This window comes from Orbicella faveolata, unplaced genomic scaffold (genome assembly GCF_042242905.1).
Source record: "Orbicella faveolata isolate gen_17 unplaced genomic scaffold, um_ofav_v1 contig_4, whole genome shotgun sequence".
In the NCBI taxonomy this organism is placed as follows: Eukaryota; Metazoa; Cnidaria; class Anthozoa; order Scleractinia; family Merulinidae; genus Orbicella; species Orbicella faveolata.
Genome location: NW_028301569.1, coordinates 5,810,484 through 5,935,588, shown reverse-complemented (window position 1 = coordinate 5,935,588; position 125,105 = coordinate 5,810,484). Strand labels below are relative to the sequence as shown.

Below are 125,105 nucleotides of genomic sequence, written 5' to 3'. Positions count from 1 at the left end.
AGAGGCGAATTTTTTTAGAGGCATTGTTGTGTGGGTCGATTGTTCCGTAGAGATATTTTACAAAGAATGGTTTAATTTTTGTGCAGCTGTTGCTAATGGTCTATCAAGAGTTGAAGTTTTCGCCGTTCCAAAATAGTGAGCATTAAATTTAGAGTTGACGTGTTTTAGAATCTATTAGCGCAGTCGCCGTTCCTTTTGAAGCTCTAACCGTGAAAGTGATAATTGAAAATAATGACGGTGTAAACCGCTGACACGTACGCCATATAACAAGCTCGAAAATTCGCGTTTGTAATCTTGTTTTAACCGAGGTAAGCTTCTATGGTTTGTATTCAGTCGCAACGCCAAAATCCGGCTAGAAAATGGGATTAAAATAGGCATGCTGTGGAAAAACACTATTTGGCAAGACAAAAGTCCTATTTAACGCGAAACATTTCTCAATGGGTTAATTTAGCCAGTGTTTGGTTAATTCCAGCTAATAATCATTTGCTTCAACTAGTTTAGATTCATAAAGAACTCGCCGACACAATTAGACAAGTTACCGATCTTTTCAGCATTCGCTTAGAGGCCATTTCAGTGTCTCCATTAATATTTTCCTCTCCGAAAGCAGCTGAGACTAGCTGCGCTGAGGCGTAGAAGTAAAAAGACACTTTCCTGGCCTCTGTTAGAAATTTCTCATGTGCTTAAAATCACTTATGAGCCACGTTCTCTTAACTCTTGCCGTGTTTTCGTGCTTAAATATTTTAAACGCGGCATACAGGCAATTCCGTTTGATGTTTAGGCGAGAACAATAATTTCTTTTAACCTCACACAAAAGGGGACGATTGCTTAATCTGTGCATTTGTTTCGCCAAAACGCATCGTTTCAATGGCCCCAATTACCTTTCACGCAAGAGAAAGGGTCGCAAGCGCTTTTTCGCTTCGGGCGCAAGTCAGTATTGGTTCTTTCGGTAAATAAACAAGAGCTGTATTGAATGAGCAGGCGATAATTTATGCTGTAGCGGAAAAAGAGAGTCACTAAACGCGAGTCACAGCTCATAGTTTATTGCTTTTCGTTTAATAAGACCTGCGTAACAATCAAATCCGCCAAAGTTCCGCAATTAAGCTGAAAAGAAAGTACAAAATACAACCCATTATCTTCGTATGTTGACCAAAACTAATTTTCGGAACAAAAATAAATGTTTACCGACAAGTTAGTATCGACTTCCAATGGCAAATTTAGCCCACTTTGCTGCAATTAGCAATGCTTAGCCAGTCGAAGAACTTGTTTTTTCTCTACTGGCGTATTCTTGTCAAGGATAATCCTTGAGATTTGAACAAGTCGACAATAGATAGGCTAGTCTCAAATCACACAAGAATTTCCGGAAATCAGAGTCTTTGAAACTAGGTTTGTTTTGGAAGGAGATCGCGTGGAATCCATGCGATTTTTGGCATTTTCAACACGAAAATAAGCGTGCGTCAGAACATTAAATTTAAAGGTTGTAAACGCCTTATCGTTAATGACTAAATCTTCTTGTACAAAAATTGTAGACTAATATGCGGCTTTTTCACAGTTGTAGGTCTGATTCTTCACAGATAACAGCAGTGTTTCCCGCATTGGGAAGGAAATATCGGATGAGAAAAGTTTATTTAACGAAGAGAAAACATAATCCACTTTAATTTTGCCTCGGACATAGTTTGGTCAAAACGCTTCCTCACAATAGACCATCCGCGCCTACGCACAAAACTTTAAGGAAGCTATTTAGGGAGTCGCCGGAAAATCAAAACAAAACACGTCTACGATGAAGTTTGCATTTATGTTTGGCGTTTTTTATGCGAAGGCATAAGTAGTGAAACATTGCTAAACGTGCCTCGAAAAATCACGCGATAGATTCGTGGTTGATACTTATTCGAGACAGAATTGACAATGTTTGACTGGTAGGCGTGATACACGGCTCGAAATAGTCTAAGAACTCCATACGGGTATGGAAACCGGGGGGAAACAAGGTCAGCGGGAATCTTCTTTGGCAAAAGCCGGCTTAAAATACAGGTAGCTTGTGGTTCAGTTACAAAGTGCACTTAAAAGGTTTTCTTTTTCAGTGAAACGAATATGTCATCCAGATCGGAATTTTGTTTTGATTTATTTTTTCAGAAATATAAAATACGAGGAAGTATGATGTTATTAAAATATCTCGTTACTCACATCCAATGCGAGGCAACCGAGCGGTTCTTGTTTGCCATATTGATTCTGCTTGTGGATCATAGCACTGAATTGTTGTTTTCCAAACTAATTATGCAATACATCTTGTATTGCTTAATTGCACATCTGTGTAATTAAGCAACACTTCTTTTTCAGCTCGGAAGTTTCCCATGTTTTGAGACGGGATTGAATGTTGACGGTGTGTTTTGTGCCTGATGGTTATCTGTTGTGTTAATTCCACATTTGTCTCCGTTTGCAAAACGCACAAACGTTTAAATTCGCAGCAAAGCCATTTGCAGTGATCTGTGTCACCGGAACTTCGTCGAAACGAAACCTTTAAAATCCAACGAGGTCTTTTTTGAAACATATATAAAGCGAGGATAGCTTTCTAACTCTACGCGTGAAAATACTATTGGCCTGGCTTGGTAGGGGGCAGAGCTCAAAAATTTGTATTACTGATAAGGCACCCGAGGTGATGAAACCTCGTTTTGCTGCCTTCCAGGACTGGTATATGAGCACTGAGTTTGTACGCTCCAATAAACGCGAATATAAACAAATAAAACACATTTCCTCAGTCTACCCGAAGATTCTCAGGCAGTATTTTAATTTCTTTTGTTTCGATTTTTTTCTACTCTTAGAAGAAAGCTTACGAGTTTGGCTCCATACATCATAAAGTGAAATATTGCATAATGATTTGGAGATACGCACCTCAATCGCCCGAACCAGATTTCTCCCAGTCTAGCAAGTGCTTAGTACCCCCTAGTGTTTGTAGGTAATTAATGAAGCTTCAAGACAAATCTGTCTTTTTTATCCCTTCTTATCAAGAATTCATATTTGGGAGAGGCTAGACAATCTAATGTTTTCTACGAACCGAGACAACAATTTGCCCTGCCGCTGGCGATTTCAAGGCGGCATTGTCGCTAGCGAAATGACACAAATTGCCGACCGATCCTTCCCACTGAAATTGTTTTCTCTCTTGTGGTCTTAGTTGCTATGACAATTTGTTCGCGAAAGGAGCCATTTAGATTAAAATTTTGACCGATCGATCGACCTTTTGCGGTTGCAAATTGAAAACAAGAATTTGGGTCAAATCCAGCAATTTTCCAACCTTACATAAAATTTCACTCAATTTCTGGATTTAAAGAAAGGCCAAGTGATGTGATCTTATACAGCCCAGGTCTAAACCTGATGGTATTGATGAGGCATTCGTTTGCTCTTTTTCTGAAGGTAGAATTCTTCTCGTTGAAAAGTCATTTCGCAATTAGATTCAGCTGGTTTTGGAGATCAGAGAGACCGAGAAAACAACAAAGGAGTTATTGATTTATATTAACTTATCTTTCGATCAGTATGTCTTCATCACTAGCTAATTTCCTGATTGCAAATGGCTCATACTGAGAGACAAAGAAAGCCTCGCTGTTTTGAACAAAAATAAACCCTTGCAAAACTTGTTTGTACAACCTGCCACGAACGTATCTTTTACATTAGCTGGCGAAACGATTAACTTGGTCTAGGACCGTGTTAAACGATCCCGACCGAAAGAGTGTTTGCTCAACATCAAAACCACTTCTTTTATGGAACGGAAATGAAATCTAAATAAACTGACGCTTCGACAATAGGATCGGCCGAAAACAACACAGCCGCCAACGAACACAGCTTTAAAACTTTCCGAATCGAAACATTGTTCCGTAATTTCATTGTGACCAGGCAGATGGAAGACTCGATCACTGCCTGGTGTTAATTGCTTCTTTTCGCGAGGATTAGCGCGTTGACACCTCCTTTAGTTAAAAAGTGAAGCGGCCTTACGCCATGTTCTTTTTAAAGAAAACTGTGGCAAAGCCGAAATAATCTTCTTAATTGCAACTTGGATCTGTAGGCGTAGTTAAGCGACACTTGCCAACGATAAAAATTACCACACTAAAAGGCGGCCATCCCAAGAAAACTGCAATGATGGGAAACCATTTAAAAGCCTCAAATCACCAGGAACCCAATTCAATGCTCCCTTTTGCTTTCGAATTTATTGAAAATGTTACAAGCCTTTTTCCGCTGAGAACTGGTAAGCGCAAGCTGATAGAACCTTTAACCTTTTCTAAGACGAGTAAACAACCTTTTCCTGGGATACTTTGGCGGGAAAAAAATTATGCGCCTTTCTCATTAGAAAACCGAGCAAAATATACTTTGACGCTTATTAATTTTTATCTATTATTGTAACATTTTTGAAATCAAATTCTTCCTTTTAAGTCTTTCCTTTGTGTCAACGGCATCGTACAAGCAAGAAATATAATGAGTTCGGCAAACACTGCAAATATAATTGCCGAGTTTTAAATTTAAAGCTCACCGCCTATTGTTCTCTTATAGTAATTTTAACGAGATTAAAAAAATAAATATACGTGGAAAAAAATACAGAAAATACAGCTGATAAGCGTTTTTTTTATTCACACTTTCTACCAGCAAAAACTGTACATTTCTACTTTCGGGAACTGTTCTTAAACTAAACACGCTTTAAGACGAAATAAATAAGCTAAGATGTACTAAAATTTTCGGCATTGCCTTCGTTCCTGCGAATGGACTTGTTTTGATTTTAATTAACGTGAAGAGTCCACTTTAAAATCGGTACCCTGACATGGAGAAAAGAACTGCGTCGGGATTTTTTTTTCTCGCCTTCCCATAAGTACCAAGAGTAGAACTTACACTCTGTCTTATTAATTCACGTCAATTCATTTTGGCAAGCTGCGCTACACTAATCTATTTTTTTCCCGTAACTGTAACTATAGAACTAATAAATTATTTCCTATTTACGATGCAAAACTCCGAGATATTACTATTAAAATTTCACGGTAAGAAAATATTGCGTTTATCTCGGATTACGATAAAAAATATTTTTTCCTCGTATATCTAAAAACTAACTATCGGCCTCTTAATTAAGAAAAACCTACGGCTAAAAATAGTTTAAAAATGCCAAAAGCGTAGCTTGCTATGCGTTAGAGTAACTGTACAAAGTTATCGGATTTTTAAAATCCGACATTAAGAAGCAAAAATATTTGCTGTTCATGAAAAAAATTCATTATCTCACGCTTAAACGCGTTTTATTAAGAAGTACATGACATTTAAAGGTTAAAACAAGTACATTTTTTGAGTTACACTTTGATATTTTAAATACAAAACATCTACTTGTGTTAAGTGGAAGAGAAGAAATAGGAAGGAAAGATATCTTCCTTGACTACACTTGTCCTAACATGAGGCTTTGGTCGTTAAAACTCTGCAAAACATAAACACAACACAAAAATTGTTAGCTGTAAGATTTTAAAGAAGCTACTTGAAGCGATATTTTTTCTTGTATTCAACATTCGCGACGCATTTTTTTGATGTAATTAGGAGAATGCTAATTTTAAACGTCGAAGTTTCTCTCTCTTCAAAATGTTAAATTCAAAGTTCCTTACTAGTACCATTTTTCTCTAATCAATCATTATTCCAAAAGGCTAGTTTCAAAGACTTCCAAAACAAGCTATCCCATAAGCTGTCCGAAACATAAAAAAGTAATTATATTAAAAAATAAGTAAATAAAAAATAAATAAAAATATTCATGAATTGTGTTCGCTAGAATCCAAAGAAGTTTTATCACATCAGATCAGAACAGTTAGACAGGTAGACGCCAAATAAGGTAAAAAAAAAATAGCCTATGCCATGTTTCTTTGTTATTTCAGAGTTTTAAAACAAGATTACTTTGTGCCAAACAATAGCCACTTAAAAACCGCGTTCCCAGTTTCTAATTTTACTTTCACGATCAGACAAATTTGGTCGTCACTTTAAAATAGAAAGGTGAAGCAAGCCAAGATTAGGTTGATTCTTTTTCACACTCGCTCACCGCAACACTTCGGAGCTGGTGAAGGGAAACGAAGTCGCGACAGCGAAATGTTTTGGATGTTTTGCTCAAGTAGCATGTAATGACCGAGAAGAAATTTCAATTGTTCACTGGGAAATATTTGTGAAGTCTTCTGAAGTACACTTGTAAACATAAAAAGTTCTTACTCGTTTTCAACCCAACCCAAAAGCAAATTAGCAACTCTGGATAAAACCGCACCAATAAAATTGCTGTATAAAACATTCCTTTGATTTAAACAAGCACTTAATCTAATGACCACTTGCACAGAAAAAACAGACGCCCAATATAAATGACTAGAATTTACCGCAGCTTTGATAAACGACCGGGAATCGTAGGTCATGACGTGAGCATGCGTTCAACTTGCATAAATCAAACTTTGAGAGGAAACGAAAGGGCTTAAACGCAAGAAGATTACAAAAGTTCAAGCCTTGACAAGCTAAAAACAAACAGCCAAAGGAATCCATCGCGTACGTGGAATCTTGTCAATTTTGCCAATTCAGGTGAACTAGCAAATAACAGAACTCAAAGCGAAGCAAACCTTAAGAGAATCTCAACTCGAAAGTTTAACCTCTGTCGTAATTTCACAGTTTTCGAGTGATTTTACGGCTCAGCTAAGCATATCGCTAACAACATGCGAGCTGACAAAAATAAGTCGAAGGATTTCAAATTAGGAAAGATTAACTTGGTATGTAGTTACAAATCTCGTGATCATTAAAAAATAAGTCGTTTAAAAAAAATCCAAAGACGTGTGTCATACCATTTTACGAACGAGCTGGAACAATGAAGAATTGGAAAGAGAATTTTAAAAAGGAAAAGCTTACCCTAGTACGTAATTCTAAAGCTCCTGATCATAAAAGCTAAGCAAGTTACGCGAAACATTCCTTCAGGTAAACAGGAGGTGAAAAATTGTTATTAGGCGATAGGGTATCTAGAACATCTCCTAAATCCCTTCCACTTCACGTAAAATTTAGGAGTTTACAATAGTTAGCGTGTTTACAAAGGCACTTGCTCAGGCAAACGTGAACGAGGAGGAATTTTACATGGGATTAATCAAAAATGTCATTGGAAAAGCGAAAATAAATCGAAGGGGGGGGGGGGGGGGGGAAGGGAAAAGAGACAGTGCAATTCTGAACACCTCACATCAAAAGCTAACCCTTCTATATACGGTATCAAAACAATTCGTAATTTTTTTTTCTTCTCCGAACATCAGTAGTCAAAAAGACAAGAGATGGTAACAAAGGTAATCGTCAAATAAAGGCTATTCTTTGAATGTGTCAAAGAATTCTCAGAGGACCTTCAGAGAAAGGTTTCCCATTATGCAAGGAACACTTGAGTTTTTCAGTCGAACACACGAGATCAGCTCGTGCAAGACACAAGTACCAACTTTTCAAAGGGCAACCGCCATCATTAACTCCTAAATGGCGCGCTGAGATCATTAAGTCTCACAAATTTTCAAACGTTTTTCTTAGTACCTTTGGGATAATGTGGTCAGCAACATCTAGTCGACGAATTCTTGTAGTTTCATTAAAAAAAAATTTCCCAAAAAAGCCATGTCAGCCTGAAGATGTATTGAACCTTTGAAGTGAAACGAAACTGACTGATAAATCAAGGACCTTGGTGCAGTTACTGATCATGCGATCTGTTCTCTAACACTACTCATCCGTGACCCTATGCTTTATCAGCCATTATCTTGTAAGCTTTAATTTCTACCCTGCCGCTGCTAAACGAAGCAGAAAAAGGCTCAACTTGGATTAAAAATAGCACTGCCTTAATTGTAGACAAAAATTTCTCACCCACCTCGCGCTGTTCTCAGACTTGGGAATCTTGAAAGCTGGCAAGGGACAAAGAAAGATGGCTTTAATCCACTTGTTATAAGTCAGACAAAGTAGCGGGCTTGTTAATATGGATTTAGCCACCAAAACTGCATTTAGGATCGACTGCAGTTATTAATAGTTTCATGGTTGTGATGGCACGCAAAAGGTTTTTGTGCACAACTTAATTAACCTCGGTGGGAACACAACGGCACTGCCAAGTACACGTTTACAAATTCCACAGAAAGGCTGATTTTGAAACCCCCACCGACAGAGAACTACATGCACTTGTGAACAGGGATTTATTAAAAGCGCTAGTTAAATTAGATCCTGCAGGTAGAGGCAGGCACGGCACGGAGTCAGGCCGGGGAGCTATAGTTTATAAATCGATTCTCTATTAAATCTCGATGACAAGTAAACAAGCTGTGAAAGGAAGGAAACGTATAAGAATATTCCATTTAACTAATTAGCACGAGCTTTACACAACAGAGACTGTGTTTTATATCGTTCGGCACCAGCCATGATTGCTATTCTTTCACACAGTTATCACCTCTCCTGGACTTCGCAGCGGGGACGGAACACCCGTCAAGCTCCCTGGAAAGAGCTCGAGGCCCACAGCGTACACAAAATAGCAAACACTCTTTGCAGAGGCCCGCTACAGGGAGCACTAACTTCAGAAACAAACACGCTTATTGTCTAGATAATTTAAGACACCATAACAAAGGAAAGTGCTAATTAAGGTTAATGAAGCGAGACTTGGAAGCCTTCTGGCGAGAAACCCGCAGTTGGCGCACAGTTTTTCACGTACAGAAACTTGTAAACATGATAAGATCTTGTACACAAAAACAAAAGCGCAACAGGACGCCAAAACATGCTCCCACGAAGGCCCCCTACATCGAGAGACCCCAGTGAGGTTGACAGAATTGCGCAGCTGCAATAAGCAGCTGGCTTGTTTGGGTTCTGCTAATTGCCCCAGGACTGCACAGACTTATTAAACAAACATCGTACTTAGCAAGCACTTCAAAATTGCCTAAAAAGCCCAAATGACAAAGCATTTTCTTAGAGCGCGGAACAAACCTCACACAGAATCTTAAGTATCGTGTTGTAAAGTTTTAAGATACGTTTGAATTCTGCAATCTCGAGCCCTGAAGGGACACGAAAAAAAGTTGGAGATACTGGGAGTTCAAGATAGTCGATAGAAAATGACTGAAAAGTATATTCAAGGGAAAGTAATTTGAGTTCGAGATTAGAGAGGTTTTACTGCAAAATGGTTAGAAGCCATCGTCTCTGGATAACAGTCAACAGTTTGAAATTATTTGCATAAAACGATAACACGCAATGCCAGCAGCGTTTTGTATTTAGGAGAACCCCACTAACAAACGCAAAAAAAGTACGTCTATTAAAATTTTTACCTCCCAAGAGACCAAAATTACAAATTTAATACGAGCTATGAAATTTCCACGTGGGACTGTTTGGAAAGAAAACTGCGTCACACGAAGGCACTGTTGGAAAGTTTCCATTTCAATGGTTTCTCTGTAGGGTTTCATCCACAGGATTAACATTTGAAACCACAATGCCTGACTCAAGCTTTGAAACTAGCAGGAAAAACTTAGACAAGCTGATCTTCAGTCCGGATATTACCTTCGTGACAAAGCCACTGGTTTCGACAACAGTCTGTAAACAATTATCGCTTAATGGTGTTAACGGTCACGTAAAGATCTCGTTGTTAGCAGGAGTTTCCGTCTTTTAGTGTTTAATAATTTAATTCCTATCACGAAACAGGGAACAATTTTAAACACCTCTGCAAACAACAGGAACAGACTGCACTCCTCCATTGTCAAGTCAGGCACGTAGGTTGGAAGTGTGTACAGCTTAAGAGGCTTAATCAGTTTTTAGACGCGAGCACTCAAACACAATCGCCAAACAGTGCCAGTAAAATTGATAATGGAGTCTGCTAATCACACGTTTCCGGTTTGCAATTTAGCAAGTAGTTTATATTGCTGTTAGCACGATCCCTCTTAAAAACTGCGGAGTGCAAAATTGTCAAGAAAAAAGAAAAGAAAATCATTTTTAAAGTCGACAAACAGAGATCACCACATGAAAGTACTGCTCAATAACTTTCATTTGAATGGTCACACACTAGGGTTTCATCCACACACTCAAAGGTTAAGCCATGATAAACAGTACCAAATGGAAGCACTGCTCAAAAGCTTTCATTTGAATAGTCACACACTAGGGTTTCATCCACAGACTTAAAAGTTAGAACCACCTTAAACAGCATAATAAGCAGTACCAAATGAACGTCCTGCTAAATAGCTTTCATTTAAATGTTTATAGCCTAGGATATCTTAAGCAGAGTCGAAGTTTGAACTACAAATTTGGTGGTACGAGTGAAAACTCATTATAAATGGACTCCTGAGTACTGACAATTAAGCCAAATAGCCTTGGTATGCAGTAGTAAAAGAAAAGTCTTCATATGCATAAGACTCTTTCTCGGCAACTTTGTTTCAAACATTTCATTCTTCTCGGCCAATCAAAGAGTGTCCTACAGCACGTGTAATTTCATCGGCACCAGTCCCACCCCTCCAAGACTAACTCGGATTTTGATTTGTCCGCCGAGCAGTGGGAAACCAACAAAGATAAGATGTTGAAAATGAAATAGGAAACACACTTAATTTTTCCATGCATTTTAAGAGTTAGAGACGGACTGAGGTCTGGACGAACGAAAAAATCCTAAGAAAATACTTGTTATTTCTCCGGGTTATTACTACAAAGCTGGTTTGATTTCTGTAAGTCGTTTAAACAAACACTATTGAAGCCCCTCATAAACGGTTTTCACTTCCCTTACAAAAGTAACCCATTTAAAAACGTTAAAGACAGTCGACTCTAAGCCAATCACAGCGCGCAATGTTTACCGCCTATTTTCTAAAACAAGTGATAATCAACATGAATACTTACTCTGTGGCATCGCCCACTTTCACTCTGTATTCCTCCCCGCCGATCTGTACTAAGGTTTCTTTCTTCTTCGAACTCTTCTTTCTAAACCTTCGCTTCTTCTCCTTGTAATCTCCCGATCCCGAACTAGCGCGGGACCGTGGCCTGTCTCGACGGTGTCGATGCTTGTCCCTGTGGTGGTGATGATGGTGATGATCGGAGGAGCTACGGACGCAAAAAGTGATTGAGTCAAACCTTGAGTCGATTGAAGTGGTTTTAACTTTTAAGTCTGTGGATGAACCCCTAGTGTGTGACCATCCAAATGAAAGCTATTGAGCAGTACTTTCGTTTGGTACTGTTTATTATGCCATACAAGGTGGTTCTAACTTTTAAGTGTGTGGATGAAATCCTAGTGTGTGACCATTCAAATGAAAGCTATCAAAAAGTACTTTCATGCAGTACTGTTTATTTTGCCGTACCAGGTGGTTCTATTTTTCAAACGTGTGGATGAAACTCTAGTGAGTGACCATTCAAATATACGCTATCGAGTATTACTTTTTTCTGGTGCAGCCGTTTATTATGCTACACAAGTTGGTTTTAGCTTTCTCGACATTTTGCATAATGGACTTGGATTGTTTGCTTTACAATGTTCAAGAAACAACTACCACTGAAACACTAACGTTACTTGCTCCTCGCACCAAGCCTCTCTCACCGCCGTTTTTTCGCGCTGCGCCCCAACTAACTGAACGCCAAGAAGAGGCTACTTGTGGCGTGTTAATATGCTCAGTTGTGCTACTTGCAGTGAAAAGACAAGTCCTTTACGACTTACCTGAGTGCTTTATCAGGTGAATCATCGTCAATGTGCTCTTCCATAACAGGAATAGGAATAGGATTCTTGGGTTTCTTCAGTGCAGACTTCAAAGGTTTCTTCTTCAAACTGCTATCTACAGACGGGGTGTCTGAGGTAGCAGCCGAGCCGGACACACCCTTGTCTCGTATGATCTCGGGGACAGCTTTGAACGAGGGATGGTCCTTCTTGCGCTCGAGTGTGGGTATTTCTTCGTCTCCGGTGTCAGAAGAATCCGAGTCCCCTTCGGGTTCCCTGGGAGGCTCCTCCTCTGGGGTCGTTTCTGCGCAACAGAATGAGTTGAGAGGTTAGTAATTAATGTAAGGAGCCACCATGGACACGGATGGCCACGATGATCAAAACTTAAAGGTGGTCAAAAGCTGGGGGGTGGGGAGTACAGATGGACCATTTCCTTTTCTTGCTCAAAAAGGAAAGGTGGGGACCAAAAAAAGGTCGAATATGTCTAGTTCGAATAGGGAGATCACCGTCAGTCCCCCCTCCTTCTGCCCCCTCCTCTCGTCTCCTTTCTTTCTCCTTCTACCCCTTCCTCTCGTCCCCTTCCCTACATCTTGAAGTACTTTTATAGCTTCCAGCGTTAACTTCTCGAAATAAGGTGTGGTTTAACCTGTCAAATGTACAGAACACATGTCTAATGGCTTGTGCTCGTTAGAACTTGCGCAACATTCTCGCTCACTAACCTCAGAAGCTGGCCAAGGAACGTCAGGCTAAGAGAACTTCTCTAGCTAAACAAACTTACCCATTGGTGTGCTGTGCATGGGTCCGTCCGAAGCGTAGAAAGGAGCTGTGAACACAAGAATATTGACGGAGTAAGGAAATGGATTCCTTCACATTCAACACGTAAGAGCGGCTACAAAAGGTCAATATACGAAATGCAAATATCTGATGAAAGACGCGTGTTTCCAAATTACGACTTGAAAGGAAATTGACAGGCTTCTAGTTGAGTCTCTTGTGCTCCCATGATGTAGCACAATTGTAGAGTGCGCACAGAATTACGCTGACAAAATTCGTGGAGCTTCTACGAACTTCCTCGTGACCGAGACAGAACTACAGTGTATATGACCTTCAACACGGAGAACTAGAGACAAGATTTGTCGCTTGCAGTGAAGCGTAAACGCTGCAAAAAAAAAAGGGTCTGAGGATTTTTGAATTCCAGTATCCTAAGTTTAATTCCAAGGTTTTTCCATGAAGGCTAGTAGCAACTAATAAAATCATAAAGCGTTTTGAGATTGCTGCTGTTTCTAGCTAGCGAGATGAACTCTGTTAACAAAGTTTGGATTTGACAATATACACAACAAGTTATCCCCTATCGCAAACCTTTTCTCCGTTTCTTCCTTGGAGTTTTATCCTTTGGCCATCCATTTTCACTCGGAGCTAAGAATAAAAAGAAGGGGAAAACTATTAGAAAATTATAGAAACCTGTAATAAGAAAATTATAATGAAAGGAACGACGCAAAATGTATATTTCACTAGTTGCCATGGGAGCTCAGGCGACCTGCCAGTTGCTAGGTAACCTCTTAGCAGTAAGACTGGGGGCTCGAAAGGGTTCTTAGGAACGATGGCGTCGACCGAACACTCAACGACAAATTGAGAAATGGAAACTATTTATACAGGTTGTCGTTAGTGCAACGAAAGAAGACAAAAACAAACAGACTAAGAGCAAGGAATATTGAAAAGTACCTTGTTCGTCATCAGAATCGGATGAATCTGAAGGAATGCCAGGTGAAGATGGCCGCTCTTCTTCCTCCTCAGATGAAGATTCTGGCTGAGTCGTGCTCACCTCTATAATAAAAACAAATAGGAAGGTCATGGATGAAAGAACGAACGAATAAACAAACGCACGGACGAACAAACGAACAAACGAACGAACGAACGTACGGACGAACCAACGCACGGACGAACCAACGAACGGACGAACCAACGAACCAACGAACCAACGAACCAACGAACCAACGAACCAACGAACCAACGAACCAACGAACCAACGAACCAACGAACCAACGAACCAACGAACCAACGAACCAACGAACCAACGAACCAACGAACCAACGAACAAACGAACAAACGGACAAACGAACAAACGAAAGAACGAAGAAACGAAAAACGAGCAAATGAACAACAGCACTAACACTGTTTTCAATTTTTACCTGACTTGTCTGTTTGCTCCCACATTTTTCTTGCCAGTTCTGAGGAAGAAGTAATAAGGAAAATTCAAAAGTTGAAATCTGAAGAGCATTCCCGCATAAAAGTACTGTTAAGGCTTACTTTGCCAATATGTACAATGTAGGAATAAACATGATTAAAAGACAACTTGACAAGTCAGCATGCTGACTGAAAATCTTACCAAGTTCAGGATTATCTGGATATTTGGCCTTCGGTAATACGCCATCTAAAAACAAAAGAACAAGAACAGGAGAACACTATTACTAGAGGTCGTTCAAACTAGTTGAGCGTAGACGAACAGCTTCCCTAAACAACAGTACTGAGAGATTATAAGAATTTTGATCTGCCACCAAATTCTCCACACTCACATTCAAAGAAATGTATAGTAATTAGAAATGAGAATTAATATTTCAATCACGCACCTGGGACACTGCTGTCTTCATCGCCTAACGTCTCGCTGGCATCAGTGGTGGTGAAGCGACTTGTAACACTGCTGCGGAACCCACTGCTAGATGGCTCGGTAGTCGAGGTGCTGGTTGCGTTACCTTCGTCGTCGAAGTCGTAGGGGCTACGGAGCGGCGCCATCTCGCCAGGGTGGTAGGAACGTTTCTGAAGGGGAACAAAACGTTTTAAATTTGCAGAAATCAAAATTGAAGGGTAAGAGAAGTGAAGGAGTTGGCTTGCCTGGAATGAGGCGAGAAAATGGAGAAGGGAAATTATAATGTGACACTGAAAAAGAAGGGATCTGGAGAAGGGAGGGGAATGAATCGGAGTAATCTGTGGAGGGGTGAGAATAAGACATAGAGAAAGGGCTAAAGAAAAGGGATGAAAAAGTAAGCAAATGAAGGAAGAAACCAGGAAGGGCGGAAAAGAGGACAATGAAGGGTGAAAAGTGGAAGCGGGAAGCACGAGAGTGCGGAAGAGAGAAGGATAAATTTGTAAGAAAGACGATAAAAGTATGGCCATGGATGGTTTAAAAAAGAGACAAAGAAATGGGATGGAAGTTTAAGAGGGGTGAAAATAAGGCAGGTATCGGGGATAGACCTGGGAGAGAGTGGAAAAGGAGGGAAGGAGGAACGAATCAAGTCTGAAAGGGATACAAATGAGGAAGGTAATGGAGATGACAGTATGGCCCAGGAAGGGTGAAATGTGGGGACAAGAAAGTTTTGGAGGGGGAAATAACACAGGGGTGGGAGAATGAGACAGTGCGTGGAATGAGGAAAGGGACGGTATGAAGTGCCAAAGGATCACGATTGTAGCAGGGAAGGTTGGTGAAAGTGGGGGAGAAACCTCGACAGGTGTGTGGAAACAGAATCGTGTGTCATGTCGGTGAGGTGGAAGTGTAGGCAAGGTAAATATCAGGGAAAGAGCGGAGACACCATAGAAAGCCAACTTACAAAGTGCTGGGCGGGTTTCTGTATCCCGTATGTCTTGTCCTTAGTCTTCCAGCGCATGTACACATTCTTGAATTCCTTGCGTACCTAAAGAATTGCATAAATAAATAAACATTAACATTACAGGAACTAAACCAATACTTCTCGCCGGTTTATTTGATTTTAGTACATAATGCGTGATGAATGAATTTCTTACCGTCTTGTCCAAGAGTAAATAAAACACTAATATAAACAGGCCCTGCAAAACAAGAACAAAGAAAAAATAGTGAGAAATTCGCAACAACACCGCGTCCAACATAGAGGACGAACATCGAGGGATCGAGATTTCAGCCTCGCTTGGGTTCATTGTGATTTTCTCTTGAGCTACTTGCTAGAGCTACATCGACCTAATTCCCGAGGGGGAGGTACGATGGACTAACATCCCATCCAAGGGGAGTACCGTAGAGATATTCCTGCCCTCTGAGCCACTAGGCTTCGAAGACTATAATTTTCTTACGATTATACGACATAGTACACTGGCATGGTGTCCTCCCATTTGTCATGTACTGTTCTACATTGTCATATCATTACCAAGAATAATTTTGCTTATAGATAACACGGCCGTAGCTAGCAACAGGCAAACGGAGGTACTTACCTGGGCAAAAAATGTGCAGCCATTTATTTAGTTTAGAATCCTCTAAGAGGCTATGAAAGAAATGTTTAAAGGAGCTACGTCACAGTTCGCGCATCTTGAAAAGTGTAGCCTAAATTTTTCAAGGGCCCGCGTTAAACTTCTCCATCCTTAACCATCCTTGTTCCTTTATAGTTTAGTATTAAAGACAAAGACGTATACCTGAGAGAAGCAGAAGGCTGCGAACACATAATGGAACATCTCCAAGTCTTGATTCACCAACAAAATAGCGAACGCAAACGAAACTCCAATCAGAGGAAGAAGTCCTGCAGTAGCCCATAAACCAGCACTGAAAACAGCAAAATACCATGCAGTGAGTTTCAAAACACTCTCTCACAGCTGTTCCAAACTCCGGTTAGAATTCCATTGTAACCCAGGCCGATCTGCACATTACGATTTTCTCTTGTGATAGTCACGTGAAACTTTCCCGAGAAACCATTTTAGCCCGTGTACAGCCACTCGTTCTCCTCAAGAAAAATAAGAGGGGCCCAACTTCCGCCAGTAGTTTTTTCCCCCGACGAGAGAAGGTTGCTGCTCACAGGCTTCAAGACCCGCACGACTATGAACATGACAATTGCATGCGAGTTCAAGGTAGGTTCGACCTAGGCAAAACGATTCGGCGGTAAGCATTTTGTGGCATGCGACATTCGAGGCAAACATTGCACCGTGCAAATCAGCGTCTAGTGGACAAAGATTCCTATTTCCTCGCATAACTCTGAAAGAAACACGAATTTTGGTCACAAATGCCATAAGATGCTGGCAATTTACAATAAGAAACCATGCATGCATCGTGTAACACGATGTAAGTTCCGTGCAGTAGCATAGTGCTGTATTGAAGTTAAATCATTTTGTTGTTGTTGTTGTTGTTGTTGTTGTTGTTGTTGTTGTTGTTGTTGCTGTAATTGCTGTTTTGTTTTGTTTTGTTTTGTTTTGTTTCAGTTTCGTTCCTTACCCGCGAAAATTGAAACCGAACAACAAACAAGCCCGGAATTCTCGTGTGGATAGGAAAGAACTGAACTGTGCAAATATGGACATTTGTTTTCTAAGCATAATGCGGTAGTGACATAACGTGGCATCTTACGTAAGGCTGGAATGTTCGTCGTCATGGTGATGATGGTGACGATGTCGGCGTCTCTTTCTGGTTTGCTTTGTGAGTGACATGAACAACGCCATGATAAACACTAGTGTATTGAGCTGAAATGACAGAACAAAACAAAAACTGAACAACCAAATAAATAAAGATTAAAACAATAAATAAATAAATAATACAAATGTATCGCAATCCCCTCACGGTGAGAATGAATGCAAAATAGATTTCAAACAAGTTCTCAAGTATTGTCGTATTATAGTTAATAGAGGGAAATGGTTAAGAAGCCCGGTAAACATCAAAGAAGCAAACAAACAAGCTAAGATTTATGTTGGAAGGTCCTTGACCCTGCACATCTTTTGTTTTATGCTCATTGACTATGCATGCATTGCACAATCGCAATGCTTCTCTTGGTTCGTTGTATGAGCACACAAAACCACTCTGTATTTTTCAAGGTTTGTGCAGGATCAACCCCAAAATAGCCAACAAAAACATACAACAAAGAGCTTTGCCAGGTTTCTTAACCATTTTTCGCTATTAACTTTGGTAAAACTCTTTAAGTCAGATATCTTAGAAGTTAGGCACTGAAACAGCTCTCTTTGTACAAGAGCTCTTACTTGGTAGTCACGAGAGACCCTTCGCTAACAGCCCCTCCCATAAGCGGACACTTCGTTGTAGTCCAGGCACACGTCACTCACAAACACAATGAAATCATTCGTTACTTCCCACACTCAAACTGCACATTGGATTATCGCGAGGTTCGAGGAGAGAAAAGAATTATCACGACCATCAAACTCGAATTTTCCGAGTTTCAAACTCGTCAGGATGGCATGAAATCAAATGTTGTCCAAGTATACGATTCCCAATGAGACAATTTCCTAAACCTGTGAATATTGACATGCACCTCAGTTTTGGTCAATCGTAACAAACCTTGCAAGTCATTTTATTTTATTGCTAGCCAAACAAAAGCGGTTTGCAACTGAGTGTCAACAATGATTCAAACTTGCTTTATTTTGCTTTACTCCACTCCGTGATTCAAATGAAAAGAAAAAAACCCACCCCAGCTCAACCATTCATACGCTAACCAAAACCAGCTGCGACTTGTTCGCACTGTACTTTTCTCGCGCTTGCACCAGTTACGTGTATTTGCTTTGAGTTCCCATTGGTTCATTGTGGTGTTACGATGTACCAGCTCAACCAATCACATGCAAACAAAAACCAACCGCGGCTTGGTCACACACATTTTCCCGCGCTTGGTACCAGTTACCTATATTTGCCTCATGTTCCCATTGGTTCATTGTGGTGTTGACGTTGCGATTGCTTTTGGTTTTACGACACGAAACTGAAAAACCGAGATCAGTTTTAGCTCTATGATAACTTACTGTTACAACTATAATGATCGGGATAGTGAAAGTCCAGATGAGAGTTCCGTCCGTCGACATCCAACAACTGAAAGAAATGATAAAACTCGACTTCAAAATACAGCTTGTTAACACATTAATTTTTTGAAATAATATTTTTTTGCTCATATAAGTGAGAAGTGCTTTATGAATCACCATGGCCGTTCTCAGAAACTTTACATAGCTGAATGATTCATAAGCACTTCTCTAAGGAAAAAAAAAAAAGAAAAATAAACGTGACATAAGCATGTAAAATAGCTGACTTACAATCTCTTATTGCCGTAACCTTCGCTCGCCAGACCAGCAGAAATTCCCACTACAATTGCAGGACATCCTGAAAACAAACAAAAAAACAAAACAAAACAGATTAACCTATTAAACGTACAAATAGCTTCATTTCCCAAAACATTTCTCAACTTAAATTTGAAAAGACTTAAGTCTTATCTCTCCTCTTTCCTCCATTAGATATAACATCGTATTGAATGCCAAGTCGATATCAACACAGTATGGTGACATCTCAATGCGTTAAGACACTGTCGTGACTTACCCCACCCCATGAAGTAATAGAAGGACATTTTGCCAGTGTCTATGTTTCTCTTTTCTCTGAGCCTGCGATACATGTGCAGTCCTTCGACGAACATCCACGAAAAAGATGCGCTGAAGAAGTAGTGCAGCACAATGGCAATCAGCTTGCAGATTCTCTGCAAAAAACAAAATACAACCGAAGTTAGATCATAGGTTTCTCTTTAGGACTTATCACCCTGATTCACTACATATTCACATCTGTGAAAAAGAAAATTATAGAACGAAACCGAAAATAAAGTTGCTTTAACAACGCATTTACCTGATCTCCAGTCCGGTTTATTCCCATGAGGAAGGTCAACTCCGCAATGAAAATAGCCACGATCAAGTTCTTGTGGATGGTCACAGAGTTACTCTTCAGTTTTCTGTGAAGACAAAACATTGAGCCACTAAGATGAAGGAGCTTACTGCAGTCCTTTTCTAAGCACTGGTCTGGTACACCAAACTCATCGCACTAGCCAAAACAGCCATCTGCTTAACTCGCTCGATTCAACCGTAGGAGAAGTGTGAGATTCGAAGCGAAAAATTATATGGCATTGACATAGCTCTGATGGAATCCCTGCAACGTCTTTGATTGGCTGTCGCATGGCAACGAGTTTTGGCGCGTAAGGAAAAGCCAATTAGAACTGCGCGGAACTCTGCGGAGCAAACGCCTTCAGAATTGGATTTTCCATATCGAATCGCAGACAAGAGGGGGGGGGGGGGGGGGGGACTGAAACAGGAATGAAATTAACAGCCAAAAAGCAACTTACCTTAGGCATAAAAATAGGATAAACGCTGCGAGTAGCAAGGCCAGAGAGACTGCAATGCCAATATAAGTAACCAGCCGCATAGCGAAGGCAGCTTGTTCAGGATACTGCAATAAAAGAAAGAAAACACCTTCGTGTTAGGATGCAGACAAATTTTCTCCTCTGACAAAAAAAAATAATTTGCAGCGGCAAGAGTGAAGGAATGATATTTGTGGATTCTTTTTGGGTGGGCGCGTTCACAACAGTGATGCAGAGGGAGCGATATGGATAGCGGCGGTTTTTCAGGTTTAGCCAGTCAAAAAAAAAAAAAAAGTTCCAAACAGTCTTAAATTCTCTCTCAAGAATTCAAAGTGCGTTACGCGGACTGCAGGAAGGCGTGGAGTTCGCCATTTCCTCTCAATCCAACTCAAAATGATCGCTCCTTTCTGGTGGTTTCCACCGAACGAAACCACACTACGCCAGGGACTGTAAAACATGAGTTTATCCAAAACGAATATTATACCACACATTCTCACCATCCTGCGAGTAAAAGGTAATATAGATATACAAACTACATTCAATCATACCTGAAGATTCAAATCAGACAACACAGCAAACGCCGTCAAGTGTGCGCATGAGCAGACAGTGTGTGTCAAGTTGGATGTCTCCAATTCACAGCCGTCGCTTGACCATCCACCCCCACGTGTGTTTCTGCAGTGACGTAAAAACATAATCAGTTGGGCCAAGCGTCCACAATGATCCGTCAGGAAAACACGCTTTTCCAATGGGAGGAATTTAAAAACGCCGGCTTTGTGTTTTAGTGTGGACGGAAAACATTTTGAAAACGGAGCTTTGCGAAAACGATGGCGACACGATAATCACGTGATTTCCCTGACCAAGTTTTGCTCAAACACAAATCCAAAATGACCAGTTATGGTTGCGTTTTCAATTTCCCCGGCAAGGTCTGCACGGAAAACAATTGATACGTTTTCAGGGTGAAAACGCCGTTTTCAAACTTCTCCGGCGTAGTGTGGACGAGCCTGAGTTTTTAAGCCAGGAACTCAGACAATGAAACGTCACAAAAGCTCACAGTTGTATAAGATTATACTCACGGGACTGAATAGTTCCAATGCACACAGATGTAAGATGAACGATTAACCTACAAATGAAAAAAAAGCGTTTAATTTAATAAACAAAAAGTTCGCTGTCTCTATTTCAAGTCTCGCAGTTCCGAGCTTGAGAAATTTCTTTTAATGTTTGTACCAAGAATAAGCTCCATTTTAGCAATCTTCCGTAATTTATGCATGCGTGCAAAAACCGGTTACCTGGTTATAACTTACCAATCTGTTGGCAAAAGCGATGCGTATTGGATTTGTTAAAGGCACGTTGTCCATTTGTGGTAACTTGACAGAAATGACGTCAGAGCTGACTTCCACGTTGTACTTGGAGTCGCTAAAAAAAAAAAAACAATTGGTGAAAAATGAACAACAGAATTAGATTAGCGTAAATGGAAAATGAAAACCACCCTCTCTCTGTCCCGCTACACTACGCTCTCGGGAGCGTGGCGCTGCGTGACAGAGAGACTGCCAGAACTGAACTAAGCTAACCTGATTTTTGCAGCGTACGACTTGGGCAGCAAGTCTCCAATGTTCTTTATTATCATGAAACCGACTCCAATGTTATTTTCTATATCTGAAGCAGAAGTCAATAAAATTGTCGTTAACATCAAGACTATCCAACATCGATGAGTCTCTTTATTGTCAAGGAGATATTGGCGTGGAACGTTTTAGAATAAGTTCCCTGCAGGAAACACCATGGGTTTTGCGTATCTGAAAAAATGATCTGTTTGTTTGTATTTCTCGCTCACAATGCTGATTAGAAAAGAAAAGCTTGTCTCGATAGTCCATCCATCGCAAGTTATCAACCCTCCTTTCTCCCTCGTGATTTTGAAAGGTTGTCTCGACAGTTCATTAGGACCCTCCAGTGGAGAGGAACTGTGAGAGTGCTTTTCCCAAAACTCACCAGGCCACGGCTGGAGCCCGGATCGTTCGTTCCATTAGAATCATCCTACAGTCCTCCTTTTTGACAAAACAAGTATCCCCCGCCCCCCTCCAATTTTTCCCATGATCTGTAAGAGCGAGAACATTCGACATCGCAAAGAACACCCTCTCATACCCCAAACGTACCTTTCACGCCTTGGAAGAAATTAATGGGAAGGTCGATTCTGTTGGATATATTGCGCCAGATCTTGTGCGGAGCGTCACTGTAAAGGTCAGTTTTTGCTGGGTAAGACAAGCCTGAAAATCCCTTGACAAAAATTGGATGCAGCTCCATAACTGGAAAAAAGACATAACGGAGATTAGTTAAAGTCTGTCTACAGACCCTCCAGTTTGTCTTCAGTTCGTCGAGATGGCAAGCAAATATGAAGCGCGGAGGATATGAACGAGCCAAAACGTTCTATTTCAATTTTATCGCTATGTTCCATCTAAGTAATAGAACACTTTTCCGTGTTTACATAGCCTCATCTAAACACGAGGAGGGTTCGTAGAATTCGAGACAGTTATGTAAACCCGAGACGTAGTCGAGGGTTTGCGTAACTTTCGAGAATTCTCTCAACCCCCGAGTGTTTAGATGAGGCTATGTAAACACGGAAAAAGTGCCCTATTGCTTTTATTAAATAATTCTCAAAAATACGCGCGAATCTAAAACGTCACAACCGTGTTTCCATACTCTCTTCTAAACACACCTATCGACCAATGAGAGCGCGCGTAGTAGCTCAGTTATTTTATAAATTCAGTTTCGAGAGAGTTTCGACAGAGAAACTAACTAAATGACTTTAGAGTATCGCGAGATTCGTAGGTAAAATACAAGTTCATTTTTTAATCGACGTTGTCCTCGGCGTCGCCGTGATAGTTACTTAAACTCTCTAACGTTTGAGATTCCTAATAAACTCCAGTCAAAACAGAGATAGATTATTTTTCTCACCTATGTTGGGTGTGATAATCGTGTAAGGTGGCAAGATGTTCTCGGTGGAACGTCTGTACCGGTGAGAATCTCTCTTTAAGTATGGCAGACTCCTGGCTAAGTTGCCGCTGAAGTTTTCCATCTGTTCTAGAAGATCAGCAGTACCAGCAGAGTGCTGTGGAATTTCAAAGAAAAATAAAATCCTGAGGTTTCAAAACCGTAAATGGAGATGTGTTTAACATCTCTCTCCAATAATCCGTCCTGTTCTTTTATAACGGACCTCGCTGCAATTCCTGTTTGCTTGCATGACTGTAGCTCTAACTTAAAAGACTTTGAAGAAACTCTAGTGTGCGACCATTCAAATGAAAGGTATTGAGCAATAGCATCATGTGATACAATTTGTTTGGGAATGCTGTAAAGAATGAAATTTAATCTCTTGACATTCAATTTTACAATCAAGTTTGTCTAAAAGGTGAGCTGTAAATTAATGCTGATGTTGCATTTTCTAATATACTCTTTGCTTTTCAATCTTACGATAATGTTGGCCCAAAAGGCATGCTCTAAATTCATGCTCTTGCCATTTTTTGATATACTCCGCTTAAACAACCGGGAAAAACAAAACAAGAATATTGTCATATTCTTTTCTTACTTGTTGAACAACATCCCAAACATCTTTGTTGTCTGAGCTAAACAGCATACTGGCGGACAGAAGAAGAATCTGCGAAAACAAACAAAACAAAACTATGACGAAGCAAAAACACATCAAATACCATGCAAAGTTTCTTGAACTTCGTCTTTCGTAGTTCGTCCCAAACTTCCCCAACCTCAATATTCTTCTTTCTTTCTTTTTTATTTATTTACTTACACTTCTTTGAGGATTTCGGTCCAAGACGTTTATCATTTTATGGTTTCCTTCAATTTTGAAGTACTGTAGCTTGTTACATCGCAAAAATAGCTTCATGTGTTGTGAGACAAATTTGTCGCCGTGTTCGGCGACAAATCGTTATTTCGTATTCGTATTTAGCGGAGACGGCGTGGCGCTTAAGGCGCTGGATTCATGTAATCCCCAGGTCCCGGGTTCTAATCCTCTTGAGCCCTGCCACTTGATGGATATGAGTTTGGTGGTCCCGAATTCAATTCCTTCGCGCTTCATAAATAGCCAACTGGTCAGTCTCTCAAAAGTTGGGATTCTCACCACGTTTCTACAATTTCAATGTTGATATCTCCGGGGCACTGAAAACAGTGGGTTACATGGCTTCCATTTTCTTACCTTTGCAAACTCCTTTGTCCTCGCCGAGACGAGTGTGCTGGAGTTCTGCTTGCTCTCGTAATCAAACAGCGTTGTGATAATCTTCAAGGCAATGTCGATGTCCTTTGCGTAGAGACGCGGTGAAAACGTTATAGCAAGATCTAACCTCCGCGCTAAGCCAATGGCAAAATCAGGCTCCCAGTTTACAACGCCAGATGTTAGATTTTTCAACTGAAAAAAAGACACGCCAGTTATTTAAAGGTGGTCTGCCAGCGGGTATTTGACCGACAGGGGGAAAGGTGGGACTAGCCCGGCGGCTGCAGGACGGGAATAACTCCGAGGGATGTGGACACTGAATTTTGTTGTCAGTTCTGTAGTTTTTGATAACTTCTGTTGTGGCGTCCAGTGTAGATTGCTAACCACGTTGCTGCCTTTCTTAAAACACACGTTTTAAGGCGGGGTGTGGGAAAGAAGAATTGACGGAACCAACTCCTACAAGGCGTATACTTCAAAAGCAATAATTCGCACAAATTATACAGCGCCGTCGCAATGGCTATAGCTATAACAAAACTACCCAGCAACATGTTGGAATCTCTACGTTTGTTGAGCAAAAGGAGAAAAAAATACGCCAAAAAGAAAGATTATCGACAAGGAAAAAAATTGTTGTTTTCGCAGTTTCGTTTTTTAGCGCAGAACGCTGTAAACGGAGTCGACAGCTATATTTCTTCAACCGTTCAGTTTTCTTCCCGCTCTCGTGACACGAATGATTTTCGACCCGAAAAAATGGATACTGATGACCTATGCTTAAAGATCGGTGAAGTGTTCTGAATGGTTGTTGCTAGGTGACAGATTTCCGCACGCAAATAACAACCAATCACGACACAAGACAGATTTTTGACGAGCTACGTCATAAGTTTGTAATTTTGGGGCTTTAAATCTCTGACATATTTCTAGTGTAAGATAAATTGAGAGCTCATTTAGAGGTTGTTGTTGCCTTCGTTTCCTTCTCAGCAAGCTGAGAGGCAAATAAAAACAAGCTCTCATAAAACTAAAGCCAAAGAAATTACAGCCACTCGTAGAAATGCAGACACTCACCCTTCCCTGTAATGCTAAGAACGAGTTCGAAGCACATTCCAGTAAGCTTGGTTTCTGCCAGCCATCGTCTTTGTCACACACCCGAGTTGCTACTCCTACAAAACAAAATAGTGTTTAACAAGTTAACTCCCAAGAATTAATGTGAAAGGTATAAATTCTTAAACATTTTACTTAGGTGTCATGCAAAGACTTCAAACAACTTAACATAACAACACATGAAAGTACTTCTTAAAAGCTTTCATCTAAAGTAAATGGTCACACACTAGAGTTTCGTCCACCGGAGTTCGGTACCACATCACCTGTGAACCGACTTAAGTGTTTCATTCTAACACTGGAGAAGAAAACACCACCAAGGCAAAATGACATCACAGTGTATCTACAAACCTGAAGATCCAAACGGACATTTTTCCTCTGCCGTTTTACCGAATGCGGCTTTTCCCCACCATATTTCCTCTGCAAATGACCTCGGACACGACGTGTTTATGACTAAATTAAAAACACAACACAAAATAAGTTGAAACAACTTCACATGCATGTGACATGAGGTAGACTTTGGTCACGGGTGTCACACAAGACCTCTCCCAAATGGTGGGAGGGAACAGTGGGAGGGACCATAAACAGCATTGCGTGACACCGTAACAACCTAACTAACAGCTGTGAAGCAGATATACTTAATATACTCACCGACACATCCTCTGCCGTTCACAATCTGGCCCTGTTTGTCTTCACACGCATTACAACGTCTACCAACAACATTTTTAGCTCCACTGTGACCTTCTTGGCAAGGGCACTGCCCACCCTCTACAGCACAGTATTCGCCAGTGCTACCAATTGCTTCACAATCACATTTGAAACAGCCGTCACTAAACTCTGGAGTACTCTTGCCACCAGAGTATCTGTAGCTTACAATCTTGCGGTAATATTTTGGCTGAAAAGTAAGAAAGTCACTAAGTTACTGCAGCTTTCACTACCAAGAATACTAGAGTTGACAACAAAGAAAATTTATTTACCAGACGATACTGCTCAGTAGCTTTCATTTAACTGATCACACACTAGAGTTTTATCAACAGACTTGAAAGGTAGAACGGCCTTGTACAGCATAATAAACAGTACCACATGAAAGTACTGCTGAATAGCTTTCATTTGAATGGTCACACTAGAGTTTTATCCACAGACTTGAAAGTTAGAACCACCTTGTACAGCATAATAAACAGTACCACATGAAAGTACTGCTGAATAGCTTTCATTTGAATGGTCACACACTAGGGTTTCATCCACAGACTTAAAAAGTCAGAACCACGTTGTAAAGCATAATAAACAGTACCACATGAAAGTGAAGGCTCAATAGCTTTCATTTGAATGGTCACACACTAGGGTGTAATCCACTTATTCAAAAGGTAGAACGGCGTTCATTGGGTATTAGGTTTAACACTACAAATGTCTGTTTCTTGATGTTCAATCTGGTATTAAGGTAGCACATAATCTCTGAAGTCTTTAGTTCTTACATTGCAGTAACATTCTCCGGTGGACTTATTACAAACAGGGCTTAGATTCATTCCAATCGCACATTGACACGGACCACAGACTCCAATGCTTGAAGCTCCAAAGAACTTGTCTCGACACGGAATCTCCATACGAACTTCACAAAATTCACCTGGGGAAAGATTGAAGTTAGTAACAGCATTACGATTTCATGATCATGCATTTGGAGCGCCATACAGCGGTTATCAGCTGAGAATTGAAAGAGATTTGCATTTCCTACGCTACGCGATTGGCTTAAAAAAAAAATTGCGCCACTTTGTCATCCATTCAGAAGTCCATGTAAAACCAATCGTGACTCGCTTGCACGAAGTTTCCCGCGCTTTCCATCAGCTACATATATCTGCTTCAAGTTTTGACTGGTTCACTGTCCAGATTGTCTGTGTCGTTTGTTTGTGATTACGGACACAGACAATCCAATCCTTGGTTTCTGATTGGGGGAGGCGCGGTGGCCTCATGGTTAGTGCGCTCGTCTCCGGATCGAGCGGTCCGAGTTCAAGCCCTGGCCGGGAACATTGCGTTGTGTTGTTGGGCAAGACACTTTACTCTCAGTGTCTCTTTCCACCCTGGTGTATAAATAGGTACCGGCGAACTTAATGCTGGGGTTGACCCTGCGATGAACTAGCATCCCATCCAGGGGGGAGTAGAAATACTCCTAGTCGCTTCATGCTACTGAAACCAGGATATGCTCCGGCCTGATGCGTCACTTGGCTCGTATGCAGACTTCACCTTTACCTTAGCTTAGTTTGTGATTGGTTAACCGGTTTTGGTTTCAAAACACTCAATTGAAAACTGATCTTAAAACAATACACTGCGTTGAGTTCTCTGTTGGCAAAATTTCTCAAGAAAAGATACTAACGATTGTAAAATGAAGATTAGTGTAAGTGATTGTAATATTGACAAATATGAAAGCACAAAACTAGAACAGCCTTCGTTATGCATACATACGTAGAGTAAAAACTCCCTGTTTAGAGAATTTCCACCGTATCTACGAGTATGTCCCAGTGGTATGATTTCCACCATAGATCTATTCAGTGGGCCTGTTGGTCTCAACAACTTTTTCGAGCTAAATACGTAACGCCAGCGTTCAATTCCAAATGAAAACACGAAAAAGTAGCAGCTGTCGTTCTTCTCCAAAATACGAAAGAAATAGTTATTTCATGTTGCTGTCGTGCAGAGGACGGCAAAGAAATGTACAACAATGTATAACGCACGTGCACAGACATTGTTTTACTCATTAAACCTTTCGGTGGTGGCTTTCTCGTCGCCGTTGCCGTCGTGGCTGTAATGAGTACCCCCCTCCCCACCCCTTGTTACCAAGTGAATTTAACTGTTATCCAATTGTCTCTCACCCGTGTACTGCTTTGGACAAACACATTGGAATCCTCTCTGTGTGTCGGTCTTCTCACATCTCCCATGCCGACAGGGCTTCAAGGAACACACATCCACACAGTGCTTGCCGACATATCCCGTGGGACACACGCACCTATAGGAATCAAACTCCTCTTGGCATGTGCTGTAGCTAGGACAGGGGTTGGAAAAGCAGTGACTCGGCATCTGAGTTTCACACCCACGTGCAGTGTTGTGGTTTACACCCGCATTAATGTTGATTTCCTTACTGCCTATAAAAACACCTGGAGACAAACAAAATGACAAGGATTTGAATGGGTTCTCTTTAAAATCATCGACACCTCTTTTTTGGGGAGGGAGGGAGGGGGGGGGGGTTCGTTTAATAATTAACCAGTGTATCTTTCATAGTGTGTAATGTAGCTGTATTTGTATCGTACAATTTTAGTGTAAAGTAGCTATATAAAACACAATGTATAAGTGTTGCAAGTAGTGTAAAGTAGCTGTGTTGTATTGCAAGTTTTCAAGTTGCTGTATTGCACTGTTAGTTGTGCAAATATCAGTATTGAAAGTAATTTAGCTAGCTGTAATATTGCATAAAAATAAAGTTTATTATTGTTAAAAAAATTCTTGTTCACAAACCTTCTATGCAGCCTCTAAATCCCCCAAACACAGTAGACGTTGTAGAATTCTTTCTTGCTCCAATAAAAAACTCGCTGACACTTCCAAGATCTTTCCCGTTCGATGAGGCAACTCCTATTGAGTAGATATAGTCCACTGTGATGTTAAGGGAAGAGTCGGTCCACAATATGTTCACATGATGCCATCTGGTGTCATTAACGGCTATGTGAGGAAGTTGCAGAACTAGTAATTCGTTGTAGTTGTACATAAGTTTTCCATTGACCACCTTAAAAACACAGAATTAAATGAAAATAATTACAAAAGACCCAGTAAAAAAGGGCTTACAATGTGATGTATTTTTATTTATAGCAAAAATCAAACATCTTTGTGTTGTGGATCCACGAGGCAATAGCCGAGTGGATCCGCAGAATGTTATGACAAAATTCATTCTCAATGACAGGACAGACGTATGAAAAACTGACGTCAATTTGTTTTTTTACGATAACAAACTGTCAAGTTGTCCGCTCTCGCTTGGTGCCGCATCGCATAAATTATAAATCCATGTGTCTGTCCGCCTTTTGACAATGACAATTAGCCAATAAGCGCGCGAGAATTTCTGAAGTTATCGTAAAAACCAGAATAAATGTGAGTAACGTGGCCAATCAGAGAACGGCATTCGTGATAGAACGCAGGTAGCTTTGTAGTCGCTAAGTGTGTACTAAAAGTATACAGATTGGGGAACTGATAACTCTTTCTCAAACCAATAATACATCAATTTTAAACAAAGGAAATCATGACGGTGACGGTGTAATTCTTGGATATCTGATATTAATTAGCATAGATTTCTACGAGTTTATTTCTCCGTTTTCTCCTTAGGGTTAGTTTCTATTGAGAAGATCTATCAAACACGAAAGACCGTGTTTGACCACATTTCCCAACACCTCGAAGTTCGTCAAAAATACTCCGCTACTCGTCGTATTCACAACTCTCTTCTCGGTGTTTGGAAACGTGGTCAAACACGGTCTTTCGTGTTCGATATATTACATGAAAACCTACCTTGAGCACAGATGACGAGGAAGAGAATGTTGTTTCAACCAAGGTGCCCGATGGCTTCGCTGTTCTGAATCTCAACGAGAAACTCCATGGAAGTGTAACTGTTGCTGTGTAAGGCACGCGTTTATAGCTCTGGCCTAAGAACCGCTCGGTTAATTTCATAACTGTCAAACAAGAAAGATGTAGCAAGTCAATGTGAGTTAGTTTTTAGGGTGGCAATGCAACTTATGAGCATGCCATGACGACTGAATCTTGCATTTGTCCGTAAAATAATTATTACATGCCTTTGACTTGAAACACAGAGGCTTCAAGTTTAAGTCCTCCACTTCAGAATTCAAGTTGGTAAGCACAACTGAGCTGGTTTTTTGCCTTCAATGTACATAACTTTGTCTAGCTGTATCATCCAATTGAAAATTGCCCGATCCTTTGATACTAACCAGCATCAAAGAATAAAGGAGCTACGTCACGGGTTTCCGCAACTTGAAAAGTTTAGCCTAAATTTTTCAAGTTCATCGTTTGTAATCTGTGTTAATCTTCTCCATCCTTAGCCATGCTTGTTCCTCTGTGGTTTATTATTATCTCTTTGGCGTTTTTCTATCCTAGACTACTATTTTGTACACAGCCAAAAAAAAAAAAACACTCAAAATGCCTTGATTAAGCCCCTTTAAATGTATGTTTATTGCTCAGTTAAAGGTGCCACATTTTCACCTCAACAACATGTGACTTGCATGTGTTTATTAACTCAATGCGCCTCTTGATTACCTGTTTCACAACGACTTCCACCATAACCCGGCGGACATGTACACTGCCGTGTTCCAAGAATGTTGGCACATTTGCCTCGTTGGCAAGGTTTATAAGAGCAGGTATCTCCCATGGCTTTGCACTTTGCTGATGTTCCATTCTTGTACAGCGGACGGCTCAGGTCTAGAAACTTGTGATCAATGTAGACGTTTCTAATACAGCCGATAAAGTGTTGGTACTGGATAGGAAAGTCAACTGGTATTTGCAGTAACCCCCCAAGCAACAGTGGGCCAGTGAGATCCAGTGAGCTTCAAAAAAAAAAAAAAATAAGTACACTGTATTAGTATTATGTTAGTTGAACAAAGCACCCATTGAAGTACTTACATGTAGGAAGTCAAAGGACTGCTTGCACTGAGAACTTGCTTTTCACCAGTGTAATGTACATATGTACGAGGCCATAACAAGTAGTACTTTAGAAAATACTACTTGGAAGACCCTGCCACACCCTGCCCCTAGGTCCAACCCCTTACCGTTTTGTGCACCATTTTGACAGAAAAGGTACCCTTTTCATGTGCCTTTAATTGAAAAAAGGTGCCCTTTCACATACTCTCATACCTGGCCCATGTTATGAATCAATCACACCGAAAAAGGAAATCTTCTTGTCATTTTCATGTAGTGCATAGAAAATTAAATGACACAGCCATAATATGCGTCTGTTCGAAATACTTAAATTTAAGTAACTAAGTGACAGATTTCCCTACCCTTTCATATACCTCAACTTGTGAAATCCCTACCCTTTTATAAACCTAAAGCCTGAAAAAGGTACCCCCTTCAGGCAGAGCCTCCCTATGTAGACCATTACAAGGAGTGCCATAACCTCCATCTCTCCCCCCATCCCCCCCACCCCCCTCCAGTTTCCATAGCAGATCTTCTTTGGTCTTGCCATGGAAGTTTTGGCTAGACTAGCTCTTGCCAAGATACGAACCATCAGGCCTGACCAAACTTTCCTTACATGCCACCAAAGCATACAAAAATGGTATGATTAGATGTAGATGTAGGCAAGAAACATGTATGTACAAAGATTTGCCATTCCTACATTGATCAGTGTAAAATGCAGACTGCAGACGGCTGTTTGCAAACCAGGGGTAAAATGAAGACTGAGGGTAAAATGCAGACTGCAGACTTTTACGTACATATGGTGGTATTTTCCTTTACTGAGTTCTAACAGTAAAAAGGGTTATTCAGACTAATTGTAATGAAATTCTGCGCTCCGGTCGGCCTGCATAGCGCCCCAGTTTTGCTGAATATCACTCCTGTTAACCTGAATATCACTCAGGTTAGCCTCCAGGAATAATGCTTCAGTTTGCTTGTTAATGGCTACATGTAGCTCTCAGTGATGGAAATGGCACAATGATTCAGTTGAAAAGTGTGCAGTCTACATTTTACCCTTAGTATGCATTTTATTCCCATTCCACATAGTGCAGTCTGCAGTCTGCGTTTTACACTAACCAATTCCTGGATTTTTCAAAATGGTTGAAATGGAAATACACACACCTGTATGTCTCTGTTTTATCCTTTCCTTGCAGCTGCTTGGCTGCAGCACAAGAGAATGACGCTGCTTTTGTTCCAAAATTCAGTGCTACTGCCAGTTTGCAGTCGTCTACAATGATAATTCCAGTCTAGAGAAAAATAATCCACTCCAGTTAGAAGTGTTTCAGGGAGGTGCTGTGGCCCCAGATCGAGTGGTCTGGGTTCAACCCTAGCTGGGGACATTGTGTTCTGTTCTTGGGCAAGACACTTTACCCTCACAGTGTCTCTCTTCTCCACCCTGGTGTATAAACGATTACTGGCTACTTTAAAGCTGGGGGTAGCCCTGCGATGGAGTAGCAAAAAGTACATTGGATGTATATTACCGCATAAATTCTTTTATGATTGTTTCTAACTCTTTAGTAATCTTTTCCTGCCTTTTTTCCCTCTGGATGACAACAACATGTTTAAATAACAAACCCTTCAGCCTTGAGCAATATGCTCAGCAAAATCTCTCCTCAGGCTTTAATCTAACCTGTGCTGCATTATTTAGAAGCCTCACATGTACCTATCGTACAATTTAGCTTCCTGAATAGAAAAGTCTATGGAAACATCTAGAAAAGCCATTACATTGATGGAGGATGGGTACATGTGTATTTCTGGAGGGCTTTTTGTACTGAGGATTCTGGAAGTGTGGTGGCCTTGAGGCTAGTTCACTCAATGGCTGATTGAGCAGTCTTGGTTCAAGTCCTGGCCAGGGACATTGTGTTGTGTTCTTGGGTCATACACTTAACTCTTGCAGTGCCTCTCACCACTCAGGTATATACATGTAAATGGGTACCAGTGGATTTAATGTTGAGGGGTTACCCTGTGATGGACTAGCATTCCATCCAGGGGAGTAGAAATACTCAGGTTAGCCGCTTCATGCTACTTCAGGTGCCAGCCTTATGGGCCACTTGGCTCACCTTTTGTGACTGAGACTGGGGTCTAGGGTCAACTTTCCAATTTTTTGGGACAAGTGAAAAATGTGCATTCATTAAGTTACAAAAATCAACTTTGGATGGCTGTAAATACACAGGAAACCCAACACACTCTTCATTAATTTGCCACCGGTGACCTACATTGAATAGGCAGACAAAATAGGACAAACACTTAAGTATTCTGCACCATGCGACAACCTGTCTTTAAAACCTTAACAGTCCAATCCAAAATATGATGAAAATTACAGCACTCAGCTTTCAAGGAATGAAATATGATTCATTGGATCATGAAATGGACCGATAGCAGCACACTTTATAATGCTTTCTTGGACCTTGCATGCAGTCACGTAGAACAGACATCTTTATGTTGAACTTGGATTAAATTTCATTGCATGAATTCTTGGGCACTCATCTTCAGATAGAGATCTAATGCAATGTTTCATCAATGATTAAACAAACCACCCAAACATCTATGATAGCAAGATCTGAAATCAACTTTGAGATTGCCTGTTAGCTAATGCTAATATTTTGTTAGACATTAATGAGCTATTTTCGCCACCACATCAACAGAGATCAAATCCTTTAAGTTTATCTTCAACAACATTGGTGTTTTTGTCCTTGTACACTGCCATATAAACCAACTCTAAATTAAGACAAAAATAACAGGGAAAGTTTCAAATGAAAACAAATACACTGGTTTTAGTGCTGATAACCCCTGAACTAGCAACATGTGAGAGGCAGAAATCAAACACCAAGATAAACATATAACTTCCAACTCAATCTGAAAAATACTTCAAATGCTCAAGCATCAAACAGTTTTAACTTTAAAACCGCTGCTAACCAAAATTGTACAAAAGGACTGCTATAATTTTCTAACCATAATCAAAGTCTGTTTCTTGATCATGATCTTCTCAAATATAACTAAATTTAAAACTACTGAAGTACATTTACAGAAAAAGCCCACCAGAATGAATGCACCTACTTCAGTCTTGTAAAAACATGTAAAGTGTAAGGCAAAACACATTATTTGATAAAATATTTCAAAGATTGACAAGCACTTAATGGTACCTAATTATGTCCTACATTCTATTCATGTATAATATTTTCACAAATCTTGAATAAACTGTGCAACAGGACGAAATGAGAGTTAATAACATTTTTGATCAGTTTCAGGCAATATTTTGCTAGATTTAAGAATGCTCTCAGTGGCACATGACACCCAACTGAAGTGAAATTAAATTTTGAAAAAAGGAAAAAAACTGCTGAAATGACATAAATTTGTGTTAAGGGAACTGGAGTCATGTTACATTGTACTAAATGTTTCACTTGTAAGAAATCAAGTCAGGTCGCAAAACAATTTTATTTTTGGTGTATACATGTATCTTATCAGACATAGCAGATCAAAAATGCCCTAGTAAAGCTTGTCAAAACAAACACATGGCTATCTAAGGGATTAATCTTTCTCTAGATTTCTCTCTCTCTCAAGGATTAAATGCTTGCCTGAACACATAGGCCTTAAAAGTGACATACCTTACACATCTGTCACTACTTACACCCAGATTCCATTCCTGTGTTATTCTAAATAAAAGCTCACTGAAATAACATTTTCTGACTAAAATGTAAACACAAATTCTAGATCAAAGAACATTTGGAAGGCATTTCGTTATTTATGTAACAGTTTTCAAACAGGGAGAGATACAGTAGTTTGACCTGCATGGAATTCACAGCTTGTAAAAAATTTAGGTTTAATTAATTATATACCCAAAAATATCCTTTAATTAAACGAATTTATATAATTGCTTTTATTACTTCCTGTCCAGGATGATCAATTTAATTAATTACACTATTTAGCAGTAATGATCTTTGATCTACCAACAGTACAAATGGAAAATTTGAATATTTCAATTGGTCTGGATTTTTTCAAGTTTCAACAAGCAATGATAAAATAAGTGCAAGGTGTATAAATGAATCTGGTCCAATAATTTAAAAGGGTAAGAGAACTTTGCATTTAATTTGATCACAAAAATACTACTGTATTACATTGTATATCAAAATGAACTGCTGCATTGCACACCTCACAGTAATCATTCTGGCAGCTGTTACTTTCAGGAAGAATACTGACAACTTTTGGAGGTTTTGCTTTCTATAAAGAACAGTCAACTTTTGAAAGTACTTTTGGTATGAGCACCAAATTTATAACTATAATTACCATATCAGGCTAGCGAATATTGTTCTTCAAAACCCATGGGTCATGCAAAATTTTCATCTAATTTAACAGGTCCCATAGTCTATTTTTTTATTGGTTATGTGCATCTTGCAGTCTCAAATTCTTTTCACAAAGCTGTCACGGACGGAGTCTCGATTTTTTGCAAGGCAGAGAAAGACTTGAAGTACCAATTTGTTTGTTTGTTCATTTGTTTTTATAAATGACATCTGAGTGGCGAGAGGCACTGTGCAAGTAGTGTCTTACCCAACAACAAAACACAATGTCTTTGGCCAGGACTCAAGCCTGGACCACTCGATCAGGAGTCGAATGCCCTAACTGTGAGGCTACCGCACCTTCCACATTGTGTATACACATTATTCAAATAACTGTATGGAGAAAACTGGGTTTCACGTGGGCTGATCTGTGATGTACATACAGTATGTGCATTTACTCATAAAATGTAGTGCAGCTGTATAGTGTCATATTGTGCGTCTTTAATTAAGGGAATAAACCTGGTATCATACCCTGTTTTCAAAGGCCACTTCCACTTTATGCCATTTGCCATCAATGACACCACCATTCACATTGGACGTAATGGTAACAGTCTGTGAGAAAAGTGAAAACCGAAAGCGTACTTGTCCTTGCCACACCTCTACAGCTATAAAGTCATGTTTACCATCATAGCGGCCATTGAACAGAAGCAAACCACTGTGCTCTGTGGTTACAAATTCCAACTTGATGTTTAGGCGCCATCTTTGCTTCAGTGCTACAGGAGAAACCCAAGGAAAAGTGTTGTAAATCTGCAAGTAAGCATCTGCAAATGTGTTGTACCAAGCTAAGGAAAACTCAATTAGCATTATTGTAACATTTCTAGAAAATGTGTGGTTCCAGAAAAACATCCACAGCCAGACCAAGAAGGTTTATTGGAAATCAAAAGGGGAGGGAAAGTATGAACCCAAACTGGAATTTCCAGAGGGATGGGAGGGGATTTCACACCAACCCTCCATGCGAGGGCTAAGGATATACTGCATTTTCTGAAACAACACGAAGTACTGTAAACTTACCTGGAAATGTGCCCTTGTCAACTATCACACAATAGACATCTTGAGCTCATAATCTAATTGTCAAATAAGACATGGTACACGTACATGTTTTCTTTTTCTTAAATAATGTGTGGTTCCAGAAAATATCCATACCCACCCCAAGAAGGGTTATACAAGGGGACGGGGTTTTCAACGGCCAAACTTCTTTAAAGGAAAGTGAACCAAAACTGTAACTTCCCGAGGGATGGAAGGGGGCGGGGGTCAGACAAAACCCCTTCCAGGAAGGGGCTTAGATATTTTCTGGAACAACACAATGTAGACTTACCTGGAAATGCGATAAAAGATCCCTTTGTGAAACTACGTGTTGTCAGCTCACACAAAGATCCATCAATGGCATCGTCATCATGACACTGACATGAGAAGCCACTCCCTTTAGAATTTCTACAGAGTCCATCATTCCTACATGGGTTTGACTTCAGATGATTTTCCGAGGGTTCTGCATCAGTGGGGCATTTACTCTTTGACATGTCTATCTCACAGTTCACCCCTGTCCTTCCAGGATTACAAACACATGAGTAACTTGCTTCGACGCTTACACACTTCCCATTGCTCTGACAGGGGTTTGAATAACAAAGGTTTAAAGGTGTGTCACAATCTTTCCCACGGTAGTCTGAGGCACAAAGACACCTGTAGGCAGTTTGCACTCTGACTGTACGGAAAACCACCTTTAAGGAGCTGTAGGTATCAGATCTGTCAGTAAAGTCAGTGTAAGACAAGCAACTTTTTCTAGATTCTAGAAGTGGAAAGTTGCAACTCTCTTTGACACAAAGAGTGTCTTCGAACGGAAGGAGAGTCAGTTTGGCTTTTTTGGCAATCTGCACCATATTTAAGTAGATCAAATCTCTAACATACTGAGGGTCGTAAAAGCCAAAGCGGTTACCACTGATGTCAACCTTGTAAATAGTGAGCCAGATCTTCAGTTTAGAAATATCATCCTCAAATCGAGTCTGAGCCTTAATAATCTTGGATTCGATGTCAAACAATGTGACCTGCGTCGGATCACAATTCACAACATTTGCGATACCCTCAACAAGTTCCTCATAAGATGAGTCGAAGAATCCTCTAATTGTCGCATCGTAGATATCAAGGGTTAAACTGCTGTTCAACATCTGGGGTGTAACAGATGTTACTAATATCCGTCCACTGGCCCTGGCAGAGTATTTTCCATCAGAAACTTGCACAACCATTGTAACTGGTTTCCCGGTATTAAGTACAGTGGGACTTATCACAAGTTCGCCTGTTGTTCTGTTTAGAAATACCCAGTCGCCTTGAGTGACAGACTGGATCTGATACAAAAGACGATCAGATACATCTGGATCGTATGCAGGGATTTTAAAGTTTGGCTGTTTTGGGAAGTTATCATCCTTAACATTGATCACCATGAAGAAATTCTGGAGTACAGGTTGATTGTCATTAACATCTATTAACGTTACGTTTACTCTCGTGTCCACGAAGAATGGCGAGGATGTTGCTCGAACTTTAAGGATGTATTCGGACTTTGTTTCATAGTCTAACTTTGTTCTGGTCTGAATCAAACCATCCCGCTGAATGACGAACATCAATGGATCATTTCCTGAAACAATGCTGTATGTTATCGCACCCCCCTGAACAAGATCTTGGGACACAGCTTTGACTCTCACAACATCAGACCGCTCTTTTGCATCCTCCTTGAGAAGCACAATGTACGGATCTTTTTCGAATTTTGGCTTACTGTCACGAACATCTTTTAGCGTGATCTTGACCTTCACAGATGACTTCATTGATGGTCGTCCTTTATCAGAAGCAACCACAGTCAACTCATATTCTGGAATTGTTTCACGATCAAGTGACAACAATGTTCTTATTACTCCTTGAGTGCTGTCAATCTGGAAAGCTCCGTCACCATCACCTAAGGTTAGCATATTAACAGATAACCTTATAAACATACATTTATAGGTAACATGTATGTACTGTCAGTACATTTGCACTGTAGTATTAACCTTCAAACTAAGACTCGAGGCAAATGGACTAACTTGTCACCAGAACTTGTTCAATCAAACATGGCTTCCACATGCCTAAACACTCCCTATAATTCATGTGGACATGCACAAACTATACTCAGACTCTGTGTTTATGTCATGTAAACCAACACCAAATATACCACACATACAAAAACTACACACCACTGCAGTGGGGTACTGACTACTATTAAAAACTAGATCATTAGATAATGCAATTTTAGAGGTTTCATTGGCTTTTCCTTTTACACAATGTATGGACAAGATAGACTTAATAATACATACACTATGTAGATTGTGGGTACATCATACTGAAAATTAAAATAGTAAACTTACCATCTCTAGCAAAAGAGTAGATGATAGCCTTGTTGGAGCCCTCGTCATCATCAACAGCAGACACTTGCAACACTCTAGTACCTGGGCGTACATTTTCGAAAATTGATTTCCCATAGTTGGACTGCAAAAATCTTGGTTTGTTGTCATTTACATCTGTCACTGTAATATGCACATTTGCAGTTCCAGATAATTGCGGAGTACCCTGATCTGTTGCAATCACTTCGAACCTGTACTGAGCTGATGTTTCACGATCCAAGGTTTGTGCAACAGTTATCTCGCCTGTTTTAGGATTGATTGTGAAATCTTGTTGTGACTGCCTAATAGCATAAGTGAGTTTAGCGTTCAAGCCTTGATCATTATCAGTTGCCTTGACTACAAGAACCCTGCCTCCCACTGCAGTAGCCTCGCTAATCCTTTGTCGATAAATTCTTTGCTGGAAAATGGGCTTGTGGGTGTTTGAATCTGTCACGTTGATACGCACTAAAGCAGAGCTCTCCAATTGATTATCCCTTGCCTTGACAGTCAAGGAATAGAACTTAGTCTTACCATAATCCAGGCGGCATGAAAGGGTTATAACACCGGTGTTACCAGATATTCTAAAACACCTTGAATTTTGATCAAAGGTATACATGATGTTGCTTTGACCCAGATCAGGATCAGTAGCTGTGACACGCAGAATGGTTGTCCCAAACCTCGCATTTTCCTCTACAGATTCATAATAAACTGGCTTTGAGAATTTCGGTGGGTTATCATTAATGTCACCAACATTTACAGTCACTCTTGCTCGATTGCTTAAAGGAGGTTTTCCTTTATCCTCAGCCTTGACATGAAAAACATAACGATTGACCACCTCACGATCTAATTTCCTGGTGAGGTACAAGTCGCCAGAGTCCTGGTTAATGCCGAACGGCAAGTTAGACTCCACTACACTGTAAACAATCTGCTTATTTGTGCCATCATCGTCGTCAAAGGCCTGGACACGAGTGAAGGTGTGTCCAACATTTTCACGCTCTGAGACCAACTCTTGAAACTCTGAACTGACAAACTGTGGAGCATTGTCATTCACATCCTCAAGATATATCTCCACTGAAGTTTCATTATAATTTGGATATTCACCTTTGTCTTGTGCCGTAACAAATAGCATATGCACAGGAAGATACTCGTAATTAAGTTCCTTACTCACTTTGATCTGTCCATTGAGGCGATTTATGGAAAAAAGTCCCTGATCATTACCACTACTGAAGCTGTAAACGACCACAGCATTGCTGCCAAGGTCATTGTCTGATGCGCTTACTGTCAACACAAGTTGACCAGGTTTAGTGTTTTCAGGAATTTTGGCCGTGTACTCTCTCTTTGAAAACTGCGGCACACAGTCGTTTACATCCGTCACTGTTATTCGAACAGTAGCTGTGTCAGTTTTAGGTGGGGAACCACCATCGCTTGCCTGGATTGTGAGAGAGTACTCCTGGACACTCTCACGGTCCAGTGCTCTGTCTACAGTTATAGACCCAGTGCTCTGGCCTATACGAAAGACACTGTTTACACCTCCATTGTTAGTGATGCTGTATTGGATCTCTGCATTTGAGCCGGTGTCCAGATCACGAGCACGGACATCAAGAACGGTATCACCGACGAAAATATCCTCTGGTATAGACTTACTGTAGGAGGAGGCTTCAAACTTGGGTGCATTATCATTAACATCGTCAACAATAATCGTCAGATCTGCCTCGGCGTATAACGACTTGTGCTGTTCGTACTCGGCTTTCACACGAAAATAATGCATCGGCATTTTTTCGCGATCCAGTGAAGCAGTAGTTTTAATTAACCCGCTGTCAGCGTCGATCTGGAAAAAGGACTGGCTGAGCAGATTTTGCGACGCCTCCATATTGTATCTAATTTTCCCAGCATTGCCATTGTTCGTATCTTCCGCTCGAATGGAACTTACACTCGTTCCTACATTAGCATCTTCTCGTATGTGAGCCGTTAAATAAGAACTGGAGAATCGTGGAGCCGTTTGTTGTATCCTCCGACGAAATCGCCGTACGTTCTTGTCAAAACGATTAGCGTGATTATCAATAAACAACTTAACTCGGGCAACAAGAGGTTGTTTATTTCTTCGTCCATGTTTCGCGTTTTCCGGAAATACTAAATCCACCACTAGCACTCGGTCTTGAAGTTCACGAAGAGATCTTCGAAGAACTAGATAATCCGATTTGGCGCCAATTCTAAAATACTTTCTCCAAGGCGTTTTCCTAAGTTTAAGCGATGTTGGATTCATGAGTGGTTCTCCCGTGTGAAGAATGATGTCTCTGAGTCGCAGGACACGGGTTCCGATCGGAGCTGTCCGCGGCAGATTTCGTTGTGATTTTCTAAAGCAATTTTCACCAAATACAGACACAGTCAGTGGTCTTAAAACCCTTTCGGAAGAATTATAAATAGAAGACGACTCTACATAAACTGTGAACGGATTAAGCTGTAGAAACCCGCAGTTTGGTCTATGAATCATACGCACTAAGCCATTTGTTGAATCAATAGAGAGAACTTGAAGAGTTGTTTGAATGTCAATGGTTGAAGTTTCGATAGCATAATTCGTCCAGCCAGTTCGACTTAAATTAGCTAAAACACTTTCTGGCTCCGTCGATGAATAAATATTAATAACTCTGCAGTCCACTTGCTTGAAAAACCACAGGCATAAATGTACAATAAAAGCCAGCCAAACACAGTTGAAGCGAGCCATTTGGCGGTGAATCTGTTGTCACAGTCACAGAATCAACGCTTGTCATAAGACAAGTCGAAAATCGCACGTTTCCCCAATCACAGCGATAAGTGAACAAGACTCTGCACTTAGCGGCTCCATAAACTCGACACTAGATTGGATTCAGTCCTCATCTTTGAAAACACCACCAAATATCTTTGATCTTTCGGTTAGTTTGGTTCGAGTGTCGGCAAGGGGTCTAATTTTCTTTGAGTGACAAGTTTGATTAATTTCAGCATCTAATTGGCTTAAGTTAACCACGTGACCTCTTTATCTAGCCGCGGTAAGTCAAATAAACTATTCGCTTTTTGCTCAAAACATTCTTGTCTCTTTTATTTACAAACAAAAGAACCGCTTGACACTGTAAGAGATATAACTACCACTACTACACTTTTATTTTGGCAGGATCTGCAGTTTGAAGTAAGTGGAGATTGCCTTGATAAAAAAAATTTTCGAGACCTTTCGGCGAGGAGGTTAAGAACAGCAGAAGACTTTCATGCGGAATTCCACAAATTTTGGGAGTAGACAAAATCGGAAGAGCAAGACAACTGCTTACATCAAATGTAAACTTTGAACAGTGCATCCAAAAATTTCAGCCCTCCTACGTTTAAAATTCAAAATATATTTCAGATTTATTCGTCCGCGATTGACTTGTATCTCATATCTCTGGTCCTTTTTTAACTCAAAATAACAAATACACCACGCGATAGGATCGGATCGCAAAGCAGTTTACTTGTTGAAAGATGGCTAATTAGCGAAGCGACGAAGACGTGCTCGAAAAACGAAATTATTCGTGGCTTTTCGACTCAGTCTGGCTTGATACCACACAAGATTGAAGTTCTGTTTTTTCTTTGCATAGTGGAAAAATAGAAACAAGGTTTTACGCGAAAGTCGGGCACAGGAAAATTGTCATGACAATGAATTAAACGGAACGGATGTAGCGATGACTGAAAATACCTGAGTGGGAGTGAATTGAATCATCGAGCAGAATTTTGTGGAAACAAGAGCTTAAAACATTTTAATTTACATGCGATGTAAAGTTATGTTGAGAGGACTCCTGCCCTGTAAATATCCGCCCTTGAAAAGCAGGCAAAAACTTCTGCGCTGCCGGATAAAATATTGAAATTATTTGTTAACTGGTGAAAAAAGGCGACAAAGATAGTATTTTACTTTGTTAGACTCTAACTGGATCGTGAATATATCAAAGAAAATTAATTCAAGATACTTGACAGAATGAAAATGTAATTAATCACTTAATAAACATTTGTGAGCTAAATTGAAGAAAACGGATACTTTGCCCATGAAACCGGAAATACATTCTGCAATATCAGGAGTAAATTTGCATTTTATCATCATTTGGTTATTTATGCGAAGTTTAATAAAATGAAGCAACCACACCTTTGTGTATTTTCCGATAGGAATCTTTTATAAACCGTCTACCGACTGAACTTGGCGGACAAAAATATGAAGGCTGATTTAACTGAAACAATAGCAGATGTACTTTCCCTCGGCAGTGAAAGACGAAATGTTTTACAAACCGCCGATGCTTCTTCTCCCGGCCTAGTTATGTCTTGAATTTCGTTCACTGATCCGTTCGTTCGCCCATCTATTTCTGTACCCAAATGGTGTCGAAAACATGATAGGGTTATATATCGTATCCTTTATAAACTGATGTTTGCACTGTTCTTCCGAAAAAGAGTTTACCTCAAGGAAAGATTCTCTCACGTATTTTTAAACAATAAATTGAATACGAGAATCGGAAAAGGTTAAACCTCATAAAGCGGGAATAGATTACAACATAATTTCATAAAGCCACAACGGACAATGTGAGTTTTCTGTTTTTGAATTGTTTCAATAGTTTGCGTTACCTAACAAAATTCCACGAGTGTTTTGTAAGCAGGAATTTCAAAAACTGCTCCGAACGTGAAAGAGTCGAAAATTAAATACTGAGATTGAACAATCGTTCAGTCATTTTCGTGGCTTTACTGTGAAATGCAGCTTTATCCCTTGTTTTCGGCAATGTTTAGTGAATTGAATTAAACGGATGTTTTGACGATGAAAACAGGAAAGATTTATGTTGTGGTTCGTACAAAAAAGCCATGTATAAATTTCCATTCATTTTTGAATGTAAACGATATATTCAATCAACCCTCTTTTCTCTTCTAGTTCTATTCAACAGTATGGCCACTCCTTTGTGTGTTTTTCTTCTTTGTTCTCCGCAAAGCCTTCTTAGCTCTGGTTCATACGTCGCGCTAAGCAATGGGCGTGTCGAACTCAGTTGCGAGGAATGGAAAGTTAGGAACGCGACTGCAGCTCGCTTTTGAGCGCTACTGTTGGTCGATAGTTGATTCAATGCTGTACAATGCTTATACCCGTGTCGAACTCAATTGTTCTGAACTCAGTTCAATCAAGTTGGGGACGACCATTATTTTTTTGCGGGGTTGAGTAATTTCAAAAAAAGAAATTACCATTGTTATTAAGTTTCATCGTTAAAAAATGGTAATTTTTTTTTATTATTTCTGTAAAACATATTTAAAGTCTAAGTCCATTAGTAATGCCGAAAAGGTATTATTATAAGAATTTTAAACTAATAAAGCTTAGTGCTATAGCAGGACAAGACACGAAAAAAGTCTTGACAAGTGATGATGTAACTTTTACTTTCGCGGCTAAAATTACAGTTAACATTTTTTACGGCTTCCTAACGGCTAAATTTTTGGCTTGTTTTACGGCCGGCTAAAAGTTTTGCTTTTATCGGAATTTGAATCATAAGGTATTGAAGTTTTATTTTGAGAATTTCTGTTACTATACTGTAAGTTCAAAGCTCGTTTTCTGAAAACGAGTTATTTCTGCTTTTGAGAAAAGATGTTTTGAGAGGGATTTAATTTGTCCAACTGAAATTTTCAGGATTTGTTGTTCTGGGCATGAATAAGTTTTGTGTTTTAAGCATGGAACTTTTCCATTCAGTGCATTTTGTCGAAGTTATGAAACTTGTGCTGGATTTTCTGTGTCAGATTTAACTGGTCACCATTTTATGCGTTTCTAACTTTTCAAAAGTCTCTCTGCTTGGAACAGCAAGCTATTAATCTTCTTTTAAAATTTGTAAAAATTATTCCCTCTGATCAGTTCTTGTAGGAGTTATTTTTTCTCAAGGAAGCCCCGGCATACCCCAGCAGGTGGCAAATTTAATCAGCCGGTGTCAGTTAACAATACAGTTCGAGGGTACAAAAATATTTTTTCATAATCTTTGGTCTTTAAGCTTTCTAAAAATGTATACTTTGCCATGGTTTGGAATTAAATCTTACGACGAGAAATTAAAAGTTTGAAAAAATGGCGCGTTTTTAGGTTAACCCCCGCCTTAACCCTATTGAGATACACTGATATCCTAAATAATGGAATAAATTTACGCATCTAAAATCTTAATTAAGTTAGGTCGAACTTTAGTGAAACATTTAATTTAGTTGTCAAACGTCTTGTGATATTTTCTGTCCGTGACGTGGTCTGAGTTGCATGGGAAATGCACAAAGTTATGCAATTTACGATTTAATTACTTGTAGTAAAGCCCAACATCAATGGCCACTAGTGTCTTATATTCTGCACTGTTTCCTAATTTAAAACCGGCTGACTTGTCAGAGTTGACTGCGTTCATTTAATTGCAAAAGTTAGAGTGCAAATGAACAGTAAAACTTGTCAGGTTTTTTGGTGCTTTTAACGTACTAAACGGAACCTTTGTATGTTGTTTATATACTTTCTTTCCCTTTATCGAAGGATCGAATAAATAGTATAATCTGATAACACCGCGGGTGCCAATGTCTGTTCTCTGGTGTCCTGCTGTAATAATGTAAAAAAAGAAAATGATTTATGCTTCATCTCGAATTAATTAAATTCTTTATTTGTAGACAAAACAACGCATTCACAAACGGAAAAAACAATTTATGATTTACTATTTTACCTCCCTCTATAGGACAGAACACAATATTCAAATATTTTAAAAATATCCTAACCCCAGATGCACCGAGATTTGTAGTTCATTTTGAAATTCCTTCCCTGTTTCAATAGTTATCGGCTGTTTTGCACCAGTAGAGCGCCTTAGTTGACAAGATAGCCGAGAACGGGCCTGGAACAAGGCAAAATTTGTACATGTTGCAGTATTGTAGTGGCAACAAAAAAGAATGAGTAAATACGTATTAATAACTATGATTTGCCGCAAGAATGTCGCGGACACACCCATTGTAGACTACCTAAGTATCCTATCACTCGATTAGCTTCCGACACAGACGTTCTTTAGGCGCGCCAAGCAATCTTCTTCCTCCTCATAGGAAGATTGCGTGACGAGCCCAAAGACGCGCAGGAGGCCAACGATTAATGTTAAGGGGCATTCAGATCCAGATCTTTCCCTTTCGAGTCTGCCTCCAGCGCAATTGTGCTGGGCTGGGAAACCTGACAGGGCAAGCATCTGATAAAAGTCATGAAACCTAACCACAGTAACCTCCAAAATTGGTTTCTTAATTTTCTACCTTACAAGAGTTTATTTTATATGATGTCTTTGTTTTGTTTGTATTTGTTCTATTACTTACATCTTTCAGGTTGTTTGACCAAACTGACTCCGTGGCGTCATTCCACGAGTTGAAGAGAGAAGACGTGTCGACCGTTAACAATCCATTCTGATCACGTGGCTACACCATGATGCATGTAGTACTTATCTCTGATTGGTGGTCACTTGCGCGCGCAGACGCGGCAACTCATAATCAAGAAACAGCCAATCAGAGAAGCTGCACGGAATTGAGTACTGGTACGTCATCAGATGTGAATGTTTAGATTCAAGTCGAGCCCTCCCGCAGAAGCAACCTCGTTCGTCAGGGTCGTCTATCTTGTTAGAGGAAGAGCAGGGACCCTGGGAACGAGTTTGCAGGGCAAGAACTGCGATGGAATTACAAAATGAGCTTCTACTGGAGTAGTCCGTTTGTTTAAGGCCACCTTCTGAGAGGGGAATTCCTTCACGTCGTAGTCCCTTTCTTGGAAATTTGTTACCGTGCTATGGACGAAACGTGCAGCTTTTTCGTAAAAATATCATCCAAAGAAAAATGGTTATTATTTTATAATTTACTAGCTCTTGCTATAGCTCGATCAAGGATTTGTTTAGATTAAAGTAAAGGACTAGAGTAGCAACAACCTAGTAAATTGTGCGTTATTGCCTTACTGCCCCGTCCACTCTACGCTAGAGAAATTTGAAAACGCAGCTTTATTTCTACCGTTAGGCCTACTGTCCACACTAATCCGTCACGAACACGGAGCTTTTCGAAAGCCGCGCTCTGCAGCAAACCGGAGGAGTTTGAAAACGCTGGCTTTGCATTTTGGTGTGAACGGAAAACATTTGCAAAGCGGAGCTTTTCGAAAACGACGGCGTTGCGATTATCATGTGACTTCTTTGCCCGAGTTTTGCTCAAACACAAATCCAAATTGACCGATTATTGGTGCGTTTTCGAATTCTCCGACGTAGTGTGGACAGAAAACATTTCATGCGTTTTCGGAGTTAAAACTCCGTTTTCAAATTCCTGCAGCATAGTACGGACGGGGCCTTAGATAATTTTGCTTTGCACCGACAAATGCTCAGAACTTGCTATAAAGAATATTTATCATTGTTGAGATTAAGTAAAATTTAGAATTTGCGAAGTAAAGTGTTATAGTAAAAACATTATTAGTCGGCTCCTTTCATGTTTTATCCCGGGTCTTTTGTTAGATGTGTTTGAAATCGAGCCAAGCTGCGTACACTTCACACGGTAAAAAGTTAATAACACTTTAAAAAAAAAAAAACTTTATATTCAGCAAACAATCAATATACACCAATTGGGTTATCGGGCTAAATCTGCCGACGAAACGCAAATAAAAGATTCTTTTCCTTTAGTGACAACTTTCGCAGTTCTGTTTTTTAAACGGAAAACAGATGAAGTAGTCATTTCAAGCGAAAAGCAGCTTGTTCGCTTGTTTTCCTTTGATAATTAACGCCGCTGAAAAATGGCGAGAACCCTCACATGCCGTTTTGAAGTTTGGAACAAACCCCAACTTCAAGGGTTGCGATAGTTGAAGCCGAGATAACAAGGCGTTATCATTTGAAGTGCGATTAAGAACCGGAAAGCTCATCTTAGTTTGCTTTTTTGCAAAACTAATAAAGCTCTCTGTCCGGCGAGTAATCTGATTAACAAAGTCAAACCTTGAGCTATTCCGGCATGTCATTGTCAAAAATGTAATTAAAGTGTATATAATTTTGAGTCTTTCCAGGTAAAGGATTTTATCAGAAAAGGCTTTAAGTGTGAATTTGCTTTGCGACGCAACATTTGATATTCTTGCTATGGCAACGTGTTCATTTTTTTGCTAGCGAAGTTAAAGAAGAAAGGAAAGCCAACTAGTTTTGTAGTTAAGGTGAACACTCGTTTGACGAACTATAAATTAAACATGGAAGTCGGAGTTCTGTTTAAAGGGAAAAGATACACAGTTAAGCAAATACTATAAGGCGATTTCGAAGGTTTAAGATAAAGAGGTAATCTGGATTAAACGCAAATGTTTTTAAAAAAGATTAAAATCCCGAATAGCTTATACAACACATTTCTCAAGGTTTATCGTAAGTGCTAAGTCGCGAATTTTGAACTTTAGAAAATATCTATAAATACCAATATGTGACTACAGAAAAACGTGCTATATTCTTGCTGTAGGAACAAGAAAACAAAACTAAAAAAACTTCTTGGAGGCAGAAAAAGGTGATTCTTTACAGCTTCTATAATATATTTTTTTTCAGGGGTGCGTGCCAACACTTTTAGTAAAGCAAAGAACATTTGCGAAAATTCCATCGCAGGTTGTGCGAAAATTGAATTGCGCATGTCTTTTATTTAAGCGCGCGCTCATGTGACGTCATGTATCGCGTGCGAGAAAGCAAGTGTAAAACTCTTTCACTAGTTGTTGATCTTTCTTTTTTTGTCATATTTTATAGGCTTAAACAAGAGTTTAAAAGCAGCTTGAAACTATGGCTACGTATACCAAAGTGTTTTAACGCGTTTTAAGTGCTGAAGTTGTTTTCGTTTCTTCTTAGAGTTAGCTGTGTCAATTTTCAGTGTACGAAGTCTAAAACTTTCGTCTAGCAGGCAACTGTAGTAAACCACTTAGGCTCGATTTCCAGCCGTTTTGTGAGCCCGCGTTCCTTGCCCCGCACATTGGGAGGAGGATAAACAACCGCAATCCCAAAACGGCTAGAAATCGATCCTGTAAGCCACCTTAAGGCCACCTTCTGAGAGGCGAATTCCTTCACGTCTTGGCCCCTTCTTGATATGTACCTTACTCTGTTGAGGACGAGACGTCCAGCTTTTTTGTAAAATTATACTATCCAGAGCCACAAAAGGTTATCAAGTGCAAAGGTTTCAAGAACTAATGATTTAGTTTATTTCATAATTTAAAACCGCCTAGTGTGGCTCGATTAAGGAATTGTTTAGATTAAAGTAAAGTACTAAAGTAGCAACCAACTCGGAATAAATTGTGTCGGTTTTGCCTTAGGCCTGCCGGAGAGATTTGAAAAAGCAGCTTTTTTTCTACGGTTAGGCCTACCGTCCACACTAATCCGTCACGAAACCTGAGCTTTTCGAAAACGTTCTGCAGCAAACTGGAGGAACTAGAAAACGCCAGCTTTGTGTTTCAGTGTGGACAGAAAACATTTTGAAGATGAGTTTTTAGTAAACAATGACGTTACGATAATCATGATAGGCTCTACCCGAGTTTTACTCAGACACAAATGGAAAATGACCGGTGATTGTCTCGTTTTCAAATTCCTCCTGCGTGGTGTTTAAGGAAAACATTTGATGCGTTTTTAGGGTGAGACCTCCGTTTTTAAATTTCTCCTGTGTATTGTGGACGTGGTCTTTATTTGTTATAGATACACTCCGTTCTACAATATGAAATTGATATACCGTGGATAAATGAATACTTCATAATATATTACTAATAGAGAAATAGCTGGCTCGTAAGTGCACGAGATCATTTAATCGAACGCCCGCAACTATTGTTTCAGAATAGGGCGGTGTTTTAGTTCCACATTAGTTGACATAAAAAGAGCGGTGATCTATTTGAATTGTAGGGCGGCGTTTTACTTCCCCATTAGTTGACACAAAAAGAGCGGTGATCTAACTGAATTTTGCGCTAACTACAATAGGAATGATCTGAAATCCAAGTTACCGCCGTTAAGTTGATCTTTTGCGGATCCCGCACAACAAAAAAAGCGCGCTAAGTTAAGCGCGGGGTCCTTTGCACAATATACACGCTATATTTTAGCCAGTGGTCTCCGCTCCTGTCCTTGAAATTTTCAAGAATAAAAATATGGGACAAACATTAAATAAATTTTTACGCGCGCAGTTTATTGCTAGTCCAGTGGATCCTGTTTATAAAGAAAACTGCTCGTAGCCCGATATTAATGTTAACACACATGATTCTTGTTACAATATCTTCGTTGTAATCCAGCAATGCTACACGCATGGACCAGGTACACTTTAGCGCAAACTTTACCTCTATTTTATTTTACGAGCGTAAAGCTGTTTTCCGCCCGTTGACGTGCGTAAAATAACACGATAGTGAAAATTAACGTTAATGTTCTCTACGCGGGTCGCGCAAACTTTAACTATATTTTATTTTACGAGCGCAAAGCTGTTTCCCTCCCGTTGACGCGCGTAAAATAACACGACAGTGAAAATTAACCTTGATGTTCTCTACAGAAAATTTATATTTACAGCAAGGAAACAGTAGTAGAAACAAAAACACAGAAAAACTAATTAATAGCTTTATAGGTTCCTCTTACTGTGCCAATACTTTATCAAGAGGAAACGCTCTGTAAAGACAACAAAGAGAATCGTCAACTATCTTGATACATGGGTTTGATTGACCGCTAAATTCTCAAAAGTAACATAAGGAAACTGGAAACTTATCTGTACGGAGAATAAATATTTTGAAACTAATGCTGTTAACGGAAAAGCAGTTCTGAAGAGACAAGCAGAAAGAAAGTAATTGGTTCCTTTGTCGGTCAGCCCTTCGTAAAATAAGCCGCAACCCAGTTAACTTTCTTGCCGCTATGTAGCGGTGCGAATGTTTGATTATTTCAAAACTCACTGTGATCGGCAACGACCTTTGACAAACTCTGTGTTTGTTTGTCGGGCCGCTTTTTTGTTTGTTGATTGACAGCTGTCAGTGTATAAGTAAAAGCTGCAGTTGCATGGGTTCTTCATTCAGTAAATGACTTTTGTGCTGTAGTTATTGTAACAAGAGTTTATCAGCTCAGCTATGATGGAGAGTTATTATTTCAAGTCAGTTGTTTCCGTCGTGGATTCTACGCAGTCGAGAAAATCACGTGAGCTCTCACACACTCCTCCTATCCGTACTCCGTCCTTGGCACCAGTCTTCCGTCAACAGAAGTTGACCGACTTTTCCATCAGCAGAATCCTTGGTCTGGAAAACGACGAAGCACACAAAGAGTCAATATCCTCTGGTAAGTTTAACTTATATGCTCACTTTGTAATATTGTGTCATATCCATAATTAGGAACCTTATTAATTTACGTTCATTTAAGTAGAATCTCAGGCGCCAAGAATATGTTTTATCCTTACCTAAAGTTAACACTACTAAATATGGACTCAAGTCATGGAGATATTTTGCAGCCAAAAAATGGAATGAACTATCAAATGACATTAGAATAAAAGTAGGCAGCAATGAAATAGTAAACAGAATTAGATCGCTAAATTTCAGGGATTAGTAAATTTGTGACATTAGTTTTAATAGTATTACTGCGGCGGTAATATTTTTATAATAGTTTTGAATAGTTTTAATCAGTATTTAATTTGTGATTTTTACCTGATGAATTGTGATATTAGCGTTGTTTAGTTGTTAGGTTCTGATTAGTTATTAGGTGGAATACCTGTAAACTAGCTCTCAAGCTAAGCGTATATCCACGTTAAATAAGGCATTCATTCATTCATTCATACCCAGTTGTAAATAACGAGAAGTCTCAAACGGTAAAGTAACAGACAAATATTTTCTCATTAGTTTATTGCTATGGTTCCTGATAATTGAAGTATAATTTAAAAGTTTCTAGTAGAAATATTTGATGTCGCAAGTGAGCTCTAGCAAATCTGTTTTATTTAAAACAGTTCTAAGGACTGTATTGACCGAAGTGTGTAAGACTACCATTTTGGCAGCAAAGGTCTAAAAATACTCGCGGAGTTGGAGAGCGAAACTTAGTCAAGCTCGTTCAGTCTGCCTCTGTGGAAAAAATGTTTACTCTCGTTTTGGTCTGTTGTGAATCGTTACAAATTGATTTTAGTAATTAAAAGTAGGTAGTGGAAGTTTCGGAGAATGAACCCTGCTGTGAGAACAGCTTTTCTGAATTTTCTTGTCCATACAATGTATTTGTTCAATACCGCCGGCATTAAAAACTGATTTTTTAAAAACGTACGTGTTATTTGTTAATGCTAACGTATCTATTTTTTGTCAACAGCGCCGGTGCATCGCCGTCACTCCATTAAGACTCCGAGTTCTCAACACAGCTACAGTGATACCAGCCCAGCATTATCTCCTTGTTCAGACAACGCATGTTCCAGCAGTGATTGTGACAGCGAGTCCGATCAAGTATCGACACATTCCGAGCAGCCTCCGAGGAAGAAGCGACAGCGCACGACCTTCTCGCCTATGGAGGCGTGGGAGCTGGAACGAGCATACAGGCGGCAGCCATATTTGATGAGTGAAGATGAGGAGGACCTGGTACAGAGACTCGGAATCACAGCCAAAAGTTTGAAGGTAAAGATTTACTCTTACTGCAAAACGGCTTTAGGGAAAATTTATCAACTCAATACCAACAACGTATGGACGAAATATTTGTTTTTGATTTTCAAGCGAAGTTTTCTAACCTTGTGGAAGTAATAATCCCTAATTCTTTCCTAAAATAATGATGGATTTAATTATGATATCGTTTTGAAATCGCATTGATGGTTCGAGTTTGTTATGTTGTTGGAAACAGAATGTTTTTGTAAATTTTTACTCTCCCTTCAATTCTACCAAAAATTTCTTTTAAGTGTCCCCCCCCCCCATCCCCGCCCCCTCCGCGTCCGAATATTGTATAGGCTATTCGTGACTGCATGTTGCCGATTCTATACAAAAATCTTTGTAAGCCTTTTTATTTTATCTCTCAGTTAGTACGCGTGCTGTGATTGGTCAAAATTTAAAGTTGTTTTTGTTGCCAAAATGTTTCGTGATTTATTGCCAAGAGTTCTTAACCTTTTTGGGAAGTAAAAGTTTAAGGCTTTCTTTTACTTCTGAAATGTGTAGTAAAACCTGCTAACGACTTAAGAGTCACTTCACAACGTTTTCAAATTGACCCGTTTTGCTTTCGAGGTGCTTCAGAAATTTGAAGCCGTTAGAAATCGTTCCCGAACCCGTCAGACACCGTAGAGATATAATAAATATCTGACTAACCTCGTTTTCTCGGTCCGTACTGTAAGTTGCGGATCCTCATTTTTTTCCCCTTCGATTTAGGTTCCGTGCGCTTCGCACTTGGGCCATAAATCGATGGGGGAAACTCGGTCCGTAACTTACAGTATGGACTTCGAACTGGGTTAGTAAGAGACATGTATACATTCGAACATAAATGACTTTTTAAAATAATGCGAAGAATGTTTTGCTGACGTTTTTTTGTTTGTTTGTTTGTTTTTCTCCTTTATAGTATTGGTTCCAGAACCGACGGGCCAAATCAAGAAAAGAACAAGAAAAGATGACGTCTGGGTACCAGTACGGCTCGTCAAACCAGTTTGGGCGTCCTGTCAGGGGAGGTGTGCTTTCTGAGAGGGAGCAGTTTCAGACCCAGTCCCCTCCAGACCAGTGGAAACACGCTAAATGTATCCGCATGTCCTACCAAACGCTGGAAAACCTCTTGAAAGTTCCACCACTCAGTCGATCAATCAGAGCAGACAATCATTACTCGTCATTCAAATCAAACCGGTTGAGAAGCCGTTCGTCGCTACTAGTACCCATGTTTCACGCTGACCAGTTCAAGAGAAGACCAGTGGAGTCCGCGAGACTACCGTACAGCGGCGGCTTACATAGAAACCAACCATATTGAATGTAGGTTTTAGGACCTTTTAGAAATGATCGAAAATAGTTAGCAATTTGTTCAATTTGTGACGCGAAACTTGTTTAAGTGTCTTGAAATGAACTAAATTAAACGTTATGTGCTAGGGAAATACAGTTTCATTACAGTTTGTAAAATATTTAACATAGCTTTCAAGAACCAATTGTAATTTAGTCAGCAGCGATGAATAATAAATAGATTAAGTTGAAAGTCTCGATATCAACAGTTCATTCATTTTATGGGAGCTTTGATGGATGGTTGACCAGAGGAAGATAATTATTTTGGCAACGAATGTAACAAATTTATTTACTACAAATGCATCAGTAGATGCTCACAACAATGCCCTATAGATCGTTTTCACTGTCACGCAATTAAAAAATAAATCGAAACCCATCCAGTGGAAAAAGCTTCCCCAAACGGCAGATATTCGTCGAAATGTTTCGCAGAAATTTACAGAGCCCAGTATGAAAACGCCACGTTGGTGTACATCCGTGGTACACCAATATGGCGGCTGGAAAATAGTGTAAACATCCGGAACTTACTTTAGTTATCTAGGCGACTGATTATCAGTGCTGAACAAACAAGCATTTACATAAGCACTTTTCCTAATGCTCTAACTTCTAAAAAGGCTCAAAATCATGAGAAAATTAAGTACATATTTTTCAACAAACTCGATCGTAGCCTTGTGTCACGCACTTCCATAGCCCTGAAATTCAAAATGCTCTGGTTCCCAAACGAAGCACGCGATCGAGCTGTAAAATTGTAAACAGACATAAATATACCGTCTCTTATGCCTAATCGAGGATAAAAACTTTGGTGGCTCTTTAGTTTTGGATTTTAGAAAGTGATGACGTCACGTGAAAACGATCTATATACCCTCCCTAAAAACAATACATTCGATGCGGTTAAAGACAAAGTTATTGCGAATCTTCACACCTAGGCCTCGCTCTATAAAGGGGTTGAAGCCATCGCGCAGGAGGTAAAAACGAGAGACGAGAATAACTTAATGTCCACAGTCAGAACTCGACCATTTCTTTTTACCAACCCCAAAATTCAACCTGCAGTCACCACCCGGTGCCACCCGCTGAAAACTAAAGGCAAGAACACTACTCGTTAGCCGCCATCTTGAACTTCCTTATCCGTAAAGTTCAAATCACTCGCTAAAGAGACGAATATTTCACGGTTACTTTGATCGTCTTCGAATCGAGCAGTCCAGGCTCGTGCCCTGGTCGAGGTCATTGTGTTGTGTTCTTGGGCGAGACACGCTACTATCACAGACCCCCTCTCCACCCAGGTGTATATATCGGTACGAATTTAATGCGGGGGTAACCCTGCGATGGATTAGCACCCCATCCAGGGTGAGAAGAAATAATCCTAGTCGCTTCTGGCCACAGAGATTGGAGATACTCACCGGCCTGTTGGGCCACTTGGCATGTAGACTTGACCTACTCACCTACCTATTTCACCTGTGTAATGTGCAAACCATAGGAAGGATTTGACAGTTAATGTTCCATTGTCTCTATGAGATGTACCTGCAGGGAATCTTGGTAGTTGTAGTGATCATCTTGGATTGGACATTTGTTTTGATGAATACAACCACCACGATTCCTTACAGGCACATCTCATAGAAGGAATTGGCTATTTAGTTTTAAGCAATTAATCATGTGTCGTGTGACTTAACGCTGTAGCCGAGTTTCGTTCATTTCCGGCGTTTCTAGTTGTAGTGCATGCTTCTCAAATTGTTTTATATAAAACTTGCGACCATGTTTCTTGTTGTTAAGTGGTGTACTCTGTCATGTAGTTGAATTCGTCATTTAAACGAACAGTTTAAGGCCAGAGCGCCCGCGAACTCCATGCTGATTTGCTCGCTTTGAGCATGCGCATGCAAGTTATCCTTCATAGAGGAAGAGAGAGCTTAGGAACTAGACTTCGGCTGATGGCTCCAATTCCATGTACCTACAAAAACCACCATGAACTGGGCAAATCAATGTAAATCCACTTCTCTCAGCTTCCCACTGCAACCTAACTCCCCTCCCCTCCCCCCCCCCCCAACTTCGTCGACTCCCGAATAAAGGGGCGTGAAGTCAAGCAGAAACAGAAGGCTTCAAAAAGGATGGCATTTTCAAATTCTATTGATCTGCGTAAATCCCAACACTACAAGTGAAACATTGGCTAAGAAAAGATCTTGATCTGCTCTTGGGAGAGTTTAAGTAAGGCCGAGGACAACGTCGAATGAAAAATGAATTGATATTTTGCCTACGAATCTTGACCAATCTTGTGTTGCTCTAAATTCATTCAGTTTGTTTCTCTTTGTCAAAACTATCTGGAAAGCAAACGTGGGACCCAGTGTAAAATTCGAAATATAAATTTTAAAAATTATCCGTTGTGGTTCACGTTTTCTTGGGTCATTTCACGGTGTAGTTTTGCAGCGAACGGCAAAGAAATTTACCAGGAATTATAACGTACGTGGAAAACCATTGTTCTGCTCATTAAACCTTTTGTTTAGCGTCTTTGCCCGTTGCCGTTGTGGTTTTCTCAAACTCCCTCTTTTAATTATACAACAGTGATTAAAAAGAGCGATTATTACAATAGCTTCTTTGTGCCACTGTTTGGCACTAACGTTGTTAACCAAGTATAGCGCTCGTGTAAATGTACATAATAAAAGCTAGTGCTGCGAGTTACACATGTACCAGGCTGAGCGAATAATCAACCTCATCAATACTTTCAGTTGGTTACCTCCCACGGATTTTCACTTTAGTTTAATTTTGATACCCTGGGTTGGCAATACTAGTAAAATAACAGCTTCTCGTTAAATAAATTTAAAATGTCAGTTTTCCTGTAATAAACATTAAACTGGCCTCTGTTCGTCCTGTTCTACATGAAACGAATTTCTTCTTTACAAGTTGTGGTGCTCTATGTGCCTATCCAGTAGTAAAAAAACTCAAATGAAGGTATCTTTACAGCAATTTACCCTGCTAGTTCTGATATTCGTTCTTATGTTCGTTGGCAGCTATCCCTGTTTAAGCAGAGAGCCCTCATTAACAAAAAAAATTTATTGTGTGATAACTAGGTGCATTTTCTGCGTTAATCGACTCAGTGCTGTGACGGCTTTGTTGTGGATTAATTTTATGATCAAGATATTGTATTAGAGTCTCATTGGGTTAACCGTTAGCCGTAAAACGAGCCAAAATTTAGCCGTTAGGCGTAAAAAATTGAAAAATTTAAACTGTTAGCCATAAAAAATATTAACTATAAAACAATTTTAGCCACTAAAGTGAAAGTCTTAAAATCTCTTGTTAAGACTTTACGTTTTGTTTTTGTTTTTTCTTTTTGTGGCTGGCAAGCTATGTAAGTCAACAATTAAATTAATACCCGTCTTTTTCCGTCCTGGAATGATCCTAAGGCTTTTACAGAAGCCAAAATAAATTTTCAACTTTTTTAAACAGAAAAGTTAATTTTTAACTTTTGAAAACAATGGTAACCAACTTCTAAGATTTCTGTTAGCCATAATACGGTTAGCTGTGGCACTCTGTTGAGACCCTCTTACATTCTTTCAATCACTTAAGTCTACAGTCGCAACGCAGTTAGCTCGAAAAACACCAAAAGTGTCCAATCGTGTCCTTCATTGCTTGTCTTATCTCCCTCATCTTCCAGCAATACAGAATTGGGTTTAAAGTGGAGTTTAGCAAAAAGAGAGTAAGTGCTAAATCTGATGCAAATTCAATAGACGCCGTAGGTGCGTGGAATTGTAAGATAAAGAATGGTATAATCCCTGGGAAATAACAAGCCAGTAAGGCCATTTGTAACCACAACGTACTGGACACTGTCCTCTTGTAACGTGCTAGATTCATTGGAATTACTGCTCCATTCGCTTGTCCTTGCTGAATATGGTCGTGTACTTGAGTTTGGCGATGTCGAAGTGTGCAATAGATTTTCGAGTAACAGAAGGTTGAGGTCACTATGCACAATATAAAAATCACGAATGCCATGTAGTAAGATATTTGGTGGTTGTAAGTTAAAGTAACTGCTATGAATGTGCAAACAATCCAAAATGTAACTACGATGATCCGCACTCGCCTCAAAGTTACTACCTGTCTGTATCGTAGCCCCAGCAAAAGAGCGAGAAGTCGGTCTACACTTATAGTACTCAGCGTTAACAAAGACACTCCGCAAAAAATCATGCCTATTGTAAGAAAAGACACCACAGCATAAAAGCAAAGTCTAGAGTGCTCTGGAGACATGAGGTAGATGACGAACAGAGGTTGCGTGATGGCACCAACACATAGGTCGGTTGCCGCAAGGCAGCTGAAGAGAAGTTTTGAATGTGGACGAAGAGACGATACTTTCTTAAGAGCAACAATAATCAGAATATTCCCCAGAAATGCTGTGACGCAGAAAGGAATATTGAATGCTGAAATCAATATCTTAAGATGTACTCCATAAAGACCAGTTGGGCAAAATAACTGTTGAACGTTCGTGTCGTTTTCATACACAGTTAAATTATCCATTTTCTTAACTTCCTTTAAGGGTCTGTCACGAAGATATTTCCAACACTCTTCTACAGCTCTCTTCAGCTGGTCGTTACACCAATTATTACACGTCCCCTGTTGATAAGGAAATATATTTCAGCGCGCAAAATCACGTGAATGATATCTCTTTTAGAGGAAGTTTTTAAGCAGACCCGAGCTGGTACTCATGAGCATAACTGAGCCAATTTTCTGTCTAAGCCATGAAACACTTGGAAGAAGTAGCACCACAACACCATAACACTTTTTAAAATTTGATTATCAGTTATGATCCTATCCTTTGTGATAGCCTTTCGAAGCTGGTCGATCTGTTTGTATAAGCTGGATGTCTTTTAAAGCTTGGACAGTGGCAATGGGGAAAAGTTCCTTGAAACTCCACCTTCTCCCTTCACCCTCTTTCCTCTTAGTTTAACTCGATTTTTTAACGTATTTTCTCACAATAAGCAGAAGGTCGCTTTACACTGTCATAATAATAATTCTCCGTGAAAATCTCCCACATGGTTTTAACCTTTTTTTCGAGAAGTAGACCTAACGCTTGCACAAATATTTGAAAGAGGAAGTCCTCGCTAAGAAATCACTTAAAGTTGAGCAAATAACTGACAGCTGACAAGAACTACTTGTTGTTCAAATTCACAGCACTTTTTCAGGATTTGTTTAGCTCTCATGACGAGTTTGCAACGCTACTAGCTCTCTCAGTTTTGTTTTGTTTTTGTTTTTGTTTTTATTTTTTTAAATGAAGCTCGTTTCATATTTTTTTTTGGTTAAGTAATAGATAAGTGTTTTTGGGAAAAGTCTATTGCGAGTTCACTTCTTAGCTAAATTCTGAGTGCTGTCACGTCGTGAAATAACATTTATTGCAAACCTCTGCCTTTCTAATGGAGGTCTTTACATTCTTCTATAGAATTTTCAAGCCTAAATCTGAGATGAAAGTCTGTTTGCATTTCCTTGTAGCAAGCCTCCAAATTTGCAAATTTCCAATAGATATTAGGCACGGTCTTCTAATTGTGGTTTCCATCACGGCACCATTTAACGTATACAAACCTGGATGTAATCTGTCATTCTCAAAACATTAAAACTCAATACCGTATTTCGATTGTTCTATCTCGAGCAAACAACATTTGAAAGAAGCACTCTTGGACTCAAGATCGAAAATAAAATTATCGCGTACTTCCTCGTAGATAATCCTGAAGAGCGATTCGGTTAATGTATGGGTGAGATGTTTATATAACAAGTATATACCTTTGCAAAGACATTGTAGTTTTAGTTTTACTTCTACGTAGAATACTTATATTTGATGGAAACCACTGCTAAACCACACTGAAGATGAGCTGAATATTCGTCGTCAACTGCTAACTTGAAGGGCAGTTTCTCTAAAAGAAAAAACAAAAACAAAAAGAAAACGAAAACGAAAAAGGATTACCTGAAAGACTGAACTTGCCTTGTGAATCGTTTCGGTTATCAGTGTTGGTTGTAGCTGACAGCGTAAACAGAAAGCTTTCTCGAACGCTAAGTGTTCGGCAACTGTTTGAAATTTGCAAGTAGATGGTTGGTGGTTTTAGAATATAGCGTGAGCCTTTTAGATATGAAATTGGCTTCAGTCAATACCTGTCACTGCATTAGTTACCGTTCTCATATTTCCGGGTCATATTCCATATCACATCAGTTTCGCTTCGTCCTCTGAGTTATTTTTATTGTTTTTTCTCGATGGTTGCCTTTTGTTCATAATTTATTTAGTTTCAGCTGGTAAAATATATTTAAAGGAAAGATAACAACTTTGCTTAAAATCACATCAATTGACAATACCGTTTTATGAACGACAGCTTTGAAGACGAAGATTTCAATAAAAGCCCTACGTGTTGAGTGGAGAAAATGCGTCACACATTTTAAAATGAGTATATTCTGTAATAAGATGCTTGTTGTTTGATCACTTTGGAACAAGGAAAACGAAACCAATTGCGAGCTTATTTTTTAATATTATTATTCTTAGTTTCTCCGGTAACCTTAGTCCTCTCGAGTCATGCCAACTATTTCAATAGCAGTGACTTAAGTCATTAGGTATTAAAATAACTGATGACTCAAACCATTACTGCAGGTGCATGTTTACACCGGATGCTGTTTCACAGGAAGAGTTAAGCAAAAGCGTGCACAGATTTTTGTATTGCGTTATAATTCTTGGTACATTTCTTTGCCGTCCTTTGTAAAGAACAACATCGTGAAATGACCAAATTCTGTATTGTCTGGAGAATGTGAACCACGAACGCTAATTGTTTAAATTTTTATTTCAAATTTATCGCTGTGTTCTGGATTTAGCTTGGCGATAGTTTTTGACAGAGATAAACAACGTAAATGACTTTAGAGTACCGCGAGATTCTTAGGTAAAATACAAATTCATTCGGCATTTCCGTCGTGGTTTCTTAAGCTCCCAAATGACTGATTGGGAGGTCCGTACGGGAATATATTTGGCTCGTGGCCCAGATATTTTCAGTCTAACCCACTTGATTGGTATGTTTTCTTACACCTTTACCGAGTCTGAGTTAACAGAGTTCTGCCATTGTTGTTGAATTGCGAGGACCAAATGAATTGTAACCCTGTGTAGTGCCGGATGACATTTCCCGGACAGGCTCACATCAACCTGCCTACTACTACATACATGTGTAAGTTCAAAGTATCGTTCGTGGTGCGTCAGTGTAGTAGTAGGATATATACGTCAAATAAATTATTTGCCAATCTTTTTCTTAATATAGGAATTTGTTTTTAAACACGAAACATGACGTTAACAAATAATAAAGAGTTTAAAAACAGCTTGAAACTATGGCTACGTATACCAAAGTGTTTTAAGGCGTTTTAAGTGCTGAAGTTGTTTTCGTTTCTTCTTAGAGTTAGTTGTGTCATTTTTCAGTGTACGAAGTCTAAAACTTTCGTCTAGCAGGCAGCTGTAGTAAACCACTTAGGCTCGATTTCCAGCCGTTTTGTGAGCCCGCGTTCCTTGCCCCGCACATTGGGAGGAGGATAAACAACCGCAATCCCAAAACGGCTAGAAATCGATCCTGTAAGCCACCTTAAGGCCACCTTCTGAGAGGCGAATTCCTTCACGTCTTGGCCCCTTCTTGATATGTACCTTACTCTGTTGAGGACGAGACGTCCAGCTTTTTTTGTAAAATTATACTATCCAGAGCCACAAAAGGTTATCAAGTGCAAAGGTTTCAAGAACTAATGATTTAGTTTATTTCATAATTTAAAACCGCCGACTGTGGCTCGATTAAGGAATTGTTTAGATTAAAGTAAAGTACTAAAGTAGCAACAAACTCGGAATAAATTGTGTCGGTTTTGCCTTAGGTCCGCCGGAGAGATTTGAAAAAGCAGCTTTCTTTCTACGGTTAGGCCTACCGTCCACACTGCAGCAAACTGGAGGAACTAGAAAACGCCAGCTTTGCGTTTCAGTGTGGACAGAAAACATTTTGAAGATGAGTTTTTAGTAAACAATGACGTTACGATAATCATGATAGGCTCTACCCGAGTTTTACTCAGACACAAATGGAAAATGACCGGTGATTGTCTCGTTTTCAAATTCCTCCTGCGTGGTGTTTAAGGAAAACATTTGATGCGTTTTAGGGTGAGGCCTCCGTTTTTAAATTTCTCCTGCGTATTGTGGACGTGGTCTTTATTTGTTATAGATACACTCCGTTCTACAATATGAAATTGATATACCGTGGATAAATGAATACTTCATTATATATTACTAATAGAGAAATAGCTGGCTCGTAAGTGCACGAGATCATTTAATCGACCGCCCGCAACTATTGTTTCAGAATAGGGCGGTGTTTTAGTTGCACATTAGTTGACACAAAAAGAGCGGTGATCTATTTGAATTGTAGGGCGGCGTTTTACTTCCCCATTAGTTGACACAAAAAGAGCGGTGATCTAACTGAATTTTGCACTAACTACAATAGGAATGATCTGAAATCCAAGTTACCGCCGTTAAGTTGGTCTTTTGCGGATCCCGCACAACAAAAAAAGCGCGCTAAGTTAAGCGGGGGGTCCTTTGCACAATATACACGCTATATTTTAGCCAGTGGTCTCCGCTCCTGTCCTTGAAATTTTCAAGAATAAAAATATGAGACAAACATTAATTAAATTTTTACGCGCGCAGTTTATTGCTAGTCCAGTGGATCCTGTTTATAAAGAAAACTGCTCGTAGCCCGAGATTACCGTTAACACACATGATTCTTGTCACAATATCTTCGTTGTAATCCAGCAATGCTACGCGCATGGAGCAGGAACACTTTAGCGCAGACTTTAGCTATATTTTATTTTACGAGCGTAAAGCTGTTTCCCTCCCGTTGACGCGCGTAAAATAACACGACAGTGAAAATTAACCTTGCTGTTCTCTACAAAGAATTTATATTTACAGCAAGGAAACAGTAGTAGAAACAAAAACACAGAAAAACTAATTAATAGCTTTATAGGTTCCTCTTACTGTGCCAATACTTTATCAAGAGGAAACGCTCTGTAAAGACAACAAAGAGAATCGTCAACTATCTTGATACATGGGTTTGATTGACCGCTAAATTCTCAAAAGTGACATAAGGAAACTGGAAACTTATCTGTACGGAGAATAAATATTTTGAAACTAATGCTGTTAACGGAAAAGCAGTTCTGAAGAGACAAGCAGAAAGAAAGTAATTGGTTCATTTGTCGGTCAGCCCTTCGTAAAATAAGCCGCAACCCAGTTAACTTTCTTGCCGCTATGTAGCGGTGCGAATGTTTGATTATTTCAAAACTCACTGTGATCGGCAACGACCTTTGACAAACTCTGTGTTTGTTTGTCGGGCCGCTTTTTTGTTTGTTGATTGACAGCTGTCAGTGTATAAGTAAAAGCTGCAGTTGCATGGGTTCTTCATTCAGTAAATGACTTTTGTGCTGTAGTTATTGTAACAAGAGTTTATCAGCTCAGCTATGATGGAGAGTTATTATTTCAAGTCAGTTGTTTCCGTCGATGATTCTACGCAGTCGAGAAAATCACGTGAGCTCTCACACAGTCCTCCTATCCGTACTCCGTCCTTGGCACCAGTCTTCCGTCAACAGAAGTTGACCGACTTTTCCATCAGCAGAATCCTTGGTCTGGAAAACGACGAAGCACACAAAGAGTCAATATCCTCTGGTAAGTTTAACTTATATGCTCACTTTGTAATATTGTGTCATATCCATAATTAGGAATCTTATCAATTTACGTTCATTTAAGTACAATCTCAGGCGCCAAGAATATGTTTTATCCTTACCTAAAGTTAACACTACTAAATATGGACTCAAGTCATGGAGATATTTTGCTACCAAAAAATGGAATGAACTATCAAATGACATTAGAATAAAAGTAGGCAGCAATGAAATAGTAAACAGAATTAGATCGCTAAATTTCGGGGATTAGTAAATTTGTGACATTTGTTTTAATAGTATTACTGCGGCGGTAATATTTTTATAATAGTTTTAAATAGTTTTAATCAGTATTTAATTTGTGATTTTTACCTGATGAATTGTGATATTAGCGTTGTTTAGTTGTTAGGTTCTGATTAGTTATTAGGTGGAATACCTGTAAACTAGCTCTCAAGCTAAGCGTATATCCACGTTAAATAAAGCATTCATTCATTCATTCATACCCAGTTGTAAATAACGAGAAGTCTCAAACGGTAAAGTAACAGACAAATATTTTCTCATTAGTTTGCTGCTATGGTTCCTGATAATTGAAGTATAATTTAAAAGTTTCTAGTAGAAATATTTGATGTCGCAAGTGAGCTCTAGCAAATCTGTTTTATTTAAAACAGTTCTAAGGACTGTATTGACCGAAGTGTGTAAGACTACCATTTTGGCACCAAAGGTCTAAAAATACTCGCGGAGTTCGAGAGCGAAACTTAGTCAAGCTCGTTCAGTCTGCCTCTGTGGAAAAAATGTTTACTCTCGTTTTGGTTTGCTGTGAATCGTTACAAATTGATTTTAGTAATTAAAAGTAGGTAGTGGAAGTTTCGGAGAATGAACCCTGCTGTGAGAACAGCTTTTCTGAGTTTTCTTGTCCATACAATGTATTTGTTCAATACCGCCGGCATTAAAAACTGATTTTTTAAAAACGTACGTGTTATTTGTTAATGCTAACGTATCTAGTTTTTGTCAACAGCGCCGGTGCATCGCCGTCACCCCATTCAGACTCCGAGTTCTCAACACAGCTACAGTTATACCAGCCCAGCATTATCTCCTTGTTCAGACAACGCATGTTCCAGCAGTGATTGTGACAGCGAGTCCGATCAAGTATCGACACATTCCGAGCAGCTTCCGAGGAAGAAGCGACAGCGCACGACCTTCTCGGCTATGGAGGTGTGGGAGCTGGAACGAGCATACAGGCGGCAGCCATATTTGATGAGTGAAGATGAGGAGGACCTGGTACAGAGACTCGGAATCACAGCCAAAAGTTTGAAGGTAAAGATTTACTCTTACTGCAAAACGGCTTTAGGGAAAATTTATCAACTCAATACCAACAACGTATGGACGAAATATTTGTTTTTGATTTTCAAGCGAAGTTTTTTAACCTTGTGGAAGTAATAATCCCTAATTCTTTCCTAAAATAATGATGGATTTAATTATGATATCGTTTTGAAATCGCATTGATGGTTCGAGTTTGTTATGTTGTTGGAAACAGAATGTTTTTGTAAATTTTTACTCTCCCTTCAATTCTACCAAAAATTTCTTTTAAGTGTCCCCCCCCCCCCCCCCATCCCCGCCCCCTTCGCGTCCGAATATTGTATAGGCTATTCGTGACTGCATGTTGCCGATTCTATACAAAAATCTTTGTGAGCCTTTTTATTTTATCTCTCAGTTAGTACGCGTGCTGTGATTGGTCAAAATTTAAAGTTGTTTTTGTTGCCAAAATGTTTCGTGATTTATTGCCAAGAGTTCTTAACCTTTTTAGGAAGTAAAAGTTTAAGGCTTTCTTTTACTTCTGAAATGTGTATTAAAACCTGCTAACGACTTAAGAGTCACTTAACAACGTTTTCAAATTGACCCGTTTTGCTTTCGAGGTGCTTCAGAAATTTGAAGCCGTTAGAAATCGTTCCCGAACCCGTCAGACACCGTAGAGATATAATAAATATCTTACTAACCTCGTTTTCTCGGTCCGTACTGTAAGTTGCGGATCCTCATTTTTTTCCCCTCGATTTAGGTTCCGTGCGCTTCGCACTTGGGCCATAAATCGATGGGGGAAACTCGGTCCGTAACTTACAGTATGGATTTCGAACTGGGTTAGTAAGAGACATGTATACATTCGAACATAAATGACTTTTTAAAATAATGCGAAGAATGTTTTGCTGCCGTTTTTTTTTTTTTTGTTTGTTTGTTTGTTTTTCTCCTTTATAGTATTGGTTCCAGAACCGACGGGCCAAATCAAGAAAAGAACAAGAAAAGATGACGTCTGGGTACCAGTACAGCTCGTCAAACCAGTTTGGGCGTCCTGTCAGGGGAGGTGTGCTTTCTGAGAGGCAGCAGTTTCAGACCCAGTCCCCTCCAGACCAGTGGAAACACGCTAAATGTATACGCATGTCCTACCAAGCGCTGGAAAAACACTTGAAAGTTCCACCACACAGTCGATCAATCAGAGCAGACAATCATTACTCGTCATTCAAATCAAACCGGTTGAGAAGCCGTTCGTCGCTACTAGTACCCATGTTTCACGCTGACCAGTTCAAGAGAAGACCAGTGGAGTCCGCGAGACTACCGTACAGCGGCGGCTTACATAGAAACCAACCATATTGAATGTAGGTTTTAGGACCTTTTAGAAATGATCGAAAATAGCTAGGAATTTGTTCAATTTGTGATGCCAAACTTGTTTAAGTGTCTTGAAATGAACTAAATTAAACGTTATGTGCTAGGAAAATACAGTTTTATTACAGTTTGTAAAATATTTAACATAGCTTTCAAGAACCAATTGTAATTTAGTCAGCTGCGATGAATAATAAATAGATTAAGTTGAAAGTCTCGATATCAACAGTTCATTCATTTTATGGGAGCTTTGATGGATGGTTGACCAGAGGAAGATAATTATTTTGGCAACGAATGTAACAAATTTATTTACTACAAATGCATCAGTAGATGCTCACAACAATGCCCTATAGATCGTTTTCACTGTCACGCAATTAAAAATAAATCGAAAGCCATCCAGTGGAAAAAGCTTCCCCAAACGGCAGATATTCGTCGAAATGTTTCGCAGAAATTTACAGAGCCCAGTATGAAAACGCCACGTTGGTGTACATCCGTGGTGCACCAATATGGCGGCTGGAAAATAGTGTAAACATCCGGAACTTACTTTAGTTATCTAGGCGACTGATTATCAGTGCTGAACAAACAAGCATTTACATAAGCACTTTTCCTAATGCTCTAACTTCTAAAAAGGCTCAAAATCATGAGAAAATTAAGTACATATTTTTCAACAAACTCGATCGTAGCCTTCTGTCACGCACTTCCATAGCCCTGAAATTCAAAATGCTCTGGTTCCCAAACGAAGCACGCGATCGAGCTGTAAAATTGTAAACAGATATAAATATACCGTCTCTTATGCCTAATCGAGGATAAAAACTTTGGTGGCTCTTTAGTTTTGTATTTTAGAAAGTGATGACGTCACGTGAAAACGATCCATATACCCTCCCTAAAAACAATACATTCATGCCTATTGTAAGAAAAGACACCACAGCATAAAAGCAAAGTCTAGAGTGCTCTGGAGACATGAGGTAGATGACGAACAGAGGTTGCGTGATGGCACCCACACATAGGTCGGTTGCCGCAAGGCAGCTGAAGAGAAGTTTTGAATGTGGACGAAGAGACGATACTTTCTTAAGAGCAACAATAATCAGAATATTCCCCAGAAATGCTGTGACGCAGAAAGGAATATTGAATGCTGAAATCAATATCTTAAGATGTACTCCATAAAGACCAGTTGGGCAAAATAACTGTTGAACGTTCGTGTCGTTTTCATACACAGTTAAATTATCCATTTTCTTAACTTCCTTTAAGGGCCTGTCACGAAGATATTTCCAACACTCTTCTACAGCTCTCTTCAGCTGGTCGTTACACCAATTATTACACGTCCCCTGTTGATAAGGAAATATATTTCAGCGCGCAAAATCACGTGAATGATATCTCTTTTAGAGGAAGTTTTTAAGCAGACCTGAGCTGGTACTCATGAGCATAACTGAGCCAATTTTCTGTCTAAGCCATGAAACACTTGGAAGAAGTAGCACCACAACACCATAACACTTTTTAAAATTTGATTATCAGTTATGATCCTATCCTTTGTGATAGCCTTTCGAAGCTGGTCGATCTGTTTGTATAAGCTGGATGTCTTTTAAAGCTTGGACAGTGGCAATGGGGAAAAGTTCCTTGAAACTCCACCTTCTCCCTTTACCCTCCTTTCTCTTAGTTTAACTCGATTTTTAAACGTATTTTCTCACAATAAGCAGAAGGTCGCTTTACACTGTAATAATAATAATTCTCCGTGAAAATCTCCCACATGGTTTTAACCTTTTTTTCGAGAAGTAGACCTAACGCTTGCACAAATAATTGAAAGAGGAAGTCCTTGCTAAGAAATCAGTTAAAGTTGAGCAAATAACTGACAGCTGACAAGAACTACTTGTTGTTCAAATTCACAGCACTTTTTCAGGATTTGTTTAGCTCTCATGACGAGTTTGCAGCGCTACTAGCTCTCTCAGTTTTGTTTTGTTTTTGTTTTTGTTTTTATTTTTTTAAATGAAGCTCGTTTCATATTTTTTTTTTGGTTAAGTAATAGATAAGTGTTTTTGGGAAAAGCCTATTGCGAGTTCACTTCTTAGCTAAATTCTGAGTGCTGTCACGTCGTGAAATAACATTTATTGCAAACCTCTGCCTTTCTAATGGAGGTCTTTACATTCTTCTATAGAATTTTCAAGCCTAAATCTGAGATGAAAGTCTGTTTGCATTTCCTTGTAGCAAGCCTCCAAATTTGCAAATTTCCAATAGATATTAGGCACGGTCTTCTAATTGTGGTTTCCATCACGGCACCATTTAACGTATATAAACCTGGATGTAATCTGTCATTCTCAAAACATTAAAACTCAATACCGTATTTCGATTGTTCTATCTCGAGCAAACAACATTTGAAAGAAGCACTCTTGGACTCTAGATCGAAAATAAAATTATCGCGTACTTCCTCGTAGATAATCCCGAAGAGCGATTCGGTTAATGTATGGGTGAGATGTTTATATAACAAGTATATACCTTTGCAAAGACATTGTAGTTTTAGTTTTACTTCTACGTAGAATACTTATATTTGATGGAAACCACTGCTAAACCACACTGAAGATGAGCTGAATATTCGTCGTCAACTGCTAACTTGAAGGGCAGTTTCTCTAAAAGAAAAAACAAAAACAAAAAGAAAAGAAACGAAAAAGGATTACCTGAAAGACTGAACTTGCCTTGTGAATCGTTTCGGTTATCAGTGTTGGTTGTAGCTGACAGCGTAAACAGAAAGCTTTCTCGAACGCTAAGTGTTCGGCAACTGTTTGAAATTTGCAAGTAGATGGTTGGTGGTTTTAGAATATAGCGTGAGCCTTTTAGATATGAAATTGGCTTCAGTCAATACCTGTCACTGCATTAGTTACCGTTCTCATATTTCCGGGTCATATTCCATATCACATCAGTTTCGCTTCGTCCTCTGAGTTATTTTTATTGTTTTTTCTCGATGGTTGCCTTTTGTTCATAATTTATTTAGTTTCAGCTGGCAAAATATATTTAAAGGAAAGATAACAACTTTGCTTAAAATCACATCAATTGACAATATCGTTTTATGAACGACAGCTTTGAAGACGAAGATTTCAATAAAAGCCCTACGTGTTGAGTGGAGAAAATGCGTCACACATTTTAAAATGAGTATATTCTGTAATAAGATGCTTGTTGTTTGATCACTTTGGAACAAGGAAAACGAAACCAATTGCGAGCTTATTTTTTAATATTATTATTCTTAGTTTCTCCGGTAACCTTAGTCCTTTCGAGTCATGCCAACTATTTCAATAGCAGTGACTTAAGTCATTAGTTACTAAAATAACTGATGACTCAAACCATTACTGCAGGTGCATGTTTACACCGGATGCTGTTTCACAGGAAGTGTTAAGCAAAAGGGTGCACAGATTTTTGTTTTGCGTTATAATTCTTGGTACATTTCTTTGCCGTCCTCTGTAAAGAACAACATCGTGAAATGACCAAATTCTGTATTGTCTGGAGAATGTGAACCACGAACGCTAATTTTTTAAATTTTTATTTCAAATTTATCGCTGTGTTCTGGATTTAGCTTGGCGATAGTTTTTGACAGAGATAAACAACGTAAATGACTTTAGAGTACCGCGAGATTCTTAGGTAAAATACAAATTCATTCGGCATTTCCGTCGTGGTTTCTTAAGCTCCCAAATGACTGATTGGGAGGTCCGTATGGGAATATATTTGGCTCGTGGCCCAGATATTTTCAGTCTAACCCACTTGATTGGTATGTTTTCTTACACCTTTACCGAGTCTGAGTTAACAGAGTTCTGCCATTGTTGTTGAATTGCGAGGACCAAATGAATTGTAACCCTGTGTAGTGCCGGATGACATTTCCCGGACAGGCTCACATCAACCTGCCTACTACTACATACATGTGTAAGTTCAAAGTATCGTTCGTGGTGCGTCAGTGTAATAGTAGGATATATACGTCAAATAAATTATTTGCCAATCTTTTTCTTAATATAGGAATTTGTTTTTAAACACGAAACATGACGTTAACAAATAATAAAGAGTTTAAAAACAGCTTGAAACTATGGCTACGTATACCAAAGTGTTTTAAGGCGTTTTAAGTGCTGAAGTTGTTTTCGTTTCTTCTTAGAGTTAGTTGTGTCATTTTTCAGTGTACGAAGTCTAAAACTTTCGTCTAGCAGGCAACTGTAGTAAACCACTTAGGCTCGATTTCCAGCCGTTTTGTGAGCCCGCGTTCCTTGCCCCGCACATTGGGAGGAGGATAAACAACCGCAATCCCAAAACGGCTAGAAATGGATCCTGTAAGCCACCTTAAGGCCACCTTCTGAGAGGCGAGTTCCTTCACGTCTTGGCCCCTTCTTGATATGTACCTTACTCTGTTGAGGACGAGACGTCCAGCTTTTTTGTAAAATTATACTATCCAGAGCCACAAAAGGTTATCAAGTGCAAAGGTTTCAAGAACTAATGATTTAGTTTATTTCATAATTTAAAACCGCCTAGTGTGGCTCGATTAAGGAATTGTTTAGATTAAAGTAAAGTACTAAAGTAGCAACCAACTCGGAATAAATTGTGTCGGTTTTGCCTTAGGCCTGCCGGAGAGATTTGAAAAAGCAGCTTTTTTTCTACGGTTAGGCCTACCGTCCACACTAATCCGTCACGAAACCTGAGCTTTTCGAAAACGTTCTGCAGCAAACTGGAGGAACTAGAAAACGCCAGCTTTGTGTTTCAGTGTGGACAGAAAACATTTTGAAGATGAGTTTTTAGTAAACAATGACGTTACGATAATCATGATAGGCTCTACCCGAGTTTTACTCAGACACAAATGGAAAATGACCGGTGATTGTCTCGTTTTCAAATTCCTCCTGCGTGGTGTTTAAGGAAAACATTTGATGCGTTTTAGGGTGAGGCCTCCGTTTTTAAATTTCTCCTGTGTATTGTGGACGTGGTCTTTATTTGTTATAGATACACTCCGTTCTACAATATGAAATTGATATACCGTGGATAAATGAATACTTCATTATATATTACTAATAGAGAAATAGTTGGCTCGTAAGTGCACGAGATCATTTAATCGACCGCGCGCAACTATTGTTTCAGAATAGGGCGGTGTTTTAGTTGCACATTAGTTGACACAAAAAGAGCGGTGATCTATTTGAATTGTAGGGCGGCGTTTTACTTCCCCATTAGTTGACACAAAAAGAGCGGTGATCTAACTGAATTTTGCGCTAACTACAATAGGAATGATCTGAAATCCAAGTTACCGCCGTTAAGTTGGTCTTTTGCGGATCCCGCACAACAAAAAAAAGCGCGCTAAGTTAAGCGGGGGGTCCTTTGTACAATATACATGCTATATTTTAGCCGGTGGTCTCCGTTCCTGTCCTTGAAATTTTCAAGAATAAAAATATGGGACAAACATTAAATAAATTTTTACGCGCGCAGTTTATTGCTAGTCCAGTGGATCCTGTTTATAAAGAAAACTGCTCGTAGCCCGATATTAATGTTAACACACATGATTCTTGTCACAATATCTTCGTTGTAATCCAGCAATGCTACACGCATGGACCAGGTACACTTTAGCGCAAACTTTACCTCTATTTTATTTTACGAGCGTAAAGCTGTTTTCCGCCCGTTGACGTGCGTAAAATAACACGATAGTGAAAATTAACGTTAATGTTCTCTACGCGGGTCGCGCAAACTTTAACTATATTTTATTTTACGAGCGCAAAGCTGTTTCCCTCCCGTTGACGCGCGTAAAATAACACGACAGTGAAAATTAACCTTGATGTTCTCTACAGAAAATTTATATTTACAGCAAGGAAACAGTAGTAGAAACAAAAACACAGAAAAACTAATTAATAGCTTTATAGGTTCCTCTTACTGTGCCAATACTTTATCAAGAGGAAACGCTCTGTAAAGACAACAAAGAGAATCGTCAACTATCTTGATACATGGGTTTGATTGACCGCTAAATTCTCAAAAGTGACATAAGGAAACTGGAAACTTATCTGTACGGAGAATAAATATTTTGAAACTAATGCTGTTAACGGAAAAGCAGTTCTGAAGAGACAAGCAGAAAGAAAGTAATTGGTTCATTTGTCGGTCAGCCCTTCGTAAAATAAGCCGCAACCCAGTTAACTTTCTTGACGCTATGTAGCGGTGCGAATGTTTGATTATTTCAAAACTCACTGTGATCGGCAACGACCTTTGACAAACTCTGTGTTTGTTTGTCGGGCCGCTTTTTTGTTTGTTGATTGACAGCTGTCAGTGTATAAGTAAAAGCTGCAGTTGCATGGGTTCTTCATTCAGTAAATGACTTTTGTGCTGTAGTTATTGTAACTGGAGTTTATCTGCTCAGCTATGATGGAGAGTTATTATTTCAAGTCAGTTGTTTCCGTCGATGATTCTACGCAGTCGAGAAAATCACGTGAGCTCTCACACAGTCCTCCTATCCGTACTCCGTCCTTGGCACCAGTCTTCCGTCAACAGAAGTTGACCGACTTTTCCATCAGCAGAATCCTGGGTCTGGAAAACGACGAAGGACACAAAGAGTCAATATGCTCTGGTAAGCTTAACTTATATGCTCACTTTGTAATATTATGTCATACCCAGTTGTAAATAACGAGAAGTCTCAAACGGTAAAGTAACAGACAGAACTATTTTCTCATTAGTTTACTGCTATGGTTCCTGACAATTGAAGTATAATTTAAAAGTTTATAGTAGAAATATTTCATGTCGCAAGTGAGCTCTAGCAAATCTGTTTTATTTAAAACAGTTCTAAGGACTGTATTGACATAAGAATGTAAGACTACCATTTTGGCAGCAAAGGTCTAAAAATACTAGCGGAGTTGGAGAGCGAAACTTAGTCAAGTTCGTTCAGTCTGCCTCTGTGGAAAAAATGTTTACTCTCGTTTTGGTTTGTTGTGAATCGTTACAAATTGATTTTAGTAATTAAAAGTAGGTAGTGGAAGTTTTGGAGAATGAACCCTGCTGTGAGAGCAACTTTTCTGAGTTTTCTTGTCCATACAAGGTATTTATTCAATGCCGCCGGCATTGAAAACTGATTTTCTAAAAACGTAGGAGTTATTTGTTAGTTCTAAGGTATGTATTTTTTGTCAACAGCGCCGGTGCATTGCCGTCACCCCATTCAGACTCCGAGTTCTCAACACAGCTACAGTGATACCAGCCCAACATCATCTCCTTGTTCAGACAACACAAGTACCAGCAGTGATTGTGACAGCGAGCCAGACCAAGTATCCACACATTCCGAGCAGCCTCCGAGGAAGAAGCGACAGCGTACGACCTTCTCGCCTGTGGAGGTGTGGGAGCTGGAACGAGCATACAGGCGGCAGCCATATTTGATGAGTGAAGATGGGGAGGACCTGGTACAGAGACTCGGGATCACAGCCAAAAGTCTGAAGGTAGAGATTTACTTTTAATTACTGCAAAACGGTTTTAGTGACAATTTATTTAACAACTCAATACCAACAACGTATGGACGAAATATTTGTTTTTAATTTTCAAGCCAAGTCTTCTAACCTGGTAGAAGTAATAATCCCGGCTAATTTGATTTCTCTCCTACTTGAAATAATGATCGATTTGATTATGATATCGTTTTGAAATCGGCATTGATGGTTCAAGTTTGTTATTTTGTTAGAAATATAGTGTTTTAGTAAAGTTGTACTCTCCCTTCAATTCTACCAAAAAATTCTTTTAATTGATCCCGCCGTCCCACCACCCTCACCCCCGCGTCAGAATAATGTATAGGCAGGAGCCATAATCGGGGACGGAGACCGTAAGTCTTGGGATCCGCGCGCACCTATGATATGGGACAATTTTTCTATTTTTAGAACAAATTGCGCCATCCTGACGTCATATATCCGCGCGGATCCACGCACATGTCGGGGGCTCTCGCGTGGATGTTGTCACGTTGCGTGATCAAATGTTGAGAGTTGAGAGACCTTGAGAGATTCTCTTACGTATTTTTCATAGCGATGGCAAGGAGTAAGGCAGGGAATACGAACCAGGACGCTTATATGTAGTTTCATGCTCTGAGCTAACGGAAAAGGTGGGTTTTTCAGGGTCGAAAACAAGACTTCAATCTCGCGCTGGGAATGAATAATAAGATCTGCTCGCGCTAGTTGTAAGCTTACGCGTATGTTTTTGCGTTTGTTCTGACTTAAGAATATAGCAAGAAAACTCTCTACTCTGGTATCGAGTTAATTTGTGAGTTTCTCAGACAATGGTTAATCATAACCAAATCCTGTTTTGATGGTTTCTTATTGTTTCTGCTTGTTTGGTGAGTCTGACGCGTACAATTAGCTCATTTGTATAGTGCAGCTCGTGCACTTTCAAGTCCGAGTCGGTGTTTTCAATTGTCAACAAAGCTTGACAAAGATTTCTTTCGTTATCTTTTGTGCTGAGATGCTGCAACAAATTTCACGAACGCAAAAAAGGCTACTAACATCATGCTGTTTCTTCAACATAAGCATAGTGAAGTTTTACACTGCGAAAATGAAAATAGACAAGGAGTTTTGATAACTCGATCAACAAAATCGAAATCGTTATTCGAAGTTGAATAAAGAAAGCGTCATCGTAACTTTGCTGATTATTTCTCCTTTATTCACATATTTTCAGCTTAACTTCTAATACGTTCTCAAACATTTATCAATCTTAAACATATTTAAAACTATAGAGTTATTGTTTGAGTTCGATGTACGCTTTCACACGAAAGTGCGGCGGAAGCACAATTTGTCATGTTTACCGTGACTGTACAAAACACGCATCGGCGGGCGCTCTCATTCATCGACAACAGAGAATTCACTGGATTTTTACACGAATAAAACTGAGCAGTATCTACGGACGTAAAGTTATTGGACCTTGATGAAACATCAAGCGTTGCTTACAATTCAGGCGAAACTCAAACTGACGAAACTAGCAATTATTTTGTTTTACTTTTCAGTTGCGATAGACTAACAAATTCCTCGCAAGCGTGTGGCAAGAGGAGCTAGGAAACTATGAAGTCCTGAAGCTCTGCTATAACTAAATATATTCAGCTAGTTTTTTGCTGTGTAATGGAAAAGCTCTTCAACATATGTGAAATTAAATAAGTGGAGTAATGTACAGCTCATGTAAACGTAAAAGAAGCATCCGTCGGAACACAACTTGGTCAGCGATATATATAAGCTTAAAGCGGAACATACCTAAATTCGACACTGTCTTACTTCACTCAAACTGGAGCAACTTACGACGAAAATACTTAAGCAAAATTCCAACAGACGTTAACGCGTTGAGTTGTGGGCCAAAAACATGGAAAATGTCGGGAATTTCGGACGCCATTTCCCCCGCGCGACATCTGCAAAAATCCTCGCAGCATGTACACGCGTGTGCCGCAGGCGATTGCGCAATTTGTTCTAAAAATAGAATTATTGTCCCATATCATGGGGACAACCCCAATACTAGAAATGGCGTGCGCTTACGGTCTCCGTCCCCGATTATGGCTCCTGGTATAGGCTATTCAAGACTCTTGCTGATTCTATACAAAGATCTTTGTAAGCCTTTGTATTATATCTCTCAGTTAGTATGTGGGCTGTGATTGGTCAATTTAGCGGGCCGTATTCTACTCTACAGCCCGCTAAAATTTAAAGCGGTTTTTGTTGCCAAAATGTAACGTGATTTATCGCCAAGTGTTCTTAACTTTTTTAGCAAGTAAAAGTTTAAAACTTTCTTTTACTTCTGAAATTGTGTATTAAACCTGCTAACGACTTAAGAGTCACTTAACAACGTTTTCAAATTGACCCGTTTTGCTTTCGAGGTGCTTCAGAAATTTGAAGGTGTTCCGTGTGAATAGAAATCGTTCCCGAACCCGTCAGACACGGTAGGGATATGATAAATCTCTTACTAACCTCGTTTTCTCGGTCCTTACTGTAAGTTACGGATCCTCGTCTTTTCCCCTTCGATTTAGGCCCCGCGCGCTTCGCCCTTGGGTCGTAAATCGATGGGGAAAAACTCGGTCCGTAACTTACAATATGGACCTCGAACTGGGTTATTAAGAGCAATGTTTTGCTGACGTTTTTGTTTGTTTGTTTTTCTCCTTTATAGTATTGGTTCCAGAACCGACGGGCCAAATCAAGAAAAGAAGAAGAAAAGATGACGTCTGGGAACCAGTACAACTCGTCAAACCAGTTTGGGCGTCCTGTCAGGGGAGGTGTGCTTTCTGAGAGGCAGCAGTTTCGGATTCAGTTCCCTCCAGACCAGTGGAAACACGCTAAATGTATACGCATGTCCTACCAAGCGCTGGAAAACCACTTGAAAGTTCCACCACACAGTCGACCAATCAGAACAGACAATCATTACTCATCATTCAAATCAAACCAGTTGAGAAGCCGTTCGTCGCTACCAGTACCCATGTTTCACGCTGACCAGTTCAAGAGAAGACCAGTGGAGTCCGCGAGACTACGGCACAGCTGCGGCTTACATAGAAACCAGCCATATTGAATGCAGGTTTTAGGACCTTTTAGAAATGATCGCAAATAGTTAGGAATTTGTTCAATTTGTAATGCCAAACTTGTTTTAGTGTCTTGAAATGAACTAAATTAAAGGTCATGTGCTCGCAAAATACAATTTTATTACAATTTGTAAAATATTTATCATAGCTTTCAAGAACCAATTGTAATTTAGTCAGCTGCGATGAATAATAAATAGATTAAGTTGGAAGTCTCGATATCAACAGTTCATTCATTTTATGGGAGCTTTGATGGATGGCTGACCAGAGGAAGTTAATAATTTTGGCAATGAAGGTACACATTTGATTACTACAAATGCATCAGTAGACGCTCACAACAATGCCCTACAGATCGTCTTCACTGTCACGCAGTAAAAAAATAAATCGAAAACCATCCAGTGGAAAAAGCCTCCCCAAACTCCAGGTATTCGTCGAAATGTTTCGCAGAAATTTACAGAGCTCAGTATGAAAACGTCATGTTGGTGCAGATCCGTGGTACATCAATATGGCGGCCGGAAAATAGTGTAAACATCCGTATCTAGGCAACTGATTATCAGTACAGAACAAACAAGCATTTACATGCTCTAACCAATGCTCTAACTTCTAAAAAAGCTCAAAATCATGAGTTTATATTTTTTAACAAAGTCGGTCGTAGCCTTGTGTCACGTCACGCACTTCCATAACCCTGAAATGCAAAATGCTCTGGTTTCCAAACGAAGCACGCGATTGAGCTGTAAAATTGTAAACAGATATAAATATACCGCCTCTTATGTCTGATGAAGATAAAGTCTTTGGTGGCTCTTTAGTTTTGGATCTTAAAAAGTGATGACGTCACGTGAAAACGATCTATATACCCTCCCTAAAAACAATGCATTCGATGCGGTTAAAGACAAAGTTATTGCGAATCTTCACACCTCGCTCTATAAAGGGGTTGAAGCCATCGCGCAGGAAGTAAAAACGAGAGACGAGGACAACTTAATGTCCATAGTCAGAACTCGACCATTTCTTTTTACCAACCCCAAAATTCAACCTACGGGCACCACCCGCTGTCACCCGCTGAAAACTAAAGGCAAGAACACTACTCGTTAGCCGCCATCTTGAACTTCCTTATCCGCAAAGTTCAAATCACTCGCTAAAGAGACGAATATTTCACGGTTACTTTGATCGTTTTCGAATCGAGCAGTCCGGGATCGAGCCCTGGTCGAGGACATTGTGTTGTGTTCTTGGGCGAGACACGCTACTATCACAGACCCCCTCTCCACCCAGGTGTATATATCGGTACGAATTTAATGCGGGGGTAACCCTGCGATGGATTAGCATCCCATCCAGGGTGAGAAGAAATAATCCTAGTCGCTTCTTGCCACAGAAATTAGAGATACTCACCGGCCTATTGGGCCACTTGGCATGTAGACTTGACCTACTCACCTACCTATTTCACCTGTGTAATGTGCAAACCATAGGAAGGATTTGACAGTTAATGTTCCATTGTCTCTATGAGATGTACCTGCAGGGGATCTTGGTAGTTGTAGTGATCATCTTGGATTGGCTATTTGTTTTGATAAATACAACCACCACGATTCCTTACAGGCACATCTCATAGAAGGAATTGGCTATTTAGTTTTAAGCAATTAATCATGTGTCGTGTGACTTAACGCTGTAGCCGAGTTTCGTTCATTTCCGGCGTTTCTAGTTGTAGTGCATGCTTGTCAAATTGTTTTATATAAAACTTGCGACCATGTTTCTTGTGGTGGTGTACTCTGTCGTGTAGTTGAATTCGTCATTTAAACGAACAGTTTAAGGCCAGAGCGCCCGCGAACTTCACACTGATTGGCTCGCTTTGAGCATGCGCATGCAAGTTATCCTTCATAGAGGAAGAGAGAGCTTAGGAACTAGACTTCCGCTGATGGCTCCAATTCCATGTACCTACAAAAACCACCATGAACTGGGCAAATCAATGTAAATCCACTTCTCTCAGCTTCCCACTCCAACCTAACTCCCCTCCCCTCCCCCCCCCAACTTCGTCGACTCCCGAATAAAGGGGCGTGAAGTCAAGCAGAAACAGAAGGCTTCAAAAAGGATGGCATTTTCAAATTTTATTGATCTGCGTAAATCCCAACACTACAAGTGAAACATTGGAACAAAAGATTTTGATCTTCTCTTGGGGAGGTTTAAGTAAGGCCGAGGACAACGTCGAATAAAAAATGAATTGATATTTTACCTACTAATCTTGACCAATCTTGTGTTACTCTAAATTCATTCAGTTTGTTTCTCTTTGTCAAAACTATCTGGAAAGCAAACATGGGACCCAGTGTAAAATTCGAAATATAAATTTTAAAAATTATCCGTTGTGGTTCACGTTTTCTTTGGTCATTTCACGGTGTAGTTTTGCAGCGAACGGCAAAGAAATGTACCAAGAATTATAGCGCACCCGCAAAACCATTGTTCTGCTCATTAAACCTTTTGTTTAGCGTCTTTTCCCGTTGCCGTTGTGGTTTTCTTAAACTCCCTCTTTTAATTACAATAGCTTCCTTGTGCCACTATTTGGCACTAATGCTGTTAACTAAGTATAGCGCACGTGCAAATGTACATATTAAAAAAGCCAGTGCTGCGAGTTACACATGTACCAGCGAATAATCAATCTCATCAATACTTTCAGTTGGTTACCTCCCACGGATTTTCACTTTAGTTTAATTTTGATGCCCTGGGTTGGCAATACTAGTAAAATAACAGCTTCTCGTTAAATAAATTTAAAATGTCAGTTATCCTGTAATAAACATTAAACTGGCCTCTTTTCGTCCTGTTCTACACGAAACGAATTTCTTCTTTACAAGTTGTGGCACTCTATGTGCCTATCCAGTATTAAAAAAACTCAAATGAAGGTATCTTTACAGCAATTTACCCTGCTAGTTCTGATATTCGTTCTTATGTTCGTTGGCAGCTATCCCTGTTTAAGCAGAGAGCCCTCATTAACAAAAAAAAATTTATTGTGTGAGAACTAGGTGCATTTTCTGCGTTAATCGACTCAGTGCTGTGACGGTTTTGTTGTGGATTAATTTTCTGAGGAAGGAATTGCATTAGAGTCTCATTGGGGTTAACCGTTAGCCGTAAAACGAGCCAAAATTTAGCCGTTAGGCCTAAAAAATTGAAAAATTGAAACCGTTAGCCATAAAAAATATTAACTGTAAAACAAAAGTGAAAGTCTTAAGATCTCTTGTTAAGACGTTACGTTTTGTTTTTGTTTTTGTTTTTTCTTTTTCTGGCTGGCAAGCTATATAAGTCAACAATTAAATTAATACCCGTCTTTTTCCGTCCTGGAATGATCCTAAGGCTTTTTACAGAAGTCAAAATAAACTTTCAACTTTTTTAAACAGAAAAGTTAATTTTTAACTTTTGAAAACAATGGTAACTAATTTCTAAGATTTCTGTTAACCATAATACGGTTAGCTGTGGCACTCTGTTGAGACCCTCTTACATTCTTTCAATTACTTAAGTCTACAGTCGCAACGCAGTTAGCTCGAAAAACACCAAAAGTGTCCAATCGTGTCCTTCATTGCTTGTCTTATCTCCCTCATCTTCCAACAATACAGAATTGGGTTTAAAGTGGAGTTTAGCAAAAAGAGAGTAAGTGCTAAAGCTGATGCAAATTCAATAGACGGCGTAGGTGCGTGGAATTGTAAGATAAAGAATGGTATAATCCCTGGGAAATAACAAGCCAGTAACGCCATTTGTAACCACAACGCACTAGACACTGTCCTCTTGTAACGTGCTAGATTCATTGGAATGACTGCTCCATTCGCTTGTCCTTGCTGGATATGGTCGTGTACTTGAGTTTGGCGATGTCGAAGTGTGCAATAGATTTTTGAGTAACAGAAGGTTGAGGTCACTATGCACAATATAAAAATCACGAATGCCATGTAGTAAGGTATTTGGTGGTTGTAAGTTAAAGTAACTGCTATGAATGTGCAAACAATCCAAAATGTAACTACGATGATCCGCACTCGCCTCAAAGTTACTACCTGCCTGTATCGTAGCCCCAGCAAAAGAGCGAGAAGTCTGTCTACACTTATAGCACTCAGCGTTAACAAAGACACTCCGCAAAAAATCATGCCTATTGTAAGAAAAGACACCACAGCATAAAAGCAAAGTCTAGAGTGCTCTGGAGACATGAGGTAGATGACAAACAGAGGTTGCGTGATGGCACCCACACATAGGTCGGTTGCCGCAAGGCAGCTGAAGAGAAGTTTTGAATGTGGACGAAGAGACGATACTTTCTTAAGAGCAACAATAATCAGAATATTCCCCAGAAATGCTGTGACGCAGAAAGGAATATTGAATGCTGAAATCAATATCTTAAGATGTACTCCATAAAGACCAGTTGGGCAAAATAACTGTTGAACGTTCGTGTCGTTTTCATACACAGTTAAATTATCCATTTTCTTAACTTCCTTTAAGGGTCTGTCACGAAGATATTTCCAACACTCTTCTACAGCTCTCTTCAGCTGGTCGTTACACCAATTATTACACGTCCCCTGTTGATAAGGAAATATATTTCAGCGCGCAAAATCACGTGAATGATATCTCTTTTAGAGGAAGTTTTTAAGCAGACCCGAGCTGGTACTCATGAGCATAACTGAGCCAATTTTCTGTCTAAGCCATGAAACACTTGGAAGAAGTAGCACCACAACACCATAACACTTTTTAAAATTTGATTATCAGTTATGATCCTATCCTTTGTGATAGCCTTTCGAAGCTGGTCGATCTGTTTGTATAAGCTGGATGTCTTTTAAAGCTTGGACAGTGGCAATGGGGAAAAATTCCTTGAAACTCCACCTTCTCCCTTCACCCTCCTTTCTCTTAGTTTAACTCGATTTTTTAACGTATTTTCTCACAATAAGCAGAAGGTCGCTTTACACTGTCATAATAATAATTCTCCGTGAAAATCTCCCACATGGTTTTAACCTTTTTTTCGAGAAGTAGACCTAACGCTTGCACAAATATTTGAAAGAGGAAGTCTTCGCTAAGAAATCACTTAAAGTTGAGCAAATAACTGACAGCTGACAAGAACTACTTGTTGTTCAAATTCACAGCACTTTTTCAGGATTTGTTTAGCTCTCATGACGAGTTTGCAACGCTACTAGCTCTCTCAGTTTTGTTTTGTTTTTGTTTTTGTTTTTATTTTTTTAAATGAAGCTCGTTTCATATTTTTTTTTGGTTAAGTAATAGATAAGTGTTTTTGGAAAAAGCCTATTGCGAGTTCACTTCTTAGCTAAATTCTGAGTGCTGTCACGTCATGAAATAACATTTATTGCAAACCTCTGCCTTTCTAATGGAGGTCCTTACATTCTTCTATAGAATTTTCAAGCCTAAATCTGAGATAAAAGTCTGTTTGCATTTCCTTGTAGCAAGCCTCCAAATTTGCAAATTTCCAATAGATATTAGGCACGGTCTTCTAATTGTGGTTTCCATCACGGCACCATTTAACGTATACAAACCTGGATGTAATCTGTCATTCTCAAAACATTAAAACTCAATACCGTATTTCGATTGTTCTATCTCGAGCAAACAACATTTGAAAGAAGCACTCTTGGACTCTAGATCGAAAATAAAATTATCGCGTACTTCCTCGTAGATAATCCCGAAGAGCGATTCGGTTAATGTATGGGTGAGATGTTTATATAACAAGTATATACCTTTGCAAAGACATTGTAGTTTTAGTTTTACTTCTACGTAGAATACTTATATTTGATGGAAACCACTGCTAAACCACACTGAAGATGAGCTGAATATTCGTCGTCAACTGCTAACTTGAAGGGCAGTTTCTCTAAAAGAAAAAACAAAAACAAAAAGAAAAGAAAACGAAAAAGGATTACCTGAAAGACTGAACTTGCCTTGTGAATCGTTTCGGTTATCAGTGTTGGTTGTAGCTGACAGCGTAAACAGAAAGCTTTCTCGAACGCTAAGTGTTCGGCAACTGTTTGAAATCTGCAAGTAGATGGTTGGTGGTTTTAGCATATAGGGTGGGCCTTTTAGATATGAGATTGGCTTCAGTCAATACCTGTCACTGCATTAGTCAACGTTCTCATATTTCCGGGTCATATTCCATATCACATCAGTTTCGCTTCGTCCTCTGAGTTATTTTTATTGCTTTTTCTCGATGGTTGCCTTTTGTTCATAATTTTTTTAATTTCAGCTGGCAAAATATATATATTTAAAGGAAAGATAACAACTTTGCTTAAAATCACATCAACTGACAATAACGTTTAATGAACGACAGCTTTGAAGACCAAGATTTTAATAAAAACCCTACGTCTTGAGAGGAGAAAATGCGTCACACATTTTAAAATGAGTATATTCTGTAGTAAGATGCTTGTTGTTTGATCTCTTTGGAAGAAGGAAAACGAAACCAATTGCGAGTTTATTTTTTTAATATTATTATTCTTAGTTTCTCCGGTAACCTTATTCCTTTCGAGTCATGCCAACTATTTCAATAGCAGTGACTTAAGTCATTAGTTATTAAAATAACTGATGACTCAAACCATTACTGCAGGTGTATGTTTACACCGGATGCTATTTCACAGGAAGAGTTAAGCAAAACCGTTCACAGATATTTATAGGGAGCTTAAAAAAGAACACGACAGCAACGGCAACAACAACAACAGGAACGTCAACGAAAAAGAGATTTAATGACCAGTGCAATGGCTGTGCACGTGCGTCATAATTCTTGGTACATTTCTTTGCCGTCCTCTGTAAACAACAACATCGTGAAATGACCAAATTCTGCGTTGTCTGGAGAATGTGAACAACGAAGGCTAATTTTTTTAAATTTTTATTTCAAATTTATCGCTGTGTTCCGGATTTAGCTTGGCGATAGTTTTGACAGTGATAAACAAAGTAAATGAACTTAGAGTATAGCGAGATTCGTAGGTAAAATACAAATTAATTTTTTAATCGACGTTGTTCTCGGCGTCGCCGTCGTGGTTTCTTAAGCTCCCTAATGACTGATTGGGAGGTCCGGACGGCAATATATTTGGCTCGTGGCCCAGATATGTTCAGCCTAACCCACTTGATTGGTATCTTTTCGTACACCTTTACCGAGTCTGAGTTAACAGAGTTCTGCCATTGTAGTTGAATTGCGACTGCCAAATGAATGGTTGCCCTGTGTAGTGCCGGATGACATTTCCCGGACAGGCTCCCATCAACCTGCCCACTACTACATACATATGTAAGCTCAAAGTATCGTTCGTGGTGCGTCAGTGTAGCAGTAGGATACGTCATATGAATTATTTCGGAATCACGCCAATCTTTATTCTTAATATAGGAATTTTTTTTTAAACACGATACATGAGGTTAACAAATAATAAAATTAAAGAACTCATCGTGAGACCGCACAACACTGATGAATGAAGCATCAATATTGCCAAAATGATTAAACAATTTTCGCTCAGGAATTCCTCATCCTCTTTCAAAATATTTTATTGGACGTAAATATAAAACCAAAATAAAGCCCGCGATATCAGTCGAATATTATTATCTTAACAACCATTGGACATGACGATCAGAAAGGGACGCTATGAGATAAATATGCGTATGTATATGGTTTATATTGATGCGTATTGACTGAAATGAAACCTACCTTAAACGTCCATATATTTTAACATCACAATTCATCTGGTTACGAATATTGTCGCAAACCGCGGAGGCACGCGAAATGCGAGTTCAACTGTTTGTGGTGTTATGGTGTTATTTCATTATCATTGCCAAAATATAACATCAAAGTTTGAAAATGGCGCAGTGTTAATTCATATAAAAGTTAAGGTTCTCACTTTTGTGTTTTAATCAGTCGCGCAGTTGTCACTTGTGCTGTGTATGCATAAGAATTAAAGAAATAAAATGACTTTAAACTCTAGTCATGGCCTTGCTACTCTAACATTTACTGGGTGCTTCCTCGAATTTCACCTAGCCAGCGAACAGGCTCTCGGCGAGGGCGGAAAAAAAATTCGGCGAGCGAGAGCGAGCTGATGACCAAAGAAAACAGAGTTTGGTGAGCGAAGCGAGCTAAGCGGAACGCTCCCCTTCCTCACCAGACCTCTCCCGGGTCGCTCCCCTCGCCTTAGACCACGCTCGGCTAGCTCGTCCTTGAACCCAGCCGGGAGCCTGTTCGCAAGGAAAGTCGCAAATGGCCAATTGCCATTAGTGAAAAATAGCTACTATGGTGAACCAGCAATATAGCACTGATAGGCTGATTTTAATCATTGTCTACCTGGGCCGTCTTTGTCGCATAACGAAGGTAAATATTTACCCACAGTGCGACTTGTCACCTATATTGAACGTTTCTTAGGTGAATAATTTGTGAATTATGATCTACGATAGGAGGAGAAAATGCACAGCAACAATGTTTTTGTTATTTTTGTTATATTTTTTAATTAAGGACTTTTTCCATTTAAGTTGAAAAATTGGCGACAAAGCTTATACAAAACCATCGTAAACACAGTAACCTCTCATAAAAAGATACAATTCAACCAACATATATTCCCGTCCTATTTATTTGCAGAAAACGTCTGATAATGTCTTTAATTTAGCACCACACGCCATATTTCACCAATAATCCCGCAATAAAGTGGCGGGCTGAGCAAAGAGTTGATGAAAATCAGTCTCTCATAAAAGTCGAAATAGTTTCTTTGCTCGAGCTCTGTTCACTCCTCGAACATGGATTGCGATCAAGATGCAAAACAGTGATAGATAACAGAGAATAAACGCGACATAAACGTACAACATGTTTCAAAAAGAACGCTTGTAACGCATGACATCAAAACGTCTGGAGCACGGAGGATCTATATTCGGCATGATACAAACGCATTTCCAAGTGGACTTCGTCCTCAAACACTCTTATCGTGGCGTCGAAGCGTTAAATAAATTTTCAAGTAACAAAAAGTTGGTAAAGATGAACACACTTCTAAGCCAAAGATCGAAATATAACGAATGCATAGTTTGTGATCTGGAGCATCTTGCGTCAAGATCTTTTGTATGGAAATGTAACGAACGTATTTAGTAGCTAGATATACGGAAAAAGAAATACAGTAATACAATATGGCATTGGAAAACCAAAGTAACCATTAAGGCCTATCACAAAGAACGCAGCTAAACCATCGACCCAGTCAAACCTACGTGCAAGAGGCAGACGCGAAGCGTGGGAAAACGTGTGCATAAGATTGACTGCTGGGTTTGGGTTTATATCTGAGTGGAAAAAAGCAAAAAAAATAGTGGCGGGAGTTTTTTTAGTGCTGCAAAACCAAAGCAAATTCGAATTATCAACACCCAAAAAAATAAGTAGAAGATTTTTGACTGACTGGAGAATAATATTCAGAGAACACTTTCACGTCGATCGAGTATTATAAAATAACTGAGCTACTAAGCGCGCTCTCATTGATCGATAGGTGTGTTATTAGAGTATCTAAACACGGTTGTGACGTTTCTTTAGTTTCAGGGTGAGGCGGCTTTCCATTTTCGCATCATTTGCCATGAAAAGAGCGGTAATCTAAATGAATTTGCACAAGCTCCGGTAGAAATTATGTGAAAACCAAATTGCCGCCGATGACTTTGCTTTTGCGGGCCCCGAGCCCTTTTAAAACGCCGATTAAGTTTAAACGCGGATCCGAAGTTCTCGATAATAACTTCTTACTAATCGAGCGCGATGCCGTATAGGGGAATGTTGTCTCGAGGTTGTAGCAGTTTGGACCGAGCGTGACGAAGTCCGTCTATATTTCTTTGGTCTGTCCTGTCTTATTTTTCGAGGATGAAAATGACGCATAAAAAAAAAAAAAAAAAACATTTGCGCGGGCGCAAGCTATTTCTAACTAAAACAGTCAATCTGAGGAGCCATTACGAAGAGACAAGCAGAAAGCTAATATGTAAGGAAAATAAACATTTCCACACGAAAATGGTTAACTGACAAGCTATTTTGAAGAAAAAAGCAAAAACAAAACAAAGTAATTGCCGCATTTGTTGGTTTGCGCTTCGTAAAATAAGCCGTTATTTTTAACTCTTTCACCTCTGGGTAGCGAAGCGAATGTTAGATTATTGTAAACTCTCTAGTTATCGGCGAGGAAGGTTGAAAAACTCCGTGTTTTGTTTGTCGGACCGCTTTGTTATTTCTTGATTGACAGTTGTCAGTGTATAAATAAGAGCTGAGGTTGCATGGGTTCTTCATTCAGTCAATGACTTTTGTGCTGTAGTTATTGTAACAAATTTATCAGCTCAGTTATGATGGAGAGTTCTTACTTCAAGTCAGTTGTTTCCCTCGTTGATTCTACACATGCAAGAAAATCACGTGAGCTCTCTCCCAGTTCTCCTATCAGTACTCTGCCCTTGGGAACAGTCTTCCTTCCACGGAAGCCGACCGACTTCTCCATCAGCAGAATCCTGGGTCTGGAGAGCGACAAAACACACAAAGAGACAGTATGCTCTGGCTCTGGTAAGTGACACTACTAATAAGCTCATTTTGTAATATTAATGTCATACATTGTAAATATTGAGAAGTCTGAGACTGTGAAGTAACAGACAGAAGTATTTTCTCATTAGTTTACTACTGCGAGGTCTGATGATTGAAGTATAATTTAAAAGTTTCTAGTATAATTATTTGAACTCGCAAGTGAACACTACCCAATCTGTTTTCTTTAACACAGTTCTGAGCGCTGTATCGACAGTGAAAATGACTATGCCATTTTAGTAGGAAAGGTGTAAAGGTGTTAGCAGAGCTAGAGAGCGAAACTTGGTCAAACTCATGTACTCTGTGCGGAAAAACTGTTTACATTGGTTCAGGCTCTTGTTAGTGGTTATAAATTGGTTTCAATAATTGAAAGGGAGTGGAAGTTTAGAAAAAACGAGCAATGCTGTCCTATGGGATTGAAAACTGTTTTTTTTTTTTAAGGTACGAGTTATTTCTGAACGCTAACGTATATATTCTTTTGTCAACAGCGTCGGTGCACTGCCGTCACCCCATTCAGACTCCGAGTTCTCAACACAGCTACAGTGATACCAGCCCGCGATTATCTCCTTGTTCAGACAACGCATGTTCCAGCAGTGATTGTGACAGCGAGCCCGATCAAGTATCGACACATTCCGAGCAGCCTCCGAGGAAGAAGCGACAGCGCACGACCTTCTCGCCCATTGAAGTGTGGGAACTGGAGCGAGCATACAGACGGCGGCCATATTTGATGAGTGCAGATGAGGAGGACCTTGTGCAGAGACTTGGGGTCACAGCCAAAAGTCTGAAGGTAAGATTTAATTTTAATGCAACAAAGTGTTAGTGACAATTTAATGATTTTATGCCTAAAAAATAATATGGGGGATTTATTTGTTTTTAATTTTCAAGCCAAGTCTTCTAACCTGGTGGAAGTAATAATCCCTAATCTGATGTCTTTCCTTAAATAATGATCGATTTAGATATATCATCTTGAAATCGGCATTGATCAATCAAGTTTCTTAGGAAATTTTTACTCTCCCCTCAATTCTGCCAAGAAATTTCTTTTAATTGATTTTACCCCCCGATATTGTACAGGTTATTTGTGACTAAAAATATAAAAGAAACAGCGGTGAGAGACATTTTAAAAACATGCGTTTTATGAACTTGACGTTTCGTATGCTAGTCAACATACATTTTCAAAAGTATAACCGTTAAAATTTTTTTGAAAAGCTATTTATACCTAGGTTCCAGACCCCCATTGATACAGTATAAATAGCTTTTCAGAGAAAAATTTAACGGTTAAACTTTTAAAAATGTATGTTGACCAGCGTACGAAACATCAAGTTCATAAAATGCATGTTTTTAAAATGTTTATCACCGCTGTTTGTGCTATATTTCTTATCAAGACACGATGGCCGAAGACCAAGAGTTTATTTGTGACTGTTAATGATTCTGTACAAAGATCTTTGCAACGCCTTGAATGCGTTCCAACAAAACTGACTCTATTACAATATTGCGAAGAATGTTTTGCTAATGTTTGTTCGTTTTTCTCCTTTATAGTATTGGTTCCAGAACCGACGGGCCAAATCAAGAAAAGAAGAAGAAAAGATGACGTCTAGGTACCAGTCCAGCTCATCAAATCAGGTTGGTCGTCTCGTCAGGGAAGGTGTGCTTCCAAAGAGACAGCAGTTTCGGATCCAGTCCCCTCCAGACCAATGGAAACATGCTGAATGTATACGTATGTCCTACCCAGCGCTGGAAAATCACTTGAAAGTTCCACCACACAGTCGACCAATCAGAGCAGACAACCATTACTCGTCAATTAAGTCAAACCAGTTGACAGGCCGTTCATCACTACTAGTACCCATGTTTCACGCTGACCAGTTCAAGAGAAGACAAGCGAGGTCCGCGAGACTATCATACAGCGGTGGCTTACATAGATACCAGCCGTATTGAATGTAGGATTTAGAAATGATCAAAATTAGCAGGTATTTTCAGTTTAAGAAAAATTGCCATTAACTGCCTTGAAATAAAGCGCACTAAAGTTAATTAGCTAAGAAAATACAATTTTATTACAGTTTGTAGAATATTTAACATACTTATCAAGAAACATTTGTAATTTAGTCAGCAGTGATGTTAATAAAACAATAAGTAATTAGTGAGGATAATATTTTGTTTTCTTTAATTTATTTGTGCAAGTATTGAAAACCAGGTTCAATACCTCAGCACTGTTGCACAATCGTTTGTGTGGGAATGTACAGTGCTGTAAAACCAAAACCAAAGAAATCAATTCGGCCAATTACAAAGGACACAGAGAAACCAGTTCACCAATCAAAACTCCAAGTAAATACATATAGCTGACAGAAACGGCGGGAAAACCTGTATGAGAGGCTGGGGTAAATATTGGACTTAATCTCGTAGGGCAGTACTGCAAAGCTAAAGCAAGGCCGAAACTTGCTTTAACTAGTTTAGCTAGTGAAACTTGCATTAACTAGTTTTCGAAACTCGAGTGAAACCTACTTTGTATCCAAGAGAAATAAGTAATGACAATTGGACTGAGTAGAGTACAATTCTGGGAATTTCAAAATTGCATCCACGATAAATTCCAAGCAGTTCACTCTCTGACTTGCACGAATTAAATTATACCGTATCTCTAACAGCATTCTCGATCCTGTTTGGTTCTCTCCGCGTCTTTTCGTCGCGTTATTGACGCGACGTCAAAAAAAGTTATAAACTGTTTAACTTCGTGCCCACCGATACCGCTCACCTTCGTTTCTAAAAGGATTCACGTCTCATTACTGATTGGAAACTAATAGTAGTTAAGATATTACTCACATTTTATTCCAAAGTGGTTCTCTTAACCCTCCTATTCTTAAAAGATACGTCAAGGTTTGCGTATCTTGAAAAGTTTAGCCAAACTTGTTAAAGGTCGTCGTTCGCAATCAACGTCAATCTTCTCCATCCTTAACCATCCTTGTTTCTTTATGGTTTATTATCAGGTCTTTGATGCTGTTCTACCTTAGTAAACTACTATTTTTTAGTTTTCTTTCAATTTAAAGGTAATTTTGTACGTGGCCAAAATAACTCAATATACCGTGACTGACAGCTCCTTTAAAAGTTGTTATCAAAATGAGTGCGCAAGCTGATGCATCCGCCCGCATTTTTGGTTTCTGGGTGGGACGGCTTTCACTATCGTATCGGCTGCCTTGGAAAAAAGCGGTAATTTAAATGAATTTGGGTAAGCTATTATAGAAATTATCTGAAAACCAAATTGCCGCTGACGACTTTGCCTTTTCGGGCCTGCGCTCCACACAAAAACGCCCGTTAAGTTTTTACGCGGGTCCGTTCTTCTCAATAATTTTTTGTGCGTTTGTCTGTCCTGCCTTTGGTACATGCTATTATAACTGAGCAATGTAACACGAAATTCTCTACAAAGAAATTACAGTACAGGAAAGCAAGTATACACAATATGTGGTGAGCGTAATGTATGTTTGGTTTTTACTTTCAATCTTGATCAGACCTCGATTCCTTTTACACTACTAACATTTTCTCTAGAAGAAAGATAAGAATTAGAGCAAAGAAAGTCATCTACAAAAATACATGGGTATGATGGAATTTTAATTTAAATTCTCAAAACTGCCAAAAGACAACTCAAAGGTAATCTGTGAGGGGTTTGAATGTTTTGAAACCTAAAACTCTTTTCGAAGAGACAAGTGGAAAGAAAGTAATTGCCGCATCTGTCGGTCAGAACTTTGTAAAACAAGCCGCTACGTTTAATTCTCTAGCCGCTAATAAGCGGTGCGAATGTTTGATAGTTATTGAATTTCGCTAGTTATCGGTTACGACGGCTGATTAACTCTTGTCGGACCGCTTTGTTTCTTGTTGATTGACAGCTGTCAGTGTATAAATAAGATCGGTGGTTGCATGGGTTCTTCAGTCATTAAACTAGTTTATCAACTCAGTTATGATGGAGAGTTTTTACTTCAAGTCAGTTGGTTCCGTTGTTGATTCTACGAATTCAAGAAAATCACGTGACTTGTCATTCACTTCTGCTATCCGTGCTCCGTCTTTGGCACCAGTCTTCCGTCATCAGAAGTTGACCGACTTTTCCATCAGCACAATCCTGGGTCTTGAGAATGACGAAACACAGAAAGAGTCAACATGTCCCGGTAAGTTAAACTTTTAGAATTTAAACGTTACTCATAGTCTCACTATGTAATATAAAGCTCACACATTGCAATTCTCGAGAAGTCTGAAACTCTACAGTAACTGACCGAATACGAACTGTATTTTCTTAATATTGCAGTGCTGCGGTCACAAATTTCTAAAGTGTCTCGATAACAGAAACTTTTGTTGTCGCAAGTCAGCTCTATCCAATCTGTTTTATTTGATGAATAGAAAGCAATACTAGGCACTAAACTTAACATAAGCAAGAACAACAATAACAATACTGGTCAATCTATTACTGGTATACGTTTATAATGCTAACAGTGTAGTAGGAAAGATGTAAAGAAAATGGCGGAGTGTGAAACTTGGACAAATTCTTGCACTCTTTGTGGACGAGTCATTCACTCTCATTTAGATTTCTTGTTAATGGTTAATAATTTAGTTTGCATTTCAATTAAAATTGCTAAAGGATTTTAAGGTAGAGGAAATATGGAAGAATGAACGATGCTGCAAGAACAGCATTTCTGTGTTTTCTTGTCCATACAATACATCGAGTTATTCGTATTATTTGCAAGTACCAACGTATATATATATTTTTCTCAACAGCGCCAGTGCACTGCCGTCACACCATTCAGACTCCAAGTCCTCAACACAGCTGCAGTGCTACCAGCCCAACATCATCTCCTTGTTCAGACAGCCCAAGTTCAGCCAGTGATTGTGACCGTGAGCCCGATCAAGTATTGACACATTCCGAGCAGCGTCCGAGGATGAAGCGACAGCGCACGACCTTTTCGCCCATTGAAGTGTTGGAACTGGAGCGAGCATACAGACGACGGCCATATTTGATGAGTGAAGATGAGGAGGACCTGGTGCAGAGACTCGGGATCACAGCCAAAAGTCTGAAGGTAAGATTTTCTCGTACTACAAACGGTTTAGTGTCAACTTAACGGTTTCATACAGAAAAAAATAGCAAGGATTATTTGTCTTCAGTTTTCAAGTCAATCAATCTCTCTCCAGAATGATCGATTTGGTTATGATATCGTACTTGAGTCGGTTTTGATGATTCAATTTTTTTTTTTATTCACCTAGAAATCATAGTTAATAGAAGGGAATGGTTATGAAACCCGACAAATTTCTTTGTTGTAGGTTTTTGTTCGCTTTTTTGGCCTTGACCGTGCACAAAAAACAATAGTTGTTTACTCCGTGCTGAGGAACTAACCAATAGAAACGTTTTGTATGGCTACGTAATTCATGTTTAGTGTATGAGCGCAAAACAAAAGATTGTGCACGATCGTGGACCTTCCAACATAAATCTTGGCATCTTTGTTTGCTCTTTCGATATTTTCCGGTCTTCATAGCTACTTCCCTCTGAGAACTATGTCAATAAATGATTTAGTAAAGTTTTTTTCCCCCTTCGAATCTTTTAATTGATTTCTATTAAAATTATTTTACCTGCAATATCGCCTGGGTTATTTATGACTTTTGATGAGTCATCACTAAGGCTTTTGTAGAGGGTCTATCATAGTTGTACTTTATGGCTGTACATGCCGCAAATCGCCATATTTTGTCTCTTCGAAACCGCAGTGTGCTTTCGTTTTCTCCTAAAAACTGAAACCGTCTTATTAGTAGTTCGATAATCATCAGAATCGATCTTTTAAGAGTACGTAATAAGTTTCTTTTACGTTATGTTAGCTTAATAATAGTATTTCTCCTCACAAAGACCACAAGATCTAAGAACAGAACAAATTTTCTCTAACTTCCTTCAGTAACCAGCGGAAAAACGGTTTTGACGTCCGATGTGCTGTTCGCAAGCACAAAGATTGCTCGCGATGTTAATAACGAAGTGTAAAAGTACAGCAGAACCCCGTTAACCCGGTCAACAACGGGCCACAAAACTCTGCCCGCATTATCGGGGTGGCCGTATTAAAAGGGTTCCTGAAATAACAAAATGACTGACTGAACTTTTCTTCGGGCCAGAATAAAGTGGCCGTAAAAACGAGGTGTGCGTATTAATGGGGTGGTCGAAAGGCGGGGTTCCACTGTACAAGTTTGGAGGTATGGGTGCATTGTCTGTGCTTCTGTGGTCTTTCTAACATGGATTTATGTACAAAAAAAGCTTGTGAAATTTACGTTACCTTTCCCAGGCCCCGTCAAAAACACGCAGAAACCGAAAATCGCCGGCTAACTTTATAATTTCTCAACCACCCGATAATTTTTTAACCGTAAATCGCTAGATAAAAGTAACTGTACCCGCCAAACGAGACTCAAAATTGGCTTAAACGTACCGCCGCGCCGAACTGGTAGACCCTCTCTGTAAGGGCTTGTTTACATCGCAAGGAGACTGAAGTTTTTAAAATTATAATGTAACAAATGTTTTGCTAATGTTTGTTTGTTTGTTTGTTTTTCTCTTCTTTAGTATTGGTTTCAAAACCGAAGGGCCAAATCACGAAAGGAAGACAGCAGTGTGACGTCCGTCTATCTGACCAGCCAGTCAAACCAGTTTGGGCGCCCAGTCAGGAGAGCCATGCCTTCTGATAGACCACAGTCTCTGATCCTGTCCCCTTCAGACCACTGGAAGCAAGCTCAATGTATGACCTACTCAGCACTAGAAAGCCACTTGAAAGTTCGAGCACGCTGTCGACCAATCAAAGGAGACTACCAATACCCGCCATTCAAATCGAACCAGTTGAGAAGCCGTTCATCGTTACTAGTACCCATGTTTCACCCTGACCAGTTTAAGAAAAGACAAGCGGATCCGGCGAAACTATCATACGGCGGCGGCTTACATAGATACCAGCCGTATTGAATGTGTAAGTTTTAGCTATGATCGAAAGGAAGGAGCAATTTTCATTTCAATTTGGAATAAAGAACTTCTTTTTAATGTTTCGACATGTAGCAAATTAAAGGCATGAGCAGCAAAATACAATTTTGTTTCAGTAATTACAAATATTTATCATACCTTGGCCATACCTATCAAGAAACCTATGTCAATGGTCAGTAATTATGTTAATAAAACAATAAATATGCAAGTCAAAGGTAATATTTCACTTTCTTTTTTCCATTATTTGCACGATCATAATTATAGCAATAAGTAAGATACTTATCTTCCGTTCGCCAACAACAATATACTGAAAACTGTATTCACTTTGGAAAGTGATCCGCCCGATTAAGCACTGCGGCCGAATAACGACTTTCATAAAAGTAAAAAAAGTTAATAAGTTCCACCCTTGAACAAGCTTCACACCCTCTCGGCAACAGGGCACCCTTATTTGAAGAACTCGTCCTCTTGTGCGATCAAAATTAAAAAATAGTAATAAGCAAGATACTTATCTGCAGCTCGCCAACAGCAATATAATGATTACTTTATTTACTTTGGAAAGTGATTCATCCGATTAAGCGCTGCGGCTGAGTAACGACTTTCATAAGAGCAAAAAAGCTAACAAAGGTGTCACCCTTGTACAAACTTGTACAAGCCTTGTACGAGCTCATGTGCGGTGATTTTAGAGTGACTCGGAGTAAAAATCAAAAGCGATATGGTTTGTTATAAACCAGCTGGGGAGATTTTTTTTCTCTTGCAAAATAAGATAATGATTACATACCCTGGGAGCGAGGTGGCTTCGATCTCTTCTCGCATGCGAGAAGAGATCGAACGCAGGGTAAGATAATTAAAAATCGCTAATGAGATGCCATTTTGAGATTGGCAACTCTGTTTTTTTGGGCAGCGAAGGACATTATCCATTTGCACGAAGCGGCACCAGTTCTTTTAACCAAACGTAACAGCCGGATGTGATATATCAGACACGAAAGACCGTGTTTGACCACATTTCCAAACACCGAGAAGAGAGTTGAGAATACGACGCCCAGCGGAGTATTTTGATTAAGTTCAAAGTGGACAAAAAATTAATGAGGTCAAACACTGCCTTGAGTGTTTGATATATCTTCTTAATCGAAACTAAAAAAACTAGGAAATGGAGAAATAAAATTGTAAAAATCTATGCTAATTAAGATCAGATATCCAAACACCGTCACGGACATGATTTCCTTTATTTAAACTTGATGAATTTTTAATGATTTTGAGAATGCATGTGGAAACTTCAGGTTTCGAATTTTCCCATCTCTCGATCCTCACGCCACTAGAGACAGATAAGAGAAAACAGGGCACAAGCTAGATGTCTGTAACATAAACCTTGAGGCGACCAGTCGATGACAGTATGCCTGATAGCAAGCCCAAATATAAATCTTGGCTTTACAGGAGACATGAAATTATCAAGCTTCAGTGTGGAAAGAAGTCCGTGACCTAAACCTAAGTCTATTGTACGAGTAAGTTGCTCATTAGAATATGAATTAAACGTCTTCTTGCCAGAAACTCAATATCGTAATAAGCACATTCAAAGTAGTCATCTGTATATCGAGCACAATCAGTATTTTAAAGGCGATAACTCTTTCTCCTCTGAATGGACAGCTGTGTACATTGAAGCCTTGGAGCGGAAGCGCCCACGACCCAAACAAAAGGCCTAAAAAAACCTCTCTAGAAGATCAGTAAGACCCATTACAGCCGTCACTTTGAAAAGACGAATACGTCCTCTTAAAGCGTCTTCGATTACTCTTTCTCCTCTGTATGGACAGCTGTGTACATTGAAGCCTTGGAACGGAAGCGCCCACGACCCAAACAAAAGGCCTAACAAAACCTCTCTAGAAGATCAATAGGACCCATTACAGCCGTCACTTTGAAAAGACGAATACGTCCTCTTAAAGCGTCTTCTAGAGAACCAAGTTGTTTCAGTGAGATGGCTGACAATTTTAGCGTCGTTTTAAAAGGGCTTTATCTTGACCCTGACATTCCGTTCGCGTTGTACATGTTCGACGTCGCAGTGAATATCGTTTTTTCAATCATAACCATAATTGGCAACTCACTTATCATAGCTGCGCTGCGAAGGATCCCTTTAACACAAGTTCACACAGTTTTAAAGGCGTTTCTTTTGAACCTCGCATTGGCTGACCTGAGTGTGGGAGTTGTTGTTCAACCCTTGTACATCTCGTCCGTGTTAACAGCAACGTTTGGCTACCAAAACGCTTCGCGTATTCTTGGAGCAGCGTTTTACCTCGCAAACTGGTGCTTGCCAAGTGTTTCTATCAGTTTTCTCACAGCGATAGCGGTGGATCGTTTTCTTGCCTTGTATCTTCGTGTACGGTATCGCTATGTAGTCACCCTGAAGAAAGTCGTTGCAGCATTAGTGACTCTGTGGATTTACACATGTGCCGGAACACTGCTCATCATTTTCAACAACACAGTTTACAACATCCTGGCCAATTTTAGCTTGGCAGTGTGCTTGGCGCTAACGACATTTTGCTATCTGAAGATTTATCTAACTCTTAGACGCCATAACAACTGTGTTCGCTTTCCTCTCCAAGCTGCGAACATTTCGTGCCAAAAGGAACTTGCTAGCCGGAAGCATTTCAATTTTATGCGTTACAAACGCTCTGTTTGGAACATGTTGTATGTTTATGGTGCGTTTATTCTCTGTTCTCTGCCCCTGTTTTGCATCTTGGTTGTAATTCACGTGCGTGGATTAGACAGAACGACGAAAATGTGTCGATTTTTTGCAGCGACTTTGATTTTTATCAACTGCTCTTTAAACCCACTACTTTATTGCTGGAAAATTCGTGAAATAAGGCGTGTGGTATTGGGATTGTTCTCGAATATCTTCTGCAAATAATTCACATCCCATTCTTAATGTTTGGAAATCTTTTTAAACTTACTTTGTTACTTTAAAGTAGGGAAGTAGGTTTTTCAGTAGAATAGAGACATAAGATTTTTACTTTTGATTGATTGAAGAAGCTTTTTTGTGCATTTTCTTTAGCAAATCCACGTAGCTCGGATAGGAAATTTGCTCCTAAAAGTTTGGAGATCTCCAAAGAAGCATAAGATTTGCTCGAGGCGCAGCCGCGAGCGACTCTAGCTATTCAAACTTTTCAAGTACATCTTAACTCGATGATGCACAGTCAAAAACATGGTTCGTCATTTATCAAACACGATAGACCGTGTTTGATCACATTTCCAAACACCGAGAAGAGAGTTGAAAATACGACGCGTAGCGGAGTATTTTTGACGAGGTGTTTGGAATGTGGTCAAAGGCTGTCTTGAGTGTTTGATAGATCTTCTCAATCGAAACTAAAAATAACGAGGAAATGGAGAAAGAAAATCGGAAAAATCTATGCTAATTAAGATCAGATATAATATAATAATATTTTTTTTTTCCGGCCCAGGCTGAATATTCTTATTTTTCTGCCGATTTTAGGCTGAAAATATCCGTGTGAATATTCTTAGATTAGATAAAGGAATACAAAGTGGATTATGACGATAAAACGTCAGATTATCTGTTCTGTCATGACATAAATGGTGTTTGAGCCAGACTGCAGAAAATAAGCTTGATATTACACACATAACCTTTTGCAAAAATGTAACTGGCAACAAACATACGGCTAGGGCTGAATTTTTTTTTTCCTTTTTGCTAGATTTGCCACGAACAATGTATTATCACAAATATCCCTGATGTAATAAAAACATAGCATATATGATATCAAATAAAATTTCAACGTTCTCCTCATCTAAGAATTATCGGTTTGTTACCATTGAAAATATTTTTTGTTCACTTTGAGGTTTGAAGGTTTTTGGCAAAGCAAAACCTTTTTGCTGTGTCTTGTTATCCCGAGAAAAAATGATAAATAAAACATACTGTGTGTAAATGATTATCCATGTTCACTATTTGTGAATGAATTAATTTTCCTGATTATTATTATTAACAAATCAGAATGTTGACTGTAACGCTAGACACGTTATCGATGAGGCTCAGAGCTAAGTCGTTTCTTTTTGCTAATTTAAGAAGACAACCAAACTACGCCGGAGAAATTTGAAAACCCAACATTATTTCTACGGTTAGGCCTACCGTACACACTAATCCGACAAGAAAACGGAGTTTTACGAAAACGATCTTCAAACCGGAGGAAACGCCGGCTTCTTGTTTGCGTGAGGACGAAAAAAACATTTAATTTGAAGACCGAGCTTTTCGAAAACGATGGCGTCACGATAATCATGTGATTTTTCTGACCGAGTTTTCTTCAACACAAATCCAAACTGAGCGGTGATTGTCGCGTTTTTAAAGTCCTCAGGCGTAGTGTAGACGGAAAACATATGATGTGTTTTCAGAGTGAAACCTACGTTTCAGATTCCTCTGGCGTAGTTTGGACGTACGGGGTCTAAGGAGGTTTGGAACGTGTGTGATTGTTTAACATTTTGTAACAGTACTTTTTCTGTCAATAAACAACAATATGCATGTCCAGACGAGTCACTTTTACAGAGAAGGTTTCAGTAAAGTTTCAGTAGTCAAACCGGATATGTTTGCTTATTTAGTCTTTTCGCATTTCGCTTCCATCTCGTCTACACTCTTTTTTTTTATAATAATATTGTTCAGTTTTCCGGCCTAGGCTAGATATTCTAAATTTCTGCCCATTTTGGGCTGAAATATTTGTAGATTATATTCAAGGCATTTCTCCTTCGAATGTATTTGGTGTCTGGATGGTGTTACAGTAATTTTGGAGCCAGCCTACAGGCTTTAAAGTTTGATATGGCGCACGCAACGTTATGCGAGAGTTTAAGCGTGACGTTCACGGCCGACGACAAACGGCAAAGATTACCTTGGAATTTTTATTCTTTTCTTTTGATCCTTAAATAATCACACAAAAATAGAAAAATGTCTCCTACTATTCACCGCAAATGCAAATATTTTCACTCCACTGTACAGACAGCTGAAGACTGAAGGCAAAAGTTTCATTTTTGCCGTTTGCCGTTTGACGTAACGTCATGCTTAATCTCGAGCATACGGCAAGGGCTGTTTTGTTGCCTTTTGGCTAGTTTTGCCGTTTAGAGAAAAGAATAATTTTATAAGGTTTAGTTAAAAATATGTAATTCTCTCTGCATAGGATATCACCTTTCCTCAAAGTGAGCTATGGTTTATAGCACTTTTTAAAAAACGTCGAGGAATACAGAACTAGCACACCTGGTAACGTTAATGATGGCAAGAGCTAGATGAATTTCCGTTTTGACAGTCAAAACAAACGAGAGATTTTTTTCCCCTTAATTAATATTTTGCAAGGAAATGATAAAAAAGTTTATCTATGCTCCTATTGAGTTATAGAAACACTCGTTAAAGTATTAGATCTTGCGAACTCGTAAAAGCTCGTTCCCCCAAACTTCCACTAGCATCGCAGCCCTAACCATTTTTAATGCATAGACGTCGAGGGCGAATAGTCTAATTGTTAAGCGTTCAAAGCTTTATCTAAATCCTCTTCACAGACACTTCGAAAAGGCAAAGAACTGGCCGAAATTTTAAACGGCAGTCGTGATAGAACGCTAGGAGAATTTATGCTAAAACGCGATAGAAACACGGAAAATTAAAAACTTTCTATCTCTTAATTAGTTTTGTCTCAACTTGAACTGAAACCTACAGTTTTCCTCATTGATAATACAATACATTTAAATTTTGAAGAATTGCTTTGTTGACATTTACTGAGTTATTTCACCAGCTCTATAAATAGATTGTCAAATTCAAGAAATTTCACACTGATGATCTTTTCACATACGAGCTCTTATTTCAATGGATTACTTTAAAATGTAAAATTAATCCTAAACCCCAGAAACCTGTGTTTATTCAGCTTTAATTTATAAAAAAAACTCATTTCAAATTACCATGACCAAGTTACGAAATGGACAGTTTAAATAGCGAAAAAGGCGTAAATACGACAATATAATTTGCTCTCAGATCAGCTGGGAACAGAAATGTTTTATCAGAACCTAAAAAAGACAAAAAACAAACAAAAAACAAAACAAAACAAAACAAACAAAAGGTAAAACCGACCAAAGAATGGATGATGAAAGTGAAATTAAAACCAAGGAGATATATTACTCGAGGAAACCTTTTTCTCCGAAACATCTCTATGGCAACTTATTTCTTTCGTAAGGGACAATGGTCATAAATGACTAAAACCAATAGTATTTTTACAACTTAGCTTTGCTTGCCCAAGTTAACTGAAGTAGTGTTAATTTTAATTTTTTGTTATTTGCGTTTTCAAATTGCACCTCGCTCTGCATTCATAAACATATTGATCTGCAAGCGTAAAATTGATGTAAACACTTGGATTCTTGCCGATGGAAAAAAATTTAACAAATGAATCCACCGACAACTGAGGGTAAATTTGCCGTAAATTGTCAAAAATGATTTGAAATAGGCTCATAGGTGCTAAGGAGTCTTAAGATAGCAAATAAACCGACAACGAAGTGAGAAATTTTTCTTTTAGAAACAGAAGAACGTTATTAGAGAGCAACCAAACATTTGCACCCTGCTATTTTACTGTGGCAAAACGCTTCAGCTAGGAAACTATGCTTACTTACGTGTTATTTCGATTGTTTTGACTACGCAATTACCGGACATGGAATGATGGACTGAAATTGATTTCAGACGAGATATTTGCTCTCCCCCGTAGCGTAGTTCGCATTCAGGAGATTCTTTATTTAACTGCAAAAAAAACGTCGTAAGAACTTGAAAACATTTAAATAACTCAATACAAATACGTGAATGGCATACAATTTGTAGAGAATAATGATTCTATGAACGTGAGAAGTTTTGCGCTGATGGCAGCTGAGTAAATATACATTGCTTTGAAATGAATACTTTGACAATATAGTCACTGAAATGAATAAATGACCGAATATAATGGTTGTAGAAGATTACACTTAAACCATTAAGTCTATCTCTATAAAAAGTGAATCTTCTGCTAAACGTTTGCGTTTTAATTCGATGGCTGAGAATTTCACCAAAGTTTGGCAAGGTCTCTACTTGGACCCGGAAATCCCACTTACGCTATACCTCTTCGACTTGACAGTAAATGCTATTTTTTCAATTTTGACCATCATTGGCAATTCCCTTATTATGGCAGCGCTGAGGAAGATCCATTTAACACAAGTTCATACAGTTTTCAAAGCTTTCCTCTTCAATCTCGCGTTGGCTGATCTGGGTGTGGGACTTATCGTGCAGCCCTTGTTTATCTCGGCTGTCCTGACTGCTATGAATGGCTTCAGAGACGCCTCGCGTATTCTCGGGGCGTTATTCTACCTCGGGAACTGGTTCCTGCCGAACGTGTCATTTGTCTTCCTGACCCTAATAGCGGTTGATCGTTTCCTAGTCTTGCACCTTCGTCTCCGGTATCGCAATCTGGCGACTTTGAAGAAAGCTGTGACAGTGTTGGTGACCATGTGGTTGGTGACATTCGCCGGGACAATGCTCATCATTTACGACAACAGAATTTACAACATTGCTGTAAACTTTGGTTTAGCAGTGTGTTTATCCTTAACAACTTTTTGTTACTTGAAAATTTATTTAACTCTTCGACGCCACGATAAAAGTGTAAGAGGACAAAGTCCACTTGAAAATGTGTTTGTAACGTGCAGAATAGAACCTCCGAGTGGGAAACGTTTTAATGTCATGCGTTACAAGCGTTCTGTTTGGAACATGCTGTACGTTTATGTCGCATTTATTCTCTGTTATCTACCACTGTTTTGCATCTTGATCGTAATTCATGTTCGCGGAGTGGATAGAACAACGAAAATATTCCGATTTTCAGGAGCGACTTTGATTTTTATCAACTCTTCCCTCAACCCACTACTTTATTGCTGGAAAATTCGTGAAATAAGGCGTGTTGTGTTAAAGACGCTTGCAGACGTTTTCTGCCAATAAATAGGACGGGATTGTCGGTTATTGTGTTAACGATAGTTTTGTATAAGCTTTGACACTAAGCTTTGAACTGAGTTGATAAAAGTCCTTAAATCAAAAAATAAATTAAAAAAAAAAAAAAACTACAAAAACAATTGAAGTATAGTTGGTTTATTTACTGTTGGGTTTTGTTGCGAATCTGTGAATTTGTTCCTCCTATCGTAGACCATCACTAACAAATTATTTACTTCTACCACATTCAATATATGTGACAAGTCGCACTGTAGGTAAATTTTTATTTTCGTTATACGACTAAGACAGGCTAGATAGACAATAATTACAATGATTAAAATCAGCAATCAATGCTTTATTGTTGGTTCGACATTGCAGCTATTTTCACCCATGGTAATAGACCATTACCGACGTTGCTTTCCGGCTCTTGTGTCAGAACGAGTCTTATATGAAAAGGTCTTTTATCTTCAGGTTGATTTTCATGCAAATCACACTTATCTTGTAGACAAAAAGCGGTCTGGGCAAAGATGAACGATTGTTTTACTTGCTGCATAATCTTCAGTGAATTCAGATAACAGGCGAGATAGAGTAATCATTTTGTTTTTAATCCTAGGTATCCAGCAGGTCGGGTTTGGTTTGACAATGGCCGCGCGCGCGTGGGGGCGGGGGCTAGTCGATTGTGGTCTAGAGCGAGCGGAGCGAGTCGAGATTGGTCTGGTGAGAAAGGAGAGGGCGGAAGGGGAGCGCCCCGCCCCGCTCGTATCGCTCGCCGAATTCTTTCTTCCGCCCTTGCTGGGAGCCTGAGTGTTCGGAGGCTAGGAGGAATCTGAGGAAACGCCCAGTAAATTTTTGAGTAACAAGCTATGTCAAAGGTACTTGGAGTATAAAAAATGAATTAAGTAATAAAATAAGTTTCTTTGAGGTCTGTAACGACCCCATGCTGACTTCACGTGACGCAGAAATAACGTCATTTTTCTAAACAGTTTCTGCTGTTGCTAAAAGCGGCTGAAAATCGTCAACATAAACAACTAAAGCTAAATCATTTAAAAGAAGTAAAATTAAATTACTTTAAAGAAATGAAACGGAAAAATTCATAATTTGAAAATCATGCCTGTCAATACGCGGTTTACTTACCAAGACAACTTAAAGTTTGTTGACTAATAACATGCCATGCCAAATTGTTCTGAGATAAATTAAGAATATTCCCCAAATTTGGAGATTATTGCCTCAATGATTTTAAAGTTAAAAGTACTCAAAGTTGGTGGGACTTCAAAACGTCCCCCCACCTCTCAAGTCTAAATAGGATTAAAGACTTCTTTAACATACCTTTTTTTTATAGTTTTTGCCTATTAGCAAGTTTAAATGACAAAAGGAATTAGAAATTCGACTTGGTTGTTCTCGGAATTAAGAGATGAATGCCTGATGTATTCTATACTGGCGGATGAAGTCCGCATTTCTCCGTAGTTGCTGCGGAGCGAGCGTAGCGAGCGAGCAGCAACATAATCAGGATTTAAGAAGAATATGCAGAAGGGGGTACGAATTCTCGAATTCATCACTTTTTACCAGATTGCATTGCAGTTAACCAGACTGCACTGAGCCACTTTTACTGGAGTGCATTGCGCCACGAACAACACGAGGATGTCATACTCGTCGAGCCGTCGTCCTTTTTCGCGTGGATTCCACTGAGAAAGTTTGCTCTGATTTACCTGTAAAGCGATGTGAAGGAGATCGTGCTTGACTTTCACAACTCTTGTTATGCAGTATGTGAAAGTTTGTAAATCTGGACGATTAGTTGTGACATCTTAATCTTAGTATGTCATTTCTTAGTAGTCTCGCCTCCTTCGCCGAATTCTTAAATGAAGAGAAATCGTCGTTACTAAAGCCTGTAGAATAATTAAAACAAACGAAAACCGTGGAACATGCTGCTGCAATCTATTCCTTTTCATCGAAACATGAATTTAAGCTAAAGCTTGAGCATTTTCACACATCGCGATGAACACGTTCTCGACACAGTCTGTCAAGTTCCAGAGATATTTAATGCGTACCAGTACAGAATTTATAAGTTAGATTTCTGCTCCTACAATTTCCACATCTTTCGATTTTCGCGATCTGGTAAAGGGGAGGCTGATGTGTATCGTTTTATGTCCAAACATACTTCAGATCACAATGTGCTTTTTTGTCTCGATCCGTTGTCACACCTCGCCATCGATGGAAATAACAGTTAATTTAAGTCTTGAAACGCGCAGATAGATGAATCACGGCGTTAAATATGTCACTATCAACAGAATGTGCCGCAGCATTACTATCTTTTAGATACCCTAGTTTAATGAGTACTACACTTTCCTAGAAAGCTTATGGGAACCTGGATGCTTGTGCCATGAAGAGCTTGAATAGTAGGCCTGGCAAACCGTTGTCCTAAATTTCCACAAAAGTTGCCGAAAGAAACGCCAAAAGTTGAAAACTTTTGTGAGGTTTTGCCAAAGTGCTGCTAATATTAATTCGAAGAAATGAGGCAAAACGATGTTCTTATTTAACTAATGAGGTGATGTCGGCTTATAGAAAATGCAGGTTCATAGAAAAAACAGCATTGTTCGGACGAGACAACGATCGCTGAGTCGATAGATCTCAGTTATTGCTCAACGTTTTTAGAGATGTTCAACGTATGTAGAGATGTTCAACGTATGTAGAGATGTTCAACGTATGTAGAGATGATATGGGAACCACTCTCAAGAGACTGCAGCAGTCACATAGGGCCCAGGCTCAGGATATCACCTCTCGGTCAAAATGGCGGCAGTAGTATCATAAGGATTTGTATGAAGCTTTAGAAAATAGCGCAAAGAAAATACACGCGCTGATTGGCTTAAAATCCTGATAGATGGAAACACATAACAAGCATGAGTTGTTGACGTAATCATGGCACGAGCAAAGAGAATTTACATTTTGATCATCAAAGTAAACAAGTTGTTTACTTATTTACTACAGTAAAAAAAATGGGGGAAACATTTCCCTTATTCGTAGTAGAACACAATTAAAACCTACCAGTTATCATCTGATGTGGGAGTGCATGCAAGAAAATCATTTAAAAATTGGTGCCGAAGCTTGTAGCTAACCAAAGGACTCTCAGTGCACGCATGAATTGTTACAAAGAAATAACAGAGCCATTTGAATTAATTTTAATTTATTTTACTTCTTAAGTTCTTATACAGATACAGGACAAGTGAGAATCCGTGCGACTGGTTTCACACAAGTGAAAAGAATAACTTTTAAATGAATTTATACAGTGCTATTTTCAAATTTTTGAAGTAACTTTTTAGCAATAATAATACAATAACAACAAAATCGGTCGTCACACTGAATAGTTAACCCGGCAAAACCTTTTTTAATCTTTAAGGCATGTCTAATGCATGCTTACTACTTCTACACCATGAAGATTATTAGCTACTTTACCATGTCTAGTTCATCCACTGTACTTAGTGACGAGGTAAAATTTTTTCCCTTTCGGAATATTCTGAAGCTTAACTACTCTAAAGTACAACGTTTCGACAGTTTCACAGGCCTCCCTTAGTAATTTTAAACTAGACAAAATCAAAGTGGCAAACTGATGTGTTGTTTTGCAGCGACCGCATTTCGAGACACATTGTGTCAGTTACGTGATATGCAAACGCCGTGGTACAGTCGCGCGGGAAAGGAACTCTTCTCAGACTGCTAACTTGAGTTCAATATGTGGTCAAGTCTACGAGAAACACCAAAGCCGTCTGATAATGTACTTTACTGCTTGTCTTACTTCCCTCATCTTCCAGCAGTACAGAAATGGGTTTATGGAGGAGTTAAACATAAGAAATGTCAATGTTACGGCCCCAGAGAAAGCAAGAGATGGTGTATCTAATGCTGCAACGTACTCTAAGGCTGCGACTACACTGTATGAAAGGTAACAAGCCAGTAAAGGCATCTGCAACCACAACTTACTGGAGACTGTCCTCTTGTAACGTGCTAGATTCATTGGAATTCCTCCTACGTTCGTTTGTCCTGGATTGCCATGGTCTTGTACTTGAGCTTGGCGATGATGTGTGAGTGTGGGATAAATTTTCGAATAACAGAAGGTTGAGATTACTAAGCAAACTATGGTTACCATGATGGCCATGCCTGCAGCTATTTGAGGGCTGTATGGTAGTATCAATGAGATTAAAAAGCAAAGAAGCCAAAAAGCAGCAACAAGAATCCGTACTCTCCTAAAAGTTACCACCTGTCTGTATCGTATTCCTAAAGTCAGGACAAGAAGTCTTTCCACATTTATTGCAGTCAGTGCTAACAAAGAAACTCCACAGAAAATTGCACCTATAGCGACAAAAAGAACGAGAAGACCAAAACAAAGTATGGATTGTTCTTGAGACAAAAGAAAGGTTGCGAGGAGAGTCTGTGTAAAGACACCCACTCAGAGGTCGGTTGCCGCAAGGTAAAGAGAAGTTTTGACGGTGGCCGAAGAGATTGCGCCTTTTTAATAGCAATAATTATCAGAATATCCCCCAGAAATGCAGTGACCGATAGAGGAATGTTTACTGCTGAAATGAATATTTTAAGATGCACTCCATAAAGACCTGTCGAACAAATGAACTACTCAGCTGTCGTGTGGCCTCCATCTTCAGATAGATTCGCCATTTTCTTGTTGATAAGAAATGATTTATAAAGTACAGATGATTATGGCAAGAGTTTAACAAAATGTTTCTGTAAACTGTGTATTGCTATCAAAGTCCTCTTTTTAAAATCTGGGTTGTTTCACGTAGACGTTTTCAGTTCTCTTCTACTGCTTTGTTGTGGGGGTCGTAAAACAGGCTATCAGCGTCCCCTGATGATTAGAGAGAATGCCTTTTAATGTGAAGTACTCCATAAAATGGGCTAACAAATGGGCAATCTTTGGAAGACAGCTTGGCAAAGAGGAAAGTTACATTTGTGCTCATTCGACAAGTGCGGACATAGCTGATTAGAAATAATTTGAGTTTCACAGCATCAGATACTGACAGACGAAACATCAGATAAACTAGCATAGTCCTGACTACAAATTCTTGTAGCGTCTTCCAGCGTTTTGGCGTAGCGTTCTGTTAGTTGTATACGTGGCGCAGAGTAAAATATTGTGCAAGAAAAAAAAAAAAAAAAAAAAAAAAAAGAAGAAGAAGACTGAGAAGCGTAGGGCCTCTCTCTCCACGTTCTTTCCTCGCTGTGCTCCAACTAACTAAACCGCTGGAAAAGGCTTAAACCATTCACTCTAGCTTCTATGTTTGGCGCGGCTAGAACAATAAGTTACTTTCTAGAAGAAGAAAGAAGCTTTTGGAAACAGGCCCGGCTTTTCAAAATTTGAATACTGACAAGAGAAAAATTTCTCTTGATACTGACCGGCGCTATACACTTTCCGGTCCTCTCCAGTGAGTAGCGTAGTTTATTTTGTCAACTCTTATCTACTGGATCATAGTAATTTATTCGTTGGAAAACATAATCCACTCGTTAAAAACCTGGACTCCGGATAATAAATTCATAAAGACATAACTCGGCTTCAACGCTGGGAAAAATAAAGTGACATAAGAAACAATTTTTATTCTATTTTATCGCGAATTGTTTCGTCGGTCATAAACACATCATGCATACCAGTATAATGTTATGGTAAGTCGATCCTGTACATGCATTATTTATGCTATATTTGGAGTGTTTTTGAGCAAACATATCGGAAACAAAAGAAAAGACAAGAAGCCACCTGCTTCAGGCCTCGTGTGGCTGCAAACATGCAAATTAAACTATGAGCAGGCTTGCTTCCTTATCTTGAAAATGTTGCACAAGGTGTGGTGTGCTATCGCTGACATTCAGACACGCTATCGACAGATTTGGTTGAATATAAATTTCTTTGAACTAGTGTCTTAGGGTTGAAATTTGATTAATCCCATTTAGAAAGTATCAATTTGTTTGTCAGAGTATATGCCAATGTTTACAACATTTCGAAAATAGCACGAATTGTACTCATATACTCGACATTTATTCTCTTACAACCTTGACTTTGGAAAATATTGAAAAAAATAGTTGTTGTGTGGAATCATCTCGCAACATAATATAATCGTAATTTGTCTTAAAAGTTAACCTGCTTTAACTGGGTAATTATTATGGGCAGCTGCCATTTGCAGTTTTTAACGAAAACAAGCGACTTGATATTTTTATTCGCCAAAAGATGAAACACGATAACGTTCTGTTATGGAAATGTATAGAGCATTTTTAATTAGTCATCACAAACAATTGCCTCTGTTTTGCAAATTAAAAACTTTAGCCAACGGCGGATTTCCTTTGAATCAATAACTCAGGAGACGAGATCCTTTGAAATTTTCTCGGTCCCATTTTACCGTAAGTTGTGTTTTTTTTTTTCCCGTAATCGATCAACTTAAAGGGCCTTAGTCAGCCACACCTTTGTCTTTGTATACATGCGAGGGTTGGTTAGTGGATTATATTCGGAGCGTATCGAAACGAAGAAAATCACTGTAAAACTTCTAAAGATAATTAAACATACTTTCAGGGCCACAACTTAGAGTAGAGCAATAGGATTTTGCTTCACCATGCAATATCAATCATTCCGATGGCACTGAGGCTGACAAGGGTCCTTTAAGCAGAAGATCGCCTTATGCTCCTCTAAAAAACTACCTGACGAGAAATATGCTCACTTGCTGTGTGGTAGTAAAGGTTCTTGTGTTTTTTTTTTAATAATCAATTCTTCCCTAGCACGTAAAATCCGAGAGAGGAGATGCTGGCTAATATAAGACTTGAACTCCAACAAACGGGTGACGTTGTCAAAATTACTCAGTAACAGATCATTATAATTTGAATTGCTTTAGGGACTTGAGATTTTTCGGGATTTCTCTTTAAAAAAATATTCAAATCTTTAACTAGTCTGACACTAGCATAGCGAAAATTGGCAAGATTTTGTCTCTGAATTTGAAAAAGTATATAAAAATACCTGAAATAGGATGATTAATCGGAAGCTTGTCTTATATCGCAAAGGTTTTCAATGGTAATGCTCACAATAACGCCAAAAACAGTTGAACTCGCACCGCGGTTTGCAACAATATTTGTCACTAGACGATATGTGATTTTGGAATATATGGACGCTTAAGGTAGGTTTAATTTCAGTCAATGCGCATCAATATAAGTATTTACACGTAAATTTATTTTGTAATGTCTCTTTTTGATCATCATATCCAATGGTTACTATGGTAGTAATATTCGACTGACATCGCATACCTCATGTTGGTTTTATATTTAATTTGCGCCCAAAAAATACTTGAAACTAAAGAACATGGGGACTTCTAGAGTGAAAATTGTTTAATCATTTTGTCAATATAATAATGCGTCACCAGTCAGTGCGTAATACAATCTGACGACAAGTTCTTTAAATTTATTATTTAACGCTTTGATATATTTAGAAACAAATTTTCCATATCAATAATTAGTTTAGCTACCAAAGGAAACCAAATGCAAATTGTGATGATAAATACAGCGTAAAAAATTGGCATGATTCCGAAGTGCTTTATATGACGCCTCTTACCGCTACGCTGACGGACCACTGTAGAACATGATACTTTGAACTTACGTATGTAGCAGTGAACAGGTTGATGTCAGCCTGTTCGAGAAACGCTATCCTGCCCCACACAGGTTAAAAATTCATTTAGTAGTTGCAATTCAACAACATTAGCAGAACTTTCTTACTCATGTTCAGTACATTAAAGGTGTACGATAAGTTATTGATCAAGTGAGTTAGATCGAACGGGAAGCTGACAGTATTTGGACCTCGAGCCAAATATATTCCCGGCCGGCCCTCCCAATCAGTCAATATTTGTACACGCTTTTGTTTAACTCTTCCTGTGAAACAACATCCGGTGTAAACACCTGCCGCAATGGTTTGAATCATAAGTTAATAATAAATGGCATGACTCAGGCTGACTAAGGTTACCAGAGAAAATAGGAAAATAATACTTGCAATTGCTTTTTGTTCTCTTTTTCAAAGCAAGAAAACACCAAACATCTTACTATAGAATATACTCATTTTAAAATGTGTGACGCATTTTATCCATTCAATACAGGGGGATTTAACGAAAATCTCGGTCTTCAAAACTGCCGTTCATTAAACGTTCAGCTCGTTTAATATGATTTTAAGCAAAATTGTTATCCTTCCTTTAAATACCTTTTTGTCACCGGAAATTGAATAAATTACGGACAAAAGGCCACTAAACCATCGACAAAAAACGACAAAAGTAACTCCGACGATGAAGCAAATCTGATGTGAAATGGACTATGAGAACGCGTTAATGCATTGACAGTTATTGATTGAAATCAATCTCATATCGAAAAGGCCCACTCTATATACCAAAATCACCAACCATCTAGTTGCAAACTGCAAACAGTTGCAGGACACTTAGCCTTCAAGGGAGCTTTCTGTTTACGCTGTAAGCTACCACCGACACTGAAAACCAAACCAGGTACAAGCCAAGCTTAGTCTTTCTCGTAATTAATCTTCTTTTTTTCAGATTTAGAGAAACGTCTTAATTTAGCCCTTGTTTAGTAGTTGCCAGTGATGGCGAATATTCAGTTCGTGTTCTTGGTTTAGCAGTGGTTTCCATCAAATATAAGTATTCTACATTTTGATGAAACATAAAGCTAAAGAGTAAGTTCAAAAGTACTATATCTAAAAACGTCTAGCTGACCCAAACATTAACCGAATCGGTCTATGGTCGCCTTTTTAAGCGCGGATCCGGGGAAGCACGCGAGAATTACATTTTCGATCTAGAGTAGAAGAGCTAGTCCTTCTTTCAAATGTTATTTGCTCAAGATGGAACACTCGAAATATGGCACTGAGTTTGAAAGATTTGAGAATGGCAGATAACCTCAAGAATGTGGTGTCTGCGACGGATACAACAATTAGAAGACCGCCGAGTGCCTAATATATATTTGAAATTTACCAATGTAGAGACTTGCTCCAAGGAAGTACAAACAGACTTTCATCAGTCTCAACCTTTTTAAAAATTCTGTAGACCCGAGGAGTCAAAAGAATAGAAAGATCTACTGAGAAAGGCAGAGTTTTGCAATAAATATTATTTCACTAATTACTTGACAGCACTCAGAACTTGGCTAAGAAGCGAATTTCGTAAAAAAACGTTTCCCCAAAACACTCATCTGTTTCTTTACTGAACAAAACGAACTTCATTTAAAAAAGAAAGAAAACAAAGAGAAAACAAAACTGAGAGAGAGATGTTGCAAACTTGTCACGAGAGGATTAAGAACGCTAAACAATTGAAATCCTCCAGGAAAAGGGCTTTGAATTTGAATAACAAGTTGTTCTGTTCACCTGTCAGTTATTTGCTCAACTTTAAGCGTTTTGTTAGTAAGGACTTCCTCTTCTAAATATTTGTAAAAGCGCGAAGTCTACTTCTCAACTGATTCTGGAAGGAAAAAGAACGTTAAAACCATATGGGAGATGAAAAATTTCTAACAAGGGTAATTATTTACGAAAGTGTAAAGCCAACTTATGCTTACGTACGCTGATAAAATACGTTCGGAAGGGGGAGGGGGGGGGGGGATTTTCAAGTTATTTTTTTCCCAATGCCAGTGTCATAGCTTTAAAGAGGGTTTCCACTCCGTACTGCACAGTCTAAGCACCCTAATGTTTATACGTTTCAATCGATGGAAAGCAAATCCATGTTATTCGTTACGAACCACACACCTTATCTTTGAGGCCTTTCACATTCTTTTTCCAACAGCTTCATTGATATTTACAGCTGCGAAGTTGTTTCATCAAGTGATATGAGGAAGAAGAAAGCATAAAGCTTCGCATCCATAATGGCGGTTGACATTAAACTTTAAATTTACTTCATATAAACAGTTGCGAAATGTTACATTTTGTGATGTCTTACATGAGACAAAACAACAAACATGTAAAAGCCCAACTGTTGAGTCGAGGTACATGCATGCGTTTTCTGCAATCTTTTCTACAAACACGTTCGTCAGTGAACAATTTGAATTTGAATACAATTTTCGAAATAAAAGATCTTTAACAAAGCAATGGCAGGAAAAAGAAAGCTAGATTTGCTTCTTTTCCATTTTTTTTTTTGGGTCAAAATTACTGTTTTTAAAATTTTCTCAAACTTAGTCAGGATCATTAAACCCTGGCAGCAGAGTCGCTTCGATCTTTCCGCTAGTAAGGGAGGGCCATTAATGATCAAATCCAAAAAGGGGTTAAGCGGACCTGCGAAATTTGTGGTGCTAATCGCTGCAAGTGTTTCAGGCAGCGTCCACATTATGCTGGAGAAATTTGAAAACGAAGCTTTATTTCTACGGTTCGGCCTACCGTCCACACTAATCTGTCACGAAAACGGAGCTTTTAGAAAACGCTCTAGAAATCGGAGCGATTTGAAAACGCCGGCTTTCGTTTTCGTATAGACGGGAAACATTTTGAAAACGGCGCTTTTCGAAAACGATGGCGTCACGATAATCATGTGATTTCCTCGACCGACTTTTCCTCAAACACAAATCCAAAATGACCGGTGATTGTTGCGTTTTTGAATTCTTCCGGCGTAGTGTGGACGGAAAACAGTTCATGGGGTTTCAAAGTAAAACCTCCGCTTTCGAATTCCTCTGGCGTAGTGGAGAAAGGGCCTTATTCTTAGACAGAAAATCGACTCTGTTATGCTAGTGTTATTCAGATGATACCCGCTAGAGGCCTGTTTGGAAAATTTTCTTTTAAGGAGAAATCATTCGCGTGATATTTCCCGCTAAAATATATTCTCTAATCAACAGGGGACGTGCAATAATTGGTGTTACGACCAGCTGGAGAAAGCTGTAGAATAGTGTCGGAAATACCTTCGTGACAGGACCTGAGAGGAATATAAGAAAATGAGAAATTTAACAACAGATGAAAACCACACGACAGTTCAACAGTTATTTTGCTCAACAGGTCTTTATGGAATACATCTTAAGATATTTATTTCAGCACTGAATATTCCTCTATGTGTCTCAGCATTTCTGGGAAATATTCTGATCATTGTAGCTATTAAAAAAATATTGTCTTTTCATCCACCGTCTAAACTTCTGCTCAGCTGCCTTGCAGCAGCCGACCTATGTGTGGGTGCCATCACGCAGCCTCTGTTCGTCATCTACCTCATGACTCCAGAGCACTCGAAACTTTGCTTTTATATTGACGTGTTTTTTGTTTCAATAGGCAACATATTTTGCGGAGTATCTGTGCTGACAGTGACCGCAATAAGTGTAGACAGACTTCTCGCCCTTTTGCTGGGGCTACGATACAGACAGGTAGTAACTTTAAGGCGAGTTCGAATCATCGTAATTACTTTTTGGATTGTTTGCACATTCCTTGGAGTTAATTTAACTTACAACCACCGAATATCTTACTACATGGCATTCGTGGTTTTTATATTGTGCATGGTGACCTCAACGTTCTGTCACTCGAAAATCTATTGCACACTTCGCCATCGCCAAACTCACGTGCAGAACCATGTTCAGCAAGGACAAGCGAACGGAGGAGCAATTCCATTGAATATTGCAAGATATAGGAAGACAGTGTCCAGTGCGTTGTGGTTGCAAATGGCATCACTGGCTTGTTATTTCCCTTGGCTTATAACAAATGTTTTCTCACAATTCTACGTACCTGGGCCGTCTCTTGACTTTGCATTATCTGTAGCAGGTACTCTCTTTTTGTTAAACTCCACTTTAAACCCAATTCTGTACTGCTGGAAGATGGGGTGTATAAGACAAGCAGTGAAGGACACAATCAGACAGTTTTGGTGTTTTTCGAGTTAACTGCGTCGCGATTGTAGATTATGGGGAGTCTACTCCACGGGGAGTTGACAATAAAATTTGTATTGTATTGTATTGTATTGTATTGTATTGTATTGTATTGTATTGTATTGTATTGTATTGTATTGTATTGTATTGTATATGAAGATTGAAGGCGTACAGTGGCCAATTTCCTCCATGAGATGCGCCTGCAGGGAATCATGGTAGCTGTATTCATCAAAACAAATATACAGTCCAAGACGATGAATACAATTACCATATTTCTCTTCATGCGCAGCGATCTCATAGAAGAAATTGGCCATTCACTTTCGATCATAAAGTTAATCCACAACAACGCTTTTACATTACTGAGTCGTTTAACCCAGAAAATGCATTTAGTACTCACACAATAAAAAGTTTTTTGTTAATGTGGGTTTTCTCTTTAAACACGGATAGCTAGCAACAAAGCTTAAGGACAAGTAGGAGGTGGAGATGAAATTGCCATAAAGACAACTTCATCTGAGTTTTTTTTTTATTTACTGCTGTGCAGACACTTAGACAACCACAACTTGAAAAGAAGAAATCGGTCTCGTGTACAACAGAGGCCAGTTTAATATTTACTATAGGATAACTGACACATTTTATATTTATTTAGCTGTTATTTAAATAGTGTTGCCAACCCAGTGCATCAAATTTAAACTTAAGTGAGAATCCGTGGGAGGTAATCATGTAAAGCTAATGTGAGTTAAGTTTAATTATTCGCTGGTGCATGTGTAACTTGTACTGGCTTTTTGTTATGTATATATCAGTATAGGTAATCATACGGTTTCGAGTTCAATTAGGAATTAATTTGCACGAGTGAGTTTTTCAAAAAGCTGAAGTTGCATGAGCCGCTTCGGCGAGTGCAATTTCAGCTTTTTTAAAAACTCACAAGTGCTAATTAATTCCAAATTGAACGAGAAAAACCGTCTGATTACTTATTAACAATATTAACATGAAAAAATTCGCGTGGAGGAAATGCCGGAAGATCTTTCTTGAAGCCATTTTTTCTCATTCGAGAAAAATTTTTTAGAGTTTCCGCACTAAAATTTCACCATGATTTTGCGTGATATCATTAGTTAGAAAATTTCCTTTTTTCTTTCAGCTAATCATTATCTAGGATTACGTTGTGTAATTTGCACTGGTGTTACACGTTTTGCACTGGTGTTACGATTGAACTGCACTGCTCTCAACCAATCAGAATCGAGTAATTTTTTCATGTATATTATTATATACATAACATATATACATTATATACATATTATACATTATATACATTACATATATAGCTGATGAAATCTTCAATTCACTATATTATTACATTATACATTACATTATATACATTGCATACATATATTACAATTATAATTATAATTATTATAATTATTCGGCTGTTGTATAATTATATGGACAATATTTCTTTATCCTATTCCAATGCTTTACCTGTAGTGTTTGGATCTTTACAGATCAATAAAATTTTAAAATGCCATCTTGTTTGAAGCCTTCTGTTTCTACTTGACTTCACACCCCTTTACTTGATGGAGGTTGGAGGTGGGAGGGGAAGGTGGTTAGTTAATTCACCCAGTTCTTGTTGCTTTTTGTAAGTACATAGAATTGTGGGCCATCAGCCCTAGCCCAGTCCTTAAGCTCTCTCTTTCCCTCTCTATGAAGGGGTTGAACCCAGGCCGGAGTACAGAGAGCCCAGGATAACTTGCATGCGCATGCTCAAAGCGAACCAATTAGTGTGGAGTTCACGAGCGCTCTGGGGTTTAGCTGTTTGTCCAAATGACGAATTCAGCTACACGACAGAGTACACAACTTAACAACAAGAAACACGATCACAAGTTGTGTATGAAACAATTTGATGAACGTGCAACAAAACCAGAAACGCCTGAAATGAGCGAAACACTGCTAAAACGTTAACTCATACAACACGTGACTAACTGATTAGAAATATATGGACTGTCAACTCCTTTCCATAGATGGCACAGAACACAAGTGAAATATTCGTCTCTTAACCGAGTGATTTGAACCTTACAAAAAAGGAAGTTAAAGATGGCGGCTAACGAGTATTATTTTTGCCGCTAGTTTTTAGCGGGTATTGACTAAAACACGTTCCGTGGTTCCAGCTTGTAAAACGTACATGGTCGCTAGTCGCGCGCGGGTTCGTGAAAGTTTCATCAAAATACTGGTGGCGTTCTGACCATGCGAATGTTGTTATCCTGGACTCTCTCTTCTGATCTGATTCCCGCCTGGGTTCAACCCCTATATTGAACGAGGAATGGAGAGTTCGGGAACCAAAAATGTAGCAGCTCTCATGAACTTGTTTTCCTTTTGCTTGTTAGCAGCTCTCATTGCTTTGGGGTTAGGGGCATTGCTTCTGTTGTCTGTTTTACTGTCTCTCAAATTAAGAGTATCAAGTGATACATGCGAGACCTTATGAGAGTTGCTCAGAAAATAGACTACCATCGGCAGTGAAGATTCGCAATGACATTGTCATTGTCTTTAAACTCACGGAATTCGGTTAAGGGTTCTACGTAAATGAAACCGTAGTAATTTCAGTCGAATCCACCGTAGTTTGTTTGAATCTCCAAAATATAACACGCTATTTTCAAATTTGGCGCTGATTTGGCTGAACGTATAGGATATAAGATGACATATATATTTTATTTTAAAAAAAGGAAGACTCGATAGTAATTTTCTTGATGGTTAACCAACGAAGGGTCAATAATAACCACAAGGTAATGACAAACTACAAGTTTCCAGCAATGCTTTTAAGTAATTTTATGCCCACTGAGAAATCATCACTCAGATTATATGCGGAATTAGCCAGAATAGACATCGGTTCTTGCCACCTGTACCGGAAAGTGAAAGATTACTCCAACCATCAAAGCTCTCTAGATATGGATCAACCGCGTAAATGTCAAGACCCTCCGCGCCCCCCCCCCCCCCGGGGAGGGGGTACTCCCAGAGAAATTAGGCGGGAGTGTGCGGCCCGCTTCCCAAAACCCTTACCCTATTTATGACCAAAATCTGCGATATTCCCTACCCTATTTACAACCTGACCATAAATTCGAAACCCTATTTATGACCTGACCCTTAAATCAAAACCCTGTTTCAGACCTGGGCTACAATTAATTCCCTAGTTCAGGCCAATGTTAAATTATTATAAACATAATTGGTGAAGGGCTTTTGTCGATTTTCTTTTCGATAATGACGAAAAATTGGCTTTTTCTTAAATAAAATACCTATATCAAGGCTAGAGTGCAAAAACCATACCCTATTTATGACCAAAACGGCTGGAAAACTATACCCTTGGGGGCCGCACATACCAAAATAGCCCATGAAAGAGAGTACCCCCTCCCCCCTCCCAACGGGCCCTCCGCTTAATCTATTTATAAACGAGGAGTGTTTCAACTATAACGATAATCGCAAAGAGCAGGTTCCAGGAGAAAAACTAGGTCTTCTTTATGACAGTGCTGCGTTATATATGCTCGATGCTGCTACTAGAAGGTCCAGAATTTAGCATTCAAAGCCAGCTTTAAGGCAATCAAAATGAGACTTTGGTCGATATACGGGGAGACTGGCATTTAGCGGAAAGGGAATAATAAGACTGATAGCCAATAAAAACCCTCACGAGAAAAATTAAGTACCTGTCGAGGTTGATGCTTAATATTTAGACAGCATATTCGACGAGGTTAATTTTTATAAATTCCTTGTTAGGAGTTCTGCTTCATGCTCAAAGATGAAAACAATCACATGTGAAGATAAGATTATAACTAATCTCTGTTTAGGTATAATTAACGTTAAAGTAGTTTGAAAACTACGTTGAAATAATCAATTCAACGTCGGTAGTTTTCTTATTAAAGGCAAAATATAACTCTAAGTCGTTGTGCTTTTTACAGAAATGGAAAAACAGATATAGATCAGCCCATAAAAAAAAAATCGAAACCGAAAGCCAACAATGTCAATGCGAAAAAAGAAAAAATGCAGCATTAGAACCAATATGGTTTCCAAGAACGTAAAAGGGCTTTTTGTTGTTCGTTTTTTGAAAAAGTTCTTTCAGTCCTGTTACTTAATTATATTGTATTTCCATTTTTCATCACGGGAGCCTTTGTAAATGGTGTTGCTCCTGGCGTCAAATTAACTTAGAGTCTTGGCTCATCTTATGAAAAGCGATGATTCATTACCAATACTGTTTTGTGGCAAGATGTCTCAAGACTATATCGCTACTTTTCAGTAAAGAGTCCATTTTCTTGTTGAGAAAAAAAAAATTAGATCACATGCAAAATGGACAATCTGCCGGATTAAGGTTATTTATTGTTAACGGAAATTTATAAACTAGCTAATTTGATAGTTAATCAGAAGGATCTGTATTAATGTCGAAGCTTTTAACTTTAGCCGATCATTAAAAGAACAGGTGATAAGAGTACGCTCTCAGTTTCGCCAAAAAAAAAAAAAAAAACGTGTATTATAGGTTTTCTTCTCTTCCACAAGTTCACACATTTCTGGATGGAAATCATGCTTTAGGTGATCTAAATAGTGTGGTTTTGTTATTGCAAGAAATGTTTCAATGGCTTAACATTAGCAAGTCAATGTTCTTTTTCACAGCGCTTTCGTTTCGCCCCGGCCAACGGACTCTTTAGAGACCTTTCTGCTTGGCAAACTCGTTGGGCATCGCGCCCAAACTCCCGTTTGCTAACAAAATGATGACAGCAATCTCGCCTTATATCGCATGAGGATTCTCGACCGCACCTGAGATTTGTTAGCGAACGGGACTTTGGGCGCGAAGCCTAACGAGTTTGCCAAGCAGAAAGGTCTATAAAGAGTCCCTTGGCCGGGACGAAACGAAAGTGCTACGTAAGGCTAACCACGAACAATGTATTACCACAGGTAGCTGTCAACTTTATTGTCAATGTTCTATTTAGGACTTGGTATATTACAAAAATGAGTGCTGCCAATTTGTAAATTAAGGGATGCAACAATTGAAAAATAGTGGTTTTCAAGAGTAATAAGAAAGGACTATTTTGTCGTATCTTTGGATCTTCACTGACCTTATCATATTGCATTCATTCTTGATTTTGCTCCTTAGACCTTAGGCCGGATTTATGTACCGCTTATCGGCCGGTATGAAGAGTTTTAAATGAGTTGTTCCACAGACGCCAACTCGTTCAGGTGAACTGTGCTTTTCGGTGAATCGTGGTGAAACATGATTCCCCGATTCATCCCTGGAGGTAAGTGAGTTAACTCAGTTCTACCGTAAAGGGAGAGGGGTTCATTGGATGCAAATTTTTTATCCAAGTAGAATCGGGATGAAACATCATATTCAGGTTAAGAATAACAATAAAAAAAATATCCGTTTTAGCACGGATCTTGGATTCATTCTTCCGTGAAAAAAAAAAAAAAAAAAAAAAAAAAAAACCCATTAACGACCCATGTTTCTCAACCCATATACTGTGGTCTCTCAGTGGTCAATATATAGAGGATACTACACGGTGGCTCGAAGATATGAATTTTATGTTCGTGTGGCAAGAACAATATCTCACTCGTTCGCTTCGCCCACTCGTGAGATATTGTTCTTGCCACGAGAACATAAAATTCATATCTTCGAGCCAACGTGTAATGTTCTTTTTATTATATGCAGAAACCAATTCAACAAAAGCAAAAGGCGGGAATCGTGCCGTCATTGAACGATACGACACTCACAAAGGTGACATACGGAAAATACGCCACTCGGGTCCCGGATGAAGTGGCGTATGGAATCTACGAGTGGTTTAGTTCCCAGTAAAACACTCTTCTCCATATAATAAAAGAGGTTACGAATAGTGCGCGTAATTTAATAACACCAATCACAGTGAAATGTCAGTATAGATTTGAGTTTTTGAGTTTGAACTTCCTGACGTCGAGAAATACAATGTGATCGTTCAGTGCTTGATACATTGAACCGGGCGAATGTAATAAGCAACAGGGACCTTACACAAAACTCAATGACAATGCCAAATTCGTTCGCTAGGAAAATAGACTACAAACAGTACGATATTGGACCATTATCCTTCGTGCATTTCCTAGCCACCCATTCCGAAAAAACAAAGGACTCGTCCACAGTAAGCCGAGGAGATTTGAGAACGGAGTTTTCACTCTGAAACGAATCAAATGTGTTCTGTCCACACTACGCCGGAGAAAATAAAAAACGCAATTGACAATCATCGGTCATTTTAGATTTGCTTTTGAGGAAAATAGGCCAATAGGCCTAATTAACCGTAGAACTAAAGCTACGTTTTCAAATTTCTCCTGCGTAGGTGGACGTTGCCAAAGTGAGACAAACAAATCTTGTGTAATTGGAAGACCATGGAGTTTGATGGGAAATTAATATTTTCTTCGTGGCGTTTAAAAATTCAACTAGAAATTAGTTCTGATACCGGTAGATACTCTTTGTATATCTAAATATAATTGCTTTCAAGGGAAATTTTCGAACCATTTGTCTCTCTTTCGATAGTTCCGGAATTTTGGATTGCACTGAAAGCGCCTCTTGCCGACAGCGTCAACGTTCGTGGTGGTGTAAGACCTCCAATTATTTTACAACCGTGCTTTGGATGTGGGATAACATGTCCAACAAGGCTCGGAGGGACGAGTTCGGTGTTCATCTCTCAAACATAGACATCTGGAACTACTCAGGAGCACATCTACTATATTGACACTTTGCTATCTCTTTTTTTTTTTTTTCCAGAAATAACACCTTGTGGAAACATTGTACATAGCCCTTGGCATCTTCGTTACAATCCTTGGAATTTTTGAACTCAGAATTGTGATAACACCAACGGAATCTCGACTCTTGGCAAAGACATAAGAAAAAGAAACCTTAACTAAAGAAAAATGGATACAGTGAACATTAACTTAACTGGATGTCTGCCAGGTCTTATCGAATCACATCAAAAGATTATTATATTATCAGTAAACGTTCCTCTATCGATCATTGCAGTTCTGGGGAATGTTCTGATCATCGTTGCTCTTCAAAAACCGTTGTCATCCCTTCGCCCGGCATCAAAACTTTTGTTCGGTTGCCTTGCTTGCACTGATCTCTGTGTGGGTTTCATTGTACAGCCTCTATTGGCTATCTTTCTAATGTCCCCACACCTTTCTAAACTTTGTTATGATACCCAAATCGCCCTAAGTACCCTGGGTGTAGTATTCAATGGAGTGTCCTTGATGACACTGTCTGCAATAAGTGTAGACAGGCTTTTGGTTCTGCTGTTGGGACTACGATACAGACAGGTGGTAACTTTGAGTCGAGTACGGGTCCTTGTTGCTGCTTTTTGGCTTGTTAACACTGCAATGGCGTTGATAATGTATTTCTTCGTTCGGATTGCTACGAGCCTTGCCACCGTAGTTTTGGTACTGTGTACAGTAACCTCGACGTTCTGTTACACGAAAATCTACATTGCACTTCGCCATCACCAAACTGCTGTGCAAGACGAAGGACAACAGAACGGAGGTGGAAATGCACTGAATATTGCACGATACAGGAAAACAGTGTCCAGTGCATTGTGGCTGCAGCTAACATTAGTAGCTTGTTATCTTCCACATGGCATACTGCTATCAGTACTCTCCATTTTTGGATCTGTCACACCGTCTATTGCCCTCAACTGGGCTGCAACATTATCTCTCCTTTACTTCAACTCATCTCTGAATCCATTTCTGTACTGCTGGAAGATGAGGGAAGTTAGACAAGCAGTGAAAAACACGATTAGACAGTGTTGGTGCCCATGGGAGTAAAACTGCAGATGAATCTAGCCAACCGCGCGGAGATAGTTAGGCCTAGTTCATTCTAGCGACATAACGACGTGAACATAGCGACATAAGAAGGACGTTATATCATTATGTTTGCAGCGTGAAAATCCTGACATAATGACATAATAGCAACATAACGGCATGAACATAACTCCACAAAAGGAAAACATCTGATCTTTTTCTTATGGTTTTATATCTATGTTCACATTGCGACATAAGCTACTACATCGTTTATGTCGTTATATATTTCGCTAGAGTGAACTCAGTCTTAATGGATTCAAGAACCGGGGTGTGTCCTGGGGGAGAGCAAAGGGAGGAAAAGATGCGCCTGTTCCTTCATTTAAATTCCTGTTTAATCTCACTGTCTCCGGATTTGACCTTTAGTTAACTGATCATATTCAAAAAGAACTACCTTCCCTCAATCAGCAATTACACCATGTAAATCTAAAATTATCCTTTTAACTTACACCTTTTCACGTTCTGTTGTTACTATTTGTCTTAATTAGCATTTTTGCCTACTTATTATTCAACTTGCTTTGTAATCATTCATTCAACTGAAGATGACAGAAGCTCTGTCGAAACATGTCTTGCAAACTTAAAAAATTGGTCGTTTTCCTTAAAATCTTTACATGTCTGCTGCTATCTAGACCGTCTGTGGATATATTATAACAGTTCAATGCTAGAGTTTTTTTAATGAGATACATACCTCTTAGTAACCGAGTTCGAGGTCCGTAGTGTAATTTAAGGACCGAATTTTTTCCCCTACGTTAGCACGTCTTAATACACAATTTAAAGTAAAAGAAAGTTTTAAACTTTTACTTGCTATAAAAGTTAAGCACACTTCGCGATAAATCACGAAACATATTCGCAACAAAAATAGTTTTAAATTTTAGCGGACCGTGCAGTACAATACGTCTCTCGAAATTGACGAATCACAGCGCGCGTAGTAGCTGAAAGGTATAATAAATTTCTCTTAACTAGTGAAGATAGCGAAAGTGAGAAAAATGAATTTCGGTTGTTTAGTGTTAGTATTACGTATTCCGCTATAATATAATTTTTAGTCGGCGTAATCGGACTAAATTAAAACACATATTGATGTGAAATAATTTTTATCGTCTCTGTTGACGCATATATATTTTAAAATCATCGTGTTAATATTTGTTCATGCAAGCGCACGTCAGTGTTGCATTTTGGAATATGATATCGGTATACAAAACAAACAAACAAGCAAGCAAACAAACAAACAAATAAACATGAAGACACATTTCATTGAGTTCTTACCGTGAAGCGACAAGAAACTTATCCATCAAGCTAATGATATTCTGGCAAGAGATTCATAATCTCCTGTTTCAGGTCATTCAGTGAGTTCAACCTTAGCTCAACCTAAGCATTCTTAAGATTTTCAGTGGTGTATATTACAATGAACTCTCAACAGCATTTTCCACTTATATAAATTTTTTAATAAATATAAATATATGAGCTCAACCTTGTTAAAGTAAGTTATTTGATTTGTTGCCTTTATGTTTTAAACAACGTTTATCCCTTACATGTAATCAGACAAAATGGCGTTTCATTAAAAATGCCATTTCATTGAGTTGTTACCACGAAGCGAAAAGCAACCAATTCATCAAGCTAAGGATTTCTGGTCGTTTAGTGATACTCATTTTATTTAGTATTTCAAGTAGCTCTAGGTGAGGTACAATAAAAAATATTCATCCTAAAGATTATTAATTAAGATTTTCATGTAGTGGTGGGTATTAAATCTCAGCAGCCGTTTCCACTTACGTAAATTGCTTAATAATTATAAACATCGTACTTCGACCTTGTTACCTTGAGGTATCAAACCTCTTTATCCCAAGCATGAAATCAGAGAATACAGCGTTTCACTGAGTCCTTTCTACATGTAAAGGAAAACTATTGAAGTCATGATTGTGCCTCATTAAAATGTTATTCCCCGGCAGCGTTCTGCTTCTTATCCCTCCATTCAACCCTTTTTCCTCAGTACGTGCTATTTGTTCATTGTCGGTATTTTACACCTTCAAATCTTTATCAAGTTATTTTATTTCAAAACAATCTTGACTTTTTTACCAGTGGAGTCCTTCATGACTGAAGCCATTCTGGTTTGCCGAGGACAAGGGGGCAAAATTGCAATTGTTTTGCGTTTTTTGACATAGCCCTCGACTTGCCCTTCAAGATGAGATATTTTTGTTTCCTATGACGTCATATGACGTCCTCAAGTCCTCGGTCTTAGATCCACCATCTTGGATTTCACTATGAACGCAGACAATCAGAAAATAACGTAAATTAATGGAACATTTATCCAAACCCATGAAGACAGTAAAAAGTACAAGTTTTGCAATGCTGCTCAAGAGAAAAAAAAAAGAGTAAAAAGGGAAAATTCTGTCAAAAAAACACCAAATTGGACCTATCTGCATGTCAAAATGCGGTTGCCATGGCAATGCCAAATGGCGTAGAGAAACAATTGATACATCACAATGTCAGCAAGGAATCATGCACAGAGGTAAATCCTCTTTTGAAAATTGCTGGTGTCATGGAACCCATCTTCTTGTACTTCCGAGAATTAAGAATAATTTTTATTCCATTGAGAAAGTACCATTTAGATCATATGCCGAATGACCAATATTGACGAAACTTTAACCATTAATATGCGGTAGCTGATGAAGCTTTCATAAAAATAAACTCAAAAAGGGTATAATCATAAACAGCAGGTGTCACTGAGGTGTTTTGAAAGCGTTCTTTTCGGGTAAGTTCGTTATCCTCAGCGAGAGAGAACTTGGAAGTTGGAAGTTTCGTTTTGACAATGATACCGTGGTCCAAGACGTGTTACTCGTGTTCGCCGCTTCGCGACTCTCTCAAGTGGAGAAAGATAAAAAAAAACCTCAACCAGTTTTTCAGTGAAAGTGTTTGTTAAACTTAGCATCTAAAAACCAAGCATATTTCAATAAGGCAATCAATTAAAAGAAATTTTCATCAGTACGTGAAGAGATAAGTTGTCCATACCGACGGAATAAAAAGTTTGATAGTTTGTGAAAAACCCCGACGACGAAGGTCTACATATATAAATGCGGAAGGTTTCGCTTACATTATTCACAGAAAGTAGGTTCAAGGAGTTTTCTTAGCATTTCCTCTTTGCAAGATTTCTTCAAAGTCAAGACCCAGCCGGTCTACTTTTAGATAATTAGATTGAAAATAGTTTGAAAACTACTTGACGGAATCAAAAATTGATTAAAGAAAAAAAAATATATAAGTGGCGTCGTTATCCTGTTTAACTGAAATGAGTCTACAGATACTGATGCTTCACTAAAAAAATAAAATAAAAAACAATGACAAAGCGAAAAAGGAAAAAGAATGTGGTTTGTATTTGATTTCTTCCATATAATTACATTGTATTTTCTCACCGTGGCCAACGTAAAGAAATAACTTCTCTCAAGAACATGGTTTTGGCTTCGCTTCTTTTGTAAAAGTTACGAATCTACTACACAGTTTGATGGCAATATACCAAAAGGCTCTATTGTAGTTACTAAGAGGGGGGTGAATAAGGGTATGCAAATCCGCCGATACGTGCCTTTTTTTTTCACCAAATCCGTCGATCCGCTAATATTTTTGTTCAAATCCGAAACCACAACCACATCCGAAAAGAAAAGTGTAAAAGTTTAAAAGTAAACTGGTAAATGTGAATGCCATTGTTAATTTCGCACAAATAGGAAAGAAGGCAACATGTTTGATGACTATGTTACAGTACAATTCCAAAAAGAGTCTCACACCGGAGTTTAAATGAGCTTCCTTCGAGAAAAGAAATAATTTGGATGAACTCATTAGGAAGAACGATCTATGGCAAAATGGACTCTAATGGACCACCTGGTACGTA

General features: G+C 39.1%; 7 protein-coding genes, 4 long non-coding RNA genes and 5 pseudogenes across 16 annotated transcripts; 9 read left to right on the top strand and 7 right to left on the bottom strand.

Moving 5' to 3' along the window:
* Positions 1-4,586: 4,586 nt before the first annotated feature.
* On the bottom strand, positions 4,587-41,407 carry LOC110041116 (cadherin EGF LAG seven-pass G-type receptor 1-like). Its single transcript, XM_089275826.1, has 39 exons — positions 38,448-41,407; positions 36,380-38,002; positions 35,536-35,777; positions 31,853-31,977; positions 30,320-30,606; positions 29,561-29,721; positions 28,526-28,790; positions 27,889-28,170; positions 26,503-26,651; positions 25,682-25,925; positions 25,382-25,483; positions 24,998-25,092; positions 23,924-24,133; positions 23,303-23,371; positions 22,675-22,828; positions 21,876-22,025; positions 21,297-21,381; positions 21,030-21,141; positions 20,802-20,848; positions 20,277-20,400; positions 19,714-19,817; positions 19,224-19,326; positions 18,927-19,080; positions 18,647-18,713; positions 18,362-18,428; positions 16,974-17,086; positions 16,055-16,181; positions 15,419-15,460; positions 15,226-15,309; positions 14,251-14,437; positions 14,010-14,054; positions 13,813-13,851; positions 13,346-13,447; positions 12,983-13,039; positions 12,405-12,449; positions 11,630-11,930; positions 10,825-11,025; positions 7,853-7,886; positions 4,587-5,431 (listed from the first exon to the last, which is right to left on the bottom strand). The coding sequence occupies exons 1-38, from the start codon at positions 41,182-41,184 to the stop codon at positions 7,865-7,867; spliced, it is 9,123 nt and encodes a 3,040-aa protein (XP_089131952.1). The 5' UTR covers positions 41,185-41,407; the 3' UTR covers positions 4,587-5,431; positions 7,853-7,864.
* Positions 41,408-49,847: 8,440 nt separating this feature from the next.
* Positions 49,848-55,383, bottom strand: LOC149101231 (uncharacterized). The gene is made up of 2 exons (XR_016203183.1): positions 54,759-55,383; positions 49,848-50,676 (listed from the first exon to the last, which is right to left on the bottom strand). It is a non-coding gene; the product is annotated as an uncharacterized LOC149101231 (long non-coding RNA).
* On the top strand, positions 51,706-53,338 carry LOC149101232 (uncharacterized; the record flags this gene model as incomplete). The annotated part of the gene is made up of 2 exons (XM_089276397.1): positions 51,706-52,020; positions 52,943-53,338. Coding segments are annotated over 2 exons (711 nt in total), but the record flags the coding sequence as incomplete, so codon positions are not given.
* A 78-nt stretch (positions 55,384-55,461) lies between the features above and the next one.
* Positions 55,462-59,588, bottom strand: LOC149101230 (D(2)-like dopamine receptor; annotated as a pseudogene). The gene is made up of 2 exons (XR_016203143.1): positions 59,113-59,588; positions 55,462-57,951 (listed from the first exon to the last, which is right to left on the bottom strand). The product of XR_016203143.1 is annotated as a D(2)-like dopamine receptor (transcript).
* Positions 59,589-62,761: 3,173 nt separating this feature from the next.
* LOC149101229 (uncharacterized) lies at positions 62,762-66,170 on the top strand (annotated as a pseudogene).
* Positions 66,171-66,839: 669 nt separating this feature from the next.
* LOC149101228 (uncharacterized) lies at positions 66,840-68,993 on the bottom strand. Its single transcript, XR_016202984.1, has 2 exons — positions 68,340-68,993; positions 66,840-66,998 (listed from the first exon to the last, which is right to left on the bottom strand). It is a non-coding gene; the product is annotated as an uncharacterized LOC149101228 (long non-coding RNA).
* A 2,089-nt stretch (positions 68,994-71,082) lies between these two features.
* Positions 71,083-78,171, bottom strand: LOC149101226 (uncharacterized). Its single transcript, XR_016203188.1, has 2 exons — positions 77,552-78,171; positions 71,083-72,189 (listed from the first exon to the last, which is right to left on the bottom strand). It is a non-coding gene; the product is annotated as an uncharacterized LOC149101226 (long non-coding RNA).
* On the top strand, positions 71,957-76,371 carry LOC149101227 (uncharacterized; annotated as a pseudogene).
* A 75-nt stretch (positions 78,172-78,246) lies between the features above and the next one.
* Positions 78,247-84,322, bottom strand: LOC149101225 (adenosine receptor A3-like). 2 transcript variants are annotated; one of them, XM_089276543.1, is made up of 2 exons: positions 84,103-84,322; positions 78,247-80,697 (listed from the first exon to the last, which is right to left on the bottom strand). In XM_089276543.1, exon 2 carries the CDS (start codon positions 80,599-80,601, stop codon positions 79,678-79,680), a length of 924 nt encoding a protein of 307 aa, XP_089132669.1. In that variant the 5' UTR covers positions 80,602-80,697; positions 84,103-84,322; the 3' UTR covers positions 78,247-79,677. The 2 variants fall into 2 exon arrangements, with proteins under 2 accessions (XP_089132669.1, XP_089132668.1); XM_089276542.1 differs by lacking the exon at positions 84,103-84,322 and adding an exon at positions 82,039-82,177.
* Positions 84,323-86,362: 2,040 nt separating this feature from the next.
* Positions 86,363-88,602, top strand: LOC110041180 (uncharacterized; annotated as a pseudogene).
* A 6,758-nt stretch (positions 88,603-95,360) lies between these two features.
* LOC149101224 (adenosine receptor A3-like) lies at positions 95,361-98,135 on the top strand. Its single transcript, XM_089276438.1, has one exon. The coding sequence runs from the start codon at positions 95,585-95,587 to the stop codon at positions 96,512-96,514; it is 930 nt and encodes a 309-aa protein (XP_089132564.1). The 5' UTR covers positions 95,361-95,584; the 3' UTR covers positions 96,515-98,135.
* Positions 98,136-100,475: 2,340 nt separating this feature from the next.
* LOC149101223 (adenosine receptor A3-like) lies at positions 100,476-101,718 on the top strand. The gene has a single exon (XM_089276528.1). It carries the CDS (start codon positions 100,652-100,654, stop codon positions 101,585-101,587), a length of 936 nt encoding a protein of 311 aa, XP_089132654.1. The 5' UTR covers positions 100,476-100,651; the 3' UTR covers positions 101,588-101,718.
* A 3,018-nt stretch (positions 101,719-104,736) lies between these two features.
* LOC149101222 (melanocyte-stimulating hormone receptor-like) lies at positions 104,737-108,645 on the bottom strand (annotated as a pseudogene). Its single transcript, XR_016203104.1, has 2 exons — positions 108,561-108,645; positions 104,737-106,418 (listed from the first exon to the last, which is right to left on the bottom strand). The product of XR_016203104.1 is annotated as a melanocyte-stimulating hormone receptor-like (transcript).
* LOC110041145 (melanocortin receptor 4-like) lies at positions 107,117-114,909 on the top strand. 3 transcript variants are annotated; one of them, XM_089276227.1, is made up of 2 exons: positions 107,117-107,953; positions 112,394-114,909. In XM_089276227.1, the coding sequence occupies exon 2, from the start codon at positions 112,490-112,492 to the stop codon at positions 113,411-113,413; it is 924 nt and encodes a 307-aa protein (XP_089132353.1). In that variant the 5' UTR covers positions 107,117-107,953; positions 112,394-112,489; the 3' UTR covers positions 113,414-114,909. The 3 variants fall into 3 exon arrangements, with proteins under 3 accessions (XP_089132353.1, XP_020602080.1, XP_020602079.1); XM_020746421.2 differs by lacking the exon at positions 107,117-107,953 and adding an exon at positions 108,645-108,717; XM_020746420.2 differs by lacking the exon at positions 107,117-107,953 and adding an exon at positions 108,904-110,079.
* Positions 114,910-117,432: 2,523 nt separating this feature from the next.
* Positions 117,433-118,815, top strand: LOC149101221 (uncharacterized). The gene is made up of 2 exons (XR_016203160.1): positions 117,433-117,958; positions 118,521-118,815. It is a non-coding gene; the product is annotated as an uncharacterized LOC149101221 (long non-coding RNA).
* Positions 118,816-119,914: 1,099 nt separating this feature from the next.
* On the top strand, positions 119,915-123,581 carry LOC149101220 (adenosine receptor A3-like). Its single transcript, XM_089276492.1, has one exon. The coding sequence runs from the start codon at positions 120,302-120,304 to the stop codon at positions 121,199-121,201; it is 900 nt and encodes a 299-aa protein (XP_089132618.1). The 5' UTR covers positions 119,915-120,301; the 3' UTR covers positions 121,202-123,581.
* The last annotated feature ends 1,524 nt before the right edge of the window (positions 123,582-125,105 follow it).

Bases quoted from the DNA above. Each gene is read 5' to 3' on its own strand.
- LOC110041116 (XM_089275826.1), bottom strand. From the start codon at position 41,184: ATGGCTCGCTTCAACTGTGTTTGGCTGGCTTTTATTGTACATTTATGC. The intron at 26,652-27,888 runs GTGAGAGACAAT...ATCTTTCCCCAG, and splicing joins TTGTCCAAAGCAGTACACGG to GTGAATTTTGTGAAGTTCGT. The intron at 14,055-14,250 runs GTGCGTGATTGA...TTTTGTTTTTAG, and splicing joins TGAAGACAGCAGTGTCCCAG to ATGGCGTATTACCGAAGGCC.
- LOC149101225 (XM_089276543.1), bottom strand. From the start codon at position 80,601: ATGGATAATTTAACTGTGTATGAAAACGACACGAACGTTCAACAGTTA.
- LOC149101224 (XM_089276438.1), top strand. From the start codon at position 95,585: ATGGCTGACAATTTTAGCGTCGTTTTAAAAGGGCTTTATCTTGACCCT.
- LOC149101223 (XM_089276528.1), top strand. From the start codon at position 100,652: ATGGCTGAGAATTTCACCAAAGTTTGGCAAGGTCTCTACTTGGACCCG.
- LOC110041145 (XM_089276227.1), top strand. From the start codon at position 112,490: ATGAGAAATTTAACAACAGATGAAAACCACACGACAGTTCAACAGTTA.
- LOC149101220 (XM_089276492.1), top strand. From the start codon at position 120,302: ATGGATACAGTGAACATTAACTTAACTGGATGTCTGCCAGGTCTTATC.